Source organism: Gadus morhua, chromosome 16 (genome assembly GCF_902167405.1).
Source record: "Gadus morhua chromosome 16, gadMor3.0, whole genome shotgun sequence".
Classification (NCBI taxonomy): Eukaryota; Metazoa; Chordata; class Actinopteri; order Gadiformes; family Gadidae; genus Gadus; species Gadus morhua.
This window is the reverse complement of record NC_044063.1, coordinates 23,088,468-23,203,467: the sequence shown is the minus strand read 5'-3', so window position 1 is coordinate 23,203,467 and position 115,000 is coordinate 23,088,468. Positions and strand designations below refer to the sequence as shown.

The following is a 115,000-nucleotide window of genomic DNA, read 5'->3' as shown; positions in this document are numbered from 1 at the left end:
TTAGCACGCGTGCTATCAGGGTCCAGTTTAGTAGCAGTTCACAATTCTCATTGAGCCCGTCTGGAAGTATTATGTTCATCATAACATTATTGTAGCCAATGCCCTCAAAGCTCATGTTTTTGCTCATAATTGGAGGTTTGGTTAATGTTACAAGTCAGGCACAGGCACAAATGCAGGTGCATTTGTGCCTGAATGTGTCTGTGTGTGTGTTTGTGTATGTGTGCAGGGCCGTAGCACCAAATCCTGGGCCCCTATACTATAGGTACTGATGGGCCCCCCCTGCGCCAGGTTGTTGACGGGGGGGGGGGGGGGGGTGGAAGCGATTGTTGACGGGGGGGGGGGGGGGGGGGGGGGGGGGGGGGGGGGGGAAGCGATTGTTGATGGGGGGAGGGGGGGGAGAAAAAAAAGGTGAAATTAAAAAAAAAAAATTTTTTTGGTCATGGGTCCCCCCTCTGCCTTGGGCCCCCCACAACTGTCCCCTTTGTCGCCGCAATCCGACGGCCCTGTATGTGTGTGTGTTTGTGTTGTCTTTGTGTGTGTGTGTGTGTGTGTGTACAGGCACGCGTGTGTTTAATGCATGCCTGCATTTGTACATGCGTCAGTGCTTACGTGTGTGAATGTGTGCCATCATTCTGGCATTTGTGTTCAAAATTACTTTTCTTTCACATTTACAAGAGCGCTGAATTGTTTTAATTTGTATGTATTTCTTTCCCCATGGGTTTTAGTTTAAAAACATACAATAGGTTGAGAAAGGTAATATATAATTAATAAAGGGTACTCTTTAGAAATTACCTGCTGCCATGCACTCCAAAATTGATACACATTGATATGTTATTGCTCATGCGACTGTGGACATTTAAAACACAGAGGTAATAATGCATAGATCATAGATGGGGCGTTATCAACCTCAGGAGGGTCAACTTCAGATTAAAAGGAAAACAAATGAGTTAGCAAGGGACCAAAAGGTGAATGAAATGAACTAGAATAGATAGAGAGAGCGAGAACAAAGTTAGATAGATAGGTGTGTGTGTGTGTGTGTGTGTGTGTGTGTGTGTGTGTGTGTGTGTGTGTGTGTGTGTGTGTGTGTGTGTGTGTGTGTGTGTGTGTGTGTGTGTGTGTGTGTGTGTGTGTGTGTGTGTGTGTGTGTGAGAGTGTGTGTGAGAGTGTGTGTGTGTGCGTCAGTGTGTGTATGCCTCTGTATGTGTTTGTGTGTGTGTGTGTGTGTGTGTGTGTGTGTGTGTGTGTGTGTGTGTGTGTGAGTGTCTGTGTGTGTTTGTATGTGTGAGAGTCTGTGTGTGAGTGTCTTTGTGTGCCTGTGCGTGTGTGTGTGTGTGTGTTTATGTGTGTGCGTGTCTGAGTATGCCTGTGTGTGTGTGTGTGTGTGTGTGTGTGTGTGTGTGTGTGTGTGTGTGTGTGTGTGTGTGTGTGTGTGTGTGTGTGTGTGTGTGTGTGTGTGTGTGTGTGTGTGTGTGTGGAGAGAGAGGCAGTAGGGTGGGTGTTGGGGGTGTTGGGGGGGTGTCAAAGGGGTTAATAACGAAGCAGAGGCTCAGAGCTGATCAAAATGCAAACCTCGGCCAACTTCACCCCTCCCATCCACACTGCAACAGCACACACATACACACACTCAAACAAAACTCCACACACACACACACAGGGACCTGGCACTCCAGTGATGAGCTGGAGCTGTGATTTGGCGGCCCGCTATAGAGGAGTTCATTGAAAATAATTCAGAGTGACGGCTGTGCAGGGAGGAAAACAGTTGTGTAGGGGGCAGGAGGAGAGGTATATGAAGGATAGGAGATAAAGGGAAACAAGGAGAAGGAGAGAGAAACATAGACAGAGACAGAGTGTGAGAGAGAGAGAGAGAGAGAGAGAGAGAGAGAGAGAGGAGAGAGAGAGAGAGAGAGAGAGAGAATGAGAGAGAGAGAGAGAGAGAGAGAGAGAGAGAGAGAGAGAGAGGGGGGGGGGGGGAGGGAGAGAGGGGGAGAGAGAGAGAGGGGGAGAGAGAGAGACAGAGAGAGAGAGACAATGAGAGAGAAAGAGATGGAGAGAGACCGAGACAGAGAGAGAGCGAGATGGAGAGTGCTCGATGGAGAGAAGAGAGAGAGAGATAGAGAGAGAGAGAGAGAGAGGAGAGAGAGAGAGAGGAGAGAGAGAGAGAGAGAGATGAGAGAGAGAGGAGAGAGAGAGAGAGGAGAGAGAGGAGAGAGAGGAAAAGATGGAATCAAAGTGAAGAAGCAATTGGAAAATGGTGACTGTGGCCAGAGACAACAGTGTGTGTGTGTGTTGTGTGTCTGTGTGTGTGTGTGTTGTGTGTGTGTGTGTGTTTGTGTGTGTGTGTGTGTGATGTGTGTGTTGTGTGTGTGTGTGTGTGTGTGTGTGTGTGTGTGTGTGTGTGTGTGTGTGTGTGTGTGTGTGTGGTGCGGGTGTGCGCGGATGTGTATGTGCACGAGTGATTGCCTGTGTGAGTGTGTGCCTTGTGGTTGTGTGTGTGCATGAGTGTATTCCAAACTTGAAAGACCTATGACTGTAAAAAGGGACTGTAGCAAAAACCTTTATCCCTGCAACACACAGGGACTTGCTCCACAATACACCTATGCACCATTGTGTAGAAAGTAGTCTTAAAACATATATATGATACTGTTTTTGGTCTTTTTTTTCTCTGTTAGAGCACATTGAACTGTTTGATGTAAGACATGCGCTATACAAATAGAATTGCCTTGCCTTGCCTTAAAGGTTGCCAAAAAATAGTCCTGAAATTCAATGTTGATTGGCTGGTCTTTTTATTCACAATGATGCTGTTTTGATTTTCGGCCTATCCAAGGAATGGGACCAGTCCATGGAGATGGATGCATTTTGAGGTGTGTGTTTGCGGCACGACTAGACTCAGATCCCCCACGGTCCGGCTGGCTAAAACACTGCCTGTGCTTTGCCCAATTGGAGTCTCCCACAGCGAACAGCAGGTGACCAATAGCAGGCGTAAGCCACACCTCGGTGTGGACCGTTTGACCGTTCCTGTCAACACGCAGGAGAGGAGGCGGAGGTTATGCCCAGCTGTGGGGTCAGAGTTAACGTTGTACTGCCACTGCCGGGGGCTAGACATGTAACACCATCGCAACAAAAAAGAGAAAGAGTATAGGATTGAAGAGGAGAGGAGAGCGAGGTTGAGGGGGGAGCTGTAAGGCGTGAGGGTCTTTCTCCCATCGTAGCCTTGCTATATTAACATGGACCCCCCTTGCAGGACCTCTATTAAGCTGTGTAAAGCTCATCTTGGAAGAGCGGGCCCATCGTTTACGCTAACGCTACTGCGTTAAGCACACAGGAACCTGCAGTGGAGCCATGCAGGGGTTAATGGAGCTTGATGGGGGGGGGGGGGGGGGGCGGGATGGGGGTGAGATAGAGGACGGGGGAGCAGGAAGTGATGGTGTGTCAGTGCATGGCGGCACCCAGCTGGGACATGAACCCCCCGCCTTCCCTGCAACAGATATAGACAACTCAAACACCACCCCCACATCGCAATGTACTGTAACACTCAGATGGGTAGATACTAGGGCAGGGTAGTTCATTACAAACAAGACACGTTTAAAAGTGATTTCACAGGTGCTGCTTGTGTGTGGGTGGCACTACTCAACTCCATGGGATATTATCTGTCTGACCAATGCAAATGGTGCCTTCATCACAAGCAATGCATCAATCGCAGCACAGCGAGAAATGCCTTTCTGTCTGTGAAAACAAAAATAATACAGGTTAGACACACACAGAAACAGACACGCACACACGCACGCACACAGACACGCGCTCTCTCGCGCAAGCACACACACATACACACACACACGCACACACGCGCGCACACACACACACACACAACACACACACACACACACACACACACACACACACACACACACACACACAATGCCAAATACAATACATAGTAATCCTGGGCTCATCGCTCAGGCTAGTTCTTAACACTTTACCACGTCCATGATGAGATATGAAGCTGGGGATTCAAGTCACACACTGATTTGTATAAGATGCCAACTGAGAGCTTCCCTGAGCATCCTCCTCAGTCTGTGTATCATGTGGGAAAGACATTCAATTTGGTGTGAGGCAAAAAACATTTTACTAGTGTGGATGGGGGGGGGGGGGGGGGAGGTGGGGGGGGCTTTTGTAGAAAACTTCCAACTTTGGAAGAAGATTAAATAAATTCAAGAATCAATCAGACAAATCAAATTAAACAGGCCCTTGAATACGCGCACGAAAATATGTGTTTTCTTAGGTAAGAGGTGCAGAAAGTAAAATAGAAAGGGATTTGAAGGGGTATGCATCTGGATACCCCGAACCTCCCCCACCTCCCTCTGCTATCTCCTGGTGAGATCAAATCACAGCAAGACGCTGCTCGCTGCTCTTCTCAATAGCCGATCAATTTAGTGTGCCTGGGAACATTGCGGTAAACATCGACAGAGTCATTTTCTGGCATATTAATGTTTACATCCAATCAGCAGGATGTTGGGGCAGCCTAATTAACTCAATCAGCTGGCGGAATGCGCCGGCAAATGAGAGCCCCACCTAGGGACCGCACACAATTGATCACTTCAGCCTCCTCTCCACTCAATTGTTTTTTGACAGCACTTCAGAGCACCTGAATTAGCCAGGGCCCATATGGTGATTAAAAGCAGGCAGGCTTTTTAGATTTCTTTTATCTTTTTTTTGGTTTGTTCTTGCTCTATCACCGCATTTAAGGAGTTGCTGTAGACAGGAAAGAGAAAATGTACAATTTGTATGATTTGGAAATAGTTTGCACGAGTCAAACACAAAATGTGTATCAGACAGTGAGTCAAGTTCCCCCACTGCAGTCACTTGTAATTAACCAAAGAGGAAAAAAGATCAAACTGCAATACAATTGGCATTTTGGAGAAATTATTTCTTTCTCTGCCATGAAATTGATCAAGAATTGATTAGGGATGGGATGTGAGACGGGGGAAAATACACACAATTGGAGACAATCATGGAGTTACATCCAAGCCATGTCTTTTTTCGCCCTCTCTTTGCTTCTTTGAGCTCACCGATCACTTTCTTCCCTGGGTGAGGGAGCGGGGTTGCGCTGAGGGGGTTGCACTGGTGGGTGCGTGCGGCGCCGTGACGCTTGGCAATATCAGATTGAGACGGGGACGAGAAAATCAGAACCCAGACCAAATAATACAAGTGCTATTATCTTCTGCTGTTCCCAACACACTCTCCGTCCCTGCTCCTCTATCCATCTCACCTCTCTGGTTCCCTTCTAACTAGCCTAGCTTCCTGGCAGATCCACCCCCCCCCCCCGAGCCCCCTTGCCTATGAAAAATCAGCAAATAAAAAGTTACATTAACCCCGCCGTGACCTTTCCCACGTAATACACTGTGGCCTGATGGGCCGAGCGGGGGGGGTCCATCGAAAAGCTGTCATTCTCTGCTATCCCAAGCACTGCCTGGGGAACATTTACCACATAATTAATATATTTAATGCATGAAAAATAGTTACACAGGAGCCCCTTTGTCAGCTCTTCCAGCACATAGGTGGTGGGGGTGGGGGTGAGGGACACAGCCTGTGAACCATCAATATACAAGCATCCTTTCTTCAATGGGCCGTCATAAAAACCGGCTCATAATTTTATGGCTTCATTTCACGGCCCCCTCTGTAAAGGGGAGAGCGTATTTCCTCATCATTCACCGCCGCTCGCTGACGCTTTCCTTATGATTTGCGGTCTTAAGTCGTCGTCGTCCCCCCCCCCCCCCCAATTTACGTTCCTCTATCAATAGAACCCAACGTAGCCATCTAGATTCCTTTATCAATAGAACCCACCATAGCCCATCTACGTTCCTCTATCAATAGAACCCACCGTAGCCCATCTACGTTCCTCTATCAATAGAACCCACCGTAGCCCATCTACGTTCCTCTATCAATAGAACCCACCGTAGCCCATCTACGTTCCTCTATCAATAGAACCCACCGTAGCCATCTACGTTCCTCTATCAATAGAACCCACTGTAGCCCATCTAGATTCCTTTATCAATAGAACCCACCGTAGCCCGTCTAGATTCCTCTATCAATAGAACCCACCGTAGCCCATCTACGTTCCTCTATCAATAGAACCTACTGTAGCCCATCTAGATTCCTTTATCAATAGACCATAAGACTATGAGGTTCGGGGGGAGGAGTGGGGCATAGCATTTTTTCTTAGATTTTCTTTCCCCTTTCCACATTGTCATCATAAATAATCTACCTACCAAATGTGTCACATGAACAGAGAAGAAACCACATTCCGACATCACAGTAGACTGTCACACGCCCACTCAACACGTCAGCACAACACACGCACAACACTGTCACAGAGCAACATGACCCCTCAACAAGACACAGGCTGGCACCTGGTGATGATCCAACCCTTTCCTAACAGTGGGGGGGGCATACGGTAGCATCCACACAGTGGACTGTGCTAGGTGGGGGGTTCTCTGTACACTGAATCACTTAAGGCACAGCTTGGGGAACGGCCTGGATCCATGTCATCCCTTATGACAGTCCAGTCGGACAGTGCCAAGTGTGAAAGGTGGTCTCTGGGGCTCCCTCTGGTGGCTCGCTGAGGTCCAGAGTCCAGAGTTTGGGGTCAAGGCTAACACAATCCTTGGCTACACTGGATGTGTGTGGTGTCTGGGTGTTTGAATTAAACTGTGAGAACAGAGATATGTAACTTGACAGTAAAGTACAGACAGCAGTTAGGCCAACCTTAAATCCTTAGCACCAACAAGAAAAAGGCCAAGTATTGATACAAATGGCACATCCTTTTAGTGTATAGGGTGAAGGACATACGAATGCTCTTTGTTTAACACCAGTGTTGTGGAAGAAAACGTTATTCCATGTGTAAACAATTAGGCCATATTATTTGGCCATAAACTGAGCCATTTCATGTTTGAAATGCATGTGCATCTGTCTCATCGGAGACTGCAGACGCGCTGTCAAACTATCCAAATCGTCAGATTCAAATGCACTCAATGCTCTTAAAGGGGATGGGAGCTGGCACTCTCATTGGTTTATTGCACGTTACGCCCCAACCACACCTACGGGTAATTAGGCTACTTCAGACCAACCCTTTTTAGATATGCGCCGGGCGCAAGAGTCATTTTTCGCCCCTGTAAACTAGCAACATCGCCGGTGAACCGCCCACAAAGCTAATTGCGCTTGGCGCTTCTCAATTGCGTTTCAGACCGTTTCAGACCTTCTCCATTAAGGAGAAGGACAGCACAGCGACAGACCGTATTCAAAATAGGGCCCAAAGTCTCCATTTGGCAATAAAGAAATTCTTTAGAAAGTTTGGATCCATTTTGGTTTATATAAAATGTGTTTGTGTGTCCTGTTTGCTCCCTTTTTATATCAAACAAACAAGTAGAAAATGTAGAAATTAATTATCCAACCCTTACGTACTAAACCTCTTACATGTGAAATGTAGTTTTTCATAACTTTCTAATTACACAAGCGTAACTGACCTGTCAATCATAACAGAGAAACACCAACAACATTTGAGCCTTGATGACCAATTAATGAAACAAAAGTGAAAGTACCACTTGAGCCAGACACTGAAGTTGGGAAGAAATGGATCAATGTATGTATCGGACTGTTAATCCATATATAATAAAAAGGTTGTAAGGTGGAATCCATTGTTTGAAAAAGAGGAGCTTCAAATATAGTCTGGCAGCACCAGGTCTAGGTCGAGGCTCAGGTCCGGTTTCAGGTCCAGTGCCTTCCGGCGCTGACTCTTGGCGTAGGCGGAGTGAAGAGGAGAGTGAGACGGTGTGGCTGGGGTGGGGGCAGAGAGTGAGACGGAGTGGGCGTTTGGAGTGAGGAGAGGGGGGTCCACTGTGAGCCAGAGTTCCATGAAGAAGGCAGCGGGCGGCCCTGTGGGTCCAGGGCTATGTAGGGGACATCAGTTCAGGAACTGGGTGTAGCCCTCCGCCCCGGTGACGATCACGTCCATCCAGATGCGCATAGCCTCGGGCGAGGGGGCCACCATGTAGTAGAGGTGGTCGTGGGTCTTCACGCAGAAGGTGAGGGAGGGGTTGGGGCTCTGGAAACACATGGTTATCCTCATGAGGCCACACACAAACACGGGGAATACTAAGACACATTAAACCTCCATTAGTAGCCTACTAGGTAAAGGGGCCTATTCACCAAGAATACTAATACGGTCTCTCGCGCACACCTGACACATCTGGACTGTCTGCGACATTTTTATGTATTTGATTTTAATGAAAGCCCAGCAGTCGAGAGCTTTTCTCTGCCTGCTCCTTCCATTAAGGAGAAGGACAGCACAGCGACATCAGTTTCTCGTCCGGTCTTTATATCTACCCCCTCCTCCGCAGCAAACAATACGTATTTGGATGAGAGTGCGCAGCGAAGACTGTTGGGAGAGAGAGAGTGCTGTTGAGTAAGGGATCATGTACAGAACGCCGGTCATTACCGGGAAAATAAGCGATCAGCAAAGAAATAGTGCCTCCATCAGTATGGGGGTCCTTGGCCTGGAAAACGTTGAGGACCCCTGGTCTAGAGAGTAGATCTATTCATAGAATCATGTGTGTAGTCTTCAGTGATGCCTGTCTGTCTGTCTGTCTGTCTGTCTGTCTGTCTGTCTGTCTGTTTGTGCGTGTGAAGCGTTGGGCAATGTCGCCGTGTCATGTTTTTGCTGGTTTTGTTTGGGTTGGGTGTGTGTGTGAGTGTGTGTGTGTGTGTGTGTGTGTCACTGAGCTGAGCCAAATGCCTGGCCAGAGGAGGAGAAATTTTGCTGCGCCGCAAAACCTTTGCTGCGGCGCAAAACTTTTGCTGCGCCGCAAAACCTTTGCTGCGCCGCAAAACTTTTGCGCGGCGCGACAAATGCTGCTCGAGTTGAAATATTTCAGCTTTTCGGCAGCAAACGCGTGATGACAGCCAATCAGCGTTCAACAGCGTTGCCACTGAGTGACATGCCGTGACAGCCAAACAGTGTTACGTTCACACCAAAAGATGCATTTGCTGCCCGAACGCGTTGTTCGGGCAGCAAATGCGGCGCGGGAAGTTTCGCGGCACGGCAAGTTTTGCCCGCAGTGCTTCTGAATTCATTCACAACCATGGCCGAAATTACGAGCATTGCATGTCTTTACCTGTTGTGGAAGAGGGAGAGACGTCGGAATGCCCGTCGTTAATGGGTTCATGAGACCATTCGGAGCCTGGAAGGCTGGTGCTGCCTGGCACCCAACTGGGTTTTGTTTGGGGTTGTTATTCTAGCCCTTTAGCATACTCATAGTTTAGTTTAACTGTAAACACAACTACACTACAGAATGCTGATTTGTGGGGGTTTTCGAGTTGCTAAATAAATGTAACGGTAGTGAACTCTAGGTCACTCCAAGGGAGTAACACTGATTGGCTGTTACGGCATGTCACTCAGTGGCAACGCCTCAGTGGCAACGCCTCAGTGGCAACGCCTCAGTGGCAACGCCTCAGTGGCAACGCCTCAGTGGCAACGCCTCAGTGGCAACGCCTCAGTGGCAACGCCTCAGTGGCAACGCTGATTGGCTGTCATCACGCGTTTGCTGCCGAAAAACTCGGGCAGCATTTGTCGCGCCGCAAAATACGTGAACGGGCGTGCTGCGCTGCAAATCAAATTTTGCCGCGCCGCAAATCAAATTTTGCTGCCGGTTTTCTCGGCAGCAAGTGCTCCGGCAGCAAACCCGCAACGCGTCTCTACATTCACTTTGAATGCGATGGTGCGGCGCGGCAACTTTTTGCATCTTTTGGTGTGAGCGCAGGGTCGGAGTGACCTAGAGTTCACTACCTGATCCAGATCAAACCGCTAAAATGGAGGAAAAGCTCATCATTTCAGTCTCCGCATTCCCGGAGATCTTCAACACCACCTTGGCCAGTAAGGACCGGACGGTCAAGGCCAAGGCTTGGCTGAAGGTGAGCAAGGAGGTCGGGCTAACTGGTAAGTCTTTTTGAATTTACTTTACTTTAAAAGTTACTTTATTACAGCTATCAATTGAACCAAGCTAGTTAGTGAGCAGTTAGCATTCAACAGTTCAGTTCGAATTACACAGCGTAGGCTTTTTTCTTGTCAGAGGAGGAATGCCGACGATAGTGGATGGTCCTGAGGGACACCTACCTCAGGGAGAGACGCAGACAGGAGGCAGGAAAGAGGAGTGGGACAGCAGCAGGCCCGTTGAAGACGTGGAAGTACTCTGCAATCCTGTCTTTCCTCGGCCCATTTGTTACTCCGAGGGAGACCAGTAGCAATATGGTGCTGGGGGTCGAGGTAGACGGGATTGCAGAGTACCCAGTCGAGGACCACGGTTCAGAGGCGGCAGCAGGGACAGCGAATGACCTAGGAGGTTGGTCGATAAGGGAAGACACACACACACGCCCATACACAGCATGATTTGTTCTATAGATTGATAACTACCTCTTGTCACCTCAGAAGATCCCTGTACAAGCTGTGAGGAGCCGGAAGCTGCTGCTGCCTCTGAACCCATTCCACCACCACCACCACCAACTGCTGCGGTCACCACTCCTCCTATTGCCCCAGGTATGTCATTTAACATGAGAGAAATTACATTTATTTTATGCTACACTTCGTTGATGTGGTCATGAGGGTCCCTATGCGTGAATGGTATGTTATGAGTATGACAATTAAGTACTCATAGCCTTTCATGTTGAATGTATTTTTGTCTGTTATCTGACCCAAAAATGTTGTTTCCATTTGAAACAGTGAGGAGGACACAGAAAATAGGGAGAGTGGGGGGGAGGGAGAGGGAGGGACAGATAGAGAAGTGCCTCCTGGAGGTGTTGAGGAGGCCGCCTCCACCTGCTCCAGCGCCTCCTCCTCCTCCAGCGCCTCTCTCCGAGGACGAACATTTTTTTAAAGGGATAATTCCTTCCCTGCAACGATTGCCACCCCATGCAAAAGAACACATACAATTTCAAATTTATAAATTATTGCATGACGCTAACAATTTCTATAATCCAGGAGTGCTCAATTTGGACTCTCAATTTGAACCATTCGCTGAATAGGTTCACTGGGGTGACGATCGTTGCAGGGAATGATCCATGCCCATTTTTTTTTGTTTACACTCACGCACACACACGCCCCAATAAAGGATTATTTTTATTCAAAAGATGGCTTCAGATTCTTTATTGAATGGCCATTTAAGTTGCTTGAGGGAAATGTTGCAAATTATTTTGTGCCACCGATTTTAGGGTCCAAGCAACTTTGCTTAAGGTATTGTCGTCAGGTATGTTGTGCCCTACTCGTTGAAGAGCACAACCAAGAACGGGAGGTCCCCACAGCGACAGTTAAATGTACGTTACATTTATTTAGTAACCAAAAAAACAAATCAGTATTCTGTAGTGTTGTGTGGTGTTTACAAACTAAACTATGAGTATGCAAACGAAGGCTAAAGGGCTAGAATAACAACCCCAAACAAAACCCAGTTGGGTGCCAGGCAGCAACAGCCTTCCAGGTGGGAGAGCGAGAGCGCCATGTTGGATTCCTCCCATCTTCTGCTTCTTCGGCTTCCTGCAGGTGAGTTCAATCCCTCAATGAGGTGGCCAGCCAATCAGCTTCCCTGGAAGAAGAACAGAGGCCAGCAGAAGGGAAGCAAGACGGCTCAGGACTGTCACAGTTACCTGATTACAAAATATAAACTAACTTTAACATTAACAAACTTAGTTAATAATGGCATATTACTGTTGTATGTTAAGGAGACATTCTTCATTAAGTCAGAAGATCACTGTAAATATAGTAATTTCAGGAAGTTTGCTCAATAGTAATGTGTGGGTGGCTCTTAAAAGAGCCATTTTGGGTGTGCTGGTGCGCTACACGTTGTCTTGCCATGGGACGGTTCCCTCAGCAGAGAAGTAGGACTTGAAGGCCTCCCGAATCCTGATGGCTTCCCTCGCTGAGTTGTTGGCAGCAACTCTTCGTAGACCTGGCAGTGGGTCCACCTCACCAACTGGGATGTTCCCCCTCAATGCACTTGGGGGGGTGGTCCTCCGCATGAAGTTGTGGAGAACACAGGTAGCCTTCACACACTTCTCCGCAACTTCAATGTTGACCTCGAAGGCACGCCTGTAGACCCTCCACTGGGAAAAAAGGATCCCAAAGGCATTCTCCACAACCATCCGAGCTCAGGACAGACGGTAATTGAAAACCCGGCGCTCTCTTGCCAGGTTGCGACCAGGAAATGGCCTCATTCCCTGGGAATGGCCTCATCAGCCACACAGACATGCGGCTGTGGTCCTCGGTGGTCAGCTCCTGGTAGTGGCAGGTCGGCAGGCAGTTGGAGGATGCCAGACTGAAGAGCTGCACCAAAAGCAGAGTTGGCCAGAATCCCACCATCGCTGGTTCTTCCGTAGCCCCCGACATCAATCACCCGGAAACAATATTCCGCGTCTACAACCGCCAAGAGAACAAGAGAGAAAGTTCCCTTGTAGTTGTAGAACTGGGATCCTGAGTGAGCAGGGGCTTTGATGACCACATTCTTCCCATCCAATGCTACACAGCAAAGAGGAAAATTCCACCGCTCCTCAAACCTCCCTGCAATGGACCTCCACTCATCTGTGCTGGGCACAGCCATGAACTCCTCCACCAGAGAGTCCCAGATTGCAGTGGCAACATTAGGGACAATGCTGGAGACAGTGGTGATCCCAACACGGAAACTATTTGCGATGGTCCTGTAGGAGTCCCCAGTGGCTAGGTATCTGCAGAATAAAAAAGTGTTGTAGTGAAGATAGTACAGGTATCATACATTTACAATATTTTTTCCCCATTTATTTATAATAAAAAAAACATTTACAAAGGCAGGAGTCATATTTGATCAACATAATGGATCTATTTATTGTATTTGACTACATACTATACTATTGTCGGCAGAGGATAATAATAATGGTGGTGTCTACCATGGAAACGCCTGCTGGGTGAACCTGAAGTAAAATGTTTATGTTTCGATTTTTGACACACAAATTATGAAACCACTCAGCGGAGACGGATGGACAGGCGCTCCGAAGCTGAGATGGAGCGCCTGTAGTTGGTGTCCAACCGAGAGATCCTAGAACCGATCCTAGCTAGCAGGTCATCAAACTGGGCCGGAGTCAACCTCAAATAGCGTTGGAGGCGGTCGTCATCCAGACGGAGCTCCTGCAGAAGACGGTGAAATTCACCGAGCTCTGTACGGCTCCGAATGGTCTCATGAACGGGGTGTTTGGTGGCGAGGCAACGTAATGCCGACCCGATGTCCTGGATAGCTCGCTCCGTCCGGCCGTTAGTCTGTGGGTGGTAGCCGGAGGAGAGGCTGGCCGACGCCCCTAGCGCCTGTCAAAACGCCTTCCAAACTCGTGAGGAGAACTGCGGTCCCAGGTCCGACACAATGTCCTGGGAGATACCGTGGAGCCGGAACACCTGCAGGACCACCAGGTTCGCCGTCTCCAGAGCTGAGGGGAGTTTTGAAAGCGGAACAAAGTGCACAGCCTTGGAAAAACGATCGACAATAGTCAGTACGACCGTATTACCGTCTGAGGGCGGGGGACCAGTCACGAAGTCCACTGCTATGTGCGACCACGGCCGGTGAGGAACAGGTAGAGGGCGCAGGAGACCAGCCGGAGCACGGTGTGACGATTTGCCGCGGGCACAGATGGAACAGGCAGCCACGAAACCCTTGGTGTCAGCAGCCATGGAGGACCACCAAAACCGCTGTCGGAGGAGAGAGAGACAGCGGAGAAACCCTGGATGGCAGACAACTCTGGACTCGTGCCCCCATTGGAGAATGGCCATGCGGGCCGCTGGGGGAACAAACATCCGACCCGGAGGGCAAACCTCGGGGTAGGTAGTAGGGATAGGAATTGATAAGAATTTCACGATTCCGATTCCGATTCTGCTTATCGATCCGATTCCTTATCGATTCTCTTATCGATTCTCATTGGGTGAGAAAATGAGAACAAATTTGTTTGTTTGTATTAAATCTCTTTAACAGTGCTCATTTGCATTCAAGTAACAAAATTAAACTGATGTAAACAAAATAAATAAGTCTTCTGTAAAGATGAGAACACAACTAACAACAACTTTGGCAAATTAACAATATTTGTGCAGAAAAATGATCATGTTTGCCCTCTCAGGAAGGATACGAGATCTTTCTGGACTTAGGGTGTCTCCAGCAGTGGAGAACACCCTTTTAGAAGGGGTGGAGGACGCTTGGACACAGAGATACTTTTCAGCAAGAGCTGACAACACTGGCAATGTGTCACTCTTCCACTACCAGAGACTGGCACTGTCTTTGGTTGGAATGGGAGGAAGGCTTCTTTAAAGCTGGATTTCTTGATCCACTCTCTGGGCTGTGGAGACAGGGGGCAGCTGCTGTGTGGAAAGCAGCTTGCCGTCCTCTTCTTCTAAAAGTTCCTCTAGGGCTGTCATCTTTTTCTGCTTTACAGGTTTCGTCTGAAATTATGACATAACAAGGTTTAGTTTTAAACTAAATAGTGTGATAAGCCCTGCCATCTATCATCATTCATCACAATTAGCTACATTAAACTTACGTAGTCCTCCTCTTCTTCTTCTTCATTCTCTTCTTCTGCCTGCCCCTGTGTCTCTCTCGGCTCTGACAGCTTGAGAAGAAATGTAAAGTAAGAACCACAGAGCAAGAAGAAAAGGTCTCACAACAGAAATGTGCTAAAGGCATTGTCAAATTCAAATACAGTACCTTCTCCACTGCCTCTGTGTTTGCTGCCGCTGCTGATGCCCTGACCCTGCCCCAGATGTCATCCATGTCCATTTTAGATTTAAATCTGGGATCCAACACAGTGGCTTCCTCCAGGAATGCCTGGATATCACCATCCTTAAGTTTAAAATGGGGGACAAACACCAATTTAGGAGAAAATGTGACTGACAATAAATAACCATTAGTGTAGATGATTAATTTTCATATAGTTATTAATCGTGACATATCAGTAACTGTATCTGGTAACGTTTGGAAAGATCATTCCAGAGTCATCTGTCTGCACAGTGTAATGTTTTCGCAGTTTCTGAAGGATGGGCAATATCTGGCCACAGGTTGGAACTTTTTCGCTGGAGACAGCGAGTGTGGATGTGTCCTCATCAGCTGCACAAACTCCTCTGCTTTCCTCAGGTCCTCATTGCCCATTCTGGCAGTCTGCAACACAAACAAAACAAAAGTAACAATATTGCATAAACAACAAACGTAACCTTTTTAATGTGGCTTTAGTCAACCAAGTTTTATATAAGTCATTTTCATTTTTTACTTCTTCTCCATGGGCTTTCTATGGCCTATGGCTGCAGCTTGGATGGCAGGGAACTGTTCACAAAATCTCTCCATCATCGAATACAGGGAGTTCCATCTAGTCCTCACATCTAAAAGGAGCATGTGCTGGGGCAGCTCTGCACACACACACACAGACACAGACACAGACACACATTAAACAATGTAATATTACCATTACTTTATAATTTTTAAATTGATCCTAATCTGTTCATTTATGTTACAATTTGTAGCTCGTTAGCTTGCTATTAAAGTATTTACACATCTATAACTTACTGAGGAGTTGCTGCTTTTCCTTTAGGACGACTTTAGCCATGTGGGATCTCCTCATCCATACAATCACAGAACGAATCCTTGCTGCCCAGTTGGAAACTGTATTGCTGTTGTACAGCTTCTGAGCTCCAAGGTTAAGTGTGTGTGCAAAACATGGAAACCTGATGATGTTTAGCTTTTTGACAGCTACATCCATGTTTGCTGCGTTTCCCACAGTTGCTGCCACCACCTTCTCTTTCACTCCAAACTCCTCCAGGATCCCCTCAATCTCCTCCGCAACAGCTATCCCTGTTTGAGCTTGGTACACTGCTTTGTTTTTGAGGACTTTTTCTTTACTCTGACCTTCCCTGACGTAGTGCAATGTGACGGTGAGGTAGTGGTCTTGACTGAAACTAGTCCAACCATCTGCTGTGATGCCTGCATTTGTGACATCATCACACAAGCTATTTAAGATTTTTGTAACATGGAAGGGGGGAAAATGCCGTGAAAGAATGTACTCACACTACATTCAGGATTAGGACCGATACATATGTTGGCCTAGGCCTAATCAATTGTGTTTTAATGTCTTTAGCATTCAAATTACTGCAGTCTATTCTTTTCGTAGGCTACTCTGCTGTTGGCCTTGATGGGGAGATTTTTTATCGCTTTTGAACCCCATTTTCCTGCGACATTCCTGCGTCCCCCTCAGTACGGAGCCCATTTCAGCACTGTGTCAGGAGACAGTTACAATCCTACGAACGTCGTCAGTGCAGTGAACGCGCGTTCATGTTAAGAGGAGTTTCGGGAAACGTTCCAAAGAAATTCACGATGGTTCGCAAGATCCATCGTGAGAATCATGGTACAAGCGAAGATCCATCGTTATCGGGAATCAAGGCCCAGAGCATGTCTGACGCGGCAAATCAAATCAACACCACTGGCATTGGCCACCCCTCCCCACTGATCAAGCCTTGTTTCCCGATAACGTACACACACACACACACACACACACAGACTCATATACACACGCACACCAGTGGCGTAACATCATGGTGATATGCCCCGGTGCAAATATTTATTTTGGGCCCCTGGACAGGACTTCCGAGCAGAGGGGGGAGGGGGGGGGGGATATTTACGCCACTGACACACACACACAAACACACACACACACACACACACACACACACACTTGTTTAAGTCTTCCACTGGATGGGGATCCACCATTATGCGTCTCCTGCGCTCTCTTGTTGACTCACAGTGATTCTGGGATTGCGCTGGCCTCTCACTTGGCTCAGCTCGGAGAATCCAGCGCTCTGGGCTTCTGTTTGTCCCCTTTATCTTCCACATTTTGGTCGGAGTGTGGATTCCAATAAAGGCTTGTTAAAGAACACAATTCATTCTCAGACTCAAGAGGGCCCTAGCGCGGCCCAGGGCGTAAGCCGCTCCTTTGAACATCTAAATCCCCACACAGCCTCTGACTTCCTTTTCTTACTCGCTGGTGGTTCTTCCTCCTGTTCCTCACTGGCTCCTCTGCCCACAACCCCAACTGTGCTCTATCCAGAGCACAGGGCTTAACCGTATGCATTTGTGTGCATGCGTGTGTGTGTGTGTGTTTGTGTGCAGGCCTGCATGCGTGCATGTTTTTTTAATGTGTGTGTGTCTGCATGTTTGTGTGTCTGTGTACCTACATGCCTGTCAGTGTGTGTGTGTGTGTGTCTGCCTTTGTGTGTGCATGCTTGCATGCATTCATTTTTGTGTGTGTGTGTGTGCCTGCGCATGTGTGTGTTTTGTGTGAACGTGTGTGTGTGCCTGCATACGTGCCTTTGTGTGCATGCGTTTGTGTGTGTGTGTGTGTGTGTGTGTGTGTGTGTGTGTGTGTGTGTGTGTGTGTGTGTGTGTGTGTGTGTGTGTGTGTGTGTGTGTGTGTGTGTGTGTGTGTGTGTGTGTGCGTGTGTGTGAGTGTATTTGTTTCTGTGTATGTGTGTGTGCATGCCTGCATGGTTAGGGTGTGTGATGGGATGGTGGGGGGAGGGGGAATCAACAGATGGTAGATTAGAAATGTGCTCCATACATGTTTAATATGAATTCTGCTGGGGCAATGAAAAAATGAGGAGGAGGAGGAAGAGGAGGAGGGGGTTAATATTGATTTAATACAGATTTCATCACCCCAAATTGGGAAGGCAGATTTTAATGAGCTCCTCCCTAGATAGAAGAAGGAAAAATAAGAAACCTGAATAACTATCCCTGCAGCCCGCCAGCGGTGCTGCCCTCCACTGACCACCTCTGGAACTGCAGTCGGCTGCTACCAGGAGCAGGCGGCCCGTACTCAGGGTCATTCCTGTTGAAGGGTCGCTGGCACGTTGCCATTTGTTATCCCACCACGCATTACATATAGCTCATTCAAATTGCAAACGCTTTTTCTAATGTACTAAGAGAATCTGTACATCTTCATCCCTGTGAAATCTTGCTAATTTAAAAAAACATTTACTCAAAGCAAGCCTTGACTGGCTTCTGCATGGATTCATACTGCGGGGGGGGGGGGGGGGTTAAGGGGGGAATGGACTTTTGCTTTTTGTTCTTTTGGACTTCCCCTAAATTCGACCTCTCATAGGGACTAGGGAGGAGGCAGTGGTCCGCCTGATTTCGGTGGGAGTGGCTGGATAGTTAGTATAAATATATTTATACTATAGTATAAATAGCCTGATTAAAGTCATACTCTGAGCGGCTGGACCCCCTGTGGCCAGATTCTGTTTGGTGTGTTCCGCAGAAAGCAGCATCATGGCAACTGTCCTACTGTGCGTGCTGGTTTGGACAGCGTTTGCCTGGTCTCCAACCCGCGCCCACCTCAACGAAACGTAAGTATGCACACTTAAGGCAGGTCCGAGGATCTGGGTTTATGCAGCAACGTTAGAAACACACGTAGCGATATAAGATATTTCGTTACAAAATCCATTGCGGGGCAACACTGGCGGAACTGGAACATAGACATGGGGTGGCAAAGGGTCTCGGCAAGGGGGCATGAGACGACAGTACGTGGGAAGAACCCAGGCCTCCAAGACTTATACAACAACACCGGTTTTTGTTGCAAGGGGTTACGTTAGAGGGGAATGGGCCTAAGATTACATTTCCAAATCTTCACCTTCAGTTCATTTTCTAGTTTGTTTTAATGCTTTGAGAGGCTTGTGGACATAGTGGCGGTTTAATTTTTTTTACAAACACAGTTTTAAGAATAAAAGGTTCGGGGGGCAGCTGGGGTGGCAAGGCTCTAAAGTGCCCCCCCCCTGTAGATCCGCCCCTACTTGTACAACACTAATGCTGCTACGAAATCGTGCACTCCCAAGCAGGTTGGTGTACATCACGCACGCACGCACATTTGAATAATTTATTTGAATCCACCAAATTACATTCAGTACAGAGAAAGGATTAAAATATTAGCTAACAAGATAATAAGCTTTGATACTCAAGGATACAAGAAACATCACCTGTGCCACAGAGCAAGGCATGCCTATTGTAGCTGAAATATAACAGAATTTGGCAGTTTTTTACCTCTGGTTTTTGAGAGCCCTGCCAGTCCAAGCCCACTGACTGTGAGTTTGTGGACTTGCCCCAAACTGCCAAAGATTAATACTATCAATTTGCATTCATAACCTATGTCTCTGATCCTTGTACTGATGGGCTGGGGTCTCATTTATAACCGTTGCGTACGCACAAAACGGGGCTGAAATTGGCGTACGTGACTTTCCACGCCAAGGTTGTGATCTATAAAAAACCAACTTGACGGGAATATGTGCGCAGCCCTAAGCAAACTCTGACCCATGCGTACGCATGGTTTGGAGGAAAAGGAGAATTTGCGACACAGATGGTGTGGTTAGTGGCGGTTTTAGGCACGGGCGAACCGGGGCGGCATATTTGTGGGGGGCGGCAAATCACATGGGGGGCGCCACGAGAAGTATAAAAAAAAATGCGCTGCGCAGCGGTTATCAATGAAGTAGGCCTACGACATAATATTGTGTGGGGAATAGGTATTTTGGCGGCTGCAGGCGCACACTTGCTCGTATAGACGGAGTGAAACCCTCACTGAAGTCCGTTGGTCTGATGAAACCCCCCCCCCCCCCCCCCCCCCCCCCCCCCCCCCCCGTCAACAATCGCTGCCCGGGGCGGAACTGGACCTAGGATCGCCACTGGGTGTGGTGGTGAACTGAAGTCAGACCGAAGAATTGTAGAGTGAGAAGAACGATTATGTTTTATCATCGCCCTTCATAAATTTAATTTCAACCCGTATCATGCGTTAAATCTATGTAATCAGAATAATTTAAGTCAACTGTGTTATAACTCCAGAAACATCTCCTTAGAATATAAAAAAAAAAAAAAAATCTCTATATTTAATCCCGTCACTCCATACTGTCCACTGACGGCGCGACTGCATGGAATAAAGCATCCGTCCAACATGTGTCAATAACATAATATTTTTATGTGACACTGTAAACACATAATCAAATGTCAATTAAATCCCAAGTGTGGAAAACCAAGCCACACTCCTCATCAGAATCGTTGTCCGTTACTCTTGATGCTTTTCATGACAAATCAGGCATTAAAAAGGGGTTATGTTCAAGAACATTTTACGTGGATGATTACAAACTGATTATCCAAGGTGTTCTCGGTCAGTCTTATTACCGTAACCCTATACATGCAGAGGTGAGCGCCGTGGTTAATGCTGCACCATCTGGCACTTCTGGCGGACCATGCAAATGACAGGATTCGGAGGGAGATACCGTGGTGAAGTTAGTTTGAAGTTGGATATTCGACGGATATTCGGCCATTCATTTCCTATGGAAAATTACTTTTTGCTCAATAGCTTCCGAGTTATAGGACCCAGAGGCCCCAGACCAATGTTGACTAGTCCTACTAAGTGGTACTAACAACACACACCTCACTAAAAAATAATATTTTGCTCCTCCTATTTTATTTAAATTTTTTAAGAATCCCATTCATTTCCTATGGGAAATTACTTTTTGCTCAATAGCTTCCGAGTTATAGGACCCAGAGGCCCCAGACCAATGTTGACCAGTCCTACTAAGTGGTACTAACAACACACACCTCACTAAAAAATAATATTTTGCTCCTCCTATTTTATTTAAATTTTTTAAGAATCCCATTCATTTCCTATGGGAAATTGCTTTTTGCTCAATAGCTTCCGAGTTATAGGACCCAGAGGCCCCAGACCAATGTTGACCTGTCCTACTAAGTGGTACTAACAACACACACCTCACTAAAAAATAATATTTTGCTCCTCCTATTTTATTTAAATTTTTTAAGAATCCCATTCATTTCCTATGGGAAATTGCTTTTTGCTCAATAGCTTCCGAGTTATAGGACCCAGAGGCCCCAGACCAATGTTGACCTGTCCTACTAAGTGGTACTAACAACACACACCTCACTAAAAAATAATATTTTGCTCCTCCTATTTTATTTAAATATTTTAAGAATCCCATTAATTTCCTATGGAAAACGGCTTTTTGCTCAATAGCTTCCGAGTTATAGGACCCAGAGGCCCCAGACCAATGTTGACCTGTCCTACTAAGTGGTAATAACAACACACACCTCACTAAAAATTAATATTTTGCTCCTCCTATTTTATTTAAATTTTTTAAGAATCCCATTCATTTCCTATGGGAAATTGCTTTTTGCTCAATAGCTTCCGAGTTATAGGACCCAGAGGCCCCAGACCAATGTTGACCTGTCCTACTAAGTGGTACTAACAACACACACCTCACTAAAAATTAATATTTTGCTCCTCCTATTTTATTTAAATATTTTAAGAATCCCATTCATTTCCAATGGGAAATTGCTTTTTGCTCAATAGCTTCCGAGTTATGGGACCCAGAGGCCCAGACCAATTTAGACCTGTTCTACTATGTGGTACTAACAACACACACCTCACTAAAAATTAATATTTTGCTCCTCCTATTTTATTTAAATTTTTTAAGAATCCCATTCATTTCCTATGGGAAATTACTTTTTGCTCAATAGCTTCCGAGTTATAGGACCCAGAGGCCCCAGACCAATGTTGACCAGTCCTACTAAGTGGTACTAACAACACACACCTCACTAAAAAATAATATTTTGCTCCTCCTATTTTATTTAAATTTTTTAAGAATCCCATTCATTTCCTATGGGAAATTGCTTTTTGCTCAATAGCTTCCGAGTTATAGGACCCAGAGGCCCCAGACCAATGTTGACCTGTCCTACTAAGTGGTACTAACAACACACACCTCACTAAAAAATAATATTTTGCTCCTCCTATTTTATTTAAATATTTTAAGAATCCCATTCATTTCCAATGGGAAATTGCTTTTTGCTCAATAGCTTCCGAGTTATGGGACCCAGAGGCCCCAGACCAATTTAGACCTGTTCTACTATGTGGTACTAACAACACACACCTCACTAAAAATTAATATTTTGCTCCTCCTATTTTATTTAAATATTTTAAGAATCCCATTAATTTCCTATGGAAAACGGCTTTTTGCTCAATAGCTTCCGAGTTATGGGACCCAGAGGCCCCAGACCAATGTGGACCTGTCCTACAATATGGTAATAACAACACACACCTCACTAAAAATTGATATTTTGCACCTCCAATTTTATTTGAATTTTTTAAAAATCCCATTCATTTCCTATGGAAAACGGCTTTTTGCTCAATAGCTTCTGAGTTAGGGGACCCAGAGGCCCCAGACCAATTTAGGCATGTTCTACTATGTGGTACTAACAACACACACCTCACTAAAAAATAATATTTTGCTCCTCCTATTTTATTTAAATATTTTAAGAATCCCATTCATTTCCAATGGGAAATTGCTTTTTGCTCAATAGCTTCCGAGTTATGGGACCCAGAGGCCCCAGACCAATTTAGACCTGTTCTACTATGTGGTAATAACAACACACACCTCACTAAAAATTAATATTTTGCTCCTCCTATTTTATTTAAATATTTTAAGAATCCCATTCATTTCCTATGGGAAATTGCTTTTTGCTCAATAGCTTCCGAGTTATAGGACTCAGAGGCCCCAGACCAATGTTGACCTGTCCTACTATGTGGTACTTACAACACACACCTCACTAAAAATTAATATTTTGCACCTCCAATTTTATTTGAATTTTTTTTTATTTGAATTTTTTAAAAATCCCATTCATTTCCTATGGAAAACGGCTTTTTGCTCAATAGCTTCCGAGTTATAGGACCCAGAGGCCCCAGACCAATGTTGACCTGTCCTACTAAGTGGTACTAACAACACACACCTTGTTAGTACCACATAGTAGGACAGGTCAACAGGTCAACATTGGTCTGGGGCCACTGGCTCCTATAACTCGGAAGCTATTGAGCAAAAAGCAATTTCCCATAGGAAACTAATGGGATTCTTAAAATATTTAAATAAAATAGGAGGAGCAAAATATTAATTTTTAGTGAGGTGTGTGTTGTTAGTACCACATAGTAGAACAGGTAAACATTGGTCTGGGGCCTCTGGGTCCTATAACTCGGACAACACAGTCTCACTCCGAGAACGTCAAATACCGACTGTTGGCAAAGGCCCTTTAGCGTCGGTGACTGACGGGAAAGGTACCCTTTTTATTCGGTCGGTGACGGTAAAGGTACCCTTCGGCGTCTTCTGCATACGGAATGGGGGGTGCCTCACTACGTCTCTAATAGACGATGTGAGCATCTTTCCTATTGGATAGTTTTTTAGGATATTCTTCTGTGAAAATGGCGGACATACTTTTTATCCTGGGTGGAAAATATGATATTTTAGAATAGTTACACCATTAAAAGTGTTTATGTAAACATTTTTAGCGAGAAATGTGCATTTTACTTTCATAATCGTCGTTCGGCGAATGTGAAGGATGTTTGGTTTGATAGATATGACGAAGAATATTTCATCGGGCGATAATGGCCGGCGTACAGGCATCCCGGGCTCACGAAAATAGGTGACACTGTCACGTTATTTAATCTATTGAAACGTGATCAGGTACACGTATTTTCTAAATGTTCGTGTCAAAAAGCAAAATTTTCAAACTCATGCATATCAATTGGAAGTATTTGTCGTGATTTGTCACTAAGCACGACTTCCATCTAAGGTTCTGTCCGGGAGCTTTCTCCCTATTGTCCCTTAAGGAGCTCCGTACAGAACATTTATTGTTAAAAATTGTCTGTGATAACTAAGAATATGACAGCTTTTCCAGTCTCACCAATATGCGCACAGATCGCACGGTTTGACACTTTCAAGATGCGTGCAGTAGCCTACATACGCCAAATGACCATTTCGTGTGCATACGATACGCAAAACCCAGCATTAACTACTGCGGAGGGCGGATACGTCCATTTCGCGTGCATATGATACGAAAAACCCAGCATTAACTGAATGGGAGATGCAATATTTTAGGACAGATTCACCATTTAACGTGTTTCTAATGACATTTCTAGCGAGAAATGTACTTTTCCCTTGAATAATCCTCAGTCAGTGAATGTGTATGATCTTTATTAATCTTTATTATCTGAATGGGAAATGCAGCTCACGTGTTTCCTGCTTTTGTGTTATTAAACCGTTACTTTATGTAACTTTTAATGATATCATCTTGTTAGAAACACGTACGTTTTCGTGAACACTGGATTACGTCGCATTTCAACATAAAATAGCGTGTTATACACACACACACACACACACACACACACACACACACACACACACACACACACACACACACACACACACACACACACACACACACTGCATTTCGCTGCCAAATAAATAAATACTAAGGCAGAATAAAGAATAAATTAATTCATTATCATTCAACTTCAACATGCGTTATTACAGTATAGTGGTGGAGGGATGACGTGTGTTGGCCAACCCGGAAGTGAGCGTCGCCCTGGGTTCCCTTGACAAAAAGCCAACGGGTTTTTCCATTTGATTTTGGATTATTGCAGAAAAATTAGCATCTTTGAAGCACCTCCTCAAAAACTGAAAATAAATAAAAATAACTGTGCTCCAAAGAAAGAAATGTAAACCAATGCATTCCGAATGGGAGTGTTTCTCCGATTTTTCCATGCTACACAGAACGAAATGTAAACCCATGCAAATAAAGACTTTATGGTCATAATCATTTAAATATCATTAATCTCCTGAGGGTGGTATTCTATTTTTTTCAACGGGGCTGAATCCAGTCACTTGACCGTCATGGTTGCTATGGTGGTTGCTATCCACCAGCCCCTCTAATCCTTACATGGCTCTAAAAACCACGCGGCAAATGAGCTGCCGTGATTTGTGTTGTTTTTGTCGTAAACTAGTGTCCGATGGTTAAAAAATAGACGGATATTCCAAGGTATCCTTAAAAGGCAGCTTGGATGTTTTTATTTTCTGCAGTTTAGACTTCTTCTATAACCTATTTTTGAAAGCAAAACACCAAGCTCATTGATTTAACGAGGCAGGGTTATTTGTTTTATTTATTAAATAAATATTTATGAGAGGTCATTCCTTCTCCTGAGTTTTCTTCCTATTTATGTCTAGTGTACAACCCTACTGTCCACAAGCATCACCCCCCCCCTCCCCATATGGATTTGGAGAATTGTTGCCACGTCCCAGTGGTGGAGGTATCATATATATGAAAGAGGGCATTCAATTATACTACAATGATCAATTAGGAGGCCGAAGCCCTAAAGGAAGTGATGCAATAGGTGACTGGGTCGACGACATTTAAGTAAGCTTTACTTTGAGGTCTCTTATATATCAAAGGGGGTCTCAAAGGACGCATACGCTTCAACCTGTGGCTCCGGTCCTACAGGAAATGACTCAGCAAGTGCTCCATCTCGTTGCACCTGCACCCAGCGGCTCGCTTGCAAGATTTTGGCCTGAAGTTATTCCCAGACCTACACCGTAGCCATCCAACCTGCATGTCTGAGAATCAGGCCTCTCTTTAATAATGACAAAATGTATGAGAGAAATACACATTAACTTTTGACTCATAAGCGGCGTGGTGCCGGCTCCTTTTGACCTTTTGACCCCAGACTTCTGGGGGAATAGCTGAATCAATTCATTAGTCAATCAAAAGCATGTAAATATCTTCCCGGTGACGTAAGAGGGAGAACAAGGTGTCCTTCAACATCTACGCTTCCAGGCGATTGCAACGGTGCCACACATGAGCATATTCGAACATGTTTAATGGTAGTAATTAGCTGTCGAAATTGGAGGCCTTAATCAATAATGAGCAGCTATTGATTTGCTTCCCGATAGAAATTTGTGACAAATGACATGTTATTTAGCCTCTACACGTTGAGTTGAGTCCAATGACACCAAGTATGACACTCTAGAAAATGGTAACATGTATTTTACATGGTACACCTAGGTCTAGGACATTATCTCGGTGTAGCAAGAGGGCGAGCTTGATCTCATTGGACTCAGCTTAACGTGTAGATGCTAAATAACATGTAATTTGTCAAAAATCTCCATCGGGAAGCAAATCTATAGCTGGTCATTATTGATAAAGGCCTCCAAAATCGACAGCTAATTACTACCCCGAAACATATTCAAATATGATCATGTGTGGCACTGTTGCAATCGCCTCGAAACGTAGATGTCAAAGGACACCTTGTTTGCCCCGTTACGTAACCGGGAAGATATTTTCATACTTCTAATGAATTGATTCATATTTTAAGGTTCTCGGAGTGATACTTTAAGCGGCTGCAGCAGAAGTGTTGAGACGAAAGATGATATCAAGACATTTATAGAATATTCACATTCACATTATGATTCTTCGTCATAACATCCGACCAAACATCCTTTACAGTCACCAAGCGAGGATTATGAAAGTCCAGGCCCCCCCTTCCGGCACTCAAGGTCCGACTGGGCCAAGTTTAGGGCAGGAAGGGCCCCCCATTCCGGCCCTCGGGGTCCGACCGGGCCAAGTTTCGGTGCGGGGGTCCCAGTTAGGCCTTAGAATAAGGTATTCAAATTTCAGGGCGGTAGGACCTTCCTATCTCAAAAACTGTTTTTCCACCACATTCTGAACCATTAGGTCTTGCAGGTAACACATCTGAGGGGCTTTGTCCTTTAGGCCGAAGCCCTAAAGGAAGTGATGCAATAGGTGACTGGGTCGACAACATTTAAGTATGCTTTACTTTGAGGTCTCATATATATCAAAGGGGGTCTCAAAGGACGCATACGCTTCAACCTGTGGCTCCAGCCCTACAGGAAATGACTCAGCAAGTGCTCCATCTCGTTGCACCTGCACCCAGCGGCTCACTTGCAAGATTTTGGCCTGAAGTTCTTCCCAGACCTACACCCTAGCCATCCAACACGCATATCTTAGAATCAGGCTTCTCTTTAATAATGACAAAAAGCTATTAGAGAAATACACATTCACTTTTTGTTATCTCATAAGCGGCGTGGTGCCGGCTCCTTTTGACCTTTTGACCCCAGACTTCAAAAACGTGGCCACAGGCCAGCTGTGACTACACACCTTAAGCCACAAATGTACACCTCCATCCCACAAAAAATGGGGACTAGAAACTAACCTCTGTCTTATGTACATTTACCGTACTGTGGGAGGTCACGCCCCTTTTCCGGCCTTTTCGAGATAGCTAGGGATGCTAAAATGTTTACACACATTTCCCGGGGCCCCGAGAACGACATATCCGAGATTTGGAGTTCTAGCCCTTAGAGAAAAAAAGTTTTCCCAAATGGACTGTCATTTGGACAAAGCCCCTCAGAAGTGTTACCTGCAAGACCTAATGGTTCAGAATGTGGTGGAAAAACAGTTTTTGAGATAGGAAGGTCCTACCGCCCTGAAATTTGAATACCTTATTCTAAGGCCTAACTGGGACCCCCGCACCGAAACTTGGCCCGGTCGGACCCCGAGGGCCGGAATGGGGGGCCCTTCCTGCCCTAAACTTGGCCCAGTCGGACCTTGAGTGCCGGAAGGGGGGGCCTGGACTTTCATAATCCTCGCTTGGTGACTGTAAAGGATGTTTGGTCGGATGTTATGACGAAGAATCATAATGTGAATGTGAATATTCTATAAATGTCTTGATATCATCTTTCGTCTCAACACTTCTGCTGCAGCCGCTTAAAGTATCACTCCGAGAACCTTAAAATATGAATCAATTCATTAGAAGTATGAAAATATCTTCCCGGTTACGTAACGGGGCAAACAAGGTGTCCTTTGACATCTACGTTTCGAGGCGATTGCAACAGTGCCACACATGATCATATTTGAATATGTTTCGGGGTAGTAATTAGCTGTCGATTTTGGAGGCCTTTATCAATAATGACCAGCTATAGATTTGCTTCCCGATGGAGATTTTTGACAAATTACATGTTATTTAGCATCTACACGTTAAGCTGAGTCCAATGAGATCAAGCTCGCCCTCTTGCTACACCGAGATAATGTCCTAGACCTAGGTGTACCATGTAAAATACATGTTACCATTTTCTAGAGTGTCATGCTTGGTGTCATTGGACTCAACTCAACGTGTAGAGGCTAAATAACATGTCATTTGTCACAAATTTCTATCGGGAAGCAAATCAATAGCTGCTCATTATTGATTAAGGCCTCCAATTTCGACAGCTAATTACTACCATTAAACATGTTCGAATATGCTCATGTGTGGCACCGTTGCAATCGCCTGGAAGCGTAGATGTTGAAGGACACCTTGTTCTCCCTCTTACGTCACCGGGAAGATATTTACATGCTTTTGATTGACTAATGAATTGATTCAGCTATTCCCCCAGAAGTCTGGGGTCAAAAGGTCAAAAGGAGCCGGCACCACGCCGCTTATGAGTCAAAAGTTAATGTGTATTTCTCTCATACATTTTGTCATTATTAAAGAGAGGCCTGATTCTCAGACATGCAGGTTGGATGGCTACGGTGTAGGTCTGGGAATAACTTCAGGCCAAAATCTTGCAAGCGAGCCGCTGGGTGCAGGTGCAACGAGATGGAGCACTTGCTGAGTCATTTCCTGTAGGACCGGAGCCACAGGTTGAAGCGTATGCGTCCTTTGAGACCCCCTTTGATATATAAGAGACCTCAAAGTAAAGCTTACTTAAATGTCGTCGACCCAGTCACCTATTGCATCACTTCCTTTAGGGCTTCGGCCTCCTAATTGATCATTGTAGTATAATTGAATGCCCTCTTTCATATATATGATACCTCCACCACTGGGACGTGGCAACAATTCTCCAAATCCATATGGGGAGGGGGGGGGTGATGCTTGTGGACAGTAGGGTTGTACACTAGACATAAATAGGAAGAAAACTCAGGAGAAGGAATGACCTCTCATAAATATTTATTTAATAAATAAAACAAATAACCCTGCCTCGTTAAATCAATGAGCTTGGTGTTTTGCTTTCAAAAATAGGTTATAGAAGAAGTCTAAACTGCAGAAAATAAAAACATCCAAGCTGCCTTTTAAGGATACCTTGGAATATCCGTCTATTTTTTAACCATCGGACACTAGTTTACGACAAAAACAACACAAATCACGGCAGCTCATTTGCCGCGTGGTTTTTAGAGCCATGTAAGGATTAGAGGGGCTGGTGGATAGCAACCACCATAGCAACCATGACGGTCAAGTGACTGGATTCAGCCCCGTTGAAAAAAATAGAATACCACCCTCAGGAGATTAATGATATTTAAATGATTATGACCATAAAGTCTTTATTTGCATGGGTTTACATTTCGTTCTGTGTAGCATGGAAAAATCGGAGAAACACTCCCATTCGGAATGCATTGGTTTACATTTCTTTCTTTGGAGCACAGTTATTTTTATTTATTTTCAGTTTTTGAGGAGGTGCTTCAAAGATGCTAATTTTTCTGCAATAATCCAAAATCAAATGGAAAAACCCGTTGGCTTTTTGTCAAGGGAACCCAGGGCGACGCTCACTTCCGGGTTGGCCAACACACGTCATCCCTCCACCACTATACTGTAATAACGCATGTTGAAGTTGAATGATAATGAATTAATTTATTCTTTATTCTGCCTTAGTATTTATTTATTTGGCAGCGAAATGCAGTGTGTGTGTGTGTGTGTGTGTGTGTGTGTGTGTGTGTGTGTGTGTGTGTGTGTGTGTGTGTGTGTGTGTGTGTGTGTGTGTGTGTGTGTGTGTGTGTATAACACGCTATTTTATGTTGAAATGCGACGTAATCCAGTGTTCACGAAAACGTACGTGTTTCTAACAAGATGATATCATTAAAAGTTACATAAAGTAACGGTTTAATAACACAAAAGCAGGAAACACGTGAGCTGCATTTCCCATTCAGATAATAAAGATTAATAAAGATCATACACATTCACTGACTGAGGATTATTCAAGGGAAAAGTACATTTCTCGCTAGAAATGTCATTAGAAACACGTTAAATGGTGAATCTGTCCTAAAATATTGCATCTCCCATTCAGTTAATGCTGGGTTTTTCGTATCATATGCACGCGAAATGGACGTATCCGCCCTCCGCAGTAGTTAATGCTGGGTTTTGCGTATCGTATGCACACGAAATGGTCATTTGGCGTATGTAGGCTACTGCACGCATCTTGAAAGTGTCAAACCGTGCGATCTGTGCGCATATTGGTGAGACTGGAAAAGCTGTCATTTTCTTAGTTATCACAGACAATTTTTAACAATAAATGTTCTGTACGGAGCTCCTTAAGGGACAATAGGGAGAAAGCTCCCGGACAGAACCTTAGATGGAAGTCGTGCTTAGTGACAAATCACGACAAATACTTCCAATTGATATGCATGAGTTTGAAAATTTTGCTTTTTGACACGAACATTTAGAAAATACGTGTACCTGATCACGTTTCAATAGATTAAATAACGTGACAGTGTCACCTATTTTCGTGAGCCCGGGATGCCTGTACGCAGGCCATTATCGCCCGATGAAATATTCTTCGTCATATCTATCAAACCAAACATCCTTCACATTCGCCGAACGACGATTATGAAAGTAAAATGCACATTTCTCGCTAAAAATGTTTACATAAACACTTTTAATGGTGTAACTATTCTAAAATATCATATTTTCCACCCAGGATAAAAAGTATGTCCGCCATTTTCACAGAAGAATATCCTAAAAAACTATCCAATAGGAAAGATGCTCACATCGTCTATTAGAGACGTAGTGAGGCACCCCCCATTCCGTATGCAGAAGACGCCGAAGGGTACCTTTACCGTCACCGACCGAATAAAAAGGGTACCTTTCCCGTCAGTCACCGACGCTAAAGGGCCTTTGCCAACAGTCGGTATTTGACGTTCTCGGAGTGAGACTGTGTTGACTCGGAAGCTATTGAGCAAAAAGCAATTTCCCATAGGAAATGAATGGGATTCTTAAAATATTTAAATAAAATAGGAGGAGCAAAATATTATTTTTTAGTGAGGTGTGTGTTGTTAGTACCACATAGTAGGACAGGTCAACATTGGTCTGGGGCCACTGGCTCCTATAACTCGGAAGCTATTGAGCAAAAAGCAATTTCCCATAGGAAACGAATGGGATTCTTAAAATATTTAAATAAAATAGGAGGAGCAAAATATTTATTTTTAGTGAGGTGTGTGTTGTTAGTACCACATAGTAGAACAGGTAAACATTGGTCTGGGGCCTCTGGGTCCTATAACTCGGAAGCTATTGAGCAAAAAGCCGTTTTCCATAGGAAATGAATGGGATTCTTAAAATATTTAAATAAAATAGGGGGAGCAAAATATTAATTTTTAGTGAGGTGTGTGTTGTTAGTACCACATAGTAGGACAGGTCAACATTGGTCTGGGGCCTCTGGGTCCTATAACTCGGAAGCTATTGAGCAAAAAGCCGTTTTCCATAGGAAACGAATGGGATTCTTAAAATATTTAAATAAAATAGGAGGAGCAAAATATTATTTTTTAGTGAGGTGTGTGTTGTTAGTACCACATAGTAGGACAGGTCAACATTGGTCTGGGGCCACTGGCTCCTATAACTCGGAAGCTATTGAGCAAAAAGCAATTTCCCATAGGAAACTAATGGGATTCTTAAAATATTTAAATAAAATAGGAGGAGCAAAATATTTATTTTTAGTGAGGTGTGTGTTGTTAGTACCACATAGTAGAACAGGTAAACATTGGTCTGGGGCCTCTGGGTCCTATAACTCGGAAGCTATTGAGCAAAAAGCCGTTTTCCATAGGAAATGAATGGGATTCTTAAAATATTTAAATAAAATAGGGGGAGCAAAATATTAATTTTTAGTGAGGTGTGTGTTGTTAGTACCACATAGTAGGACAGGTCAACATTGGTCTGGGGCCTCTGGGTCCTATAACTCGGAAGCTATTGAGCAAAAAGCCGTTTTCCATAGGAAACGAATGGGATTCTTAAAATATTTAAATAAAATAGGAGGAGCAAAATATTAATTTTTAGTGAGGTGTGTGTTGTTAGTACCACATAGTAGGACAGGTCAACATTGGTCTGGGGCCTCTGGGTCCTATAACTCGGAAGCTATTGAGCAAAAAGCAATTTCCCATAGGAAATGAATGGGATTCTTAAAATATTTAAATAAAATAGGAGGAGCAAAATATTAATTTTTAGTGAGGTGTGTGTTGTTAGTACCACATAGTAGAACAGGTAAACATTGGTCTGGGGCCTCTGGGTCCTATAACTCGGAAGCTATTGAGCAAAAAGCAATTTCCCATAGGAAACTAATGGGATTCTTAAAATATTTAAATAAAATAGGAGGAGCAAAATATTAATTTTTAGTGAGGTGTGTGTTGTTAGTACCACATAGTAGGACAGGTCAACATTGGTCTGGGGCCACTGGCTCCTATAACTCGGAAGCTATTGAGCAAAAAGCAATTTCCCATAGGAAACTAATGGGATTCTTAAAATATTTAAATAAAATAGGAGGAGCAAAATATTAATTTTTAGTGAGGTGTGTGTTGTTAGTACCACATAGTAGAACAGGTAAACATTGGTCTGGGGCCTCTGGGTCCTATAACTCGGAAGCTATTGAGCAAAAAGCAATTTCCCATAGGAAATGAATGGGATTCTTAAAATATTTAAATAAAATAGGAGGAGCAAAATATTATTTTTTAGTGAGGTGTGTGTTGTTAGTACCACATAGTAGGACAGGTCAACATTGGTCTGGGGCCACTGGCTCCTATAACTCGGAAGCTATTGAGCAAAAAGCAATTTCCCATAGGAAACTAATGGGATTCTTAAAATATTTAAATAAAATAGGAGGAGCAAAATATTTATTTTTAGTGAGGTGTGTGTTGTTAGTACCACATAGTAGAACAGGTAAACATTGGTCTGGGGCCTCTGGGTCCTATAACTCGGAAGCTATTGAGCAAAAAGCCGTTTTCCATAGGAAATGAATGGGATTCTTAAAATATTTAAATAAAATAGGGGGAGCAAAATATTAATTTTTAGTGAGGTGTGTGTTGTTAGTACCACATAGTAGGACAGGTCAACATTGGTCTGGGGCCTCTGGGTCCTATAACTCGGAAGCTATTGAGCAAAAAGCCGTTTTCCATAGGAAACGAATGGGATTCTTAAAATATTTAAATAAAATAGGAGGAGCAAAATATTAATTTTTAGTGAGGTGTGTGTTGTTAGTACCACATAGTAGGACAGGTCAACATTGGTCTGGGGCCTCTGGGTCCTATAACTCGGAAGCTATTGAGCAAAAAGCAATTTCCCATAGGAAATGAATGGGATTCTTAAAATATTTAAATAAAATAGGAGGAGCAAAATATTTATTTTTAGTGAGGTGTGTGTTGTTAGTACCACATAGTAGAACAGGTAAACATTGGTCTGGGGCCTCTGGGTCCTATAACTCGGAAGCTATTGAGCAAAAAGCAATTTCCCATAGGAAACTAATGGGATTCTTAAAATATTTAAATAAAATAGGAGGAGCAAAATATTAATTTTTAGTGAGGTGTGTGTTGTTAGTACCACATAGTAGGACAGGTCAACATTGGTCTGGGGCCACTGGCTCCTATAACTCGGAAGCTATTGAGCAAAAAGCAATTTCCCATAGGAAACTAATGGGATTCTTAAAATATTTAAATAAAATAGGAGGAGCAAAATATTAATTTTTAGTGAGGTGTGTGTTGTTAGTACCACATAGTAGAACAGGTAAACATTGGTCTGGGGCCTCTGGGTCCTATAACTCGGAAGCTATTGAGCAAAAAGCAATTTCCCATAGGAAATGAATGGCCGAATATCTGTCGAATATCCAACTTCAAACCAACTTCACCACGGTGAGGGAGATGGTCTTTAGGGACCATAACAATTTATTGGTAGGCTACATAAAAATATGTAACTTTATGTCAGACCACTTCTTTTTTTAATTCTGGGACTGTGCGCTACTGCGCTCCTTGCTACTGACAGAGTACACTGCTGCAGCAACGTGTTGCCACTCACTCTGCTTTTTGTTGTTGGCGATCCCAATCCCGTGACCGCCGAAAAAAACTACTTTTCGGGCCTCCATCTCACCCACAAGTGTCTCCACTTCAACCTCCGTGAAATTTCGCTTTTTTGCTTTTCTAAGTAGGCCTACTTCTGCCATTGTTTCCGACAATACATAATACTTGCATCTGAGTCTGTTTTATATGCAGATCGAATTCATGAGGTCATTTGCATTGACCATTTATGGTTAAAAAGGGGCGTGTACAGGGCGGAACGTGAAGCTGATTCAGCTGCGCACACTTGTAGGCAGTCTGTGATTTATAAAGCAAAGATTGCGTACGGTGTGCGTACGGAGGTTTTATAAATCTGAATATTTTTTGGCGCACGCAAAACTTGGCTTCTGGGCGTACGCACATTTTTAGTAACGATCCCACGCACAGTTTTATAAATGAGACCCCTGGTATTTGGTTATTTTGTCATAAAAGGCTATGTCCATATATAGGTCAAAGACACAACCTACCTCCATCAACAGCTCCTCCCTCCTATCTTTAGCCAGAAAAATAATATCAGGGTTGTCAGGAATGTTTTTGAACACATCATTAGTACTGGTGAACCAATCTGCCATTACAAGGGAACGTTTGTACATAGAAGCATTTGAGTGTTTTTTCCTTTGCATTGCTTGCAATCAAGTCCACCAAGGGATATGCTTTTGGTTATACCAGGGTGTAAAAGTTTTGCCAGACAGAAATAACAATGACTCAAGAATAGTAGGTACAATTAATACAAAGACCAAAACATCTAAGCACACGAACATATCCAATAATATAGTTATATTTCATACGTAATCAGTTGTAATATTAATCAGATGGGAGCATCAATGAAGAGAAATCCCGTTAATATTGACCACAGACATCACAATCCCCGCTCCTCCTCCTCTCGTCAGCATCTACGCCGTGACTGTGAGCTCCAGGGTGACCGGAGGGGCATCTGAGACGCTGTGCGCCCACGTCCTCTCCTCCCCGGAGCCGCTGGCCCTCAGGGTGACTCTGGAGGCGCAGTCCGGGAGCACCGTCATCCTGGAGGAGACGGTTTCCACGGATTACTACGGCTGCTCCACCTTTCAGGTCTGCTCCTCTAGTAGAGAAATACCAACAAATGACTTCATTATTTAAACTAATTTCAACGGAGCAGGGTTTTATCCAAAGTCCCATTCATCATCAGTAGTCTAGACCCCCCCCTACTACCCCTACTAACCACTGTAATGTAACCACTAACGCATAGATAACCAAGTTTAAGAGTAACTACAATGTTTGGGGTTCCCTGGCTCTTCAATGTTACGTCATGTTGCGTAACGTGGTATGTGGTGGTTATATGGGTGAGGTTGTACCAGTACATGAGCCCTGTATGGGGCCGGCGTCCAGGTACTGGTGTCGGGGTCGGGGCGTCCGTCATCAGAATGTATCTCAGTGCATCGTTGTTGTACCTCAAAGCTACGTTGAGCCCTTGATGATGGGGCGGGTGGTGTTGCAGGTTCCCATTGTGACCAGCAGCACGGTGGCCACGGTCAATGTGACCATCCAGGGGGAGAGTGCCGTCATGAGCAAGGAGACCAAGGTCCTCATCGCCCCTCCAGCCTTCCTTCATCTGATCGTGACGGACAAGCCGCTCTACAAGCCTGGACAGACTGGTACACATGTGCTCACCCCGTCACAAGCCTCCAGCCTACAGGGAGAGGGAAACACTGTATTGCAGTAGTCACAAATTTTGCTCTGCATTTTTTGTTTACTGCAATAAATAGGTTGGATCAAAGCGTAGGCTTTTGGGCTTCCGTGAACCTGGAAATTATATTTGTGTTCTCTTGCTGTTGTGAAAGGAAAACCAAAAGTCTGTTTGAGCTAGTCCCCGTCCTTCATCAATACATAGACAATGCCTCCTAGCCACTTCTGGCAGACTCTTATTCTTTCATATTGCTGTTCAGCCTTTCACCGTCTCCACCCACAACAACCTGAGGGGGGTGGGCATGATAAGAACTGTTGTGTATTTAACAGGAACTTTGGACCAGGATTAATCCATATCACTTAGAAACCCACTGCATCGTGTTTCATCTGAAAGGCCTTTAAGGGGAACTTTGGACCAGGATTAATCCATCACTTAGCGACCCACTACATCGTGTTTAATCTGAAATACCTTTAAGGGGGAACTTTGGACCAGGATAAATCCATATCACTTAGAGACCCACTACATCATGTTTAGTCTGAAATACCTTTAAGGGGAACTTTGGACCAGGATTAATTCCATATTGCTTATGCCCCTTTTCCACCGACAGTACCAGCTCAACTTGCCTCGACTCGGTCCGCCAAAATTAGTTACCTGGTGTCTGGTACTTTTTCAGTCTCACCTCCGTCGAGGTTCCAAGAGACCTGATCTGATCATACCGTAAACAGCCTACTGATTGGCCAGAGTTACGCCACTGGCCGAATAATGATGAGCGCGACGTCCAAGCCTGACACCCGACACCCGACAACCAACACCCGGTATCTTTAAATACTAGCATCAGCGTTCAGTCAAAAATAGTGATTGATTATTGAACATGGCAGAATCAGCGCGCAAGAGCACGCGTGGACCGTGACAGAGGTGGAGACACTTCTGTGCATAACCCTGTCTGATAATGTGTCGCATATATGTCGCAGTTTCGTGCATGCGTGCTATGACGACCCGCCCACGTTAAAGAGATACTTTCGAGATGGAAACACAACGTGCCTGAAACCAAACCAAGTTGTGCCACGCTAAGTCATGGCAAGGTGAGCTGGTACTGTTGGTGGAAAAGGGGCATTAGTGACCGTCTACATCATGTTTCATCTGAAATACCTTTTAAGGGGAACTTTGGACTAGGATTGATCCATATCACTTATGGATAGAGGGGTTTCATCTGAAATACCTCTGAGGGTTTGGTTTCCTTGAAACCAAATTGTTCTAGTTTTGATTATTGTTTTATTTGAAAATAAGGCTGTCCTTTAAATTGATTGTGATCACCTTTGACTCATGTGCATTCTGAATGTCCACACTTGAATATATATTTGAATACACCTGAATTTATTTATTTGTAGTCCAGTTCCGGATCGTCTCCATGGACGCTGGCTTCATCCCTTTCAATGAGCTGGTACGTGATGTCCTCTTATTTACAATCCTTCATCAAACTGGAACCTGAGAGCCATGAATTGTTCCTGTCAGTCAAACTGAACCCAGCCGCCCTCCAGACGGGGAGTGGAGGCTGAGCTCTCTGGTGCGCTCTCCATTACCTTCCATACTACTATTCTTTTGGTGTCATTATGTAAGAATTTCCTATTGATATGTCATATAAAAAGGTCTTTATGATTATAATTACTCAGCTAAAGATAATATGAAGGAAAATACTTTTGTGAGTAAAGAATAGATAATACAAATAGTATGATAAGGCCATACAAAGCAAGAAATGTATTTATGAAAATAAATATAAAATGACTAAAAACGTCCTTCCCGTTTATTTGCAGTATAAAACAGTTGAGCTTCAGGTAAGAACTCTTCAAATGTACTACATAAAACATTTTTCTACATTTTGGTGTATATATATTTCAATATATTTCAATAGTTTCATTCCAACCATTGATAAAAAAAGGTATTATGCACCACCGCAAATCTCATGGACTTTGCATAGGAGGGAAATGGAGTAATCTTGGGGGCTTTAAATAATCAGTTGCATCTGTAAGTACAGCAATACCAGCTCGATTCGCAGTGATTTGGTACATGTCTCCATGTCTTTCACTTGATGCCAAGGACCCCAACAGAAACCGCATCGCGCAGTGGCTGGATAGGGCCGCCGTCAGTGGCATCCTGGACCTCTCTCACCCCATGAGTCCAGAGGCCGCCCAGGGACCCTACACCATCACCGCCTGGACGGAGAAAGGAGAGAGCACCTCTCGCTCCTTTGACATCAAGGAATACGGTCTGCCCCCGACTGCAACAAATACACACACGTGCACACACGTACTGGTACTACACAGTAAATGTTGTTTTAGAAACATTTTGAATCAGATGGATTTTATTAGGTGGTTTTTCATGCTTGGATAATGATACTTAATCTTGTCCTTTCAGTTTTGCCAAAATATGCCGTCAACATTAGACTACCTAATGTCATAAATATTTTACAACAAGAAGTCCCCATACAAATTTGTGGAAGGTGAGTGTCCACAATGCAGAATTCATGGAAAATGCCCTTGAGTCCCATCATGCCTGTGGTCATCATTGCTTCCTCCCACTGTTAATCCACCAATGCCTTGCGAGGCGCTCCTTCTGACAGATACACCTATGGAAAGCCTGTCCTTGGGTCCATCAAGGTGGTAGTTTGTAGAGAGGGCCAGGGCCATTTTGTACGGCGTTATCCTGTCCCGCAAGAAGACATCTGTGTGACATCACAACTGCAGGCAAGTGGCAACTAGACCTTGCAGCCTAGGGGGTTGGCTGGCAGTTATGTGACTCGTAAATACTTCCTACATGAACCCGACTTATTCTAGACATTTTTAAATATCATCCGATGCATGGGGTAGTGTTGGGGTTATTTTGGGTTAGGTAAGTCGAACATTTACAGAAATTATCACTCAAGTAGAAATATTACTCCGCTTATTTGTCATTTGCCTCATATATATTAATGCTGCTTATATGTGTTCTAGATCTTGATCTATTTGGTTTCAGAAGGTGTTGGCTAACCTTCACACCACTTTTTCGTTCTATCTCCCAGACGGACAGAACGGGCTGTGCAGCGCACTTCATTAGGGTATCAGAATTTGGCCCAAGAGATAAAATGTACCGGGACATGTTTGAGGTGACGGCTGAAATGGAGGAGTATGGCACTGGTAGGTTTATGAATGAAATAATTAGTTGTTTTGCAGACAAAACAAGACATTAGTGTTGGTGTCAAATAATGACCGTTGCCTGTATATTTTGTAGGGGTGATCATTCAAGCCAGTGGCCAAACGCCCTTCTCTGTTAATGTCAGAGAACTCACATTTGAGAATGTTGCAGATAATACTGCCTATAAGCCAGGGATCCCATTCGAGGGCAAGGTAATGGATATTGGCCATGAGCCATCAAATTAAATCTATATATATATATGTATGTACTGAATGTACATTTTTTTTATCTTTGTTTGTTTTATAAATATTTAAAACTTGTGTGTGTACGTTTCCTTCCTTGGGTTCCAGGTCAAGCTGACTGGAATAGACAGGAAGGCGGTGGGGGACGAGGTGGTATATCTATACGTGGACGTCAATGCAGCGTCGTACAACCTCACGCTTCTGACCCAAGACAACGGCATGGCTTCTTTCTCCCTGGACACCTCCCTGTGGAAGAACAGCGTGGTTCTTACGGTTTGTCCTTGTGTCTGTATGTTGTATCGTTGACTTGCGGCAAGAAGGTCCTGGGTGCAAAAGCATCTGGGTCCTGGTTTTGTATGTTCTCCACGTGTTCACATGGGTTTCCCCTGGGTGAGCCAGTAACCTCCAACACCAACACCTCTGTGGGGTCAAGGCCCTGTCAGTGGACCTCCCAGAGAAGCTGTTCAATCAGAAGATTTTTCCCAGGGGGACACTCAATGCTTTCTGTATTTAAATAACTTTTTTTTTAATTTTAAAGTTGACATGTGTTGTAATATCTCCTCCTTTAGGCAAGCTCTAGACCCAAGGAAGAACAGCAGTCATTTGTGCGTGGGGAAGCCCTGCCTGCACACCCCTCGGCAGTACTGACCATGAGGCCGTTCTACTCTAAGAGCAAGAGCTTCGTGAAGATCTCAGCCAACGGCCACAAGAGCCTCTGTGAGGGGCAGTCCCAGGTGGGCGCCCAGTACATCATCCAGGGCGAGGAGCTTAGGCCGGGGCAGGAGGAACTGCCCTTCTACTACACCGTGAGTCAGCGTTGTAAACACTTTACACAAACACTTCAACGCTTTGCTTTATTTATAAAAAAAACGTGTAATTTGGGGATATATCTCTGGCGTTAGCACTTTCTCCCTCCCTCTTTCGATTAGGTGATGTCCAAGGGTGCAATAATGAGGTACGGCCATCTTCCAGTTGCTGTAAAAGAAGGAATCGGTAAAATATCCTTCTATAGATGTTCAAATAATAATTAATGTGCAAGTCCCACTCATGAAGCTTCTCTTTCAGAGAGGACCTCTCCTATTGGCTCCACTCCCTTGCTTGATAGCGTGACGGGCGTTTTGGAAACGTTTAACAACACCCCTGCACCACTCATATGAAACACAGCCTTTCTAAAGCTGTTAAGACTTTGGCCTTTCAAATAATTAAAAACTTTTTTAGAAGAATGTATCAAGGATGTGGCATAACATTTATCATTTGAAATATTATTGCTGCAAAGCTTTCTGAATTATTCTTTAGTAGACCTTTTTTATATTGCTGCTACTAGCCTCTCCATGCCTTATTCTTCCCCTTCCCTCCGATCTAGTCAACAAAGGAGTGCTATCCATCCCCCTGCTTGGAAAAGCTGCCCTCAGCCCATATGCCCAAGTGGTGGTGTACACTTTGATGCCAAGTGGGGAGGTGTTGGCGGATAACAAGGACTTCCCAGTGGACCAGTGCTTCGAGAATAGGGTGTGACAGGCTAAACATCAATCTGAAATGGCTGACAAAGCTTTTTGTCAAATTGAATTTCATGGTGACTTTACTGTGCCCTTTAAAGTGTAACGTTATGCTAAGACCAAACCCAATGAAAATTATTTAACATGACAATGCAAGGTGTGGTTTCTAAATGAGCATACATAAAGACAGCAATAGGAACTGATCAGAATGGCCATTAATACATGGTATTGTTACTGCAACCCTTTTTTGTGTTGCTATCTCCAGGTGAAGCTGGAGTTCTCAGCAGATCGAGAGCTGCCTGGAGGAGAGACCTCGTTTCGCCTGGAGAGCCAGCCAGGATCCTTGTGCTCCGTCAGGGCGGTGGACCAGAGCGTCCTTCTGCTGCAGCCGGATCAGGAGCTCAGCGCTTCTTATGTACGTTCTCACACTCTTACCAAAGACATAGACTCCATCCCAGGACAACCAGTGATGATGACCCAGCTCAAAGGATGATTAATAAGGGTCAGATATTGTTTTTTCTATTTAAGGTACTATGGAAAAGCGTTTTTAGGGCAATCCCATTTCGTAAACCATGGGGTTTGCATCCAAAAGTGAACAGCAGTCTGTCGACTGTTTACTTTTCTGAACTAAGCAGCACAAGAAGCAGTTGGCTACTGTTAAGACTGCTTAAGGCTAACAGGATATTGTTATATAACACTTAATGCAATGTTTCTTAAAGATAGTGATATGGCAACTAACTATGACAAATACAATTGTGGATTTGAGATTGATTGAATAATGGCGTCTCATTTGCATAATCATATTTTTTTTACTTTTTAACACAATCATCTGAAAAATAATCCCATAAATCCGGTACCCCCTTTCTTTGTAATTTGGGTTTACCAGTTTTACCAGGATTTTATTTTTTCAGGTTTACTTAAGCTTCCAATATATAGAAAAACTTTCCAGGCGGACATTATGGGTCCATTTGGCAAAAATGAATGCCCAAAAACCAAGTTTCAGATATTTTTTATATAACGGGGTGGGGGGGGCACCTTTTATGTTTTGGAGACATCCGTACTTCCGGTCTATGCTTACTTTATTTGAACACTCCCAGGATTGTAGCCCAGGCTTACATAACAAAAAAACACAAATTCATGACTGAAACCATAGTTGGCTATGACACATTTCAAAAGAAAAACAATTCATCTCAAAAGGCTATGCATTGAATACAATAAAATAAAGTATTATACGCATATAAATGTTGAGATAAATCTAGTTAGTAGGGCTTTCTCTTGTCTTACGTGGCCTCCATTGGAGAGCCCCATTTTAAGCCCACTGAACACGGTTCACCTCAGACTTGGGAACAGCCCTCTCTCAGACATCGTCATGTCAGACTGCTGCACCTGCTCAGTCCCAACGCTCTTTTCATCCGTGGTATCTGAAGGTGTTCAACAAGCTGCCTGTGCAGAAGCTGAGTGGCTTCAGCTACCGAGTGGAGGACCGTGAGCCGAATCCCTGCTCACAGTTCGGGCAAGAGATGGAGAGATCCACCGCGAAGGACGACGTCTACAGTGTTTTTAAAGTAAGATATGAGCAATGGCATGAGGAGATACATCAATAATTATGTCAAATATATTATTTGGACCACGATGCCTTATGCATATTGACATGTAAATTGCCCTTTTGTAATGTTATTTATATATTGTAGCAGGCCAGTGGGTGTGGGGTTTCCAAGCCACCAAGTTGAACAGATAAAACCATACAACACACAGAGCAGTTCAAAGGGGTGATTTATTTACAGGGTAAATAACTATCACCAGGGTGGGGAAAAGGGTAATCCGTATCCAGGGGCCGTCACCAGGAGGGTCCTCAAACAAAGCTGAACAAAGTCTGTACACAGGGGGGTAGTCAGATGGTCCAGGTAATCAATAAAGTCTCTCTCTCTCTCTCTCTCTCTCTCCCATAATCAACCCCTGATGTTAACGATGTTCTTATTGATACAATTTGTTGTAACCCCCTCTCCTCCAAACATACCACTCCCCTCACTCCTCCCTGCCGTCTGCCACAATATTTATGTATCGTTCTAAATTCCTAACTGCCGATGACAAACAACATTTTCCACTTTTTTTTTTACTCACACTTTTAGGAAATTGGAATAAAACTTGTGACCAACTCTGAGGTGAAGAAACCAGCCACCTGTGTGCACCGTATGTATTATAGGCATAAAGGTAGGTTCCTTGATATCTGCGGATCTTTGAGGATGTTAATCAATGTCTAATTGACATGCCTGACACTGAAAATGACCTCCATTCAAGAATATTGTTCAATGTAATGTACTCTGACACATTCTGTTTGTCAGTTCGTTATTCCGACTCATCGAGACACCGGGGAAATCGGCAGAAAATAGAAACTGTGAGAAGCTACTTCCCTGACACCTGGATCTGGGAGCTGATCGCTGTCGGGTTAGTGCTCTACTCCTGAAACCTGGATCTGCTGGGTCAGTGCTGGTATTTAATCCCTGTTGGGTTAGTGCTGGGATCTTATCCCTGGTGGGTCAGTGCTGGGATCTGATCCCTGGTGGGTTAGTGCTGGGATCTGATCCCTGCAGGTTCAGTGCTGGGATCTGATCCCTGGTGGGTCAGTGCTGGGATCTGATCCCTGTTGGGTTAGTGCTGGGATCTGATCCCGTTTGGTTAGTGCTCTACTCTTCAGGTTAAAGCTCCACTAATTAGAGAAGTATGTTGCTAATGTTGAAATAATGGGCAGGATGTCTGCAGCAGTACGATTATTGGCAAGAGTTACAAGCATCTCATTTTAAAATGGAACTGAAACCATTTCAGTAAAAATAACATCTCCCACCCCTCAGAAGAGCCTGGGATCCCCCAACCCATCAGGGAAGAGATGTCCTGATTGGTCAGGAGCACTCCCATCAGCTTTGAGCCGTCTTAAATGTACATATGGCCTTATACTGTCGGCAAGGCCGGCCTAGTCATCTTGGAAGGATATCCTCAGTGTATTGTCATCTCTGGCTGATGGCTGTGCCGTTTCTGATAAATGACGGTGGTTAAATGAGCGGTTGAATCTCAACCACACCCCCTTAACACACTGGAGGTCCCTATTTGACGTGGTGACCCTCTCCATCTGCAGAGACAGCGGGTCGGTGAGCGTGGTGAAGACGCTCCCTGACACTATCACCAGCTGGCGGGCCCAGGCCTTCTGCACCTCCTCCTCCCTGGGCTTCGGCCTGTCCCGGGACACGGCGCTGGTGGCCTTCCAGCCCTTCTTCGTCAGCCTGACGCTGCCCTACTCGGTGGTCCGAGGGGAGGTGTTCACGCTCAGAGCCACCGTCTTCAACTACCTCCCTAGCTGCATCATGGTGGGCCTCTCCGTGCTGCGTGTCCCCCGGCCGGTGGGCTGAGGGGAGACGAGGACGCTCTCCATTCATTAGAAGCTACTCAGAAAGGAAGAGATCCTCTTTACACCTCTTGCATCCAAGAATTTCAACGCATTGTGTATAGTATCATGTAGTGTAGTATAGTACTATGAAGTATAGGATGTAGTGTAGTTTGTAGTATAGTATGTAGCATAGTATGTAGTATAGTATGCACTATAGTATTAAGTTGTGTAGTATGAATTATGGGATATAGTATATAGTATACTGTAGTATGGGATATAGTATGTAGCATAGTATGCAGTATAGTATTATGCAGTCTAGTTTGTAGTATAGTATGCAGTATAGCATTATGTAGTCTAGTTTGTAGTATAGTATGCAGTATAGCATTATGTAGTCTAGCTTGTAGTATAGGATGCAGTCTAGTTTGGAGTATAGTATGCAGTCTAGTTTGTAGAATAGGATGCAGTCTAGTTTGTAGTATATGTCCTATACTACAAACTAGACTGGATAATGCAATACTGCATCCTATACTGCAAACTAGACTGCATCTTATTCTACAAACTAGACTGCATCCTATGCTACAAACTAGACTGCATCCTATACTGCAAACTAGACTGCATCTTATTCTACAAACTAGACTGCATCCTATACTACAAACTAGACTTCATCCTATGCTACAAACTAGACTGCATCCTATACTACAAACTAGACTGCATCCTATACTACAAACTAGACTGCATCCTATACTCCAAACTAGACTGCATCCTATACTACAAACTAGACTGCATCCTATACTATAGTATGCAGTCTAGTTTGTAGTATAGGATCCAGTCTAGTTTGTAGTATAGGATCCAGTCTAGTTTGTAGTATAGGATGCATGATGTAGTATGTGTGTTGACTCTGCGCTCCCTCTCTGCAGGTCAGGGTCCAGCTGAGCAACTCGTCCCACTTCTCCCTCAGAGAGTGTGCGGACTGCCAGTACACCATGTGTGTGTGTGCAGAGGAGAGCAGGGTTTTCCAGTGGGAGGTCAGCCCCTCCTCCCTTGGTAGGACCTAATGACCTGCTCCTTATGCCCTTCACACCACAGGAAACTCTCCTCCTTCATGGAAGGACAATCATATCAATATAATACAATTTATTGATCCCAGTCCAGAAGAGTAGCGGCAGCAGCTCTTAAAATGAAACTCTTTTTATTTTCTCTCCATTTCAGTTCTGAGTGCGCTCCGTTCCTCGCTGTAAATGTCAGAAGTCTTCTTCACTGTAACGTCACAGGCCCATTCGCACATTGTAGATAAATCACAGGAAAGGATCAGCCACTGCGTCTCTGCACTATAGTGAGGAGGCCATTCTAACTCTACTATAGTGAGGAGGCCATTCTAACTCCACTATAGTGAGGAGGCCATTCTAACTCTACTATAGTGAGGAGGCCATTCTAACTCCACTATAGTGAGGAGGCTATTCTAACTCCACTATAGTGAGGAGGCCATTCTAACTCTACTATAGTGAGGAGGCCATTTTAACTCCACTGTAGTGAGGAGGCTATTCTAACTCTACTATAGTGAGGAGGCTACTCTAACTCTACTATAGTGAGGAGGCTACTCTAACTCTACTATAGCGAGGAGGCCATTCTAACTCCACTATAGTGAGGAGGCCATTCTAACTCCACTATAGTGAGGAGGCCATTCTAACTCCACTATAGTGAGGAGGCTACTCTAACTCCACTATAGTGAGGAGGCCATTCTAAAAGTGGAGGCAGTGCTGCTGCCAGAGACGGTCCACCTCCTCTCCTGTCAGTGAACCAGCGATGGCCTGCCATCCCACATCAGCAGTGATGGAACACACACACACACACACACACACACACACACACACACACACACACACACACACACACACACACACACACACACACACACACACACACACACACACACACACACACCCCGTTCCTTTGAAGAATGCTAACCGTCGCTAACAAGTCAGGTAGTCCCTCTGACGAAACAGCCAGAAACCTCTCCCTGAGGGAGGGGTGTGAGAGGCACCTCTCTTTGTTTTGATTTGAGGGCTTTGGTAATGTTGAGGAGGGGAGAGATGTTACAGTCATGTTAATGAGGTGGATGTGTGGGGGGGCCAAGTCTAAGACGGATGGAGAAAGCCTTGTGAACACAAATCAAGTGACAAGGGGGCAAATAAAAAGGTTGATTGATTAGCTGTGTGTGTGTGTGTGTGTGTGTGTGTGTGTGTGTGTGTGTGTGTGTGTGTGTGTGTGTGTGTGTGTGTGTGTGTGTGTGTGTGTGTGTGTGTGTGTGTGTGTGTGTGTGTGTGTGTGTTTAGGGGAGGTGACCCTGGAGGTCCGGGCCGAGGCGCTGCACACGGAGCAGCTGTGTGGGAACGAGGTGGCGCCCCCGCCCACGGTGGGCCGGGTGGACACAGTGGTGCGCAAACTACTGGTGGAGGTGAGGTTCACGCTCATGGATGGCACACACACACGTTGCCCACCTCGTACTCTGCCCAACACGGGTCCTCACATGTGTAAAAGAAAATAATGTTCAGTGAACCATCAGGTCAAAGCCCTGCTAGAGGACTCAATGGGCCGGTTCTGAAGGACCATAGAGACCCCAGAGCAACATGATGGGGGTTGTACACTAGAGTTGACTTAATTGTGTTTTTAGCATTCTAGGAATAAAGCGGATGTTAATCCTCATAGTGAAAGTGTGCCGTTCTTCTCCCTTCCAGGCAGAAGGCACCCCAGTGGCTGTTACCCACAATGCACTCCTCTGTCCTGGAGGTCAGTTGGTTCCCATTTGTTTACTCAACCTACTTTGGGTTTCCTCACTGAAAAAGGGTCAACAATTCTATGTTAAGGACTACAGCGGCAAGACAGGTCCAGGGTCATTCTGCAACACATGCAGCCTGAAGCAAGGCCAGGCTGGCAGGGCAGCAGGAACCAAAAGGGATACGGTTCAAATACATGACAAATAGTAACTAGAGACCACAATGACCAAGGGCCATGAAACATACAACCAACTGACAGGGACAAAGGAAGTGAACTTGTTTATATGGGGGAGACTGATCGGGGAATGAGGTGCAGGGGGAAGATAGGACAGGGAAGCTCGGGTGAAGGACATCTGGTGGAGAGGTGGAGTAGAAAAACAAAATCACATAAATACAGAGTCAGACTGACCAGCAAAGCAAGCCCAAATATTGCGAGCTCATCTCCAGTTTTTCCTTGAGATATTAATAATAATATATTATTATTATACAGACAGAACCAACACCAGACCTAAGGGTTAAAGAGAATAAGCTCTAAATGTGCAAGGCTACCAATATGTTATCCTTTACATTTTACCAACATTGATCTATTAAATGCTGTTAAGGACTGTTAATCACAATAATATTATTCTATATTTATATAGTTCTAAATATATGAAGACCAAAACAATCCAGAGATTTTTAAACCGATCTTAAGTATTCATCATTACGTGGATTTGAATTTGTCTGATTACAGATAACTGTTCATTTAAAATGGATGATTTTGTACATTTTCGACACGCCCCACAAAGATAAATGACTGGATGAAAACCGTACAAATAGACACACAATGTCTACCGTATCTTGCGTCATTATTACAATAATTAATCATTTTTACAATAGTAAATCATTATTTCTTTAGAAAATTTACAATGCTCCCTACTAATTTATTTTAAACGATGTAGACGATGGATTGATGGAAGTCAATCGTACCTCGTAACATTTTCTCTCTTCATTAGTTTGTTTTTTTATTCCCCAGCAGAGAAGCCAGCAGAGAAGAACATCTCTCTCCTGCTGCCAGACCTGTTTGTGGCTGGTTCTGCCAGGGCCTCTTTCTCTGTGTTGGGTCAGTACCTTAAAGATATCCAACAAGGGTTTAATAATGCAATCATAGTATAGAATTATGGAAAATTGTTAATAAAGCAATGAAAAATAATTATAATTAAATAAATATATATATATTTAAATATTTGAAGAGGGTACATTTGTTTTTTGTATTTTGTTACATCTCCCGTATAAAGTACATCTGAGGTCAACTTTGTGTGTGTGTGTGTGTGTGTGTGTGTGTGTGTGTGTGTGTGTGTGTGTGTGTGTGTGTGTGTGTGTGTGTGTGTGTGTGTGTTGTGCTGGCCAGGGGACCTGATGGGCCGGGCCATGAAGAACCTGGACAAACTGCTGGCCATGCCGTACGGCTGCGGGGAGCAGAACATGATCCTGTTCGCCCCAAACATCTACATCCTCAACTACCTGACCAGCACCGCACAGCTGACACACGCCATCAAGGAGCGGGCCACGCGCTTCCTGGAGAGCGGTGAGGCCTGCAGAGAGCACTAGACAGCACTATTATCACCCAACATCATACACAGTCCCACCAGAAGGTCTCCACTCTGAAACGCTCGTGGTGGGGCCAGTGTTCAGCAGATCTCACCATGCGCTCCATGTCAACGCTCCCTTACTCAGAGGGGAGGGGCTCAAAGCTCTGAGTGTGTGAGCTGAATTCACATCAGCTTCGAGGTCACGTGACACAGCCCCCTTGTGGCTCAGCTAGGACACACATCGGGGAACCGGGGGCGGTCCCCAGCATACATCGCCTCAAAAGTCACTGCTTGCTACTGCTTTGGGTTTGTCTTTTTGGGCAAAAACCTGAGGAAGAGACCTATTGATGAAGAGGTTAAGAAAGAAAAACCTAGTTTAGAAAACAACTGGGCAGAGCACAGAGCAGCCATAGGAATCCCAAATTAAATTATAATTTAGACATGTTTTTGCATGTATCAAATGCAAATCTACATCTGAGCATCCTATGCATTCATGTGCAGGCTACCAGAGAGAGCTCACCTACCGGCATGACGATGGCTCCTACAGTGCTTTTGGCAAGAGCGATGCGTCTGGAAACACCTGGTGAGTACGTCAGCTGGGTTTTCTCTTCGTAGTTGGCATGGTAACCGGGTGGGCCATCCCGCCATGTACATGGGTTTCATTCTGGTACATGGCACATTTAAATAAAAATCCCTTAAAAGGCCCCTATTGTACCACCAGTTCAGGTGCGGATATGGGGCCCTTCATAAGCTGGTAAGACACCCTGGGAGGGAATGCAGAAAGAGGGAACCCTCCTTCCAGGGATGGGTAGGAGTGCAATGACTGCCACAATAATGGTCAGGTGCAATGCTAGCTAAACAGGAAAGAGGTTGGTGTAGAGGTGCTGGAAGCCAGGCGTCTCTGCATGATCCTACACACTGAAACATAAAAGGGCATTGAGCCCCACCCCTCATTTCCTTACCATGACCTTCTTAATGAGTCGTTTGTGGCGCTTGTGCGTCATTCTCTGTCCCAGGCTGACTGCCTTTGTGATGAAGTCGTTTGGCGGCGCCAAGCCCTACATCTTCATCGACCCCAAACTAATCGTGGACTCCAGAACCTGGCTGCTCAGCCACCGGCGGCAAGATGGATGCATCACATCAGTTGGAAAACTGTTTCACAACGGCATGAAGGTAACTTGGATCAAGCCATACGGCAGCAAATGTATTCAGGAGCTTCGTATGACCAACAGTTGTTCCCCTAAGACGTGCTAGAAGGGTGTGGTACCTTTCCTCCCAGCTGTGGTAAAATAGCATTTGGGAATTTATTGTCACTCAAGATGGACACTTAGAATAAATAACGGAGACATGCTTTTGAAATCTAGTCCAAAGACGATGTAAATACCTGACAGCCGTGTGTCTGAAGAATGTTACACTTGTATCCTCAGGGCTAGTTCTGCTACAAGGTATTATGTCAAGTGCTAACAGCAGTAGAGATGGAACTCAGACATAATGACATCTGGGCCAGATGTCTGATATCACATTGCTTTGTAGACAACTGTTTTTCAGTTCAGATGTTTGTGGGTCAGTAAAAAAGAGAACTGTACTAGGAAAATAAAAATGGACTTTTCTTTTCCAAGTTGAGTAGATCAAAAGTCGAAAGCGATGGGATTTTCAGATCAAATCCGGAATTCCAGATTTCCGACCTAGAAATTGTCACCCTTGTGAATCATGCGTATCTGTAGTTAACGAATTTGCATGATCCGTAAAAACCTGAGTGAAATGGGGACGATTTTCGGGCATCAACTGTCTGAAGGACATTAAGATTTGTTCCTTTCCAAGTATCCAAGAGGATGTGTGTTTGCGTCCAGCTGGAGCTCAGCAGGCCTATCTCCACACCTCTGTACCCTACCCGTGCCCCAGTGGTTCAGTGTCAGGTGACAATAATGAGCCTAGAAACTCTGGGCTAATTTCCTTCCATCGCCATAGTGCCAGCGACTTCCCACTCAGTCAAGGAGGCGTGGTTATTTTCTTTTCTTGTGCTTACTACGTGCTTTGGTGCAGCCTGAGCTCCTTCCATCCTGTTCCCCCAGGGCGGGGTGAGCGACGACGTGTCTCTGACCGCCTACATCACGGCTGCACTGCTGGAGCTGGATGCAGTGAGTGCCCCTGCCCCATGTTAACACCATGAGCTACGAGCTATATATGTAGAAACACCATGAGCTATGAGCTATATATGTAGAAACACCTTGAGCTATGAGCTATATATGTAGAAACACCATGAGCTATGAGCTATATATGTAGAAACACCATGAGCTATGAGCTATATATGTAGAAACACCATGAGCTATGAGCTATATATGTAGAAACACCATGAGCTATGAGCTATATATGTAGAAACACCATGAGCTATGAGCTATATATGTAGAAACACCATGAGCTATGAGCTATATATGTAGAAACACCTTGAGCTATGAGCTATATATGTAGAAACACCATGAGCTATGAGCTATATATGTAGAAACACCATGAGCTATATATGTAGAAACACCATGAGCTATGAGCTATATATGTAGAAACACCATGAGCTATGAGCTATATATGTAGAAACAACATGAGCTATATATGTAGGAACACCATGGGCTATGAGCTATATATGTAGAAACACCATGAGCTATGAGCTATATATGTAGAAACACCATGAGCTATGAGCTATATATGTAGAAACACCATGAGCTATGAGCTATATATGTAGAAACACCATGAGCTATGAGCTATATATGTAGAAACACCATGAGCTATGAGCTTTACATATATATGTAGAAACACTATGAGCTATACATATATAGCTCAAGGTGTTTCTACATATATACGTAGAAAAACCTTGAGCTATGAGCTATATATGTAGAAACACCATGAGCTATATATATATATATATATATATATATATATATATATATATATATATATATATATTAGAGCTGTCAAGCGATTATATATATATATATATAAATACTTTTTGTCACCACATGAGCTCTATATCTCGCCCTCTAGCTTATGTTGTGCAAGATGGTATAGACATAAATATATATAGAGATATTTATTTATACCGTCTGTCTGGTGTGTGTGTGCCCATATAGATACAGTATATAGCTGATTCCCTTGTTCCCTGGTGTGCCCATTGCAGGCAGACCCCATGGTGTCGGGGTGCCTGCAGTGCCTGAGAGTGGCAGTAGCGGGAAAGCTGGAGAACATGTACACCACAGCCCTCCTCTCCTACACCTTCACCCTGGCAGGGGACCAGCAGACCAGGGCCGCGCTCCTCACCGCTCTCCACCAGCGCTCCGTCACAGACGGTAGCTACATCTCTGTTCGGTTGCCCACGCATGAAGTAGCCTGACCGCAGACATTTTGAGGAGAACATTGATTAGATCAGGTTCTAGTCTAGACTAGATCATCCATAGGCACTCTACTTTTTCAATACTTGCAGGGCACGCACTCATTCAAGGAAATATTGGGGATCAGATGTATCCTGTATATGTGTTAAAGACAGTATTTAAGCCAGGCATGACTGTTTTCAATACATGTGGCTTTATATTCAAGTAATAAAGATAAACCTTGAACTACTGCAGTAGTTCATGTGTAGTTCTCACAAAAGCCCCTCACTATCTCTGCTCTTCTAGGGGGCACGCGCCACTGGAAGCGGGCGGAGGCCTCTGAGAAGGTTCTGGACTCCCTGGAGGTTGAGATGACGGCCTACGTACTGCTTGCGGTTCTCTCCGGACCCCCGGTGCCGGGCTTCGACCTAGACTATGCCTCCAGCATCACACGCTGGCTCATCCAACAGCAGAACCCCTACGGCGGCTTCGCCTCTACGCAGGTCGGAGGACACACACCAATGTACACTGTGTGATACTAAATGGCCCCCAGCATTAACGTCCACCCACACACGCAAGCTTTCACGTTCCAGAATCTCATTCAATCTGTCCTGTCTAACCACAGTTTGATTTTAAATGAACTGAGGAGATGTGTGGTTGTGACGCCCGGTGCAACGTGTAAACCCCGTTGGACCCCGACAGGACACGGTGGTGGCCCTCCAGGCCCTGGCCCGCTACGGCGCTGCCACCTACAGCTCGGAGGGTGCCTGCGTGGTGGGGCTGAGCTCGCTGGGCGGGGCCAGCTGGCAGTTCACCGTGGACCAGAGCACCCGGCTGCTGTACCAGGAGCAGGCGCTGGACCGCCTGCCCGGGGACTACCGCATCACGGCCCAGGGGCAGGGCTGTGTCCAGGCACAGGTGGGACCCCCAGGGGCAAGACTATGTACAGGCACCGGGCTGTGTCCGGGACCAGGGCTGTGTCCGGGACCAGGGCTGTGTCCGGGACCAGGGCTGTGTCCGGGACCAGGGGTGGAGGAGGAAGGAGGGGTTTCCAAGAAGCCAAGAAGGGGTTCCCACCTCATGGGTTGATACTAGTCACTGAAGCCTGAGCGTCTGTCTTGGTTGCCCCATGACGCATCTCTGGTCAACTGCCGCTTTATGGGTGCCAAGCAGCAACTCTTATTATTTGTGTTCATCCATTGGAAGGTATAAAGGCTTTCCTTGTATAAAGTCTTAACTTAGAATAACATTCATTAATAGTCCTTAAAATATGTCAACCATGGTCTAAAGGATAGGCATGTTGAAAGTCTTCTATCAATTTAGTACTAATGTCTGTGTATAAATATTTTGTATCGAACTTCCCAACTTTCCTTAATACATAGATGAGCTAGTATAGCCTTTGATTTCATGGTTCCTACAAACGCATATAATCTGTTTGATACTAATAATTAACTGGTAGTTCAGTTTCAGCCTTAAAATATATATTGGCATATGGAGAGATTTTTGGACTTTGTAAGCTCCTGGTTTTTGTTTTTGTACGGTGACGGTACGCCCCCGATTCAATATTCCTGGAGGGGGATGGCACTTAAAATCTAATTCAACAAGTAATTCCACCCCGATGTTGGTTCACCTTGTTGTCACCAACCAGATCGCCATGCGTTACAACATCCCCCCTCCTGGTGACTTCAGTTCCTTCCACATCGCCGCAACAACGACCGCTGTGTGTAACAGCACCCGGCCCACACTGACCATCAGAGTGGACCTCAGGTAAGGTTATGGCAAAAGGCCAGACTGTTGAGAGAGGGGTGGTGGAGACCTCAGCAGATAGACCACAACGATACCTACCAGATAGACGGGGGAACCGGCTGTGTGCTGTCACTGGCTTAGTGAATGTACAGTATACAACCATTGGATCCACCAACAACAGAACATCAAACACAACTTGAGTCTAGGAATGAATGCTAGACTAAAGGGTACACTGTGGACTTAACCAGTACATTTCCTAATGAGACGCACTGATTTTTTCTTTTGTAACCAAAATCTGCCCACTGGCTTTCCAGTCCTAAAGGTTCCATAGCCCTGTATAGATGGCAAGCAAACCAAACCCCTAAAACAACTTATCTTAGATGAAATGGGATCTAGTGGACTACATCATAATGCAATGGTTTGATCCTTGTTCAAATCTCCATTCAAATTCAGATGTTTATATGGACTCAAATTGCTCGTCATTGCTTGAATTACCTGTTACTGGCCATTTTGTGTCGCTTGGTAACGTCACTGAGGTTCTGATTCAAAGAGTCCACCATACAAAGAACTTTTTAAGATGTTGCTCGTTGGCTCAGACAACCTCAAATTCTGTGTTGGGTTTCCTTTAAGACAGTCTTCTGGAAGGTGAACTTGTTAACTGAATGGCCATCTGAGAAGGTTTTCTGCCCGTGTTGCTCAGGTACCAAGGTAGGAGAGAGGAGACCAACATGGTGATCATCAACCTCAAGCTCCTGTCAGGCTATGGCCTTCAGCAGAGCACTCTGCAGGAGGTGAGTTTAGATGCAATGGTCTGTGTGTAGCCCTTTAAGTGAGTTTAGATGTACTGGTCTGTGTGTAGCCCTTTAAGTGAGTTTAGATGCACTGGTCTGTGTGTAGCCCTTTAAGTGAGTTTAGATGCACTTCTCTGTTCTGTGTGTAGCCATTTAAGTGAGTTTAGATGCGCTGCTCTGTTTTGTATTCATATTTCTTTTTCAACATGAAGATGGTTGTCAGCAAGCGTTCTGTGTTCTTCCCTCTCAGCTGAAGAGAGAGAGCAGTGTGAAGCGTGTGGACTTTGAAGAGGGCTACATCAACATCTACCTCGACGGCGTACGTACCAGGGAAGCCCTGTTCCCATCATGCTTGTGTTTACATTCCTGTGCTCCTCCCCTCACTGTTCTTCTGTGTGCAGCTGAAGAAGGAGGTGTTGAGGAGCTACAGCGTGACCCTAGAGGAGGAGGAGGCCGTCAGGAACCTGAGGCCGGCCGTGGTGAAGGTGTACGACTACTACCAGACAAGTAGGACCCCCCCGCAGGCCCACTTCTTAGGACTCGTGTGAGGAGGAGTTAGGAGGAGTGCTCTTCATTTGATTGTCCTTTGTGTTGTTTCCAAGGTGACGAGGCAGTGGCAGACTACTCCTCCCCTTGTGCGGAGCGTAAGTACACCCAGTTTAACCACGCCCAGCTGAAGCTTGCCAAGGTCCCTGCCTAATGTGGACCTCACATTCCAGCTTGCTGTTTTGTTATTTATTAAAGTGTAGATCCTGCTGTGCCTCATTTTGGTTTTTAAGCAAAAACTAAAAACCAAAAATACTTTAATTACAACTTGAGAATTGCAAATAATAACCTTCTTTAATCTTGTAGGTGATGATGTGAATGATCTACTATTGGAACGATCGGAGCCACCAACAAGAAGCACATCAATCAAATTAAAGCCGGACTAATGGTTGTGCTACATTGTTAATTGTAGCCAGTGAATTCTTTGAATGACATGAGATTTAATTCCAACATATACACTTTAAAAAAGAGGAAATTGACTAAATGACATGCATTCAAGAAAGCCAATGTTTATTCAATTACAATTCTGTCTTTTAATCGATAAAGATAATCCATCGTTTCCATTGGCGTGACAGTGAGCTATGAAACAAGGTACCGTAAACACAATAATGGTCTAACAGTCGACTGGGATTAAATGGATCCGAACGACGGAAACAAACCAATATTACAAAACAGCTTAGGTAGAAGCTGTTCAGCCTGTGCAGCCTTTGTCTGCACAGGCTGGGTGATTACAGGTGAATTGTGATTGTGATTTCATGTAGTGTGCCTTGTTCTACATTTTATTCTCTTTCTAACATATTATATTAATTCATCACTACCATAGTTTAAATTTCGCCACAATAATATCTTTAAATGACAAAATACAAATATCTGTTTCCCTCGTACAACACTGTTTGATTTTCAATGGAACCCATCTTTTTTAGAAAGTTTGGATCCATTTTGGTTTATATAAAATGTGTTTGTGTGTCCTCTGTTGGCTCCCTTTTTAAATACAAACAAACAAGTAGAACATGTAGAAATTAATTATCCAACCCTTACATACTAAACCTCTTAATAAAATACATGTGAAATGTAGTTTTTCATAACTTTCTAATTACACGAGCGTAACTGACCTGTCAATCATAACAGAGAAACACCAACAACATTTGAGCCTTGATGACCAATTAATGAAACAAAAGTGAAAGTACCACTTGAGCCAGACACTGAAGAAGGGAAGAAATGGATCAATGTATGTATCGGACTGTTAATCCATATATAATAAAAAGGTTGTAAGGTGGCACCCATTGTTTTAGAAAGAGGAGCTTCAAATATAGTCTGGCAGCACCAGCTCTAGGTCGAGGCCCAGGTCCGGTTTCAGGTCAAGCTCAAGGTCCAGGTCTAGACCCAGGTTCAGGTCCAGTGCCTTCCGGCGCTGACTCTTGGCGTAGGCGGAGTGAAGAGGAGAGTGAGACGGTGTGGCTGGGGTGGGGGCAGAGAGTGAGACGGAGTGGGCGTTTGGAGTGAGGAGAGGGGGGTCCACTATGAGCCAGAGTTCCATGAAGAAGGCAGCGGGCGGCCCTGTGGGTCCAGGGCTATGTAGGGGACATCAGTTCAGGAACTGGGTGTAGCCCTCCGCCCCGGTGACGATCACGTCCATCCAGATGCGCATAGCCTCGGGCGAGGGGGCCACCATGTAGTAGAGGTGGTCGTGGGTCTTCACGCAGAAGGTGAGGGAGGGGTTGGGGCTCTGGAAACACATGGTTATCCTCATGAGGCCACACACAAACACGGGGAATACTAAGACACATTAAACCTCCATTAGTAGCCTACTAGGTAAAGGGGCCTATTCACCAAGAATACTAATACGGTCTCTCGCGCACACCTGACACATCTGGACTGTCTGTGACATTTTTAAGTATTTGATTTTAATGAAAGCCCAGCAGTCGAGAGCTTTTCTCTGCCTGCTCCTTCCATTAAGGAGAAGGACAGCACAGCGACATCAGTTTCTCGTCCGGTCTTTATATCTACCCCCTCCTCCGCAGCAAACAATACGTATTTGGATGAGAGTGCGCAGCGAAGACTGTTGGGAGAGAGAGAGTGCTGTTGAGTAAGGGATCATGTACAGAACGCCGGTCATTACCGGGAAAATAAGCGATCAGCAAAGAAATAGTGCCTCCATCAGTATGGGGGTCCTCGGCCTGGAAAACGTTGAGGACCCCTGGTCTAGAGAGTAGATCTATTCATAGAATCATGTGTGTAGTCTTCAGTGTTGCCTGTCTGTCTGTCTCTCTGTCTGTCTGTCTGTCTGTCTGTCTGTCTGTCTGTCTGTCTGTCTGTCTGTCTGTTTGTGAGTGTGAAGCGTTGGGCAATGTTGCCGTGTCATGTTTTTGCTGGTTTTGTTTGGGTTGGGTGTGTGTGTGTGTCACTGAGCTGAGCCAAATGCCTGGCCAGGGGAGGAGAAACTTTGCTGCGCCGCAAAACCTTTGCTGCGCCGCAAAAGTATTTTGCGGCGCGACAAATGCTGCTCGAGTTGAAATATTTCAGCTTTTCGGCAGCAAACGCGTGATGACAGCCAATCAGCGTTCAACAGCGTTGCCACTGAGTGAAATGCCGTAACAGCCAAACAGTGTTACGTTCACACCAAAAGATGCATTTGCTGCCCGAACGCGTTGACGCCGAAGTTTTGCGGCGCAGCAAATCAATTTTTGCGGCGCGGGAAGTTTCGCGGCACGGCAAGTTTTGCCCGCAGTGCTTCTGAATTCATTCACAACCATGGCCGAAATTACGAGCATTGCATGTCTTTACCTGTTGTGGAAGAGGGAGAGACGTCGGAATGCCCGTCGTTAATGGGTTTATGAGACCATTCGGAGCCTGGAAGGCTGGTGCTGCCTGGCACCCAACTGGGTTTTGTTTGGGGTTGTTATTCTAGCCCTTTAGCATACTCATAGTTTAGTTTAACTGTAAACACAACTACACTACAGAATGCTGATTTGTGGGGGTTTTCGAGTTGCTAAATAAATGTAACGGTAGTGAACTCTAGGTCACTCAAAGGGAGTAACACTGATTGGCTGTTACGGCATGTCACTCAGGCCCCGTCCACACGAAGCCGATTTCATGGCGAAACCGCAATGGTCTTGTACGGTTCGGCCTTCCGTCCACACGAAGCCGGCGAATCCGCTGACCGAAACCGCAAACTTCTGAAACCACCCTCGGAGGTGGTTTCAAATCTATCCGGTTTCGTTTTGGTTTCGTGTGGACGCCTGAAACCGACTGAAACCGCAAACCATGACGTCATCGCCCCACCCCTCGACCTCCTAGCCAATGGCTCTTAAGCCCGCGGAGTCTCAGAAATCACAACAAAAAATATGATGGCGGACTACAAGCTTGTAATCGTTCTGCAGCATATCATGTCCCTTGTTGGGTTGCTAAGCCATTATTTATTGAGAATCTAGTACACCATCATAGAAGAGCTGTTTGTTTGTGTTGTTAGTGGTTCGGGGGGCAGCCTTTATGCGCATGCTCGCCTCTTCTTCTTCTGGATTTGTGTACCAAAAGCAGAGCCCCTTATGGGCCTGGAATGTTTACTACAGCGTTTCTACAGATCTATCCGGTTTCGCTTGGCTTCGTCTTTACGGAGATACTTCGAAACCGGATAGATCGAAACCCTAACGGTTTCGTCCGTTTCGGCTTCGTGTGGACGGGGCCTCAGTGGCAACGCCTCAGTGGCAACGCTGTTGAACGCTGATTGGCTGTCATCACGCGTTTGCTGCCGAAAAACTTGGGCAGCATTTGTCGCGCCGCAAAATACGTGAACGGGCGTGCTGCGCTGCAAATCAAATTTGGCCGCGCCGCAAATCAAATTTTGCTGCCGGTTTTCTCGGCAGCAAGTGCTCCGGCAGCAAACACGCAACGCGTCTCTACATTCACTTTGAATGGGATCGTGCAGCGCGGCAACTTTTTGCATCTTATGGTGTGAACGCAGGGTCGGAGTGACCTAGAGTTCACTACCTGATCCAGATCAAACCGCTAAAATGGAGGAAAAGCTCATCATTTCAGTCTCCGCATTCCCGGAGATCTTCAACACCACCTTGGCCAGTAAGGACCGGACGGTCAAGGCCAAGGCTTGGCTGAAGGTGAGCAAGGAGGTCGGGCTAAATGGTAAGTCTTTTTGAATTTACTTTACTTTAAAAGTTACTTTATTACTGCTATCAATTGAACCAAGCTAGTTAGTGAGCAGTTAGCATTCAACAGTTCAGTTCGAATTACACAGCGTAGGCTTTTTTCTTGTCAGAGGAGGAATGCCGACGATAGTGGATGGTCCTGAGGGACACCTACCTCAGGGAGAGACGCAGACAGGAGGCAGGAGAGAGGAGTGGGACAGCAGCAGGCCCGTTGAAGACGTGGAAGTACTCTGCAGTCCTGTCTTTCCTCGGCCCATTTGTTACTCCGAGGGAGACCAGTAGCAATATGGTGCTGGGGGTCGAGGTAGACGGGATTGCAGAGTACCCAGTCGAGGACCACGGTTCAGAGGCAGCAGCAGGGACAGCGAGTGACCTGGGAGGTTGGTCGATAAGGGAAGACACACACACACGCCCATACACAGCATGATTTGTTCTATAGATTGATAACTACCTCTTGTCACCTCAGAAGATCCCTGTACAAGCTGTGAGGAGCCGGAAGCTGCTGCTGCCTCTGAACCCATTCCACCACCACCACCACCACCAACTGCTGCGGTCACCACTCCTCCTATTGCCCCAGGTATGTCATTTAACATGAGAGAAATTACATTTATTTTATGCTACACTTCGTTTATGTGGTCATGAGGGTCCCTATGCGTGAATGGTATGTTATGAGTATGACAGTTAAGTACTCATAGCCTTTCATGTTGAATGTATTTTTGTCTGTTATCTGACCCAAAAATTTTGTTTCCATTTGAAACAGTGAGGAGGACACAGAAAAGAGGGAGAGTGGGGGGGGAGGGAGAGGGAGGGACAGATAGAGAAGTGCCTCCTGGAGGTGTTCAGGAGGCCGCCTCCACCTGCTCCAGCGCCTCCGCCTCCTCCTCCTCCTCCTCCTCCTCCTCCTCCTCCTCCTCCTCCTCCTCCTCCTCCTCCTCCAGCGCCTCTCTCTCCGAGGACAAACATTTTTTTAAAGGGATAATTCCTTCCCTGCAACGATTGTCACCCCATGCAAAAGAACACATACAATTTCAAATTTATAAATTATTGCATGACGCTAACAATTTATATAATCCAGGAGTGCTCAATTTGGACTCTCAATTTGAACCATTCGCTGAATAGGTTCACTGGGGTGACAATCGTTGCAGGGAATGATCCATGCCCATTTTTTTTTGTTTACACTCACGCACACACACACACACGCCCCAATAAAGGATTATTTTTATTCAAAAGATGGCTTCAGATTCTTTATTGAATGGCCATTTAAGTTGCTTGAGGGAAATGTTGCAAATTATTTTGTGCCACAGATTTTAGGGTCTAAGCAACTTTGCTTAAGGTATTGTTGTCAGGTATGTTGTGCCCTACTCGTTGAAGAGCACAACCAAGAACGGGAGGTCCCCACAGCGACAGTTAAATGTACGTTACATTTATTTAGTAACCAAAAAAACAAATCAGTATTCTGTAGTGTTGTGTGGTGTTTACAAACTAAACTATGAGTATGCAAACAAAGGCTAAAGGGCTAGAATAACAACCCCAAACAAAACCCAGTTGGGTGCCAGGCAGCAACAGCCTTCCAGGTGGGAGAGCGAGAGCGCCATGTTGGATTCCCCCCATCTTCTGCTTCTTCGGCTTCCTGCAGGTGAGTTCAATCCCTCAATGAGGTGGCCAGCCAATCAGCTTCCCTGGAAGAAGAACAGAGGCCAGCAGAAGGGAAGCAAGACGGCTCAGGACTGTCACAGTTACCTGATTACAAAATATAAACTATTATTATTAACAAACTTAGTTAATAATGGCATATTACTGTTGTATGTTAAGGAGACATTCTTCATTAAGTCAGAAGATCACTGTAAATATAGTAATTTCAGGAAGTTTGCTCAATAGTAATGTGTGGGTGGCTCTTAAAAGAGCCGTTTTGGGTGTGCTGGTGCGCTACACGTTGTCTTGCCATGGGACGGTTCCCTCAGCAGAGAAGTAGGACTTGAAGGCCTCCCGAATCCTGATGGCTTCCCTCGCTGAGTTGTTGGCAGCAACTCTTCGTAGACCTGGCAGCGGGTCCACCTCACCAACTGGGATGTTCCCCCTCATTGCACTTGGGGGGGTGGTCCTCCGCATGAAGTTGTGGAGAACACAGGTAGCCTTCACACACTTCTCCGCAACTTCAATGTTGACCTCGAAGGCACGCCTGTAGACCCTCCACTGGGAAAAAAGGATCCCAAAGGCATTCTCCACAACCATCCGAGCTCGGGACAGACGGTAATTGAAAACCCGGCGCTCTCTTGCCAGGTTGCGACCAGGAAATGGCCTCATTCACTGGGAATGGCCTCATCAGCCACAAAGACATGCGGCTGTGGTCCTCGGTGGTCAGCTCCTGGTAGTGGCAGGTCGGCAGGCAGTTGGAGGATGCCAGACTGAAGAGCTGCACCAAAAGCAGAGTTGGCCAGAATCCCACCATCGCTGGTTCTTCCGTAGCCCCCGACATCAATCACCCGGAAACAATATTCCGCGTCTACAACCGCCAAGAGAACAAGAGAGAAAGTTCCCTTGTAGTTGTAGAACTGGGATCCTAAGTGAGCAGGGGCTTTGATGACCACATTCTTCCCATCCAATGCTACACAGCAAAGAGGAAAATTCCACCGCTCCTCAAACCTCCCTGCAATGGACCTCCACTCATCTGTGCTGGGCACAGCCATGAACTCCTCCACCAGAGAGTCCCAGATTGCAGTGGCAACATTAGGGACAATGCTGGAGACAGTGGTGATCCCAACACGGAAACTATTTGCGATGGTCCTGTAGGAGTCCCCAGTGGCTAGGTATCTGCAGAATAAAAAAGTGTTGTAGTGAAGATAGTACAGGTATCATACATTTACAATATTTTTTCCCCATTTATTTATAATAAAAAAAACATTTACAAAGGCAGGAGTCATATTTGATCAACATAATGGATCTATTTATTGTATTTGACTACATACTATACTATTGTCGGCAGAGGATAATAATAATGGTGGTGTCTACCATGGAAACGCCTGCTGGGTGAACCTGAAGTAAAATGTTTATGTTTCGATTTTTGACACACAAATTATGAAACCACTCACCGGAGACGGATGGACAGGCGCTCCGAAGCTGAGATGGAGCGCCTGTAGTTGGTGTCCAACCGAGAGATCCTAGAACCGATCCTAGCTAGCAGGTCATCAAACTGGGCCGGAGTCAACCTCAAATAGCGTTGGAGGCGGTCGTCATCCAGACGGAGCTCCTGCAGAAGACGGTGAAATTCACCGAGCTCTGTACGGCTCCGAATGGTCTCATGAACGGGGTGTTTGGTGTCGAGGCAACGTAATGCCGACCCGAGGTCCTGGATAGCTCGCTCCGTCCGGCCGTTAGTCTGTGGGTGGTAGCCGGAGGAGAGGCTGGCCGACGCCCCTAGCGCCTGTCAAAACGCCTTCCAAACTCGTGAGGAGAACTGCGGTCCCAGGTCCGACACAATGTCCTGGGGGATACCGTGGAGCCGGAACACCTGCAGGACCAGCAGGTTCGCCGTCTCCAGAGCTGAGGGGAGTTTTGAAAGCGGAACAAAGTGCACAGCCTTGGAAAAACTATCGACAATAGTCAGTACGACCGTATTACCGTCTGAGGGCGGGGGACCAGTCAAGAAGTCCACTGCTATGCGCGACCACGGCCGGTGAGGAACAGGTAGAGGGCGCAGGAGACCAGCCGGAGCACGGTGTGACGATTTGCCGCGGGCACAGATGGAACAGGCAGCCACGAAACCCTTGGTTTCTTCAGCCATGGAGGACCACCAAAACCACTGTCGGAGGAGAGAGAGACAGCGGAGAAACCCTGGATGGCAGACAACTCTGGACTCGTGCCCCCATTGGAGAATGGCTGTGCGGGCCGCCGGGAGAATAAACATCCGACACAGAGGGCAACCCTGCAACAGTGCTCATTTGCATTCAAGTAACAAAATTAAACTGATATAAACAAAATAAATAAGTCTTCTGTAAAGATGAGAACACAACTAACAACAACTTTGGCAAATTAACAATTTTTGTACATAAAAATTATCATGTTTGCCCTCTCAGGAAGGATGCAAGATCTTTCGGGACTTAGGGTGTCTCCAGCAGTGGAGAACACCCTTTCAGAAGGGGTGGATGACACTTGGTCACAGAGATACTTTTCAGCAAGAGCTGACAACACTGGCAATATGTCACTCTTCTTCCACTACCAGAGACTGGCACTGTCTTTGGTTGGAATGGGAGGAAGGCTTCTATAAAGCTGGATTTCTTGATCCACTCTCTGGGCTGTGGAGACAGGGGGCAGCTGCTGTGTGGAAAGCAGCTTGCCGTCCTCTTCTTCTAAAAGTTCCTCTAGAGCTGTCATCTTCTTCTGCTTTACAGGCGGCGTCTGAAATTATGACATAACAAGGTTTAGTTTGAAACAAAGTAGTGTGATAAGCCCTGCCATCTTTCATCATTCATCACAATTAGCTACATTAAACTTACGTAGTCCTCCTCTTCTTCTTCTTCATTCTCTTCTTCTGCCTGCCCCTGTGTCTCTCTCGGCTCTGACAGCTTGAGAAGAAATGTAAAGTAAGAACCACAGAGCAAGAAGAAAAGGTCTCACAACAGAAATGTGCTAAAGGCATTGTCAAATTCAAATACAGTACCTTCTCCACTGCCTCTGTGTTTGCTGCCACTGCTGATACCCTGACCCTGCCCCAGATGTCATCCATGTCCATTTTTTTGATTTGAATCCGGGATCCAACACAGTGGCTTCCTCCAGGAATGCCTGGATATCACCATCCTTAAGTTGAAAATGGGGGACAAACACCAATTTAGGAGAAAATGTGACTGACAATAAATAACCATTAGTGTATATGATTAATTTTCATATAGTAATTAATCGTGACATATCAGTAACTGTATCTGGTAACGTTTGGAAAGATCATTCCAGAGTCATCTGTCCGCACAGTGTAATGTTTTCGCAGTTTCTGAAGGATGGGCAATATCTGGCCACAGGTTGGAACTTTTTCGCTGGAGACAGCGAGTGTGGATGTGTCCTCATCAGCTGCACAAACTCCTCTGCTTTCCTCAGGTCCTCATTGCCCATTCTGGCAGTCTGCAACACAAACAAAACAAAAGTAACAATATTGCATAACCAACAAACATAACCTTTTTAATGTGGCTTTAGTCAACCAAGTTTTATATAAGTCATTTTAATTTTTTACTCCTTCTCCATGGGCTTTCTAAGCCGTTGGTTTATGGCTGCAGCTTGGATGGCAGGGAACTGTTCACAAAATCTCTCCCTCATCGAATACAGGGAGTTCCATCTAGTCCTCACATCTAAAAGGAGTATGTGCTGGGGCAGCTCTGCAGACACACACACACACACACACACACACACACACACACACACACACACACACACACACACACACACATTAAACAATGTAATATTACCATTACTTTATCATTTTTAAATTGATACTAATCTGTTCATTAATGTTGCAATTTGTAGCTCGTTAGCTTGCTATTAAAGTATTTACACATCTATTACTTACTGAGGAGTTGCTGCTTTTCCTTTGGGACGACTTTAGCCATGTGGGATCTCCTCATCCATACAATCACAGAACGAATCCTTGCTGCCCAGTTGGAAACTGTATTGCTGTTGTACAGCTTCTGAGCTGTGTGTGTGCAAAACATGGAAACCTGATGATGTTTAGCTTTTTAACAGCTACATCCATGTTTGCTGCGTTAGCCACAGTTGCTGCCACCACCTTCTCTTTCACTCCAAACTCCTCCAGGATCCCCTCAATCTCCTCCGCAACAGCTATCCCTGTTTGAGCGTGGAACACTGCTTTGTTTTTAAGGACTTTTTCTTTACTCTGACCTTCCCTGACGTAGTGCAATGTGACGGTGAGGTAGTGGTCTTGACTGAAACTAGTCCAACCATCTGCTGTGATGCCTGCATTTGTGACATCATCACACAAGCTATTTAAGATTTTTGTAATATGGAAGGGGGGAAAATGCCGTGAAAGAATGTACTCACAGTACATTCAGGATTAAGACCGATACATATGTCGGCCTAGGCCTAATCAATTGTGTTTTAATGTCTTTAGCATTCAAATTACTGCAGTCTATTCTTTTCGTAGGCTACTCTGCTGTTGGCCTTGATGGGGAGATTTTTTAACGCTTTTCAACCCCATTTTCCTGCGACATTCCTGCGTCCCCCTCAGTACGGAGCCCATTTCAGCACTGTGTCAGTAGACAGTTACAATCCTACGAACGTCGTCAGTGCAGTGAACGCGCGTTCATGTTAAGAGGAGTTTCGGGAAACGTTCCAAAGAAATTCACGATGGTTCGCAAGATCCATCGTGAGAATCATGGTACAAGCGAAGATCCATCGTTATCGGGAATCGAGGCCCAGAGCATGTCTGACGCGGCAAATCAAATCAACGCCACTGGCATTGGCCACCCCTCCCCACTGATCAAGCCTCGTATACACACGAACACCAGTGGCGTCATGGTGATATGCCCCGGTGCAAATATTTATTTTGGGCCCCTGGACAGAACTTCCGAGCAGAGGGGGGGGGGGGGATATTTACGCCACTGACACACTGTGGTAACCCGGTGCTCGGTTGGGCCAGGTTCCACGGATGAACGACACTATTTGCGTGCGGATACGCCGTTAAAGGCATTTATTGAGTACAACTTAAATACAATGAAGGAGACGCGGTCTCTAGGGCCTCCGTGGGCCTCTAGCCTCTCCCGGACACGAACACTTCCTCCTTGCTCCCGTGCCGTGCTGTGCTGTCCTGGACCTCCTTTTAAGATGGCTCCCCTGCCACCGGCCAGGTGTCCACCAATCACCCTGATTGGGGAGGCGAAAGGAATGCTCTCCGTCGCCGGCTGGTGGGTGGGGGTGGTATATCCCGTCCCTCACGGTCCCTCGGGCCCGTCCAGGCCGAGGTTTACGTGGCGGGATGCCACAACACACACACACACACACACACACACACACACACACACACACACACACACACACACACACACACACACACACACACACACTTGTTTAAGTCTTGCACTGGATGGGGCTCCACCATTATGCGTCTCCTGCGCTCTCTTGTTGACTCACAGTGATTCTGGGATTGCGCTGGCCTCTCACTTGGCTCAGCTCAGAGAATCCAGCGCTCTGGGCTTCTGTTTGTCCCCTTTATCTTCCACATTTGGGTCGGAGTGTGGATTCCAATAAAGGCTTGTTAAACAACACAATTCATTCTCAGACTCAAGAGGGCCCTAGCGCGGCCCAGGGCGTAAGCCGCTCCTTTGAACATCTAAATCCCCACACAGCCTCTGACTTCCTTTTGTTACTCGCTGGTGGTTCTTCCTCCTGTTCCTCACTGGCTCCTCTGCCCACAACCCCAACTGTGCTCTATCCAGAGCACAGGGCTTAACCGTATGCATGTGTGTGTGTTTGTGTGTGCATGCCTGCATGAGTGTGTGTGTGTGTGTGTTTGTGTGCAGGCCTGCATGCGTGCGTGTTTTTTTAATGTGTGTGTGTCTGCATGTTTGTGTGTCTGTGTACCTGCATGCCTGTCAGTGTGTGTGTGTGTGTGTGTGTGCCTTTGTGTGTGTGTGTGTGTGTGTGTGTGTGTGTGTGTGTGTGTGTGTGTGTGTGTGTGTGTGTGTGTGTGTGTGTGTGTGTGTGTGTGTGTGTGTGTGTGTGTGTGTGCCTGCGCATGTGTGTGTTTGTGTGAACATGTGTGTGTGTGCGTGCCTGCATACGTGCCTTTGTGTGTGTGTGTGTGTGTGTGTGTGTGTGTGTGTGTGTGTGTGTGTGTGTGTGTGTGTGTGTGTGTGTGTGTGTGTGTGTGTGTGTGTGTGTGTGTATTTGTTTCTGTGTATGTGTGTGTGCATGCCTGCATGGTTAGGGTGTGTGATGGAATGGTGGGGGGAGGGGGAATCAACAGATGGTAATTAGAAATGTGCTCCATACATGTTTAATATGAATCTGCTGGGGCAATAAAAAAATGAGGAGGAGGAGGGGGTTAATATTGATTTAATACAGATTTCATCACCCCAAATTGGGAAGGCAGATTTTAATGACCTCCTCCCTAGATAGATAAAAGAAAAATAAGAAACATGAATAACTATCCATGTAGCCCGACAGCGGTGCTGCCCTCCACTGACCACCGCTGGAACTGCAGTCGGCTGCTACCAGGAGGAGGCGGCCCGTACTCATGGTCATTCCTGTTGAAGGGTCGCTGGCACGTTGCCATTTGCTATCCCACCACGCATTACATATAGCTCATTCATATTGCAAACGCTTTTTCCAATGTACTAAGATAATCTGTACATCTTCATCCCTGTGAAATCCTGCTAATTTAAAAGAAAATTTACTCAAAGCAAGCCTTGACTGGCTTCTGCATGCATTCAAACTGGGGGTGGGGGTGTTAAGGGGGGGAATGGACTATTGCTTTTTGTTTCTTTGGACTTCCCCTAAATTCGACCTCTCATAGGGACTAGGGAGGAGGCAGTGGTCCGCCTGATTTCGGTGGGAGTGTCTGGATAGTTGGGGTATAAATAGCCTGATTAAAGTCATACTCTGAGCGGCTGGACCTCCTGTGGCCAGATTCTGTTTGGTGTGTTCCGCAGAAAGCAGCATCATGGCACCTGTCCTACTGTGCGTGCTGGTTTGGACAGCGTTTGCCTGGTCTCCAACCCGCGCCCACCTCAACGAAACGTAAGTATGCACACTTAAGGCAGGTCCGAGGATCTGGGTTTATGCAGCAACGTTAGAAACACACGTAGCGATATAAGATATTTCGTTTCAAAATCCATTGCGGGGCAACACTGGCGGAACTGGAACATAGACATGGGGTGGCAAAGGGTCTCGGCAAGGGGGCATGAGACGACAGTACGTGGGAAGAACCCATAAACGTTGGCCTCCAAGACTTGTACAACAACACCGGTTTTTGTTGCAAGGGGTTACGTTTGAGGGGAATGGGCCTAAGATTACATTTCCAAATCTTCACCTTCAGTTCATTTTCTAGTTTGTTTCAATGCTTTGAGAGGCTTGTGGACATAGTGGCGGTTTAATTTTTTCTACAAATACAGTTTTAAGAATAAAAGGTTAGGGGGGCAGCTGGGGTGGCAAGGCTCTGAAGTGCCCCCCCCCCCCTGTAGATCCGCCCCTACTTGTACAACACTAATGCTGTTACGAAATCGTGCACTCCCAAGCAGGTTGGTGTACATCACGCACGCACGCACATTTGAATAATTTATTTGAATCCACCAAATTAAATTCAGTACAGAGAAAGGATTAAAATATTAGCTAACAAGATAACAAGCTTTGATACTCAAGGATACAAGAAACATCACCTGTGCCACAGAGCAAGGCTGCCTATTGTAGCTGAAATAGAACAGAATTTGGCCAGTTTTTTACCTCTGGTTTTTGAGAGCCCTGCCAGTCCAAGCCCACTGACAGTGAGTTTGTGGACTTGCCCCAAACTGCCAAAGATTAATACTATCAATTTGCATTCATAACCTATGTCTCTGATCCTTGTACTGATGGGCTGGTATTTGGTTATTTTGTCATAAAAGGCTATGTCCATATATAGGTCAAAGACAACCTACCTCCATCAACAGCTCCTCCCTCCTATCTTTAGCCAGAAAAATAATATCAGGGTTGTCAGGAATGTTTTTGAACACATCATTAGTATTGGTGAACCAATCTGCCATTACAAGGGAACGTTTGTACATAGAAGCATTTGAGTGTTTTTTCCTTTACATTGCTTGCAATCAAGTCCACCAAGGGATATGCTTTTGGTTATACCAGGGTGTAAAAGTTTTGCCAGACAGAAATAACAATGACTCAAGAATAGTAGGTACAATTAATACAAAGACCAAAACATCTAAGCACACGAACATATCCAATAATATAGTTATATTTCATACGTAAACAATCAGTTGTAATATTAATCAGATGGGAGCATCAATGAAGAGAAATCCCGTTAATATTGACCACAGACATCACGATCCCCGCTCCTCCTCCTCTCGTCAGCATCTACGCCGTGACTGTGAGCTCCAGGGTGACCGGAGGGGCATCTGAGACGCTGTGCGCCCACGTCCTCTCCCCCCCGGAGCCGCTGGCCCTCAGGGTGACTCTGGAGGCGCAGTCCGGGAGCACCGTCATCCTGGAGGAGACGGTTTCCACGGATTACTACGGCTGCTCCACCTTTCAGGTCTGCTCCTCTAGTAGAGAAATACCAACAAATGACTTCATTATTTAAACTAATTTCAACGGAGCAGGGTTTTATCCAAAGTCCCATTCATCATCAGTAGTCTAGACCCCCCCCTACTACCCCTACTAACCACTGTAATGTAACCACTAACGCATAGATAACCACGTGTAAGAGTAACTACAATGTTTGGGGTTCCCTGGCTCTTCAATGTTACGTCATGTTGCGTAACGTGGTATGTGGTGGTTATATGGGTGAGGTTGTACCAGGACATGAGTCCTGTATGGGGCCGGCGTCCAGGTACTGGTGTTGGGGTCGGGGCGTCCGTCAGCAGTATGTATCTCAGTGCATCGTTGTTGTACCTCAAAGCTACGTTGAGCCCTTGATGATGGGGCGGGTGGTGTTGCAGGTTCCCATTGTGACCAGCAGCACGGTGGCCACGGTCAATGTGGCCATCCAGGGCGAGAGTGCCGTCATGAGCAAGAAGACCAAGGTCCTCATCGCCCCTCCAGCCTTTCTTCATCTGATCGTGATGGACAAGCCGCTCTACAAGCCTGGACAGACTGGTACACATGTGCTCACCCCGTCACAAGCCTCCAGCCTACAGGGAGAGGGAAACGCTGTATTGCAGTAGTCACACATTTTGCTCTGCATTTTTTGTTTACTGCAATAAATAGGTTGGATCAAAGCGTAGGCTTTTGGGCTTCCGTGAACCTGGAAATTATATTTGTGTTCTCTTGCTGTTGTGAAAGGAAAACCAAACAGTCTGTTGAGCTAGTCCCCGTCCTTCATCAATACATAGACAATGCCTCCTAACCACTTCTGGCAGACTCTTATTCTTTCATATGGTGTGTGGTTGCTGTTCAGCCTTTCACCGTCTCCACCCACAACAACCTGAGGGGGGTGGGCATGATAAGAACTGTTGTGTATTTAACAAGAACTTTGGACCAGGATTAATCCATATCACTTAGAAACCCACTGCATCGTGTTTCATCTGAAAGGCCTTTAAGGGGAACTTTGGACCAGGATTAATCCATCACTTAGCGACCCACTACATCGTGTTTAATCTGAAATACCTTTAAGGGGGAACTTTGGACCAGGATAAATCCATATCACTTAGAGACCCATTACATCATGTTTAGTCTGAAATACCTTTAAGGGGAACTTTGGACCAGGATTAATTCCATATTGCTTATGCCCCTTTTCCACCGACAGTACCAGCTCAACTTGCCTCGACTCGGTCCGCCAAAATTAGTTACCTGGTGTCTGGTACTTTTTCAGTCTCACCTCCGTCGAGGTTCCAAGAGACCTGATCTGATCATACCGTAAACAGCCTACTGGCCACTGATTGGCCAGAGTTACGCCACTGGCCGAATAACGATGAGCGCGACGTCCGAGCCTGACACCCGACACCCGACAACCAACACCCGGCATCTTTAAATACTAGCATCAGCGTCAAAAATAGTGATTGATTATTGAACATGGCAGGATCAGCGCGCAAGAGCACGCCGTGGACCGTGACAGAGGTGGAGACGCTTCTGTGCATAACACTGTCTGATAATGTGTCGCATATATGTCGCAGTTTCGTGCATGCGTGCTATGACGACCCGTCCACGTTAAAGAGATACTTTCTAGATGGAAACACAACGTGCCTGAAACCAAACCAAGTTGTGCCACGCTAAGTCATGGCGAGGTGAGCTGGTACTGTTGGTGGAAAAGGGGCATTAGTGACCGTCTACATCATGTTTCATCTGAAATACCTTTTAAGGGGAACTTTGGACTAGGATTGATCCATATCACTTATGGATAGAGGGGTTTCATCTGAAATACCTCGGAGGGTTTGGTTTCCTTGAAACCAAATTGTTCTAGTTTTGATTATTGTTTTATTAGAAAATAAGGCTGTCCTTTTGATTGTTTGTGATCACCTTTGACTCATGTGCAATCTGAATGTCCACCTGAATGTCCATGTCCACTTGAATATATATTTGAATACACCTGAATTTATTTATTTGTAGTCCAGTTCCGGATCGTCTCCATGGACGCTGGCTTCATCCCTTTCAATGAGCTGGTACGTGATGTCCTCTTATTTACAATCCTTCATCAAACTGGAGAGCCATGAATTGTTCCCGTCAGTCAGGAGGCTGAGCTCTCTGGTGCTCTCTCCATTACCTTCCATACTACTATTCTTTTGGTGTCATTATGTAAGAATTTCCTATTGATATGTCATATAAAAAAAAAACCTTGATGATTATAATTACTCAGCTAAAGATAATATGAAGGAAAATACTTTTGTGAGTAAAGAATAGATAATACAAATAGTATGATAAGGCCATACAAAGCTAGAAATGTATTTATGAAAATAAATATAAAATGACTAAAAACGTCCTTCCCGTTTATTTGCAGTATAAAACAGTTGAGCTTCAGGTAAGAACTCTTCAAATGTACTACATAATACATTTTTCTACATTTTGGTGTATATATATTTCAATATATTTCAATAGTTTCATTCCAACCATTGATAAAAAAAGGTATTATACACCACCGCAAATCTCATGGATTTTGCATAGGAGGGAAATGGAGTAATCTTGGGGGTTTTAAATAATCAGTTGCATCTGTAAGTACAGCAATACCTGCTCGATTCGCAGTGATTTAGTCCATGTCTCCATGTCTTTCACTTGATGCCAAGGACCCCAACAGAAACCGCATCGCGCAGTGGCTGGATAGGGCCGCCGTCAGTGGCATCCTGGACATCTCTCACCCCATGAGTCCAGAGGCCGCCCAGGGACCCTACACCATCACTGCCTGGACGGAGAAAGGAGAGAGCACCTCTCGTTCCTTTGACATCAAGGAATACGGTCTGCCCCCAACTGCAACAAATACACACACACGTGCACACACGTACTGGTACTACACAATAAATGTTGCTTTAGAAACATTTTGAATCTGATGGATTTTATTAGCCGATTTTTCATGCTTGGAAAATGATACTTAGTCTTGTCCTTTCAGTTTTGCCAAAATATGCCGTCAACATTAGACTACCTAATGTCATAAATATTTTACAACAAGAAGTCCCCATACAAATTTGTGGAAGGTGAGTGTCCACAATGCTGAATTCATGGAAAATGCCCTTGAGTCCCATCATGCCTGTGGTCATCATTGCTTCCTCCCACTGTTAATCCACCAATGCCTTGCGAGGCGCTCCTTCTGACAGATACACCTATGGAAAGCCTGTCCTTGGGTCCATCAAGGTGGTAGTTTGTAGAGAGGGCCAGGGCCATTTTTCATGGCATTATTCTGAAAAGCAAGAAGACATCTGTGTGACATCACAACTGCAGGCAAGTGGCAACTAGACCTTGCAGCCTAGGGGGTTGGCTGGCAGTTATTTGACTCGTAAATACTTCCTACATGAACCCGACTTATTCTAGACATTTTTAAATATCATCCGATGCATGGGGTAGTGTTGGGGTTATTTTGGGTCGAACATTTACATAAATTATCACTCCAATATAAATATTACTCCTTATCTGTCATTTGCCTCATATATATTAATGTTGCTTATATGTGTTCTAGATCTTGATCTATTTGGTTTCAGAAGTTGTTGGCTAACCTTCGCACCACTTTTTCGTTCTATCTCCCAGACGGACAGAACTGGCTGTGCAACGCACTTCATTAGGGTATCGGCATTTGGCCCAAGAGATCAAACGTACCGGGACATGTTTGAGGTGACGGCTGAAATGGAGGAGTATGGCACTGGTAGGTTTATGAATGAAATAATTAGTTGTTTTGCAGACAAAACAAGACATTGTCAGTGTTGGTGTCAAATAATGAACGTTGCCTGTATATTTTGTAGGGGTGGTCATTCAAGCCAGTGGCCAAACGCCCTTCTCTGTTAATGTCAGAGAACTCACATTTGAGAATGTTGCAGATAATACTGCCTATAAGCCAGGGATCCCATTCGAGGGCAAGGTAATGGATATTGGCCATGAGCCATCAAATTCAATCTGTGTGTGTGTGTGTGTGTGTGTGTGTGTGTGTGTGTGTGTGTGTGTGTGTGTGTGTGTGTGTGTGTGTGTGTGTGTGTGTGTGTGTGTGTGTGTGTGTGTGTGTGTGTGTGTGTGTGTAATGTTTTTTATCTTTGTTTGTTTTATAAATATTTAAAACTTGTGTGTGTGTACGTTTCCTTCCTTGGGTTCCAGGTCAAGCTGACTGGAATAGACAGGAAGGCGGTGGGGGACGAGGTGGTATATCTATACGTGGACGTCAATGCAGCGTCGTACAACCTCACGCTTCTGACCCAAGACAACGGCATGGCTTCTTTCTCCCTGGACACCTCCCTGTGGAAGAACAGCGTGGTTCTTACGGTTTGTCCTTGTGTCTGTATGTTGTATCGTTGACTTGCGGCAAGAAGGTCCTGGGTGCAAAAGCATCTGGGTCCTGGTTTTGTATGTTCTCCACGTGTTCACATGGGTTTCCCCTGGGTGAGCCAGTAACCTCCAACACCAACACCTCTGTGGGGTCAAGGCCCTGTCAGTGGACCTCCCAGAGAAGCTGTTCAATCAGAAGATTTTTCCCAGGGGGACACTCAATGCTTTCTGTATTTAAATAACTTTTTTTTTAATTTTAAAGTTGACATGTGTTGTAATATCTCCTCCTTTAGGCAAGCTCTAGACCCAAGGAAGAACGGCAGTCATTTGTGCATGGGGAACGCCTGCCTGCATACCCCTCGGCAGTACTGACCATGAGGCCGTTCTACTCTAAGAGCAAGAGCTTCGTGAAGATCTCGGCCAACGGCCACAAGAGCCTCTGTGAGGGGGAGTCCCAGGTGGGCGCCCAGTACATCATCCAGGGCGAGGAGCTTAGGCCGGGGCAGGAGGAACTGCCCTTCTACTACACCGTGAGTCAGCGTTGTAAACACTTTACACAAACACTTCAACACTTTGCTTTATTTATAAAAAAAACGTGTAATTTGGAGATATAGCTCTGGATTTAGCGCTTTCTCCCTCCCTCTGTCGATTAGGTGATGTCCAAAGGTGCAATAATGAGGCATGGGCATCTTCCAGTTGCTGTAAAAGATGGAATCGGTAAAATATCCTTCTATAGATATTCAAATAATAATTAATGTGCAAGTCCCACTCATGAAGCTTTTCTTCCAGAGAGGACCTCTCCTATTGGCTCCACTCCCTTGCTTGATAGCGTGACGGGCGTTATGGAAACGTTTAACAACACCCCCGCACCACTCATATGAAACACAGCCTTTCTAAAGCTGTTATGACTTTGGCCTTTCAAATAATTAAAAACTATTTTAGGTGAATGTATCAAGGATGTGCCATATCATTTATCATTTGGAATATTATTACTGCAAAGCTTTCTGAATTTTTCTTTAGTAGACCTTTTTTATATTGCTGCTACTAGCCTCTCCATGCCTTATTCTTCCCCTTCCCTCCGATCTAGTCAACAAAGGAGTGCTATCCATCCCCCTGCTTGAAAAAGCTGCCCTCAGCCCATATGCCCAAGTGGTGGTGTACACTTTGATGCCAAGTGGGGAGGTGTTGGCGGATAACATGGACTTCCCAGTGGACCAGTGCTTCGAGAATAGGGTGTGACAGGCTAAACATCAATCTGAAATGGCTGACAAAGCTTTGAGTTTGATTGACATGGTAGAAAAAAATTGTCAAATAGAATTTCATGGTGACTTTACTGTGCCCTTTAAAGTGTAACGTTATGCTAAGACCAAACGTAATGAAAATTGTTTAACTTGACAATGCATGTTGTGGTTTCTAAATGAGCATACATAAAGACGGCAATAGGAACTGATCAGAATGGCCATTAATGCATGGTATTGTTACTGCAACCCTTTTTTGTGTTGCTATCTCCAGGTGAAGCTGGAGTTCTCAGCAGATCGAGAGCTGCCTGGAGGAGAGACCTTGTTTCGCCTGGAGAGCCAGCCAGGATCCTTGTGCTCCGTCAGGGCAGTGGACCAGAGCATCCTTCTGCTGCAGCCGGATCAGGAGCTCAGCCCTTCTTATGTACGTTCTCACACTCTTACCAAAGACATAGACTCCATCCAAGGACAACCAGTGATGACCCAGCTCAAAGGATGATTAATAAGGGTCAGATATAGTTTTTTCTATTTAAGGTACTGTAATTTTTGGACTATAAGCCGCGCCTTTTTTCCCCATTATTCGATTCTGCGACTTATATAACGGTGCGGCTTATCTATGGATTTTTACAGCTAACGGCCACTCGGAAAATTAGTATTCAAAGCTTAAATCAGTATTCTGAGCTTTGTTTTGTTTTTTCACGTACGTGACATTACCAGAGCGAGGGAGGCAAACTATTAGCGGGATCTTGGGAGGAAAAGTAATACTTAGCGAAATGCTAACCTTAGCTTAGTTGTTTGTTTACGTTCGCTGTACAGCGCCGCGCCAATCAACTGTGACTGGCTTGCTGCAGATCGTGAGCGTCTTGGTAATACCCGGACAATATAATGGATATAATATGGACACATAAGACAATCAATATTCAGTATTTGTTATGGATTTATTGTAAAAAATCCCTGAGAAGATGCACGTTCCAGGATGAATTGAAAAGCTCCCGTAAGGGCTGAGATGGCAGAGGACAGCTGATTTGGAACGGAACAACAGCTGTTCGCTTTCACGGGAAAAAACGAAGGAACTTCAACCTACTAATTAACGTTCAAAAACTATTAAATCTTCAACAAAATATGCAGATACTGTCAAAATTGGTTCCAGGGAGTATATAGGGATTATTAATAGGGATGTCCGATATTGGCTTTTTTGCCGATATCCGATATGCGATATTGTCCAACTCTAAATTTTTCCGATTCCGATATCAGCCGATACCGACGTCGATATTTGGGTTATTTATTTTTCCTCAGACCTAATTTAGGTAACATTACATATCTCCTGTTGTGGAATTAACACAACATGCTTAATGTTATTGTGATGCCCCACTGGATGCATTCTTGAATGTAACAAGGCTTTCCAAATGTTAACATTGTCTGTGCAAAATAAGAAAAATACTTCAACTTAATTTAAGGGAAAAGTGCCATGTTTATTTTTATTTTTTTAATGGTCTCAGACAACAGTTTGGATTACACTCTCCCTGAGATAATCTTGACAATGCCCACAACAAATAGGGCAAACTTGACTTCACAAATGATAAAACATTGTACCTGAACAACTATGTGCAACATAGCAGTATGTTTCTTTAACTAAAACTCAATAACCTTAATTGAATAAATGCACAAATATGAGTCAATTACAATGTGCACTGTACTGCACAATTTTGAAAACATTTATTTGAGCTATAAATAAAAAAAATAAAAAAATAAAAAAATAAATAATCGGTTTTAAGGCAAAAAAAATCCGATACCGATATTGACCGATATTACATTTTTATGCTAATATCGGGCCGATAATATCGGTGGGCCGATAATATCGGACATCTCTAATTATTAATGTAGATTTTGATGGTGTTGTTTTCTGGAACGAGTATTCGAATATTCGCTCGGAAAAACCAACGAGTATTCGAAGCCTGAAAAATGGCATTCGGGCCAGCCCTAATGAGAATTACGGTAAACATTAAAACACCTGCATTTTATAGTCCAGTGCGGCTTATATATGTACACATCATTCCATTTAGCTGCTGCGGCTTATACTTCGGTGCGCCTTATAGTGCGAAAATACGGTACTATGCAAAAGGGCTTTTAGGGCAATCCCATTTCGTAAACCATGGGGTTTGCATCCAAAAGTGAACAGCAGTCTGTCGACTGTTTACTTTTCTGAACTAAGCAGCACAAGAAGCTGACAGTTGGCTACTGTTAAGACTGCTTAGGGCTAACAGGATATTGTTATATAACACTTAATGCAATGTTTGAGCAAAATGTACGGAAGACTTCCTTAAGGATACGCTGATATGTTAACTAACTATGATAAATACAATTGTGGATTTGAGATTGATTGAATAATGGCGTCTCATTTGCATAAATATATCTTTGGATAACTTTTTAACACAATCAGCTGGAAAATAATCCCATAAATCCGGGACCCAAATTTTTGGTAATTTGGGTTTACCAGTTTTACCAGGATTTTATTTTTTCAGGTTTACTTAAACTTTCAATGTATAGAAAAACTTTCCAGACGGACATTATGGGTCCATTTGGCAAAGAATAGTGCCCAAAAACCAAGTTTCAGATATATTTTTTAGAACGGGGTGGGGGCGCACCTTTTAGGTTTTGGAGACATCCGTACTTCCGGTCTACATATGCTTATTTTATTTGAACACTCCCAGGATTGTAGCCCAGGCTTACATAACAAAAAAATACAAATCCATGACTAAAACCATAGTTGGCTATGACACATTTCAATAGGAAATCAATTCAAAGAGTATAATTTTTTTGTTAAAAAAAACGCGTATCAAAAGGCTATGCATTGAATACAATAAAATCCAGTATTATACGCATATAAATGTTGAGATAAATCTAGGTAGTAGGGCTTTCTCTTTTCTTACGTGGCCTCCATTGGAGAGCCCCATTTTAAGCCCACTGAACACGGTTAACCTCAGACTCGGGAACAGCCCTCTCTCGCACATCGTCATGTCAGACTGCTGCACCTGCTCAGTCCCAACGCTCTTTCATCCGTGGTATCTGAAGGTGTTCAAACAGCTGCCTGTGCAGAAGCTGAGTGGCTTCAGCTACCAAGTTGAGGACCGTGAGCCGGATCTCTGCTCGCCCTGGGAAGACGTGGCGGAATCCACCGCGAAGGACGACGTCTACAGTGTTTTTAAAGTAAGGTATGAGTGATGGCATGAGGAAGAACATCAATAATTATGTCAAATATAATATTTGGACCATGATGCCTTATGCATGTTGACATGTAAATTGCCCTTTTGTAATGTTATTTATATATTGTAGCAGGCCAGTGGGTGTGGGGTTTCCAAGCCACCAAGTTGAACAGATAAAACCATACAACACACAGAGCAGTTCAAAGGGGTGATTTATTTACAGGGTAAATAACTATCACCAGGGTGGGGAAAAGGGTAATCCGTATCCAGGGGCCGTCACCAGGAGGGTCCTCAAACAAAGCGGTCTGTACACAGGGGGGTAGTCAGACGGTCCAGGTAATCATTAAAGTCTCTCTCTCTCTCTCTCTCTCTCTCTCTCTCTCTCTCTCTCTCTCTCTCTCTCTCTCTCTCTCTCTCTCTCTCTCTCTCTCTCTCTCTCTCTCTCTCTCTCTCTCTCTCTCTCTCTCTCTCTCTCTCTCTCTCTCTCTCTCTCTCTCTCTCTCTCTCTCTCATAATCAACCCCTGATGTTAACGATATTCTTATTGATACAATTTGTTGTAACCCCCTCTCCTCCAAACATACCACTCCCCTCACTCCTCCCTGCCGTCTGCCACAATATTTACGTATCGTTCTAAATTCCTAACTGCCGATGACAAACATAACTTTTTTTTTTACTCACACTTTTAGGAAATTGGAATAAAACTTGTGACCAACTCTGAGGTGAAGAAACCAGCCACCTGTGTGTTCCTTGAACGTCAAGATCATGATATTGTATTTAGTCGTTTGATGTATGATGATGGTAGGTTCCTTGATATTGGCGGATCTTTGAGGATGTTAAGCAATGTCTAATTGACATGCCTGACACTGAAAATCACCTCCATTCAAGGATATTGTTCAATGTAATGTACTCTGACGCATTCTGTTTGTCAGATGTTCAAGAATTCGACTCAGCGACGCACTTGAAGCCCATGAAAAAAAAAAGGGAAAAAATAGAAACTGTGAGAAGCTACTTCCCTGACACCTGGATCTGGGAGCTGATCGCTGTCGGGTTAGTGCTCTACTCCTGAAACCTGGATCTGCTGGGTCAGTGCTGGGATTGAATCCCTGTTGGGTTGGTGCTGGGATCTGATCCCTGCTGGTTAGTGCTGGGATCTGATCCCTGTTGGGTCAGTGCTGGGATCTGATCCCGTTTGGTTAGTGCTGGGATCTGATCCCGTTTGGTTAGTGCTCTACTCTTCAGGTTAAAGCTCCACTAATTAGAGAACTATGTTGCTAAATTGAAATAATGGGCAGGATGTCTGCAGCAGTACGATAATTGGCAAGAGTTACAAGTATCTCATTTTAAAATGGAACTGAAACCATTTCAGTAAAAATAACATCTCCCACCCCTCAGAAGAGCCTGGGGTCCCCCAACCCATCAGGGAAGAGATGTCCTGATAGGTCATGAGCACTCCCATCAGCTTTGAGCTGTCTTAAATGGACATATGGTCTTATACTATCGGCAAGGCCGGCCTAGTCATCTTGGAAGGATATCCTCAGTGTATGTCATCTCTGGCTGATGGCTGTGCCGTTTCTGATAAATGACGGTGGTTAAATGAGCGGTTGAATCTCAACCACACCCCCTTAACACACTGGAGGTCCCTATTTGACGTGGTGACCCTCTCCATCTGCAGAGACAGCGGGTCGGTGAGCGTGGTGAAGACGCTCCCTGACACCATCACCAGCTGGCGGGCCCAGGCCTTCTGCACCTCCTCCTCCCTGGGCTTCGGCCTGTCCCGGGACACGGCGCTGGTGGCCTTCCAGCCCTTCTTCGTCAGCCTGACGCTGCCCTACTCGGTGGTCCGAGGGGAGGTGTTCACGCTCAGAGCCACCGTCTTCAACTACCTCCCTAGCTGCATCATGGTGGGCCTCTCCGTGCTGCGTGTCCCCCGGCCGGTGGGCTGAGGGGAGACGAGGACGCTCTCCATTCATTAGAAGCTACTCAGAAAGGAAGAGATCCTCTTTACACCTCTTGCATCCAAGAATTTCAACGCATTGTGTATAGTATCATGTAGTGTAGTATAGTACTATGAAGTATAGGATGTAGTGTAGTTTGTAGTATAGTATGTAGCATAGTATGTAGTATAGTATGCACTATAGTATTAAGTTGTGTAGTATGAAGTATGGGATATAGTATATAGTACTGTAGTATGGGATATAGTATGTAGCATAGTATGCAGTATAGTATTATGCAGTCTAGTTTGTAGTATAGTATGCAGTATAGTATTATGTAGTCTAGTTTGTAGTATAGTATGCAGTATAGCATTATGTAGTCTAGCTTGTAGTATAGGATGCAGTCTAGTTTGTAGTATAGTATGCAGTCTAGTTTGTAGAATAGGATGCAGTCTAGTTTGTAGTATATGTCCTATACTACAAACTAGACTGGATAATGCAATACTGCATCCTATACTGCAAACTAGACTGCATCTTATTCTACAAACTAGACTGCATCCTATACTACAAACTAGACTTCATCCTATGCTACAAACTAGACTGCATCCTATACTACAAACTAGACTGCGTCCTATACTACAAACTAGACTGCATCCTATACTACAAACTAGACTGCATCCTATACTATAGTATGCAGTCTAGTTTGTAGTATAGGATCCAGTCTAGTTTGTAGTATAGGATGCAGCCTAGTTTGTAGTATAGGATGCAGTCTAGTTTGTAGTATAGTATGCAGTCTAGTTTGTAGTATATGATCCAGTCTAGTTTGTAGTATAGGATCCAGTCTAGTTTGTAGTATAGGATGCATGATGTAGTATGTGTGTTGACTCTGCGCTCCCTCTCTGCAGGTCAGGGTCCAGCTGAGCAACTCGTCCCACTTCTCCCTCAGAGAGTGTGCGGACTGCCAGTACACCATGTGTGTGTGTGCAGAGGAGAGCAGGGTTTTCCAGTGGGAGGTCAGCCCCTCCTCCCTTGGTAGGACCTAATGACCTGCTCCTTATGCCCTTAACACCGCAGGAAACTCTCCTCCTTCATGGAAGGACAATCATATCAATATAATACAATTTATTGATCCCAGTCCAGAAGAGTAGCGGCAGCAGCTCTTAAAATGAATCTCTTTTTATTTTCTCTCCATTTCAGTTCTGAGTGCGCTCCGTTCCTCGCTGTAAATGTCAGAAGTCTTCTTCACTGTAACGTCACAGGCCCATTCGCACATTGTAGATAAATCCTAGGAAAGGATCTGCCACTGCGTCTCTGAAGAACATCCCCAGTCTGGGTGATCAAAGCACCACAAGCGTCCCTCGTGGCTTCACTAAACATCCGTCACCAATAACATTTGTAAAAATCACTTCTGTGTACTAATTCTACTGAAGGGCGTAGAGCAGCGACGGCACTATAGCACTTTGGTCTTTGTGATGAGGGGACTCTCACATAGCAGTTCTCACTGAGCCTGATCATGATGGTAGCGATCTTTCCGCGCATTGTGCAGCTGATTAACAAAGTGCTTTGGATTTTAATATTGTTGAGGAGGGCATTATATTGGTACTGGAGCATGTGCCTGATTTAAGTGTCTAGGGAGAGCAGTTGGCGATGGAGATAATCCTCACTTTTTGCCACTGTCATTTTGAAAGATGTGAAACAGCGGTGACTCCACTGAGACAATCTGCTGCAGCATGTCTACTATAGTGAGGAGGCTACTCTAACTCTACTATAGTGAGGTGGCCATTCTAACTCCACTATAGTGAGGAGGTCATTCTAACTCTACTATAGTGAGGAGGCCATTCTAACTCTACTATAGTGAGGAGGCTACTCTTACTCTGCTATAGTGAGGAGGCTATTCTAACTCTACTGTAGTGAGGAGGCCATTCTAACTCCACTGTAGTGAGGAGGCCATTCTAACTCTACTATAGTGAGGAGGCCATTCTAACTCCACTATAGTGAGGAGGCTATTCTAACTCTACTATAGTGAGGAGGCTATTCTAACTCTACTATAGTGAGGAGGCCATTCTAACTCTACTATAGTGAGGAGGCCATTCTAACTCCACTATAGTGAGGAGGCCATTCTAACTCCACTATAGTGAGGAGGCCATTCTAACTCCACTATAGTGAGGAGAACATTCTAACTCCACTATAGTGAGGAGGCCATTCTAACTCTACTTTAGTGAGGAGGCCATTCTAACTCTACTATAGTGAGCGACCGTTCTTAAAGCCCATGGTGCAGGTTAACCGGAAGTTTCGATTAATAGGTACATAAAACCTGCACCATGGCCTTTAAGGGCTGATTATGGTCCCACGTTCAGGCAAGAGGGTTACGGACCCCTTACGTCCTTGCGGACCCTCCTTGCATCCACCGCAAGGGCCTGACATGCGCCTCCCAAAAATATTAACCTTCTGTCGAGGCGACGCAGCAGAAAGGGCTGTGATTGGTCCGCTTACAAAACCCAACGCAGAACTATAATGGTTCACGACTTCGTCAAAGCATCTGCGTGGTCCTTGCGTTGCGTGAACGTGGAACCATAATCAGCCCTTAACTCTACTATGGAGAGGAGGCCATTCTAACTCTACTATAGTGAGGAGGCTACTCTAACTCCACTATAGTGAGGAGGCCATTCTAACTCCACTATAGTGAGGAGGCCATTCTAACTCCACTATAGTGAGGAGGCCATTCTAACTCCACTATAGTGAGGAGGCCATTCTAACTCCACTATAGTGAGGAGGCCATTCTAACTCTACTATAGTGAGGAGGCTATTCTAACTCCACTATAGTGAGGAGGCTATTCTAACTCCACTATAGTGAGGAGGCTATTCTAACTCCACTATAGTGAGGAGGCCATTCTAACTCCACTATAGTGAGGAGGCTACTCTAACTCTACTATAGTGAGGAGGCCATTCTAACTCCACTATAGTGAGGAGGCACACACACACACACACACACACACACACACACACACACACACACACACACACACACACACACACACACACACTCCCCGTTCCTTTGAAGAATGCTAACCGTCGCTAACAAGTCAGGTAGTCCCTCAGACGAAACAGCCAGAAACCTCTCCCTGAGGGAGGGGTGTGAGAGACACCTCTTTGTTTTGATTTGAGGGCTTTGGTAATGTTGAGGAGGGGAGAGATGTTACAGTCATGTTAATGAGGTGGATGTGTGGGGGGGTCAAGTCTAAGACGGATGGAGAAAGCCTTGTGAACACAAATCAAGTGACAAGGGGGCAAGTAAAAAGGTTGATTGATTAGGTGTGTGTGTGTGTGTGTGTGTGTGTGTGTGTGTGTGTGTGTGTGTGTGTGTGTGTGTGTGTGTGTGTGTGTGTGTGTGTGTGTGTGTGTGTGTGTGTGTGTGTGTGTGTGTGTGTGTGTGTGTGTGTTTGTTTAGGGGAGGTGACCCTGGAGGTCCGGGCCGAGGCGCTGCACACGGAGCAGCTGTGTGGGAACGAGGTGGCGCCCCCGCCCACGGTGGGCCGGGTGGACACAGTGGTGCGCAAACTACTGGTGGAGGTGAGGTTCACGCTCATGGATGGCACACACACACGTTGCCCACCTCGTACTCTGCCCCACACGGGTCCTCACATGTGTAAAAGAAAAGCCAACATCTCTTTAAGTCCCAACATGTTGTCGCTCTGTGTTAATCCTAAATCTTCTATTTTCTGTGTTAATCATGAAGGTCTTGAAACGCTCAAGCTAAACCTAGATGATAAGTTCCCACACAGAAAGCAGTGATAATGTTCAGTGAACCATCAGGTCAAAGCCCTGCTAGAGGACTCAATGGGCCGGTTCTGAAGGACCATAGAGACCCCAGAGCAACATGATGGGGGTTGTACACTAGAGTTGACTTAATAGTGTTTTTAGCATTCTAGGAATAAAGCGGATGTTAATCCTCATAGAGAAAGTGTGCCGTTCTTCTCCCTTCCAGGCAGAAGGCACCCCAGTGGCTGTTACCCACAATGCATTCCTCTGTCCTGGAGGTCAGTTGGTTCCCATTTGTTTACTCAACCTACTTTGGGTTTCCTCACTGAAAAAGGGTCAACAACTCTATGTTAAGGACTACAGCGGCAAGACAGGTCCAGGGTCATTCTACAACACATGCAGCCTGAGGAAGGCCAGGCTGGCAGGGCAGCAGGAACCAAAAGGGATACGGTTCAAATACATGACAAATAGTAACTAGAGACCACAATGACCAAGGGACATGAAACATACAACCAACTGACAAGGGACAAAGGAAGGGAACTTGTTTATATGGGGGAGACTGATCGGGGAATGAGGTGCAGGGGGAAGATAGGACAGGGAAGCTCGGGTGAAGGACATCTGGTGGAGAGGTGGAGAAGAAAAACGAAATCACATAAATACAGAGTCAGACTGACCAGCGAAGCAAGCCCAAATATTGCGAGCTCATCTCCAGTTTTTCCTTGAGATATTAATAATAATATATTATTATTATATAGACAGAACCAACACCAGACCTAAGGGTTAAAGAGAATAAGCTCTAAATGTGCAAGGCTACCAATATGTTATCCTTTACATTTTACCAACATTGATCTATTAAATGCTCAAAGGACTGTTAATCACAATAATGTTATTCTATATTTATATAGTTCTAAATATATGAAGACCAAAACAATCCAGAGATTTTTAAACCGATCTTAAGTATTCATCATTACGTGGATTTGAATTTGTCTGATTACAGATAACTGTTCATTTAAAATGGATGATTTTCGACACGCCCCACAAAGATAAATGACTGGATGAAAACCGTACAAATAGACACACAATGTCTACCGTATCTTGCGTCATTATTACAATAATTAATAATTTTTACAATAGTAAATCATTATTTCTTTAGATAATTTACAATGCTCCCTACTAATTTATTTTAAACGATGTAGACGATGGATTGATGGAAGTCAATCGTACCTCGTAACATTTTCTCTCTTCATTAGTTTGTTTTTTTATTCCCCAGCAGAGAAGCCAGCAGAGAAGAACATCTCTCTCCTGCTGCCAGACCTGTTTGTGGCTGGTTCTGCCAGGGCCTCTTTCTCTGTGTTGGGTCAGTACCTTAAAGATATCCAACAAGGGTTTAATAATGCAATCATAGTATAGAATTATGGAAAATTGTTAATAAAGCAATGAAAAATAATTATAATTAAATAAATATATATATATTTAAATATTTGAAGAGGGTACATTTGTTTTTTGTATTTTGTTACATCTCCCATATAAAGTACATCTGACGTCAACTTTGTGTGTGTGTGTGTGTGTGTGTGTGTGTGTGTGTGTGTGTGTGTGTGTGTGTGTGTGTGTGTGTGTGTGTGTGTGTGTGTGTGTGTGTGTGTGTGTGTGTGTGTGTGTGTGTGTGTGTGTGTGTGGTGCTGGCCAGGGGACCTGATGGGCCGGGCCATGAAGAACCTGGACAAACTGCTGGCCATGCCGTACGGCTGCGGGGAGCAGAACATGATCCTGTTCGCCCCAAACATCTACATCCTCAACTACCTGACCAGCACCGCACAGCTGACACACGCCATTAAGGAGCGGGCCACGCGCTTCCTGGAGAGCGGTGAGGCCTGCAGAGAGCACTAGACAGCACTATTGTCACCCAACATCATACACAGTCCCACCAGAAGGTCTCCACTCTGAAACGCTCGTGGTGGGGCCAGTGTTCAGCAGATCTCACCATGCGCTCCATGTCAACGCTCCCTTACTCAGAGGGGAGGGGCTCAAAGCTCTGAGTGTGTGAGCTGAATTCACATCAGCTTTGGGGTCACGTGACACAGCCCCCTAGTGGCTCAGCTCGGACACACATCGGGGGACCGGGGGCGGTCCCCAGCATACATCGCCTCAAAAGTCACTGCTTGTTACTGCTTTGGGTTTGTCTTTTTGGGCAAAAACCTGAGGAAGAGACCTATTGATGAAGAGGTTAAGAAAGAAAAACCTAGTTTAGAAAACAACTGGGCAGAGCACAGAGCAGCCATAGGAATCCCAAATTAAATTATAATTTAGATATGTTTTTGCATGTATCAAATGCAAAACTACAATCTGAGCATCCTATGCATTCATGTGCAGGCTACCAGAGAGAGCTCACCTACCGGCATGACGATGGCTCCTACAGTGCTTTTGGCAAGAGTGACGCGTCTGGAAACACCTGGTGAGTACGTCAGCTGGGGCTTCTCTTCGTAGTTGGCATGGTAACCGGGTGGGCCATCCCGCCATGTACATGGGTTTCATTCTGGTACATGGCACATTTAAATAAAAATCCCTTAAAAGGCCCCTATTGTACCACCAGTTCAGGTGCGTACATGGGGCCCTTCAGAAGCTGGTAAGACACCCTGGGAGGGAATGCAGAAAGAGGGAACCCGTCCTTCCAGGGATGGGTAGGAGTGCAATGACTGCCACAATAATGGTCAGGTGCAATGGTAGCAAAACAGGAAAGAGGTTGGTGTAGAGGTGCTGGAAGCCAGGCGTCTCTGCATGATCCTACACACTGAAACATAAAAGTGCATTGAGCCCCACCCCTCATTTCCTTACCATGACCTTCTTAATGAGTCGTTTGTGGCGCTTGTGCGTCATTCTCTGTCCCAGGCTGACTGCCTTTGTGATGAAGTCGTTTGGCGGCGCCAAGCCCTACATCTTCATCGACCCAACACTAATCGTGGACTCCAGAACCTGGCTGCTCAGCCACCGGCGGCAAGATGGATGCATCACATCAGTTGGAAAACTGTTTAACAACGGCATGAAGGTAACTTGGATCAAGCCATACGGCAGCAAATGTATTCAGGAGCTTCGTATGACCAACAGTTGTTCCCCTAAGACGTGCTAGAAGGGTGTGGTACCTGTCCTCCCAGCTGTGGTAAAATAGCATTTGGGAATTTATTGTCACTCAAGATGGACACTTAGAATAAATAACGGAGACATGCTTTTGAAATCTAGTCCAAAGACGATGTAAATACCTGACAGCCGTGTGTCTGAAGAATGTTACACTTGTATCCTCAGGCCTAGTTCTGCTACAAGGTATTATGTCAAGTGCTAACAGCAGTGGAGATGGAACTCAGACATAATGACATCTGGGCCAGATGTCTGATATCACATTGCTTTGTAGACAACTGTTTTTCAGTTCAGATGTTTGTGGGTCAGTAAAAAAGAACTGTACTAGGAAAATAAAAATTGACTTTTCTTTTCCAAGTTGAGTAGATCAAAAGTCAAAAGCGATGGGATTTTCAGATCAAATCCGGAATTCCAGATTTCCGACCTAGAAATTGTCACCTTTGTGAATCATGCGTATCTGTATTTAACGAATTTGCATGATCCGTAAAAACCTGAGTGAAATGGGGATGATTTTCGGGCATCAACTGTCTGAAGGACATTAAGATTTGTTCCTTTCCAAGTATCCAAGAGGATGTGTGTCTGCGTCCAGCTGGAGCTCAGCAGGCCTATCTCCACACCTCTGTACCCTACCCGTGCCCCAGTGGTTCAGTGTCAGGTGACAATAATGAGCCCAGAAACTCTGGGCCCATTCCCTCCATCGCCATAGTGCCAGCGACTTCCCACTTCAAGGAGTCAAGGAGTTCAAGTCAAGGAGGCGTGGTTCTTTTCTTTTCTTGTGCTTACTACGTGCTTTGGCGCAGCCTGAGCTCATTCCATCCTGTTCCCCCAGGGCGGGGTGAGCGACGACGTGTCTCTGACCGCCTACATCACGGCTGCACTGCTGGAGCTGGATGCAGTGAGTGCCCCTGCCCCATGTTAACACCATGAGCTATGAGCTATATATGTAGAAACACCATGAGCTATGAGCTATATATGTAGAAACACCATGAGCTATGAGCTATATATGTAGAAACACCATGAGCTATGAGCTATATATGTAGAAACACCATGAGCTATGAGCTATATATGTAGAAACACCTTGAGCTATGAGCTATATATGTAGAAACACCATGAGCTATGAGCTGTACATATATAGAAACACCTTGAGCTATACATATATAGAAACACCGTGAGATATATAAATATATATATATAAATTAGTGGTTGGGCGAAAAAAATATCGCCGTTAATCTATTTTCAAACACTTCCTTGTTCGGACCCATCATGTGACTGAACGAACCATTCAGGTGCTAGAATTTAGAATGAAGTAAACGTGAGGGAATCAGAGGCAGATTCAACAGAATATCCTTACTGTGTTAAATATGTAAGTAATAATTGTGTAACATAAATATATAAATGATTAACTGATTGTAAGTACATTTCTAGCAAATTAACTCCAATATAAATTACATTAATTTATTCTACAACTTTCAAATATTTAACTTCTAAACCTTACATTATTATGGATAATTACACGGCTCTTCTCAATGCTGTAGACTGCTCTTCACAACTTCCGGCGGTGAATTATATTTGATAATTCACCGTTGCCAAGTACAATTGACAGCTGTCAAGGTAAACGAAAGGATTTTATAAAAGAAATACTGTCTGTCACCACATGAGCTCTATATCTCGCTCTCTAGCTTATGTTGTGCAAGATGGTATAGATATAAATATATATATAGAGATATTTATTTATACCGTCTGTCTGGTGTGTGTGTGTGCCCATATAGATACAGTATATAGCTGATTCCCTTGTTCCCTGGTGTGCCCATTGCAGGCAGACCCCATGGTGTCGGGGTGCCTGCAGTGCCTGAGAGTGGCGGTAGCGGGAAAGCTGGAGAACATGTACACCACAGCCCTCCTCTCCTACACCTTCACCCTGGCAGGGGACCAGCAGACCAGGGCCGCGCTCCTCACCGCTCTCCACCAGCGCTCCGTCACAGACGGTAGCTGCATCTCTGTTCGGCTTGCCCACGCATGAAGTAGCCTGACCGCAGACGTTTTGAGGAGAACATTGATTAGATCAGGGTCTAGACTAGATCATCCATAGGCACTCTACTTTTTCAATACTTGCAGGGCACGCACTCATTCAAAGAAATATTGGGGATCAGATGTATCCTGTATATGTGTTAAAGACAGTATTTAAGCCAGGCATGACTGTTTTCAATACATGTGGCTTTATATTCAAGTAATAAAGATAAACCTCGAACTACTGCAGTAGTTCAAGTGTAGTTCTCCCAAAAGCCCCTCACTATCTCTGCTCTTCTAGGGGGCACGCGCCACTGGAAGCGGGCGGAGGCCTCTGAGAAGGTTCTGGACTCCCTGGAGGTTGAGATGACGGCCTACGTACTGCTTGCGGTTCTCTCCGGACCCCCGGTGCCGGGCTTCGACCTAGACTATGCCTCCAGCATCACACGCTGGCTCATCCAACAGCAGAACCCCTACGGCGGCTTCGCCTCTACGCAGGTCGGAGGACACACACCAATGTACACTGTGTGATACTAAATGGCCCCCAGCATTAACGTCCACCCACACACGCAAGCTTTCACGTTCCAGAATCTCATTCAATCTGTCCTGTCTAACCGCAGTTTGATTTTAAATGAACTGAGGAGATGTGTGGTTGTGACGCCCGGTGCAACGTGTAAACCCCGTTGGACCCCGACAGGACACGGTGGTGGCCCTCCAGGCCCTGGCCCGCTACGGCGCTGCCACCTACAGCTCGGAGGGCGCCTGCGTGGTGGGGCTGAGCTCGCTGGGCGGGGCCAGCTGGCAGTTCACCGTGGACCAGAGCACCCGGCTGCTGTACCAGGAGCAGGCGCTGGACCGCCTGCCCGGGGACTACCGCATCACGGCCCAGGGGCAGGGCTGTGTCCAGGCACAGGTGGGACCCCCAGGGGCAGGACTATGTACAGGCACCGGGCTGTGTCCGGGACCAGGGCTGTGTCCGGGACCAGGGGTGGAGGAGGAAGGAGGGGTTTCCAAGAAGCCAAGAAGGGGTTCCCACCTCATGGGTTGATACTAGTCACTGAAGCCTGAGCGTCTGTCTTGGTTGCCCCATGACACATCTCTGGTCAACTGCCGCTTTATGGGTGCCAAGCAGCAGCTCTTATTATTTGTGTTCATCCATTGGGAGGTATAAAGGCTTTCCTTGTATAAAGTCTTAACTTAGAATAGCATTCATTAATAGTCCTTAATATATGTCAACCATGGTCTAAGAGATAGGCATGTTGAAAGTCTTCTTTGAGAACTTCTACAATTCTATCAATTTAGTACTAATGGTCTGTGTATAAATATTTTGTATCGAACTTCCCAACTTTCCTTAATACATAGATGAGCTAGTGTAGCCTTTGATTTCATGGTTCCTACAAACGCATAGAAACTGTTTGATACTAATAATTAACTGGTAGTTCAGTTTCAGCCTTAAAATATATATTGCCATATGGAGAGATTTTTGGACTTTGTAAGCTCCTGGTTTTGGTTTTTGTATGGTGACGGTACCCCCAAGATCGGGGTAAGCCCCCGATTCAATATTCCTGGAGGGGGATGGCACTTAAAATCTAATTCGACAAGTAATTCCACCCCGATGTTGGTTCACCTTGTTGTCACCAACCAGATCGCCATGCGTTACAACATTCCCCCTCCTGGTGACTTCAGTTCCTTCCACATCGCCGCAACAACGACCGCTGTGTGTAACAGCACCCGGCCCACACTGACCATCAAAGTGGACCTCAGGTAAGGTTATGGAAAAAGGCCAGACTGTTGAGAGAGGGGTGGTGGGGACCTCAGCAGATAGACCACAACGATACCTACCAGATAGACGGGGGAACCGACTGTGTGCTGTCACTGGCTTTGTGAATGTACAGTATACAACCATTGGATCCACCAACAACAGAACATGAAACACAAATTGAGTCTAGGAATGAATTCTAGACTAAAGGGTACACTGGACTTAACCAGTACATTTTTTAATGAGACGCACTGATTTTTTGTTTTGTAACTAAAATCTGCCCACTGGCTCTCCAGTCCTAAAGGTTCCATAGCCCTGTATAGATGGGAAGCAAACCAAACCCCTAAAACAACTTATCTTAGATGAAATGGGATCTAGTGGACTACATCATAATGCAATGGTTTGATCCTTGTTCAAATCTCCATTCAAATTCAGATGTTTATATGGACTCTGTTACTGGCCATTTTGTGTCGCTTGGTAACGTCACCGAGGTTCTGAATCAAAGAGTCCACCATACAAAGAACTTTTTAAGATGTTGCTCGTTGGCTCAGACAACCTCAAATTCTGTGTTGGGTTTCCTTTAAGACTGTCTTCTGGAAGGTGAACTTGTTAACTGAATGGCCATCTGAGAAGGTTTTCTGCCTGTGTTGCTCAGGTACCAAGGTAGGAGAGAGGAGACCAACATGGTGATCATCAACCTCAAGCTCCTGTCAGGCTATGGCCTTCAGCAGAGCACTCTGCAGGAGGTGAGTTTAGATGCACTGGTCTGTGTGTAGCCCTTTAAGTGAGTTTAGATGCACTGGTCTGTGTGTAGCTCTTTAAGTGAGTTTAGATGCACTGGTCTGTGTGTTGCTCTTTAAGTGAGTTTAGATGCACTGGTCTGTGTGTAGCCATTTAAGTGAGTTTAGATGCGCTGCTCTGTTTTGTATTCATATTTCTTTTTCAACATGAAGACTGTTGTCAGCAAGCGTTCTGTGTTCTTCCCTCTCAGCTGAAGAGACAGAGCAGTGTGAAGCGTGTGGACTTTGAAGAGGGCTACATCAACATCTACCTCGACGGCGTACGTACCAGGGGAGCCCTGTTCCCATCATGCTTGTGTTTACATTCCTGTGCTCCTCCCCTCACTGTTCTTCTGTGTGCAGCTGAAGAAGGAGGTGTTGAGGAGCTACAGCGTGACCCTGGAGGAGGAGGAGGCCGTCAGGAACCTGAGGCCGGCCGTGGTGAAGGTGTACGACTACTACCAGACAAGTATGACCCCCCCGCAGGCCCACTTCTTAGGACTCGTGTGAGGAGGAGTTAGGAGGAGTGCTCTTCATTTGATTGTCCTTTGTGTTGTTTCCAAGGTGACGAGGCAGTGGCAGACTACTCCTCCCCTTGTGCGGAGCGTAAGTACACCCAGTTTAACCACGCCCAGCTGAAGCTTGCCAAGGTTCCTGCCTAATGTGTACATCGCATTACAGCTTGCTTTTTTGTTATTTATTAAAGTGTAGATCCTGCTGTGCCTCTTTTAGGTTTTTAAGCAAAAACTAAAAACCAAAAATACTTCAATTACAACTTGAGAATTGCAAATAATAACCTTCTTTAATGTTGTAGGTGATGATGTGAATGATCTACTATTGGAACGATTGGAGCCACCAACAAGAAGCACATCAATCAAATTAAAGCCGGACTAATGGTTGTGCTAAATTGTTAATTGTAGCCAGTGAATTCTTTGAATGACAAAAGATGAGATTTAATTTCAACATACACTTTAAAAAAGAGGAAATTGCCAATATGACATGCATTCAAGAAAGCCAATGTTTATTCAATTACAATTCTGTCTTTCTTATTCGATAAAGATAATCCATCGTTTCCATTGGCGTGACAGTGAGCTATGAAACAAGGTACCGTAGACACAATAATGGTCTAACAGTCGACTGGGATTGAATGGATCCGAACGACGGAAACAAACCAGTATTACAAAACAGCTTAGATAGAAGTTTGTCTGCACACGCTGGGTGATTACAGGTGAATTGTGATTGTGATTTCATGTAGTGCGCCTTGCTCTACATTTTATTCTCTTTTTAACAAATATTATATTAATTCATCACTACCATAGTTTAAATTTCGCCACAATAAAATCTTTAAATGACAAAATACAAATATCTGTTTCCCTCGTACAACGCTGTTTGATTTTCAATGGAACCAATTTACGTTCCTCTATCAATAGAACCCAACGTAGCCATCTAGATTCCTTTATCAATAGAACCCACCATAGCCCATCTACGTTCCTCTATCAATAGAACCCACCGTAGCCCATCTACGTTCCTCTATCAATAGAACCCACCGTAGCCCATCTACGTTCCTCTATCAATAGAACCCACCGTAGCCCATCTACGTTCCTCTATCAATAGAACCTACTGTAGCCCATCTAGATTCCTTTATCAATAGAACCCACCGTAGCCCGTCTAGATTCCTCTATCAATAGAACCCACCGTAGCCCATCTACGTTCCTCTATCAATAGAACCTACTGTAGCCCATCTAGATTCCTTTATCAATAGACCATAAGACTATGAGGTTCGGGGGGAGGAGTGGGGCATAGCATTTTTTCTTAGATTTTCTTTCCCCTTTCCACATTGTCATCATAAATAATCTACCTACCAAATGTGTCACATGAACAGAGAAGAAACCACATTCCGACATCACAGTAGACTGTCACACACCCACTCAACACGTCAGCACAACACACGCACAACACTGTCACAGAGCAACATGACCCCTCAACAAGACACAGGCTGGCACCTGGTGATGATCCAACCCTTTCCTAACAGTGGGGGGGGCATACGGTAGCATCCACACAGTGGACTGTGCTAGGTGGGGGGTTCTCTGTACACTGAATCACTTAAGGCACAGCTTGGGGAACGGCATGGATCCATGTCATCCCTTATGACAGTCCAGTCGGACAGTGCCAAGTGTGAAAGGTGGTCTCTGGGGCTCCCTCTGGTGGCTCGCTGCGGTCCAGAGTCCAGAGTTTGGGGTCAAGGCTAACACAATCCTTGGCTACACTGGATGTGTGTGGTGTCTGGGTGTTTGAATTAAACTGTGAGAACAGAGATATGTAACTTGACAGTAAAGTACAGACAGCAGTTAGGCCAACCTTAAATCCTTAGCACCAACAAGAAAAAGGCCAAGTATTGATACAAATGGCACATCCTTTTAGTGTATAGGGTGAAGGACATACGAATGCTCTTTGTTTAACACCAGTGTTGTGGAAGAAAACGTTATTCCATGTGTAAACAATTAGGCCATATTATTTGGCCATAAACTGAGCCATTTCATGTTTGAAATGCATGTGCATCTGTCTCATCGGAGACTGCAGACGCGCTGTCAAACTATCCAAATCGTCAGATTCAAATGCACTCAATGCTCTTAAAGGGGATGGGAGCTGGCACTCTCATTGGTTTATTGCACGTTACGCCCCAACCACACCTACGGGTAATTAGGCTACTTCAGACCAACCCTTTTTAGATATGCGCCGGGCGCAAGAGTCATTTTTCGCCCCTGTAAACTAGCAACATCGCCGGTGAACCGCCCACAAAGCTAATTGCGCTTGGCGCTTCTCAATTGCGTTTCAGACCGTTTCAGACCTTCTCCATTAAGGAGAAGGACAGCACAGCGACAGACCGTATTCAAAATAGGGCCCAAAGTCTCCATTTGGCAATAAAGAAATTCTTTAGAAAGTTTGGATCCATTTTGGTTTATATAAAGTGTGTTTGTGTGTCCTCTGTTTGCTCCCTTTTTATATCAAACAAACAAGTAGAAAATGTAGAAATTAATTATCCAACCCTTACGTACTAAACCTCTTACATGTGAAATGTAGTTTTTCATAACTTTCTAATTACACAAGCGTAACTGACCTGTCAATCATAACAGAGAAACACCAACAACATTTGAGCCTTGATGACCAATTAATGAAACAAAAGTGAAAGTACCACTTGAGCCAGACACTGAAGACGGGAAGAAATGGATCAATGTATGTATCCGACTGTTAATCCATATATAATAAAAAGGTTGTAAGGTGGCACCCATTGTTTTAGAAAGAGGAGCTTCAAATATAGTCTGGCAGCACCAGGTCTAGGTCGAGGCTCAGGTCCGGGTCCAGGTCCAGTGCCTTCCGGCGCTGACACTTGGCGTAGGCGGAGTGAAGAGGAGAGTGAGACGGTGTGGCTGGGGTGGGGGCAGAGAGTGAGACGGAGTGGGCGTTTGGAGTGAGGAGAGGGGGGTCCACTATGAGCCAGAGTTCCATGAAGAAGGCAGCGGGCGGCCCTGTGGGTCCAGGGCTATGTAGGGGACATCAGTTCAGGAACTGGGTGTAGCCCTCCGCCCCGGTGACGATCACGTCCATCCAGATGCGCATAGCCTTGGGCGAGGGGGCCACCATGTAGTAGAGGTGGTCGTGGGTCTTCACGCAGAAGGTGAGGGAGGGGTTGGGGCTCTGGAAACACATGGTTATCCTCATGAGGCCACACACAAACACGGGGAATACTAAGACACACTAAACCTCCATTAGTAGCCTACTAGGTAAAGGGGCCTATTCACCAAGAATACTAATACGGTCTCTCGCGCACACCTGACACATCTGGACTGTCTGCGACATTTTTATGTATTTGATTTTAATGAACGCCCAGCAGTCGAGAGCTTTTCTCTGCCTGCTCCTTCCATTAAGGAGAAGGACAGCACAGCGACATCAGTTTCTCGTCCGGATTTTATATCTACCCCCTCCTCCGCAGCAAACAATACGTATTTGGATGAGAGTGCGCAGCGAAGACTGTTGGGAGAGAGAGAGTGCTGTTGAGTAAGGGATCATGTACAGAACGCCGGTCATTACCGGGAAAATAAGCGATCAGCAAAGAAATAGTGCCTCCATCAGTATGGGGGTCCTTGGCCTGGAAAACGTTGAGGACCCCTGGTCTAGAGAGTAGATCTATTCATAGAATCATGTGTGTAGTCTTCAGTGATGCCTGTCTGTCTGTCTGTCTGTCTGTCTGTCTGTCTGTCTGTTTGTGCGTGTGAAGCGTTGGGCAATGTTGCCGTGTCATGTTTTAGCTGGTTTTGTTTGGGTTGGGTGTGTGTGTGTGTGTGTGTGTGTCACTGAGCTGAGCCAAATGCCTGGCCAGGGGAGGAGAAATTTTGCTGCGCCGCAAAACCTTTGCTGCGGCGCAAAACTTTTGCTGCGCCGCAAAACCTTTGCTGCGCCGCAAAACTTTTGCGCGGCGCGACAAATGCTGCTCGAGTTGAAATATTTCAGCTTTTCGGCAGCAAACGCGTGATGACAGCCAATCAGCGTTCAACAGCGTTGCCACTGAGTGACATGCCGTGACAGCCAAACAGTGTTACGTTCACACCAAAAGATGCATTTGCTGCCCGAACGCGTTGTTCGGGCAGCAAATGCGGCGCGGGAAGTTTCGCGGCACGGCAAGTTTTGCCCGCAGTGCTTCTGAATTCATTCACAACCATGGCCGAAATTACGAGCATTGCATGTCTTTACCTGTTGTGGAAGAGGGAGAGACGTCGGAATGCCCGTCGTTAATGGGTTCATGAGACCATTCGGAGCCTGGAAGGCTGGTGCTGCCTGGCACCCAACTGGTTTTGTTTGGGGTTGTTATTCTAGCCCTTTAGCATACTCATAGTTTAGTTTAACTGTAAACACAACTACACTACAGAATGCTGATTTGTGGGGGTTTTCGAGTTGCTAAATAAATGTAACGGTAGTGAACTCTAGGTCACTCCAAGGGAGTAACACTGATTGGCTGTTACGGCATGTCACTCAGTGGCAACGCCTCAGTGGCAACGCCTCAGTGGCAACGCCTCAGTGGCAACGCCTCAGTGGCAACGCCTCAGTGGCAACGCCTCAGTGGCAACGCCTCAGTGGCAACGCCTCAGTGGCAACGCTGTTGAACGCTGATTGGCTGTCATCACGCGTTTGCTGCCGAAAAACTCGGGCAGCATTTGTCGCGCCGCAAAATACGTGAACGGGCGTGCTGCGCTGCAAATCAAATTTTGCCGCGCCGCAAATCAAATTTTGCTGCCGGTTTTCTCGGCAGCAAGTGCTCCGGCAGCAAACCCGCAACGCGTCTCTACATTCACTTTGAATGCGATGGTGCGGCGCGGCAACTTTTTGCATCTTTTGGTGTGAACGCAGGGTCGGAGTGACCTAGAGTTCACTACCTGATCCAGATCAAACCGCTAAAATGGAGGAAAAGCTCATCATTTCAGTCTCCGCATTCCCGGAGATCTTCAACACCACCTTGGCCAGTAAGGACCGGACGGTCAAGGCCAAGGCTTGGCTGAAGGTGAGCAAGGAGGTCGGGCTAACTGGTAAGTCTTTTTGAATTTACTTTACTTTAAAAGTTACTTTATTACAGCTAGTTAGTTAGTGAGCAGTTAGCATTCAACAGTTCAGTTCGAATTACACAGCGTAGGCTTTTTTCTTGTCAGAGGAGGAATGCCGACGATAGTGGATGGTCCTGAGGGACACCTACCTCAGGGAGAGACGCAGACAGGAGGCAGGAAAGAGGAGTGGGACAGCAGCAGGCCCGTTGAAGACGTGGAAGTACTCTGCAGTCCTGTCTTTCCTCGGCCCATTTGTTACTCCGAGGGAGACCAGTAGCAATATGGTGCTGGGGGTCGAGGTAGACGGGATTGCAGAGTACCCAGTCGAGGACCACGGTTCAGAGGCGGCAGCAGGGACAGCGAATGACCTAGGAGGTTGGTCGATAAGGGAAGACACACACACACGCCCATACACAGCATGATTTGTTCTATAGATTGATAACTACCTCTTGTCACCTCAGAAGATCCCTGTACAAGCTGTGAGGAGCCGGAAGCTGCTGCTGCCTCTGAACCCATTCCACCACCACCACCACCAACTGCTGCGGTCACCACTCCTCCTATTGCCCCAGGTATGTCATTTAACATGAGAGAAATTACATTTATTTTATGCTACACTTCGTTGATGTGGTCATGAGGGTCCCTATGCGTGAATGGTATGTTATGAGTATGACAATTAAGTACTCATAGCCTTTCATGTTGAATGTATTTTTGTCTGTTATCTGACCCAAAAATTTTGTTTCCATTTGAAACAGTGAGGAGGACACAGAAAAGAGGGAGAGTGGGGGGGAGGGAGAGGGAGGGACAGATAGAGAAGTGCCTCCTGGAGGTGTTGAGGAGGCCGCCTCCACCTGCTCCAGCGCCTCCTTCTCCTCCTCCTCCTCCTCCTCCTCCTCCTCCAGCGTCTCTCTCCGAGGACGAACATTTTTTTAAAGGGATAATTCCTTCCCTGCAACGATTGCCACCCCATGCAAAAGAACACATACAATTTCAAATTTATAAATTATTGCATGACGCTAACAATTTCTATAATCCAGGAGTGCTCAATTTGGACTCTCAATTTGAACCATTCGCTGAATAGGTTCACTGGGGTGACAATCGTTGCAGGGAATGATCCATGCCCATTTTTTTTTGTTTACACTCACGCACACACACACACACGCCCCAATAAAGGATTATTTTTATTCAAAAGATGGCTTCAGATTCTTTATTGAATGGCCATTTAAGTTGCTTGAGGGAAATGTTGCAAATTATTTTGTGCCACAGATTTTAGGGTCTAAGCAACTTTGCTTAAGGTATTGTTGTCAGGTATGTTGTGCCCTACTCGTTGAAGAGCACAACCAAGAACGGGAGGTCCACACAGCGACAGTTAAATGTATGTTACATTTATATAATAACCAAAAAAACAAATCAGTATTCTGTAGTGTTGTGTGGTGTTTACAGACTAAACTATGAGTATGCAAACAAAGGCTAAAGGGCTAGAATAACAACCCCAAACAAAACCCAGTTGGGTGCCAGGCAGCAACAGCATTCCAGGTGGGAGAGCGAGAGCGCCATGTTGGATTCCCCCCATCTTCTGCTTCTTCGGCTTCCTGCAGGTGAGTTCAATCCCTCAATGAGATGGCCAGCCAATCAGCATCCCTGGAAGAAGAACAGAGGCCAACAGAAGGGAAGCAAGACGGCTCAGGACTGTCACAGTTACCTGATTACAAAATATAAACTTTAACATTAACAAACTTAGTTAATAATGGCATATTACTGTTGTATGTTAAGGAGACATTCTTCATTAAGTCAGAAGATCACTGTCAATATAGTGATTTCAGGAAGTTTGCTCAATAGTAATGTGTGGGTGGCTCTTAAAAGAGCCGTTTTGGGTGTGCTGGTGCGCTACACGTTGTCTTGCCATGGGACGGTTCCCTCAGCAGAGAAGTAGGACTTGAAGGCCTCCCGAATCCTGATGGCTTCCCTCGCTGAGTTGTTGGGGAGTGGGTAGTGGGTCCACCTCACCAACTGGGATGTTCCCCCTCAATGCATTTGGGGGGGTGGTCCTCCGCATGAAGTTGTGGAGAACACAGGTAGCCTTCACACACTTCTCCGCAACTTCAACGTTGACCTCGAAGGCACGCCTGTAGACCCTCCACTGGGAAAAAAGGATCCCAAAGTCATTCTCCACAACCATCCGAGCTCGGGACAGACGGTAATTGAAAACCCGGCGCTCTCTTGCCAGGTTGCGACCAGGGAATGGCCTCATTCCCTGGGAATGGCCTCATCAGCCACAAAGACATGCGGCTGTGGTCCTCGGTGGTCAGCTCCTGGTAGTGGCAGGTCGGCAGGCAGTTGGAGGATGCCAGACTGAAGAGCTGCACCAAAAGCAGAGTTGGCCAGAATCCCACCATCGCTGGTTCTTCCGTAGCCCCCGACATAAATCACCCGGAAACAATATTCTGCGTCTACAACCGCCAAGAGAACAAGAGAGAAAGTTCCCTTGTAGTTGTAGAACTGGGATCCTGAGTGAGCAGGGGCTTTGATGACCAGATGCTTCCCATCCAATGCTCCACAGCAAAGAGGAAAATTCCACCCCTCCTCAAACCTCCCTGCAATGGACCTCCACTCATCTGTGCTGGGCACAGCCATGAACTCCTCCGCCAGAGTCCCAGATTGCAGTGGCAACATCAGGGACAATGCTGGAGACAGTGGTGATCCCAACACGGAAACTATTTGCGATGGTCCTGTAGGAGTCCCCCAAAATAGTGTTGTAGCGAAGATAGTATAGGTATCATACATTTACAATATTTTTTCCCCATTTTATAATAAAAAAAACATTTACAAAGGCAGGAGTCATATTTCATCAACATAATGGATCTATTTATTGTATTTGACTACATACTATACTATTGTCGGCAGAGGATAATAATAATGGTGGTGTCTACCATGGAAACGCTCCGAATGGTCTCATGAACGGGGTGTTTGGTGGCGAGGCAACGTAATGCCGACCCGAGGTCCTGGATAGCTCGCCCCGTCCGGCCGTTAGTCTGTGGGTGGTAGCCGGAGGAGAGGCTGGCCGACGCCCCTAGCGCCTGTCAAAACGCCTTCCAAACTCGTGAGGAGAACTGCGGTCCCAGGTCCGACACAATGTCCTGGGGGATACCGTGGAGCCGGAACACCTGCAGGACCAGCAGGTTCGCCATCTCCAGAGCTGAGGGGAGTTTTGAAAGCGGAACAAAGTACACAGCCTTGGAAAAACGATCGACAATAGTCAGTACGACCGTATTACCATCTGAGGGCGGGGGACCAGTCACGAAGTCCACTGCTATGTGCGACCACGGCCGGTGAGGAACATGTAGAGGAGACCAGCCGGAGCACGGTGTGACGATTTGCCGCGGGCACAGATGGAAACAGGCAGCCACGAAACCCTTGGTGTCGGCAGCCATGGAGGACCACCAAAACCGCTGTCGGAGGAGAGAGAGACAGCGGAGAAACCCTGAATGGCAGACAACTCTGGACTCGTGCCCCCATTGGAGAATGGCCGTGCGGGCCGCCGGGGGAACAAACATCCGACCCGGAGGGCAACCCTCGGGGGTAGGTAGTAGGGATGGGAATTGATAAGAATTTCACGATTCCGATTCCGATTCTGCTTATCGATCCGATTCCTTATCGATTCTCTTATCGATTCTCATTGGGTGAGAAAATAATCACAAATTCGGTTGTTTGTATTCAATCTCTTGCTCATTTGCATTCAAGTAAAAAAATTAAACTGATATAAACAAAATAAATAAGTCTTCTGTAAAGATGAGAACACAACTAACAACAACTTTGGCAAATTAACAATTTTTGTGCTGAAAAATGATCATGTTTGCCCTCTCAGGAAGGATACAAGATCTTTCGGGACTTAGGGTGTCTCCAGCAGTGGAGAACACCCTTTCAGAAGGGGTGGATGACGCTTGGACACAGAGATACTTTTCAGCAAGAGCTGACAACACTGGCAATGTGTCACTCTTCTTCCACTACCAGTGACTGGCACTGTCTTTGGTTGGAATGGGAGGAAGGCTTCTATAAAGCTGGATTTCTTGATCCACTCTCTGGGCTGTGGAGACAGGGGGCAGCTGCTGTGTGGAAAGCAGCTTGCCGTCCTCTTCTTCTAAAAGTTCCTCTAGAGCTGTCATCTTTTTCTGCTTTACAGGTGGCGTCTGAAATTATGACATAACAAGGTTTAGTTTTAAACTAAATAGTGTGATAAGCCCTGCCATCTATCATCATTCATCACAATTAGCTACATTAAACTTACGTAGTCCGTAGTTCTTCTTCTTCATTCTCTTCTTCTGCCTGCCCCTGTGTCTCTCTCGGCTCTGACAGCTTGAGAAGAAATGTAAAGTAAGAACCACAGAGCAAGAAGAAAAGGTCTCACAACAGAAATGTGCTAAAGGCATTGTCAAATTCAAATACAGTACTTTCTCCACTGCCTCTGTGTTTGCTGCCACTGCTGATGCCCTGACCCTGCCCAAGATGTCATCCATGTCCATTGTAGATTTAAATGTAAAAATTTCAATCTGGGATCCAACACAGTGGCTTCCTCCAGGAATGCCTGGATATCACCATCCTTAAGTTGAAAATGGGGGACAAACACCAATTTAGGAGAAAATGTGACTGACAATAAATAACCATTAGCGTATATGTTTAATTTTCATATAGTAATTAATCATGACATATCAGTAACTGTATCTGGTAACGTTTGGAAAGATCATTCCAGAGTCATCTGTCTGCACAGTGTAATGTTTTCGCAGTTTCTGAAGGATGGGCAATATCTGGCCACAGGTTGGAACTTTTTCGCTGGAGACAGCGAGTGTGGATGTGTCCTCATCAGCTGCACAAACTCCTCTGCTTTCCTCAGGTCCTCATTGCCCATTATGGCCAGTCTGCAACACAAACAAAACAAAAGTAACAATATTGCATAAACAACAAACATAACCTTTTTAATGTGGCTTTAGTCAACCAAGTTTTATATAAGTCATTGTGGGGGGACGTGCGACGTCTGGCCTGCAGGGGGAGTATGGGCAGGTTGGGAGAGCACCGGATTGGCTGGGGGGATTGAACCTGAGTGCGGGCAGGTGTCGGCACTCAGGCCAATCAGGGAGTGTTTGTATTTATGTGCCTGCTTTTGTGTTGTAGTGAGGTGGGGAATCCAGGAAGGATTGGGAGGAGAAAGGAGCCCATCGCCACCAGAGATCGCGCCAAGCAGAATTTGATTTACGTTCTGTCTAATTGCCTTTGATTTATACGTTTATGGAAAGCAATAAAAGAACTTCCTTGGGGAAAAAGCAAAACCTGTGTCCAGCGCTCCATTGACCCGTTACAGTCATTTAAATTTTTTACTTCTTCTCCATGGGCTTTCTAAGCCGTTGGTCTATGGCTGCAGCTTGGATGGCAGGGAACTGTTCACAAAATCTCTCCATCATCGAATACAGGGAGTTCCATCTAGTCCTCACATCTAAAAGGAGCATGTGCTGGGGCAGCTCTGCACACACACACACACACATTCAACAATGTAATATTACCATTACTTTATAATTTTTGAATTGATCCTAATCTGTTCATTTATGTTACAATTTGTAGCTCGTTAGCTTGCTATTAAAGTATTTACACATCTATAACTTACTGAGGAGTTGCTGCTTTTCCTTTAGGACGACTTTAGCCATGTGGGATCTCCTCATCCATACAATCACAGAACGAATCCTTGCTGCCCAGTTGGAAACTGTATTGCTGTTGTACAGCTTCTGAGCTCCAAGGTTAAGTGTGTGTGCAAAACATGGAAACTTGATGATGTTTAGCTTTTTGACAGCTACATCCATGTTTGCTGCGTTTCCCACAGTTGCTGCCACCACCTTCTCTTTCACTCCAAACGCCTCCAGGATCCCCTCAATCTCCTCCGCAACAGCTATCCCTGTTTGAGCTTGGTACACTGCTTTGTTTTTGAGGACTTTTTCTTTACTCTGACCTTCCCTGACGTAGTGCAATGTGACGGTGTAGTGGTCTTGACTGAAACTAGTCCAACCATCTGCTGTGATGCCTGCATTTGTGACATCATCACACAAGCTATTTAAGATTTTTGTAATATGGAAGGGGGGAAAATGCCGTGAAAGAATGTACTCACAGTACATTCAGGATTAGGACCGATACATATGTTGGCCTAGGCCTAATCAATTGTGTTTTAATTTTTTAAAAACAATTGATTTTTTAACGCTTTTGAACCCCATTTTCCTGCGACATTCCTGCGTCCCCCTCAGTACGGAGCCCATTTCAGCAGTGTCAGTAGACAGTTACAATCCTACGAACGTCGTCAGTGCAGTGAACGCGCGTTCATGTTAAGAGGAGTTTCGGGAAACGTTCCAAAGAAATTCACGATTGTTCGCAAGATCCATCGTGAGAATCATGGTACAAGCGAAGATCCATCGTTATCGGGAATCAAGGCCCAGAGCATGTCTGACGCGGCAAATCAAATCAACACCACTGGCATTGGCCACCCCTCCCCACTGATCAAGCCTTGTTTCCCGATAACGTACACACACACACACACACACACACACACACACACACCACACACACACACACACACACACACACACACACACACACACACACACACACACACACACACACAGACTCATATACACACGCACACCAGTGGCGTAACATCATGGTGACATGCCCCGGTGCAAATATTTATTTTGGGCCCCTGGACAGGACTTCCGAGCAGAGGGGGGAGGGGGGGGGGGATATTTACGCCACTGACACACACACACAAACACACACACACACACACACACACACACACACACACACACACACACACACACACACACACACACACACACACACTTGTTTAAGTCTTCCACTGGATGGGGATCCACCATTATGCGTCTCCTGCGCTCTCTTGTTGACTCACAGTGATTCTGGGATTGCGCTGGCCACTCACTTGGCTCAGCTCGGAGAATCCAGCGCTCTGGGCTTCTGTTTGTCCCCTTTATCTTCCACATTTTGGTCGGAGTGTGGATTCCAATAAAGGCTTGTTAAAGAACACAATTCATTCTCAGACTCAAGAGGGCCCTAGCGCGGCCCAGGGCGTAAGCCGCTCCTTTGAACATCTAAATCCCCACACAGCCTCTGACTTCATTTTGTTACTCGCTGGTGGTTCTTCCTTCTGTTCCTCACTGGCTCCTCTGCCCACAACCCCAACTGTGCTCTATCCAGAGCACAGGGCTTAACCGTATGCATTTGTGTGCATGCGTGTGTGTGTGTGTGTGTGTGTTTGTGTGCAGGCCTGCATGCGTGCATGTTTTTTTAAAGTGTGTGTGTCTGCATGTTTGTGTGTCTGTGTACCTACATGCCTGTCAGTGTGTGTGTGTGTGTGTGTCTGCCTTTGTGTGTGCATGCTTGCATGCATTCATTTTGTGTGTGTGTGTGTGCCTGCGCATGTGTGTGTTTTGTGGTGAACGTGTGTGTGTGCCTGCATACGTGCCTTTGTGTGCATGCGTTTGTGTGTGTGTGTGTGTGTGTGTGTGTGTGTGTGTGTGTGTGTGTGGTGTGTGTGTGTGTGTGTGTGTGTGTGTGCGTGTGTGTGAGTGTATTTGTTTCTGTGTATGTGTGTGTGCATGCCTGCATGGTTAGGGTGTGTGATGGGATGGTGGGGGGAGGGGGAATCAACAGATGGTAGATTAGAAATGTGCTCCATACATGTTTAATATGAATTCTGCTGGGGCAATGAAAAAAATGAGGAGGAGGAGGAAGAGGAGGAGGGGGTCAAAATTGATTTAATACAGATTTCATCACCCCAAATTGGGAAGGCAGATTTTAATGAGCTCCTCCCTAGATAGAAGAAGGAAAAATAAGAACCTGAATAACTATCCCAGCAGCCCGACAGCGGTGCTGCCCTCCACTGACCACCTCTGGAACTGCAGTCGGCTGCTACCAGGAGCAGGCGGCCCGTACTCAGGGTCATTCCTGTTGAAGGGTCGCTGGCACGTTGCCATTTGTTTATCCCACCAACGCATTACATATAGCTCATTCAAATTGCAAACGCTTTTCTAATGTACTAAGAGAATCTGTACATCTTCATCCCTGTGAAATCTTGCTAATTTAAAAAAAACATTTACTCAAAGCAAGCCTTGACTGGCTTCTGCATGGATTCATACTGGGGGGGGGGGGGGGGGGGGGGGGGGGGGGGGGGGGGGGGAGGGGGGGGGGGGGGGGGGGGGGGGGGGGGGGGGAAATTCGACCTCTCATAGGGACTAGGGAGGAGGCAGTGGTCCGCCTGATTTCGGTGGGAGTGGCTGGATAGTTAGTATAAATATATTTATACTATAGTATAAATAGCCTGATTAAAGTCATACTCTGAGCGGCTGGACCCCCTGTGGCCAGATTCTGTTTGGTGTGTTCCGCAGAAAGCAGCATCATGGCAACTGTCCTACTGTGCGTGCTGGTTTGGACAGCGTTTGCCTGGTCTCCAACCCGCGCCCACCTCAACGAAACGTAAGTATGCACACTTAAGGCAGGTCCGAGGATCTGGGTTTATGCAGCAACGTTAGAAACACACGTAGCGATATAAGATATTTCGTTACAAAATCCATTGCGGGGCAACACTGGCGGAACTGGAACATAGACATGGGGTGGCAAAGGGTCTCGGCAAGGGGGCATGAGACGACAGTACGTGGGAAGAACCCAGGCCTCCAAGACTTACACAACAACACGGTTTTTGTTGCAAGGGGTTAAGATTACATTTCAAAATCTTCACCTTCAGTTCATTTTCTAGTTTGTTTCAATGCTTTGAGAGGCTTGTGGACATATGGCGGTTTATTATTTTTTTACAAATACAGTTTTAAGAATAAAAGGTTGGGGGGGCAGCTGGGGTGGCAAGGCTCTAAAGTGCCCCCCCCCCCTGTAGATCCGCCCCTACTTGTACAACACTAATGCTGCTACGAAATCGTGCACTCCCAAGCAGGTTGGTGTACATCACGCACGCACGCACATTTGAATAATTTATTTGAATCCACCAAATTACATTCAGTACAGAGAAAGGATTAAAATATTAGCTAACAAGATAATAAGCTTTGATACTCAAGGATACAAGAAACATCACCTGTGCCACAGAGCAAGGCATGCCTATTGTAGCTGAAATATAACAGAATTTGGCAGTTTTTTACCTCTGGTTTTTGAGAGCCCTGCCAGTCCAAGCCCACTGACTGTGAGTTTGTGGACTTGCCCCAAACTGCCAAAGATTAATACTATCAATTTGCATTCATAACCTATGTCTCTGATCCTTGTACTGATGGGCTGGGGTCTCATTTATAACCGTTGCGTACGCACAAAACGGGGCTGAAATTGGCGTACGTGACTTTCCACGCCAAGGTTGTGATCTATAAAAAACCAACTTGACGGGAATATGTGCGCAGCCCTAAGCAAACTCTGACCCATGCGTACGCATGGTTTGGAGGAAAAGGAGAATTTGCGACACAGATGGTGTGGTTAGTGGCGGTTTTAGGCACGGGCGAACCGGGCAGCCGCCCGGGGCGGCATATTTGTGGGGGGCGGCAAATCACATGGGGGGCGCCACGAGAAGTATAAAAAAAAATGCGCTGCGCAGCGGTTATCAATGAAGTACGACATAATATTGTGTGGGGAATAGGTATTTTGGCGGATGCAGGCGCACACTTGCTCGTATAGACGGAGTGAAACCCTCACTGAAGTCCGTTGGTCTGATGAAACCCCCCCCCCCCCCCCCCCCCCCCCGTCAACAATCGCTGCCCGGGGCGGAACTGGACCTAGGATCGCCACTGGGTGTGGTGGTGAACTGAAGTCAGACCGAAGAATTGTAGAGTGAGAAGAACGATTATGTTTTATCATCGCCCTTCATAAATTTAATTTCAACCCGTATCATGCGTTAAATCTATGTGATCAGAATAATTTAAGTCAACTGTCAGTTATAACTCCAGAAACATCTCCTTAGAATATAAAAAAAAAAAAAAATCTCTATATTTAATCCCGTCACTCCATACTGTCCACTGACGGCGCGACTGCATGGAATAAAGCATCCGTCCAACATGTGTCAATAACATAATATTTTTATGTGACACTGTAAACACATAATCAAATGTCAATTAAATCCCAAGTGTGGAAAACCAAGCCACACCCTCATCAGAATCGTTGTCCGTTACTCTTGATGCTTTTCATGACAAATCAGGCATTAAAAAGGGGTTATGTTCAAGAACATTTTACGTGGATGATTACAAACTGATTATCCAAGGTGTTCTCGGTCAGTCTTATTACCGTAACCCTATACATGCAGAGGTGAGCGCCGTGGTTAATGCTGCACCATCTGGCACTTCTGGCGGACCATGCAAATGACAGGATTCGGAGGGAGATGGTCTTTAGGGACCATAACAATTTATTGGTAGGCTACATAAAAATATGTAACTTTATGTCAGACCACTTCTTTTTTTAATTCTGGGACTGTGCGCTACTGCGCTCCTTGCTACTGACAGAGTACACTGCTGCGGCAACATGTTGCCACTCACTCTGCTTTTTGTTGTTGGCGATCCCAATCCCGTGACCGCCGAAAAAAAACTATTTCGGGCCTCCATCTCACCCACAAGTGTCTCCACTTCAACCTCCGTGAAATTTCGCTTTTTTGCATTTCTAAGTAGGCCTACTTCTGCCATTGTTTCCGACAAGACATAATACTTGCATCTGAGTCTGTTTTATATGCAGATCGAATTCATGAGGTCATTTGCATTGACCATTTATGGTTAAAAAGGGGCGTGTACAGGGCGGAACGTGAAGCTGATTCAGCTGCGCACACTTGTAGGCAGTCTGTGATTTATAAAGCAAAGATTGCGTACGGTGTGCGTACGCAGGGTTTTATAAATCTGAATGTTTTTTGGCGCACGCAAAACTTGGCTTCTGGGCGTACGCACATTTTTAGTAACGATCCCACGCACAGTTTTATAAATGAGACCCCTGGTATTTGGTTATTTTGTCATAAAAGGCTATGTCCATATATAGGTCAAAGACACAACCTACCTCCATCAACAGCTCCTCCCTCCTATCTTTAGCCAGAAAAATAATATCAGGGTTGTCAGGAATGTTTTTGAACACATCATTAGTACTGGTGAACCAATCTGCCATTACAAGGGAACGTTTGTACATAGAAGCATTTGAGTGTTTTTTCCTTTGCATTGCTTGCAATCAAGTCCACCAAGGGATATGCTTTTGGTTATACCAGGGTGTAAAAGTTTTGCCAGACAGAAATAACAATGACTCAAGAATAGTAGGTACAATTAATACAAAGACCAAAACATCTAAGCACACGAACATATCCAATAATATAGTTATATTTCATACGTAATCAGTTGTAATATTAATCAGATGGGAGCATCAATGAAGAGAAATCCCGTTAATATTGACCACAGACATCACAATCCCCGCTCCTCCTCCTCTCGTCAGCATCTACGCCGTGACTGTGAGCTCCAGGGTGACCGGAGGGGCATCTGAGACGCTGTGCGCCCACGTCCTCTCCCCCCCGGAGCCGCTGGCCCTCAGGGTGACTCTGGAGGCGCAGTCCGGGAGCACCGTCATCCTGGAGGAGACGGTTTCCACGGATTACTACGGCTGCTCCACCTTTCAGGTCTGCTCCTCTAGTAGAGAAATACCAACAAATGACTTCATTATTTAAACTAATTTCAACGGAGCAGGGTTTTATCCAAAGTCCCATTCATCATCAGTAGTCTAGACCCCCCCCTACTACCCCTACTAACCACTGTAATGTAACCACTAACGCATAGATAACCACGTTTAAGAGTAACTACAATGTTTGGGGTTCCCTGGCTCTTCAATGTTACGTCATGTTGCGTAACGTGGTATGTGGTGGTTATATGGGTGAAGTTGTACCAGTACATGAGTCCTGTATGGGGCCGGCGTCCAGGTACTGGTGTCGGGGTCGGGGCGTCCGTCAGCAGTATGTATCTCAGTGCATCGTTGTTGTACCTCAAAGCTACGTTGAGCCCTTGATGATGGGGCGGGTGGTGTTGCAGGTTCCCATTGTGACCAGCAGCACGGTGGCCACGGTCAATGTGACCATCCAGGGGGAGAGAGCCGTCATGAGCAAGGAGACCAAGGTCCTCATCGCCCCTCCAGCCTTCCTTCATCTGATCGTGACGGACAAGCCGCTCTACAAGCCTGGACAGACTGGTACACATGTGCTCACCCCGTCACAAGCCTCCAGCCTACAGGGAGAGGGAAACACTGTATTGCAGTAGTCACAAATTTTGCTCTGCATTTTTTGTTTACTGCAATAAATAGGTTGGATCAAAGCGTAGACTTTTGGGCATCCGTGAACCTGGAAATTATATTTGTGTTCTCTTGCTGTTGTGAAAGGAAAACCAAACAGTCTGTTTGAGCTAGTCCCCGTCCTTCATCAATACATAGACAATGCCTCCTAACCACTTCTGGCAGACTCTTATTCTTTCATATTGCTGTTCAGCCTTTCACCGTCTCCACCCACAACAACCTGAGGGGGGTGGGCATGATAAGAACTGTTGTGTATTTAACAGGAACTTTGGACCAGGATTAATCCATATCACTTAGAAACCCACTGCATCGTGTTTCATCTGAAAGGCCTTTAAGGGGAACTTTGGACCAGGATAATCCATCACTTAGCGACCCACTACATCGTGTTTAATCTGAAATACCTTTAAGGGGGAACTTTGGACCAGGATTAATCCATATCACTTAGAGACCCACTACATCATGTTTAGTCTGAAATACCTTTAAGGGGAACTTTGGACCAGGATTAATTCCATATTGCTTATGCCCCTTTTCCACCGACAGTACCAGCTCAACTTGCCTCGACTCGGTCCGCCAAAATTAGTTACCTGGTGTCTGGTACTTTTTCAGTCTCACCTCCGTCGAGGTTCCAAGAGACCTGATCTGATCATACCGTAAACAGCCTACTGGCCACTGATTGGCCAGAGTTACGCCACTGGCCGAATAACGATGAGCGCGACGTCCGAGCCTGACACCCGACACCCGACAACCAACACCCGGCATCTTTAAATACTAGCATCAGCGTCAAAAATAGTGATTGATTATTGAACATGGCAGGATCAGCGCGCAAGAGCACGCCGTGGACCGTGACAGAGGTGGAGACGCTTCTGTGCATAACACTGTCTGATAATGTGTCGCATATATGTCGCAGTTTCGTGCATGCGTGCTATGACGACCCGTCCACGTTAAAGAGATACTTTCTAGATGGAAACACAACGTGCCTGAAACCAAACCAAGTTGTGCCACGCTAAGTCATGGCGAGGTGAGCTGGTACTGTTGGTGGAAAAGGGGCATTAGTGACCGTCTACATCATGTTTCATCTGAAATACCTTTTAAGGGGAACTTTGGACTAGGATTGATCCATATCACTTATGGATAGAGGGGTTTCATCTGAAATACCTCGGAGGGTTTGGTTTCCTTGAAACCAAATTGTTCTAGTTTTGATTATTGTTTTATTAGAAAATAAGGCTGTCCTTTTGATTGTTTGTGATCACCTTTGACTCATGTGCAATCTGAATGTCTGAATGTCCACACTTGAATATATATTTGAATACACCTGAATTTATTTATTTGTAGTCCAGTTCCGGATCGTCTCCATGGACGCTGGCTTCATCCCTTTCAATGAGCTGGTACGTGATGTCCTCTTATTTACAATCCTTCATCAAACTGGAGAGCCATGAATTGTTCCCGTCAGTCAGGAGGCTGAGCTCTCTGGTGCTCTCTCCATTACCTTCCATACTACTATTCTTTTGGTGTCATTATGTAAGAATTTCCTATTGATATGTCATATAAAAAGGTCTTTATGATTATAATTACTCAGCTAAAGATAATATGAAGGAAAATACTTTTGTGAGTAAAGAATAGATAATACAAATAGTATGATAAGGCCATACAAAGCTAGAAATGTATTTATGAAAATAAATATAAAATGACTAAAAACGTCCTTCCCGTTTATTTGCAGTATAAAACAGTTGAGCTTCAGGTAAGAACTCTTCAAATGTACTACATAATACATTTTTCTACATTTTGGTGTATATATTTCAATATATTTCAATAGTTTCATTCCAACCATTGATAAAAAAGGTATTATACACCACCGCAAATCTCATGGATTTTGCATAGGAGGGAAATGGAGTAATCTTGGGGGTTTTAAATAATCAGTTGCATCTGTAAGTACAGCAATACCTGCTCGATTCGCAGTGATTTAGTACATGTCTCCATGTCTTTCACTTGATGCCAAGGACCCCAACAGAAACCGCATCGCGCAGTGGCTGGATAGGGCCGCCGTCAGTGGCATCCTGGACATCTCTCACCCCATGAGTCCAGAGGCCGCCCAGGGACCCTACACCATCACCGCCTGGACGGAGAAAGGAGAGAGCACCTCTCGCTCCTTTGACATCAAGGAATACGGTCTGCCCCCAACTGCAACAAATACACACACACGTGCACACACGTACTGGTACTACACAATAAATGTTGCTTTAGAAACATTTTGAATCTGATGGATTTTATTAGCCGGTTTTTCATGCTTGGAAAATGATACTTAGTCTTGTCCTTTCAGTTTTGCCAAAATATGCCGTCAACATTAGACTACCTAATGTCATAAATATTTTACAACAAGAAGTCCCCATACAAATTTGTGGAAGGTGAGTGTCCACAATGCTGAATTCATGGAAAATGCCCTTGAGTCCCATCATGCCTGTGGTCATCATTGCTTCCTCCCACTGTTAATCCACCAATGCCTTGCGAGGCGCTCCTTCTGACAGATACACCTATGGAAAGCCTGTCCTTGGGTCCATCAAGGTGGTAGTTTGTAGAGAGGGCCAGGGCCTTTTTTGGGCATTATTCTGAAAAGCAAGAAGACATCTGTGTGACATCACAACTGCAGGCAAGTGGCAACTAGACCTTGCAGCCTAGGGGGTTGGCTGGCAGTTATTTGACTCGTAAATACTTCCTACATGAACCCGACTTATTCTAGACATTTTTAAATATCATCCGATGCATGGGGTAGTGTTGGGGTTATTTTGGGTTAGGTAAGTCGAACATTTACAGAAATTATCACTCAAATATAAATATTACTCCTTATCTGTCATTTGCCTCATATATATTAATGCTGCTTATATGTGTTCTAGATCTTGATCTATTTGGTTTCAGAAGGTGTTGGCTAACCTTCGCACCACTTTTTCGTTCTATCTCCCAGACGGACAGAACTGGCTGTGCAACGCACTTCATTAGGGTAGCATTTGGCCCAAGAGATCAAACGTACCGGGACATGTTTGAGGTGACGGCTGAAATGGAGGAGTATGGCACTGGTAGGTTTATGAATGAAATAATTAGTTGTTTTGCAGACAAAACAAGACATTGTCAGTGTTGGTGTCAAATAATGACGTTGCCTGTATATTTTGTAGGGGTGGTCATTCAAGCCAGTGGCCAAACGCCCTTCTCTGTTAATGTCAGAGAACTCACATTTGAGAATGTTGCAGATAATACTGCCTATAAGCCAGGGATCCCATTCGAGGGCAAGGTAATGGATATTGGCCATGAGCCATCAAATTCAAATCTGTGTGTGTGTGTGTGTGTGTGTGTGTGTGTGTGTGTTGTGTGTGTTTTATCTTTGTTTGTTTTATAAATATTTAAAACTTGTGTGTGTACGTTTCCTTCCTTGGGTTCCAGGTCAAGCTGACTGGAATAGACAGGAAGGCGGTGGGGGACGAGGTGGTATATCTATACGTGGACGTCAACGCAGCGTCGTACAACCTCACGCTTCTGACCCAAGACAACGGCATGGCTTCTTTCTCCCTGGACACCTCCCTGTGGAAGAACAGCGTGGTTCTTACGGTTTGTCCTTGTGTCTGTATGTTGTATCGTTGACTTGCGGCAAGAAGGTCCTGGGTGCAAAAGCATCTGGGTCCTGGTTTTGTATGTTCTCCACGTGTTCACATGGGTTTCCCCTGGGTGAGCCAGTAACCTCCAACACCAACACCTCTGTGGGGTCAAGGCCCTGTCAGTGGACCTCCCAGAGAAGCTGTTCAATCAGAAATTCCCAGGGGGACACTCAATGCTTTCTGTATTTAAATAACTTTTTTTTTAATTTTAAAGTTGACATGTGTTGTAATATCTCCTCCTTTAGGCAAGCTCTAGACCCAAGGAAGAACGGCAGTCATTTGTGCATGGGGAACGCCTGCCTGCATACCCCTCGGCAGTACTGACCATGGGGCCGTTCTACTCTAAGAGCAAGAGCTTCGTGAAGATCTCAGCCAACGGCCACAAGAGCCTCTGTGAGGGGGAGTCCCAGGTGGGCGCCCAGTACATCATCCAGGGCGAGGAGCTTAGGCCGGGGCAGGAGGAACTGCCCTTCTACTACACCGTGAGTCAGCGTTGTAAACACTTTACACAAACACTTCAACGCTTTGCTTTATTTAAAAAAAACGTGTAATTTGGAGATATATCTCTGGTGTTAGCGCTTTCTCCCTCCCTCTGTCGATTAGGTGATGTCCAAAGGTGCAATAATGAGGCATGGGCATCTTCCAGTTGCTGTAAAAGAAGGAATCGGTAAAATATCCTTCTATAGATATTCAAATAATAATTAATGTGCAAGTCCCACTCATGAAGCTTCTCTTCCAGAGAGGACTCTCCTATTGGCTCCACTCCCTTGCTTGATAGCGTGACGGGCGTTATGGAAACGTTTAACAACACCCCCGCACCACTCATATGAAACACAGCCTTTCTAAAGCTGTTAAGACTTTGGCCTTTCAAATAATTCAAAACTATTTTAGAAGAATGTATCAAGGATGTGCCATAACATTTATCATTTGAATATTATTACTGCAAAGCTTTCTGAATTTTTCTTCAGTAGACCTTTTTTATATTGCTGCTACTAGCCTCTCCATGCCTTATTCTTCCCCTTCTCTCCGATCTAGTCAACAAAGGAGTGCTATCCATCCCCCTGCTTGGAAAAGCTGCCCTCAGCCCATATGCCCAAGTGGTGGTGTACACTTTGATGCCAAGTGGGGAGGTGTTGGCGGATAACAAGGACTTCCCAGTGGACCAGTGCTTCGAGAATAGGGTGTGACAGGCTAAACATCAATCTGAAATGGCTGACAAAGCTTTTTGTCAAATTGAATTTCATGGTGACTTTACTGTGCCCTTTAAAGTGTAACGTTATGCTAAGACCAAACCCAATGAAAATTATTTAACATGACAATGCAAGGTGTGGTTTCTAAATGAGCATACATAAAGACAGCAATAGGAACTGATCAGAATGGCCATTAATACATGGTATTATTACTGCAACCCTTTTTTGTGTTGCTATCTCCAGGTGAAGCTGGAGTTCTCAGCAGATCGAGAGCTGCCTGGAGGAGAGGCCTCGTTTCGCCTGGAGAGCCAGCCAGGATCCTTGTGCTCCGTCAGGGCGGTGGACCAGAGCGTCCTTCTGCTGCAGCCGGATCAGGAGCTCAGCGCTTCTTATGTACGTTCTCACACTCTTACCAAAGACATAGACTCCATCCCAGGACAACCAGTGATGATGACCCAGCTCAAAGGATGATTAATAAGGGTCAGATATGTTTTTTTCTATTTAAGGTACTATGGAAAAGGGCTTTTAGGGCAATCCCATTTCGTAAACCATGGGGTTTGCATCCAAAAGTGAACAGCAGTCTGTCGACTGTTTACTTTTCTGAACTAAGCAGCACAAGAAGCTGACAGTTGGCTACTGTTAAGACTGCTTATGGCTAACAGGATATTGTTGTATAACACTTAATACAATGTTTCTTAAAGATAGTGATATGGCAACTAACTGTGACAAATACAATTGTGGATTGTGGATTTTTTGGATATTTGGATAACTTTTTAACACAATCATCTGAAAAATAATCCCATAAATCCGGGACCCCCATTTTTGTAATTTGGTGACCAGTTTTACCAGGATTTTGTTTTTCAGGTTTACTTAAGCTTCCAATATATAGAAAAGCTTTCCAG

General features: G+C 45.3%; 7 protein-coding genes and 2 long non-coding RNA genes across 18 annotated transcripts; 6 read left to right on the top strand and 3 right to left on the bottom strand.

Moving 5' to 3' along the window:
- Window positions 1-18,238: 18,238 nt before the first annotated feature.
- LOC115561310 (alpha-2-macroglobulin-like protein 1) lies at window positions 18,239-55,849 on the top strand. Of its 3 annotated transcripts, none has more exons than XM_030381269.1 (36): window positions 18,239-18,430; window positions 34,931-35,111; window positions 35,518-35,674; window positions 37,095-37,147; window positions 37,518-37,538; window positions 37,801-37,969; window positions 38,119-38,203; window positions 38,324-38,447; window positions 38,762-38,876; window positions 38,971-39,086; window positions 39,225-39,389; window positions 39,686-39,922; window positions 40,046-40,109; window positions 40,480-40,625; window positions 40,878-41,027; window positions 42,040-42,177; window positions 42,742-42,823; window positions 42,955-43,057; window positions 43,743-43,971; window positions 44,909-45,035; window positions 46,325-46,446; window positions 46,727-46,778; window positions 47,784-47,867; window positions 48,156-48,332; window positions 48,838-48,919; window positions 49,353-49,509; window positions 50,409-50,474; window positions 51,503-51,671; window positions 51,999-52,195; window positions 52,395-52,610; window positions 53,341-53,459; window positions 54,139-54,229; window positions 54,480-54,548; window positions 54,631-54,736; window positions 54,832-54,873; window positions 55,082-55,334. In XM_030381269.1, exons 1-36 carry the CDS (start codon window positions 18,354-18,356, stop codon window positions 55,159-55,161), a joined length of 4,368 nt encoding a protein of 1,455 aa, XP_030237129.1. In that variant the 5' UTR covers window positions 18,239-18,353; the 3' UTR covers window positions 55,162-55,334. The 3 variants fall into 3 exon arrangements, 2 of the variants coding, with proteins under 2 accessions (XP_030237129.1, XP_030237128.1); XR_003979894.1 differs by having other exon boundaries at window positions 18,240-18,430; window positions 47,781-47,867; window positions 54,139-54,370; window positions 54,457-54,548; window positions 55,082-55,129; XM_030381268.1 differs by having other exon boundaries at window positions 18,240-18,430; window positions 47,781-47,867; window positions 55,082-55,849.
- Window positions 55,542-59,124, bottom strand: LOC115561321 (uncharacterized). The gene is made up of 2 exons (XR_003979901.1): window positions 59,090-59,124; window positions 55,542-56,501 (listed from the first exon to the last, which is right to left on the bottom strand). It is a non-coding gene; the product is annotated as an uncharacterized LOC115561321 (long non-coding RNA).
- Window positions 58,624-60,429, top strand: LOC115561317 (chromodomain-helicase-DNA-binding protein 9). Of its 3 annotated transcripts, none has more exons than XR_003979895.1 (3): window positions 58,624-58,912; window positions 59,046-59,512; window positions 59,696-60,429. XR_003979895.1 is itself a non-coding variant. In XM_030381281.1 (3 exons), exons 1-3 carry the CDS (start codon window positions 58,786-58,788, stop codon window positions 60,052-60,054), a joined length of 594 nt encoding a protein of 197 aa, XP_030237141.1. In that variant the 5' UTR covers window positions 58,624-58,785; the 3' UTR covers window positions 60,055-60,429. The 3 variants fall into 3 exon arrangements, 2 of the variants coding, with proteins under 2 accessions (XP_030237141.1, XP_030237140.1); XM_030381281.1 differs by having other exon boundaries at window positions 59,405-59,512; XM_030381280.1 differs by having other exon boundaries at window positions 59,402-59,512.
- A 78-nt stretch (window positions 60,430-60,507) lies between these two features.
- Window positions 60,508-62,716, bottom strand: LOC115561569 (uncharacterized). The gene is made up of 4 exons (XM_030381715.1): window positions 62,554-62,716; window positions 62,411-62,475; window positions 62,025-62,356; window positions 60,508-61,746 (listed from the first exon to the last, which is right to left on the bottom strand). Exons 1-4 carry the CDS (start codon window positions 62,714-62,716, stop codon window positions 61,236-61,238), a joined length of 1,071 nt encoding a protein of 356 aa, XP_030237575.1. The 3' UTR covers window positions 60,508-61,235.
- Window positions 62,717-63,064: 348 nt separating this feature from the next.
- On the bottom strand, window positions 63,065-65,114 carry LOC115561320 (uncharacterized). 3 transcript variants are annotated; one of them, XR_003979900.1, is made up of 4 exons: window positions 64,487-65,114; window positions 63,896-64,295; window positions 63,429-63,729; window positions 63,065-63,330 (listed from the first exon to the last, which is right to left on the bottom strand). It is a non-coding gene; the product is annotated as an uncharacterized LOC115561320 (long non-coding RNA). The 3 variants fall into 3 exon arrangements; XR_003979899.1 differs by having other exon boundaries at window positions 63,429-64,044; window positions 64,154-64,295; XR_003979898.1 differs by having other exon boundaries at window positions 63,429-64,295.
- A 2,324-nt stretch (window positions 65,115-67,438) lies between these two features.
- Window positions 67,439-92,703, top strand: LOC115561306 (alpha-2-macroglobulin-like protein 1). Of its 3 annotated transcripts, none has more exons than XM_030381258.1 (36): window positions 67,439-67,671; window positions 68,992-69,172; window positions 69,579-69,735; window positions 71,185-71,237; window positions 71,573-71,593; window positions 71,856-72,024; window positions 72,176-72,260; window positions 72,381-72,504; window positions 72,808-72,922; window positions 73,020-73,135; window positions 73,366-73,530; window positions 73,827-74,063; window positions 74,187-74,250; window positions 74,621-74,766; window positions 75,046-75,195; window positions 77,844-77,978; window positions 78,663-78,774; window positions 78,906-79,023; window positions 79,649-79,877; window positions 80,813-80,939; window positions 83,356-83,477; window positions 83,893-83,944; window positions 84,940-85,023; window positions 85,354-85,530; window positions 86,037-86,118; window positions 86,553-86,709; window positions 87,625-87,690; window positions 88,612-88,780; window positions 89,104-89,300; window positions 89,500-89,715; window positions 90,448-90,566; window positions 91,217-91,307; window positions 91,553-91,621; window positions 91,704-91,809; window positions 91,905-91,946; window positions 92,155-92,703. In XM_030381258.1, the coding sequence occupies exons 1-36, from the start codon at window positions 67,595-67,597 to the stop codon at window positions 92,232-92,234; spliced, it is 4,410 nt and encodes a 1,469-aa protein (XP_030237118.1). In that variant the 5' UTR covers window positions 67,439-67,594; the 3' UTR covers window positions 92,235-92,703. The 3 variants fall into 3 exon arrangements, with proteins under 3 accessions (XP_030237118.1, XP_030237117.1, XP_030237119.1); XM_030381257.1 differs by having other exon boundaries at window positions 84,937-85,023; XM_030381259.1 differs by having other exon boundaries at window positions 84,937-85,023; window positions 91,905-91,990.
- A 3,944-nt stretch (window positions 92,704-96,647) lies between these two features.
- Window positions 96,648-98,306, top strand: LOC115561316 (WAS/WASL-interacting protein family member 3-like). Of its 2 annotated transcripts, none has more exons than XM_030381279.1 (3): window positions 96,648-96,919; window positions 97,396-97,503; window positions 97,687-98,295. In XM_030381279.1, exons 1-3 carry the CDS (start codon window positions 96,793-96,795, stop codon window positions 98,010-98,012), a joined length of 561 nt encoding a protein of 186 aa, XP_030237139.1. In that variant the 5' UTR covers window positions 96,648-96,792; the 3' UTR covers window positions 98,013-98,295. The 2 variants fall into 2 exon arrangements, with proteins under 2 accessions (XP_030237139.1, XP_030237138.1); XM_030381278.1 differs by lacking the exon at window positions 96,648-96,919 and adding an exon at window positions 96,951-97,309 and having other exon boundaries at window positions 97,687-98,306.
- Window positions 98,307-105,233: 6,927 nt separating this feature from the next.
- Window positions 105,234-111,911, top strand: LOC115561315 (alpha-2-macroglobulin-like). The gene is made up of 8 exons (XM_030381276.1): window positions 105,234-105,454; window positions 108,425-108,605; window positions 109,012-109,168; window positions 110,600-110,652; window positions 110,985-111,005; window positions 111,265-111,433; window positions 111,585-111,669; window positions 111,790-111,911. Exons 1-8 carry the CDS (start codon window positions 105,378-105,380, stop codon window positions 111,872-111,874), a joined length of 828 nt encoding a protein of 275 aa, XP_030237136.1. The 5' UTR covers window positions 105,234-105,377; the 3' UTR covers window positions 111,875-111,911.
- A 324-nt stretch (window positions 111,912-112,235) lies between these two features.
- LOC115561312 (alpha-2-macroglobulin-like protein 1) lies at window positions 112,236-114,584 on the top strand. The gene is made up of 7 exons (XM_030381271.1): window positions 112,236-112,335; window positions 112,432-112,547; window positions 112,697-112,861; window positions 113,154-113,390; window positions 113,512-113,575; window positions 113,944-114,089; window positions 114,342-114,584. The coding sequence occupies exons 1-7, from the start codon at window positions 112,296-112,298 to the stop codon at window positions 114,567-114,569; spliced, it is 996 nt and encodes a 331-aa protein (XP_030237131.1). The 5' UTR covers window positions 112,236-112,295; the 3' UTR covers window positions 114,570-114,584.
- Window positions 114,585-115,000: the final 416 nt, after the last annotated feature.

Excerpts from the sequence above, each read along its gene's own strand:
- LOC115561569 (XM_030381715.1), bottom strand. The coding sequence starts at position 62,716 with ATGGCTGAAGAAACCAAGGGTTTCGTGGCTGCCTGTTCCATCTGTGCC. Across the intron at positions 62,476-62,553 it reads TGGTCCCCCGCCCTCAGACG|CTCTGGAGACGGCGAACCTG; the intron begins GTAATACGGTCG and ends AACTCCCCTCAG. Across the intron at positions 62,357-62,410 it reads ACGGTATCCCCCAGGACATT|GCGCTAGGGGCGTCGGCCAG; the intron begins GTGTCGGACCTG and ends GCGTTTTGACAG.
- LOC115561312 (XM_030381271.1), top strand. The coding sequence starts at position 112,296 with ATGTTTGAGGTGACGGCTGAAATGGAGGAGTATGGCACTG. Across the intron at positions 112,548-112,696 it reads GGATCCCATTCGAGGGCAAG|GTCAAGCTGACTGGAATAGA; the intron begins GTAATGGATATT and ends CTTGGGTTCCAG. Across the intron at positions 112,862-113,153 it reads AGAACAGCGTGGTTCTTACG|GCAAGCTCTAGACCCAAGGA; the intron begins GTTTGTCCTTGT and ends CTCCTCCTTTAG.
- LOC115561317 (XM_030381280.1), top strand. The coding sequence starts at position 58,786 with ATGGAGGAAAAGCTCATCATTTCAGTCTCCGCATTCCCGGAGATCTTC. Across the intron at positions 58,913-59,401 it reads CAAGGAGGTCGGGCTAAATG|AAGATCCCTGTACAAGCTGT; the intron begins GTAAGTCTTTTT and ends TTGTCACCTCAG. Across the intron at positions 59,513-59,695 it reads CACTCCTCCTATTGCCCCAG|TGAGGAGGACACAGAAAAGA; the intron begins GTATGTCATTTA and ends CATTTGAAACAG.
- LOC115561315 (XM_030381276.1), top strand. The coding sequence starts at position 105,378 with ATGGCAACTGTCCTACTGTGCGTGCTGGTTTGGACAGCGTTTGCCTGG. Across the intron at positions 105,455-108,424 it reads CGCGCCCACCTCAACGAAAC|CATCTACGCCGTGACTGTGA; the intron begins GTAAGTATGCAC and ends TCCTCTCGTCAG. Across the intron at positions 108,606-109,011 it reads ACGGCTGCTCCACCTTTCAG|GTTCCCATTGTGACCAGCAG; the intron begins GTCTGCTCCTCT and ends GTGGTGTTGCAG.
- LOC115561310 (XM_030381268.1), top strand. The coding sequence starts at position 18,354 with ATGGCAACTGTCCTACTGTGCGTGCTGGTTTGGACAGCGTTTGCCTGG. Across the intron at positions 42,824-42,954 it reads TATGTATTATAGGCATAAAG|TTCGTTATTCCGACTCATCG; the intron begins GTAGGTTCCTTG and ends TCTGTTTGTCAG. Across the intron at positions 50,475-51,502 it reads CACTGCTGGAGCTGGATGCA|GCAGACCCCATGGTGTCGGG; the intron begins GTGAGTGCCCCT and ends TGCCCATTGCAG.
- LOC115561306 (XM_030381257.1), top strand. The coding sequence starts at position 67,595 with ATGGCACCTGTCCTACTGTGCGTGCTGGTTTGGACAGCGTTTGCCTGG. Across the intron at positions 73,136-73,365 it reads GGATCCCATTCGAGGGCAAG|GTCAAGCTGACTGGAATAGA; the intron begins GTAATGGATATT and ends CTTGGGTTCCAG. Across the intron at positions 86,119-86,552 it reads GACGCGTCTGGAAACACCTG|GCTGACTGCCTTTGTGATGA; the intron begins GTGAGTACGTCA and ends TCTCTGTCCCAG.
- LOC115561316 (XM_030381278.1), top strand. The coding sequence starts at position 97,063 with ATGGTCCTGAGGGACACCTACCTCAGGGAGAGACGCAGACAGGAGGCA. Across the intron at positions 97,310-97,395 it reads GACAGCGAATGACCTAGGAG|AAGATCCCTGTACAAGCTGT; the intron begins GTTGGTCGATAA and ends TTGTCACCTCAG. Across the intron at positions 97,504-97,686 it reads CACTCCTCCTATTGCCCCAG|TGAGGAGGACACAGAAAAGA; the intron begins GTATGTCATTTA and ends CATTTGAAACAG.